Raw genomic sequence first — 144,179 nt, 5'->3', positions numbered from 1 at the left:
TAAGGAGATGTCGCTTTCTCCTCATATTAGTGTGCATAGGATCCTAAGAGAATATCCTATTTGTATATGTCTTTAAATAGTTTGTAAGTATCATACTAATAGAAGTAAGAAAAGAGTTTATTCTCTTTCTCTAACACTCTCTCTCTCAATCGTTCACTCTCCTCACTCTTTACACGATTTCACTCTCTTCCATAATCTCTTGATTACTCTACTCTCAAACTTACAACCTGAACTCTTATAATTAGTCAAATGCATTGGATTGTTACATATATTGACCCTATAAACAGTAACAAAACTGTTTACTGTTTTGAATCAATGTTTTCTCGGTTTTAGCCTGTTTTCCCGGCTTAAGCTTGTTTTGGGATAAAAGAGGTTTAAGTGTTGTCTAAACACTTAAAATGCATCCCAAACTCTTACAATTATTCAAATGCATTCGATTGTCACACATTCTGACCCTAGAAACAGTAACAAAGCTGTTTACTGCTTCGAATCAATGTTTTCTCTGTTTTAGCCTGTTTTCTCAGTTTAAGCGTGTTTTGGGATAAAACAGGTTTAAGTGTTGTCTAAACACTCCTAATTCATCCAAAACTCTTACAATTAGTCAAGAGCATTGGATTGTCACACATTCTGACCCTAGAAGCAGTAGCAAAGCTGTTTACTGCTTTGAATCAATGTTTTCTTGGTTTTAGCATGTTTCGGGAGAAAATGGGTATAAGTGTTGTCTAAACACTCCAAATTCAACCCGAACTCTTATAATTAGTCAATTGCATTGGATTATTATACATTCCGACCCTAGAAACAGTAACAAAGCTGTTTACTGCTTTGAATCAATGTTTTCTCAGTTTTAGCCTGTTTTGGGACAAAATGGGTATAAGTGTTGTCTAAACACTCCAAATTCAACCCGAACTCTTATAATTAGTCAAATGCATTGGATTGTTACATATATTGACCCTATAAACAGTAACAAAACTGTTTACTGTTTTGAATCAATGTTTTCTCGGTTTTAGCCTGTTTTCCCGGCTTAAGCTTGTTTTGGGATAAAAGAGGTTTAAGTGTTGTCTAAACACTTAAAATTCATCCCAAACTCTTACAATTATTCAAATGCATTCGATTGTCACACATTCTGACCCTAGAAACAGTAACAAAGCTGTTTACTGCTTCAAATCAATGATTTCTCTCTTTTAGCCTGTTTTCTCAGTTTAAGCGTGTTTTGGGATAAAACAGGTTTAAGTGTTGTCTAAACACTCCTAATTCATCCAAAACTCTTACAATTAGTCAAGAGCATTGGATTGTCACACATTCTGACCCTAGAAACAGTAGCAAAGCTGTTTACTGCTTTGAATCAATGTTTTCTTGGTTTTAGCATGTTTCGGGACAAAATGGGTATAAGTGTTGTCTAAACACTCCAAATTCAACCCGAACTCTTATAATTAGTCAAATGCATTGGATTGTTACATATTTTGATACTATCAACAGTAACAAAACTGTTTACTGCTTCGAATCAATGTTGTCTCGGTTTTAGCCTGTTTTGGGACAAAATGGGTATAAGTCTTGTCTAAACATTCCAAATTCAACCTGAACTCTTATAATTAGTCAAATGCATTGGATTGTTACATATATTGACCCTATAAACAGTAACAAAACTGTTTACTGTTTTGAATCAATGTTTTCTCGGTTTTAGCCTGTTTTCCCGGCTTAAGCTTGTTTTGGGATAAAAGAGGTTTAAGTGTTGTCTAAACACTTAAAATGCATCCCAAACTCTTACAATTATTCAAATGCATTCGATTGTCACACATTCTGACCCTAGAAACAGTAACAAAGCTGTTTACTGCTTCGAATCAATGTTTTCTCTGTTTTAGCCTGTTTTCTCAGTTTAAGCGTGTTTTGGGATAAAACAGGTTTAAGTGTTGTCTAAACACTCCTAATTCATCCAAAACTCTTACAATTAGTCAAGAGCATTGGATTGTCACACATTCTGACCCTAGAAGCAGTAGCAAAGCTGTTTACTGCTTTGAATCAATGTTTTCTTGGTTTTAGCATGTTTCGGGAGAAAATGGGTATAAGTGTTGTCTAAACACTCCAAATTCAACCCGAACTCTTATAATTAGTCAATTGCATTGGATTATTATACATTCCGACCCTAGAAACAGTAACAAAGCTGTTTACTGCTTTGAATCAATGTTTTCTCAGTTTTAGCCTGTTTTGGGACAAAATGGGTATAAGTGTTGTGTAAACACTCCAAATTCAACCCGAACTCTTATAATTAGTCAAATGCATTGGATTGTTACATATATTGACCCTATAAACAGTAACAAAACTGTTTACTGTTTTGAATCAATGTTTTCTCGGTTTTAGCCTGTTTTCCCGGCTTAAGCTTGTTTTGGGATAAAAGAGGTTTAAGTGTTGTCTAAACACTTAAAATTCATCCCAAACTCTTACAATTATTCAAATGCATTTGATTGTCACACATTCTGACCCTAGAAACAGTAACAAAGCTGTTTACTGCTTCGAATCAATGTTTTCTCTGTTTTAGCCTGTTTTCTCAGTTTAAGCGTGTTTTGGGATAAAACAGGTTTAAGTGTTGTCTAAACACTCCTAATTCATCCAAAACTCTTACAATTAGTCAAGAGCATTGGATTGTCACACATTCTGACCCTAGAAGCAGTAGCAAAGCTGTTTACTGCTTTGAATCAATGTTTTCTTGGTTTTAGCATGTTTCGGGAGAAAATGGGTATAAGTGTTGTCTAAACACTCCAAATTCAACCCGAACTCTTATAATTAGTCAATTGCATTGGATTATTATACATTCCGACCCTAGAAACAGTAACAAAGCTGTTTACTGCTTTGAATCAATGTTTTCTCAGTTTTAGCCTGTTTTGGGACAAAATGGGTATAAGTGTTGTCTAAACACTCCAAATTCAACCCGAACTCTTATAATTAGTCAAATGCATTGGATTGTTACATATATTGACCCTATAAACAGTAACAAAACTGTTTACTGTTTTGAATCAATGTTTTCTCGGTTTTAGCCTGTTTTCCCGGCTTAAGCTTGTTTTGGGATAAAAGAGGTTTAAGTGTTGTCTAAACACTTAAAATTCATCCCAAACTCTTACAATTATTCAAATGCATTCGATTGTCACACATTCTGACCCTAGAAACAGTAACAAAGCTGTTTACTGCTTCAAATCAATGATTTCTCTCTTTTAGCCTGTTTTCTCAGTTTAAGCGTGTTTTGGGATAAAACAGGTTTAAGTGTTGTCTAAACACTCCTAATTCATCCAAAACTCTTACAATTAGTCAAGAGCATTGGATTGTCACACATTCTGACCCTAGAAACAGTAGCAAAGCTGTTTACTGCTTTGAATCAATGTTTTCTTGGTTTTAGCATGTTTCGGGACAAAATGGGTATAAGTGTTGTCTAAACACTCCAAATTCAACCCGAACTCTTATAATTAGTCAAATGCATTGGATTGTTACATATTTTGATACTATCAACAGTAACAAAACTGTTTACTACTTCGAATCAATGTTGTCTCGGTTTTAGCCTGTTTTGGGACAAAATGGGTATAAGTCTTGTCTAAACATTCCAAATTCAACCTGAACTCTTATAATTAGTCAAATGCATTGGATTGTTACATATATTGACCCTATAAACAGTAACAAAACTGTTTACTGTTTTGAATCAATGTTTTCTCGGTTTTAGCCTGTTTTCCCGGCTTAAGCTTGTTTTGGGATAAAAGAGGTTTAAGTGTTGTCTAAACACTTAAAATGCATCCCAAACTCTTACAATTATTCAAATGCATTCGATTGTCACACATTCTGACCCTAGAAACAGTAACAAAGCTGTTTACTGCTTCGAATCAATGTTTTCTCTGTTTTAGCCTGTTTTCTCAGTTTAAGCGTGTTTTGGGATAAAACAGGTTTAAGTGTTGTCTAAACACTCCTAATTCATCCAAAACTCTTACAATTAGTCAAGAGCATTGGATTGTCACACATTCTGACCCTAGAAGCAGTAGCAAAGCTGTTTACTGCTTTGAATCAATGTTTTCTTGGTTTTAGCATGTTTCGGGAGAAAATGGGTATAAGTGTTGTCTAAACACTCCAAATTCAACCCGAACTCTTATAATTAGTCAATTGCATTGGATTATTATACATTCCGACCCTAGAAACAGTAACAAAGCTGTTTACTGCTTTGAATCAATGTTTTCTCAGTTTTAGCCTGTTTTGGGACAAAATGGGTATAAGTGTTGTCTAAACACTCCAAATTCAACCCGAACTCTTATAATTAGTCAAATGCATTGGATTGTTACATATATTGACCCTATAAACAGTAACAAAACTGTTTACTGTTTTGAATCAATGTTTTCTCGGTTTTAGCCTGTTTTCCCGGCTTAAGCTTGTTTTGGGATAAAAGAGGTTTAAGTGTTGTCTAAACACTTAAAATTCATCCCAAACTCTTACAATTATTCAAATGCATTCGATTGTCACACATTCTGACCCTAGAAACAGTAACAAAGCTGTTTACCGCTTCAAATCAATGATTTCTCTCTTTTAGCCTGTTTTCTCAGTTTAAGCGTGTTTTGGGATAAAACAGGTTTAAGTGTTGTCTAAACACTCCTAATTCATCCAAAACTCTTACAATTAGTCAAGAGCATTGGATTGTCACACATTCTGACCCTAGAAACAGTAGCAAAGCTGTTTACTGCTTTGAATCAATGTTTTCTTGGTTTTAGCATGTTTCGGGACAAAATGGGTATAAGTGTTGTCTAAACACTCCAAATTCAACCCGAACTCTTATAATTAGTCAAATACATTGGATTGTTACATATTTTGATACTATCAACAGTAACAAAACTGTTTACTGCTTCGAATCAATGTTGTCTCGGTTTTAGCCTGTTTTGGGACAAAATGGGTATAAGTCTTGTCTAAACATTCCAAATTCAACCTGAACTCTTATAATTAGTCAAATGCATTGGATTGTTACATATATTGACCCTATAAACAGTAACAAAACTGTTTACTGTTTTGAATCAATGTTTTCTCGGTTTTAGCCTGTTTTCCCGGCTTAAGCTTGTTTTGGGATAAAAGAGGTTTAAGTGTTGTCTAAACACTTAAAATGCATCCCAAACTCTTACAATTATTCAAATGCATTCGATTGTCACACATTCTGACCCTAGAAACAGTAACAAAGCTGTTTACTGCTTCGAATCAATGTTTTCTCTGTTTTAGCCTGTTTTCTCAGTTTAAGCGTGTTTTGGGATAAAACAGGTTTAAGTGTTGTCTAAACACTCCTAATTCATCCAAAACTCTTACAATTAGTCAAGAGCATTGGATTGTCACACATTCTGACCCTAGAAGCAGTAGCAAAGCTGTTTACTGCTTTGAATCAATGTTTTCTTGGTTTTAGCATGTTTCGGGAGAAAATGGGTATAAGTGTTGTCTAAACACTCCAAATTCAACCCGAACTCTTATAATTAGTCAATTGCATTGGATTATTATACATTCCGACCCTAGAAACAGTAACAAAGCTGTTTACTGCTTTGAATCAATGTTTTCTCAGTTTTAGCCTGTTTTGGGACAAAATGGGTATAAGTGTTGTCTAAACACTCCAAATTCAACTCGAACTCTTATAATTAGTCAAATGCATTGGATTGTTACATATATTGACCCTATAAACAGTAACAAAACTGTTTACTGTTTTGAATCAATGTTTTCTCGGTTTTAGCCTGTTTTCCCGGCTTAAGCTTGTTTTGGGATAAAAGAGGTTTAAGTGTTGTCTAAACACTTAAAATTCATCCCAAACTCTTACAATTATTCAAATGCATTCGATTGTCACACATTCTGACCCTAGAAACAGTAACAAAGCTGTTTACTGCTTCAAATCAATGATTTCTCTCTTTTAGCCTGTTTTCTCAGTTTAAGCGTGTTTTGGGATAAAACAGGTTTAAGTGTTGTCTAAACACTCCTAATTCATCCAAAACTCTTACAATTAGTCAAGAGCATTGGATTGTCACACATTCTGACCCTAGAAACAGTAGCAAAGCTGTTTACTGCTTTGAATCAATGTTTTCTTGGTTTTAGCATGTTTCGGGACAAAATGGGTATAAGTGTTGTCTAAACACTCCAAATTCAACCCGAACTCTTATAATTAGTCAAATGCATTGGATTGTTACATATTTTGATACTATCAACAGTAACAAAACTGTTTACTGCTTCGAATCAATGTTGTCTCGGTTTTAGCCTGTTTTGGGACAAAATGGGTATAAGTCTTGTCTAAACATTCCAAATTCAACCTGAACTCTTATAATTAGTCAAATGCATTGGATTGTTACATATATTGACCCTATAAACAGTAACAAAACTGTTTACTGTTTTGAATCAATGTTTTCTCGGTTTTAGCCTGTTTTCCCGGCTTAAGCTTGTTTTGGGATAAAAGAGGTTTAAGTGTTGTCTAAACACTTAAAATGCATCCCAAACTCTTACAATTATTCAAATGCATTCGATTGTCACACATTCTGACCCTAGAAACAGTAACAAAGCTGTTTACTGCTTCGAATCAATGTTTTCTCTGTTTTAGCCTGTTTTCTCAGTTTAAGCGTGTTTTGGGATAAAACAGGTTTAAGTGTTGTCTAAACACTCCTAATTCATCCAAAACTCTTACAATTAGTCAAGAGCATTGGATTGTCACACATTCTGACCCTAGAAGCAGTAGCAAAGCTGTTTACTGCTTTGAATCAATGTTTTCTTGGTTTTAGCATGTTTTGGGAGAAAATGGGTATAAGTGTTGTCTAAACACTCGAAATTCAACCCGAACTCTTATAATTAGTCAATTGCATTGGATTATTATACATTCCGACCCTAGAAACAGTAACAAAGCTGTTTACTGCTTTGAATCAATGTTTTCTCAGTTTTAGCCTGTTTTGGGACAAAATGGGTATAAGTGTTGTCTAAACACTCCAAATTCAACCCGAACTCTTATAATTAGTCAAATGCATTGGATTGTTACATATATTGACCCTATAAACAGTAACAAAACTGTTTACTGTTTTGAATCAATGTTTTCTCGGTTTTAGCCTGTTTTCCCGGCTTAAGCTTGTTTTGGGATAAAAGAGGTTTAAGTGTTGTCTAAACACTTAAAATTCATCCCAAACTCTTACAATTATTCAAATGCATTCGATTGTCACACATTCTGACCCTAGAAACAGTAACAAAGCTGTTTACTGCTTCAAATCAATGATTTCTCTCTTTTAGCATGTTTTCTCAGTTTAAGCGTGTTTTGGGATGAAACAGGTTTAAGTGTTGTCTAAACACTCCTAATTCATCCAAAACTCTTACAATTAGTCAAGAGCATTGGATTGTCACACATTCTGACCCTAGAAACAGTAGCAAAGCTGTTTACTGCTTTGAATCAATGTTTTCTTGGTTTTAGCATGTTTCGGGACAAAATGGGTATAAGTGTTGTCTAAACACTCCAAATTCAACCCGAACTCTTATAATTAGTCAAATGCATTGGATTGTTACATATTTTGATACTATCAACAGTAACAAAACTGTTTACTGCTTCGAATCAATGTTTTCTCGGTTTTAGCCTGTTTTGGGACAAAATGGGTATAAGTGTTGTCTAAACACTCCAAATTCAACCCGAACTCTTATAATTAGTCAAATGCATTGGATTGTTACATATATTGACCCTATAAACAGTAACAAAACTGTTTACTGTTTTGAATCAATGTTTTCTCGGTTTTAGCCTGTTTTCCCGGCTTAAGCTTGTTATGGGATAAAAGAGGTTTAAGTGTTGTCTAAACACTTAAAATGCATCCCAAACTCTTACAATTATTCAAATGCATTCGATTGTCACACATTCTGACCCTAGAAACAGTAACAAAGCTGTTTACTCCTTCGAATCTATGTTTTCTCTGTTTTAGCCTGTTTTCTCAGTTTAAGCGTGTTTTGGGATAAAACAGGTTCAAGTGTTGTCTAAACACTCCTAATTCATCCAAAACTCTTACAATTAGTCAAGAGCATTGGATTGTCACACATTCTGACCCTAGAAGCAGTAGCAAAGCTGTTTACTGCTTTGAATCAATGTTTTCTTGGTTTTAGCATGTTTCGGGACAAAATGGGTATAAGTGTTGTCTAAACACTCCAAATTCAACCCGAACTCTTATAATTAGTCAAATGCATTGGATTGTTACATATTTTGATACTATCAACAGTAACAAAACTGTTTACTGCTTCGAATCAATGTTTTCTCGGTTTTAGCCTGTTTTGGGACAAAATGGGTATAAGTGTTGTCTAAACACTCCAAATTCAACCCGAACTCTTATAATTAGTCAAATGCATTGGATTGTTACATATATTGACCCTATAAACAGTAACAAAACTGTTTACTATGAAACCGCACACACACCTTGTCCGTACATCCGTCCGTACAACCATCACCATTGGGCCGTCCGTACAGCTAAAGGCCTACCAAGCTCAACCCATGAGGATCACGAGTCCATTCCATGCTCACCAGCCTCCAACGGTCACAAGAGCTTCTCGATCCTTCTCCTCATAGCCGTTAGTGTAGAGTGCGCAAGTGGGAAGGATCACATGTCTTCTTAAGGACATGTCGCTATCTTTATATGTAAATGTGCCTAGGATCATCTTAGTATATTCTTTTGTATATGTCTATAAGTAGATTGTAATTATGTTCTAAATGAGGTAAGAAGAGATAATATCTCTTTCTCCACAATACTCTCTCTATACTCTCTTACTATACTCTCAACGATTCTCACTCTCTTGTTATTCAAATCTTCTCACTAAACTCATAATCGATCCTATTAATTCTTACATGGTATCAGAGCCTGGTTGCTCGTCATTCTAAAGTTTTTGATCATCACTTACTTCCGCTTCTCCTTCTCTCTCATTTTCTGTTTTTGACTTGAAAGTCATTTTCTTTAACCGTTGGATAATAGCTTTACCTAACGGTCTCTTCATCATGGAAAGTGTCAAAACCATGGTTGTTCCGGTGACTCTCAAGGGAGAGAACTATCTGCTGTGGGCGAGGACCACGAAAACTGCCCTTTGTGGCCGAGGCCTTTGGTCTCACGTTGAGAAGAGCGAAGCTCCGAGTGGTGAGGCCACCAAGGACGGCAAGGAACTTGCCGGAGATGAAAAGAACAAATGGTTCCAAGAAGACCAAGGGGTCTTAGCCATCATTCAAAACTCTCTAGATGCCCCCATTCTTGAAGCCTACTCCTACTGCGAGACGGCGAAGGACTTGTGGGACACCCTCAAGAACGTTTTTGGTAATATTACCAATGTCAATCGTATCTTCGAGATTAAAAGGGCCATCAATAACCTCAACCAAGAGGATATGGAGTTTACAAAGCATTTTGGGAAGTTTAGGTCCCTTTGGGCTGAACTAGAAATGCTGCGACCAGCGACAATTGATCCGGCCATACTGAACGAGAGGCGTGAACAAGACAAAGTGTTTGGGCTGCTCTTGACCCTAAACCCCTCCTACAATGATCTCATCAAACACATCTTGCGGTCAGATAAACTCCCAAGCCTTGATGATGTTTGTAACCAAATTCAAAAGGAGCATGGCTCCATGGGATTGTTCGGCAGCAAGGGAGAGCTGGTGACCGCTAACAAAGCTGAGATGGCATCAGCAAACAAAGGCTACTACCGACCGGAGGACAAGAACAACCCGCCGGTTTGTGAGCACTGTAAGAAACTTGGCCACTTCAAGAGCCGCTGCTGGATCCTACATCCGCATCTAGCACCACCACCGGGAACAATCCGAGGTGGACGACCAAACCGCGGAGGACAACCGAGAGCTCACCAAGCAACTGCCGTGGGGGAGCCATTGATCTCTGAGCAGCCTCAACAAGTGACCGGTGGAACTGCTCTTGCTGCAGCATCGTCCGAGCTGGTAAGGCGGTCCGACCTTGATGCGCTCATCAAAGCCCTCAAGGAGGCCACCGGTAAGGCGTTTCTTACTTCAAACAAAACTAAGTCTCTTATTGTTGATTCTGGTGCATCTCATCACATGATTAGTGATTCTAGGTTAATGAGTGATATTAAGCCTGCTAATGGTAATGTTGTGATAGCTAATGGTGAGAAAGTTCCAATTAAAGGCATAGGGAATTTAAAGTTATTTAACAAAGAAACTAAAGCTTTCTATATGCCAAATTTCACATCTAATTTGCTATCAGTTAAGAGGGCCACCACTGATTTAAATTGTTATGCAATATTTGGTCCTAACAAGGTTCATTTTCAGGATATTGAGACAAGTAAAGTTCTTGGTCAAGGAGGTTCCAAGGATGATCTATATGTGCTTGAGGACTTGAATCTATCTTCTTCTACTGCATCTTGTTTTAATTCGGTTATTATTAAACCTAGTGATTCTATTTTACATGCTAGGCTAGGACATCCTCATACTAGAGCTTTATCATTAATGTTTCCTAATATTTCTTTTAAAAATGATGAGTGTGAGGCATGTATTCTTGGTAAACATTGCAAGGCTGTTTTTCCTAAATCTATGACTATTTATGAAAATTGTTTTGATTTAATCCATTCAGATGTTTGGACTTCCCCTTGCTTGTCTAGAGAAAATCAAAAATATTTTGTGACTTTTATTGATGAAAAATCAAAATATACTTGGCTGACCTTGCTTCCTTCTAAAGATAGAGTTCTTGAAGCCTTCACTAATTTTCAAAAATATGTGACTAACCATTATAATGCAAAGATTAAAATTTTGAGATCAGATAATGGAGGAGAGTATACAAGCCATGCCTTCAAACAATACCTAGCAAACCATGGGATTATTCATCAAACAAGCTGTCCATATACACCCCAACAAAATGGTGTTGCTGAAAGGAAGAATAGGCACCTCATGGAAGTGGCAAGATCCATGATGTTTCACACCAATGTTCCAAAGAAGTTTTGGGGAGATGCTGTTCTTGCGGCTTGCTACCTCATTAACCGGACACCAACCAAAGTTCTTCAAGACAGTTCACCGTTTGAGGTAATAAACAAGGTAAAACCCTCATTTGATCATTTAAGAGTATTTGGCTGCGTGTGTTATGTGTTGAAGCCAGGAGAACTGCGCGACAAGCTTGATGCTAAGAGTGTTAAGAGCATGTTCCTTGGGTACTCGACGACTCAAAAAGGCTACAAGTGCTACGAGCCGAACATGAAGCGCGTTTTTGTCTCTCGTGATGTTAAGTTCGTGGAGTCTAAAGGCTTCTATGAGGAAAAGAACTGGGAGAGCCTTCGAGACTTGTCCACCTCACCATCTGACCGAGCTAACAACCTTCGCATCCTCCTCGAGAGACTCGGTGTTGACAATGCCCCCGCGTCAACACCGGCACCCCCAGTCAATACACCGGCCACTTCACCGCCGGAGTCTCTAGACTATGATCCCTCGGCTGCACTTGATGAACACTCGGCTGCACTTGATGAACAATCCGATGATGAAAATGGTTTAAATTCAGTTCCGGTGGACAATGCTTCCGGTGATGAGGATTATGTGCCCACCGAGGAAGACAATGACGATGAGGCCACACCACAGGAAGTTATCCCACTTCGCCGCAGTGAACGCCTCAAGTTTCCCCCCTCCAATTGGCGAAACACTCGGGTCTACTACAACAACGTTGCTGTAGCTCATCCGATTCAAGCGGTATGCACCTTGGCTCATTTTCCTCCACACCATCAAGTTTTTCTTGGCAAGATTGATGCTCATTGGATTCCCAAAGACTATGAAGAAGCCAAGAATCATAAGGAATGGTGTGATGCTGTCAATGCCGAGAAGAATGCAATGGAGGCCAATCATACATGGGACGAGGCTGACTTACCCAAAGGCAAGAAGGCTGTGACATCCAGGTGGATCTTTACCATTAAATATAAGAGTGATGGGGAGATCGAACGCTACAAAGCCAGACTCGTTGCAAGGGGGTTCACTCAAACGTATGGGGAGGACTACCAAGATACGTTTGCACCGGTGGCCAAACTTCACACGGTTCGAGTTGTTCTCTCTCTTGCAACCAACCTTGACTGGGACTTATGGCAAATGGATGTTAAGAACGCCTTCTTACAAGGAGAGCTCGAGGATGAAGTTTATATGAGGCCACCTCCGGGTTTAGAAGACATCATTGGTCCCGGGAAAGTATTAAAACTGAACAAGGCGATTTATGGACTCAAACAGTCCCCTAGGGCTTGGTATCACAAGTTAAGCACCACACTCCTTGAGAAAGGCTTCCGCAAATCAGAGGCTGACCACACTCTATTCACCTTACCAAGTGAAAAAGGTATTATAGTCATTCTAGTTTATGTTGATGATATCATCATAACTGGAAGTGACAAGGTAGGCATTCAAGAGACTAAGGCTTACCTTAAGTCAGTTTTTGATATCAAAGACCTAGGAGAACTTAAATATTTTCTTGGTATAGAAGTATATAGGACTAATGAAGGATTGTTTTTATCACAAAGAAAATATGCTCTTGATTTATTGAGTGAAGCAGGGAAGCTAGATTCAAAAGCTGTATCTACACCCCTTGATGAAAACTATAAGGCCGGAGGAAAGGGGGAGTTTGATGCAGCTCCATTTCAAGACGTCAAGCGATACCGGCGGCTAGTAGGTAAGCTTATATACCTTACTATCACTAGACCTGATATTTGCTTTGCTGTTAATCAGGTGAGCCAACACATGCAAAGTCCTACCGTGCATCATTGGGGTATGGTGAACCGCATCCTCAAATATCTCAAGGGCTCGCCGGGGCAAGGCATATGGATGGGTCGAAATGAAAGCACGGAGCTAGTAGGGTATTGTGATGCGGATTACGCCGGAGACCGTGGAGACCGTCGCTCCACTACAGGCTATTGCACGTTCCTAGGAGGCAACTTGATCACATGGAAGAGCAAGAAACAAAAGGTGGTATCCCTATCAAGTGCTGAATCGGAGTATAGAGCCATGAGAAAGTTAACAACCGAGTTGATGTGGCTCAAGGCACTCATCAAGGATCTTGGAATCGAGTCACATAAGCCTATTACTATGCATTGCGACAATGAGGCAGCTATTCACATCGCAACAAACTCGGTGTTCCATGAGAGAACCAAGCACATTGAAGTCGACTGCCACAAAGTCCGAGAGCAAATTAAACTTGGAGTTGTTCTACCATGTCACACCGAGAGCTCTGAACAATTGGCTGACGTTTTCACCAAGGCGGCCAGTCCACAAGTGTGTGAGTACATTCACTCCAAACTTGGCCTCAAAGATCTTACTCGGCCATGATTGTCTTCACATGATGCCCACACTCTTTTTCCCTTAAGTATAGTTTTTCCCAAGTGGTTTTCTATACTAAGGTTTTTTTAATGAGGTGGGTGTGCATGAGTCCAAGCTTGATCAATGCTCATGATCAAGCTTGAGGGGGAGTATGAAACCGCACACACACCTTGTCCGTACATCCGTCCGTACAACCATCACCATTGGGCCGTCCGTACAGCTAAAGGCCTACCAAGCTCAACCCATGAGGATCACGAGTCCATTCCATGCTCACCAGCCTCCAACGGTCACAAGAGCTTCTCGATCCTTCTCCTCATAGCCGTTAGTGTAGAGTGCGCAAGTGGGAAGGATCACATGTCTTCTTAAGGACATGTCGCTATCTTTATATGTAAATGTGCCTAGGATCATCTTAGTATATTCTTTTGTATATGTCTATAAGTAGATTGTAATTATGTTCTAAATGAGGTAAGAAGAGATAATATCTCTTTCTCCACAATACTCTCTCTATACTCTCTTACTATACTCTCAACGATTCTCACTCTCTTGTTATTCAAATCTTCTCACTAAACTCATAATCGATCCTATTAATTCTTACATTTACTGTTTTGAATCAATGTTTTCTCGGTTTTAGCCTGTTTTCCCGGCTTAAGCTTGTTTTGGGATAAAAGAGGTTTAAGTGTTGTCTAAACACTTAAAATGCATCCCAAACTCTTACAATTATTCAAATGCATTCGATTGTCACACATTCTGACCCTAGAAACAGTAACAAAGCTGTTTACTGCTTCGAATCAATGTTTTCTCTGTTTTAGCCTGTTTTCTCAGTTTAAGCGTGTTTTGGGATAAAACAGGTTTAAGTGTTGTCTAAACACTCCTAATTCATCCAAAACTCTTACAATTAGTCAAGAGCATTGGATTGTCACACATTCTGACCCTAGAAGCAGTAGCAAAGCTGTTTACTGCTTTGAATCAATGTTTTCTTGGTTTTAGCATGTTTTGGGAGAAAATGGGTATAAGTGTTGTCTAAACACTCGAAATTCAACCCGAACTCTTATAATTAGTCAATTGCATTGGATTATTATACATTCCGACCCTAGAAACAGTAACAAAGCTGTTTACTGCTTTGAATCAATGTTTTCTCAGTTTTAGCCTGTTTTGGGACAAAATGGGTATAAGTGTTGTCTAAACACTCCAAATTCAACCCGAACTCTTATAATTAGTCAAATGCATTGGATTGTTACATATATTGACCCTATAAACAGTAACAAAACTGTTTACTGTTTTGAATCAATGTTTTCTCGGTTTTAGCCTGTTTTCCCGGCTTAAGCTTGTTTTGGGATAAAAGAGGTTTAAGTGTTGTCTAAACACTTAAAATTCATCCCAAACTCTTACAATTATTCAAATGCATTCGATTGTCACACATTCTGACCCTAGAAACAGTAACAAAGCTGTTTACTGCTTCAAATCAATGATTTCTCTCTTTTAGCATGTTTTCTCAGTTTAAGCGTGTTTTGGGATGAAACAGGTTTAAGTGTTGTCTAAACACTCCTAATTCATCCAAAACTCTTACAATTAGTCAAGAGCATTGGATTGTCACACATTCTGACCCTAGAAACAGTAGCAAAGCTGTTTACTGCTTTGAATCAATGTTTTCTTGGTTTTAGCATGTTTCGGGACAAAATGGGTATAAGTGTTGTCTAAACACTCCAAATTCAACCCGAACTCTTATAATTAGTCAAATGCATTGGATTGTTACATATTTTGATACTATCAACAGTAACAAAACTGTTTACTGCTTCGAATCAATGTTTTCTCGGTTTTAGCCTGTTTTGGGACAAAATGGGTATAAGTGTTGTCTAAACACTCCAAATTCAACCCGAACTCTTATAATTAGTCAAATGCATTGGATTGTTACATATATTGACCCTATAAACAGTAACAAAACTGTTTACTGTTTTGAATCAATGTTTTCTCGGTTTTAGCCTGTTTTCCCGGCTTAAGCTTGTTATGGGATAAAAGAGGTTTAAGTGTTGTCTAAACACTTAAAATGCATCCCAAACTCTTACAATTATTCAAATGCATTCGATTGTCACACATTCTGACCCTAGAAACAGTAACAAAGCTGTTTACTCCTTCGAATCTATGTTTTCTCTGTTTTAGCCTGTTTTCTCAGTTTAAGCGTGTTTTGGGATAAAACAGGTTCAAGTGTTGTCTAAACACTCCTAATTCATCCAAAACTCTTACAATTAGTCAAGAGCATTGGATTGTCACACATTCTGACCCTAGAAGCAGTAGCAAAGCTGTTTACTGCTTTGAATCAATGTTTTCTTGGTTTTAGCATGTTTCGGGACAAAATGGGTATAAGTGTTGTCTAAACACTCCAAATTCAACCCGAACTCTTATAATTAGTCAAATGCATTGGATTGTTACATATTTTGATACTATCAACAGTAACAAAACTGTTTACTGCTTCGAATCAATGTTTTCTCGGTTTTAGCCTGTTTTGGGACAAAATGGGTATAAGTGTTGTCTAAACACTCCAAATTCAACCCGAACTCTTATAATTAGTCAAATGCATTGGATTGTTACATATATTGACCCTATAAACAGTAACAAAACTGTTTACTGTTTTGAATCAATGTTTTCTCGGTTTTAGCCTGTTTTCCCGGCTTAAGCTTGTTTTGGGATAAAAGAGGTTTAAGTGTTGTCTAAACACTTAAAATGCATCCCAAACTCTTACAATTATTCAAATGCATTCGATTGTCACACATTCTGACCCTAGAAACAGTAACAAAGCTGTTTACTGCTTCGAATCAATGTTTTCTCTGTTTTAGCCTGTTTTCTCAGTTTAAGCGTGTTTTGGGATAAAACAGGTTTAAGTGTTGTCTAAACACTCCTAATTCATCCAAAACTCTTACAATTAGTCAAGAGCATTGGATTGTCACACATTCTGACCCTAGAAGCAGTAGCAAAGCTGTTTACTGCTTTGAATCAATGTTTTCTTGGTTTTAGCATGTTTTGGGAGAAAATGGGTATAAGTGTTGTCTAAACACTCGAAATTCAACCCGAACTCTTATAATTAGTCAATTGCATTGGATTATTATACATTCCGACCCTAGAAACAGTAACAAAGCTGTTTACTGCTTTGAATCAATGTTTTCTCAGTTTTAGCCTGTTTTGGGACAAAATGGGTATAAGTGTTGTCTAAACACTCCAAATTCAACCCGAACTCTTATAATTAGTCAAATGCATTGGATTGTTACATATATTGACCCTATAAACAGTAACAAAACTGTTTACTGTTTTGAATCAATGTTTTCTCGGTTTTAGCCTGTTTTCCCGGCTTAAGCTTGTTTTGGGATAAAAGAGGTTTAAGTGTTGTCTAAACACTTAAAATTCATCCCAAACTCTTACAATTATTCAAATGCATTCGATTGTCACACATTCTGACCCTAGAAACAGTAACAAAGCTGTTTACTGCTTCAAATCAATGATTTCTCTCTTTTAGCATGTTTTCTCAGTTTAAGCGTGTTTTGGGATGAAACAGGTTTAAGTGTTGTCTAAACACTCCTAATTCATCCAAAACTCTTACAATTAGTCAAGAGCATTGGATTGTCACACATTCTGACCCTAGAAACAGTAGCAAAGCTGTTTACTGCTTTGAATCAATGTTTTCTTGGTTTTAGCATGTTTCGGGACAAAATGGGTATAAGTGTTGTCTAAACACTCCAAATTCAACCCGAACTCTTATAATTAGTCAAATGCATTGGATTGTTACATATTTTGATACTATCAACAGTAACAAAACTGTTTACTGCTTCGAATCAATGTTTTCTCGGTTTTAGCCTGTTTTGGGACAAAATGGGTATAAGTGTTGTCTAAACACTCCAAATTCAACCCGAACTCTTATAATTAGTCAAATGCATTGGATTGTTACATATATTGACCCTATAAACAGTAACAAAACTGTTTACTGTTTTGAATCAATGTTTTCTCGGTTTTAGCCTGTTTTCCCGGCTTAAGCTTGTTATGGGATAAAAGAGGTTTAAGTGTTGTCTAAACACTTAAAATGCATCCCAAACTCTTACAATTATTCAAATGCATTCGATTGTCACACATTCTGACCCTAGAAACAGTAACAAAGCTGTTTACTCCTTCGAATCTATGTTTTCTCTGTTTTAGCCTGTTTTCTCAGTTTAAGCGTGTTTTGGGATAAAACAGGTTCAAGTGTTGTCTAAACACTCCTAATTCATCCAAAACTCTTACAATTAGTCAAGAGCATTGGATTGTCACACATTCTGACCCTAGAAGCAGTAGCAAAGCTGTTTACTGCTTTGAATCAATGTTTTCTTGGTTTTAGCATGTTTCGGGAGAAAATGGGTATAAGTGTTGTCTAAACACTCCAAATTCAACCCGAACTCTTATAATTAGTCAATTGCATTGGATTATTATACATTCCGACCCTAGAAACAGTAACAAAGCTGTTTACTGCTTTGAATCAATGTTTTCTCAGTTTTAGCCTGTTTTGGGACAAAATGGGTATAAGTGTTGTCTAAACACTCCAAATTCAACCCGAACTCTGTAAGTTTGAGAGTAGAGTAATCAAGAGATTATGGAAGAGAGTGAAATCGTGTAAAGAGTGAGGAGAGTGAACGATTGAGAGAGAGAGTGTTGGAGAAAGAGAATAAACTCTTTTCTTACTTCTATTAGTATGATACTTACAAACTATTTAAAGACATATACAAATAGGATATTCTCTTAGGATCCTATGCACACTAATATGAGGAGAAAGCGACATCTCCTTATTCTAACATGTGATCTCCTCTTCTCTCTTACAACTTGCTCCAACGGCTACAAAGGAAGGATCGAGATGAATGGCGACCGTTGGAGGATCTCTTTGGTGGATTGGGCTCATGAAGACTTCTATTTGAGGATGGCCCGTTGGTTGGTCGTACGGACGTCCGTACGGTCGTACGGACAAGTGTGTGTGCCGGTTCATACTCCCCCTCAAGCTTGACTTGGGGAACTAGTCAAGCTTGACAACATAGGCACCCACCTCATTAAAAACCTTAGTATAGAAAAACCTCTTGGGAAAACTATACTTAAGGGAAAAAGAGTGTAGGCGCCAAAACAAAGCAAGTCATGGCTGAGTGAGGTTTAGGAGGCCAAGCTTAGGATGGATGTATTCACACACTTGGGGGCTCGCAGCTTTAGTCAGGACGTCTGCAAGTTGTTCTTTGCTTTCGGTATGGCAAGGTAAGACAACTCCAAGCTTGATTTGTTCTCGGACCTTATGGCAATCCACTTCAATGTGCTTGGTCCGCTCATGGAACACTGAATTGGTTGCTATATGAATGGCTGCTTCGTTATCACAGTGCATGGTGATCGGCTTTGTTGATTCTATTCCAAGATCCTTGAGTAACATCTTCAGCCACATTAGCTCCGTCGTTAGCTTCCTCATAGCTCTATACTCGGATTCGGCACTTGAGAGTGAGACGACCTTTTGCTTCTTGCTCTTCCATGTGACCAGGTTCCTTCCAAGGAACGTGCAATAGCCTGTGGTTGAGCGTCGGTCCCCACGATCTCCGGCATAGTCAGCGTCGCAGTAGCCTACCAACTCAGTGCTCTTGTTGCGTCCCATCCATATGCCTTGGCCGGGTGAGCCCTTGATGTACTTGAGGATCCGTGTCAGCATGTTCCAATGGTGCACGGTGGGGTTCTTCATATGCTGGCTTACCTGGTTCACGGCAAAGCAAATGTCAGGCCGTGTGATAGTCAAATAAATGAGCTTACCGACTAGCCGCCGGTAGAGGCTAACGTCCTCGAATGGAGCGGTGTCAAGCTCCCCTTGTCCTCCATCCTTGTAATTCTCTTCTAGGGGCGTTGTTACTGCCTTAGCTCCTAGTTTTCCTGTTTCACTCAATAAGTCTAGTGCATACTTTCTTTGAGACAACAATAACCCTTCATTTGATCTATAAACTTCTATCCCAAGAAAGTATTTCAACTCTCCAAGATCTTTAATATCAAAAACTGATTTCAAGAATGTTTTAGAGTCTTGAATACCTACCGAGTCACTTCCAGTGATGATGATATCATCAACATACACTAGAATGACTACTATACCTTTGGCGCTTGGTAAGGTGAACAAGGTGTGGTCAGCTTCGGATTTGCGAAAGCCTTTGTCAAGGAGTGTGGTGCTAAGCTTGTGATACCAAGCCCTTGGTGACTGCTTCAAGCCATAGATAGCTTTGTTGAGTTTCAAGACCTTTCCCGGACCAATAGTATCCTCCAAACCCGGTGGTGGTCGCATATACACTTCATCCTCCAGTTCTCCTTGCAAGAAGGCGTTCTTCACGTCCATTTGCCAAAGTTCCCAGTCGAGGTTGGTGGCGAGAGAGAGTACAACTCGAACCGTGTGAAGCTTAGCCACCGGAGCAAACGTATCAAGATAGTCCTCCCCATACGTTTGCGTGAACCCTCGTGCGACTAGGCGGGCTTTGTGGCGTTCAATCTCCCCATTGCTCTTATATTTGATTGTGAAGATATACCGAGAGGTGACAGCCTTCTTGCCCTTGGGTAAGTCAGCCTCGTCCCATGTATGATTTTGCACCATGGCCGTATTCTCGGCATCCACTGCATCTCTCCATACTTTGTGCTGCTTAGCCTCATCATAGGTCTTGGGGATCCAATCCTCATCAATATGGCCAAGAAACACTTGATGCTCTATCGGAAAATGAGCCAAGGTGCACACGGCCTGAATCGGATGAGCAACGGCCATGTTGTTGTAGTACACACGGGTGTTCTTCCAATGACTAGGAGGATACCTAATACGTTGGCTGCGCCGAAGAGGAACTATAGCCCCAGCTTCGGAGTTGGCTCGTCCTGGAGTAATGATCTCCTCAAGCTGTTCAGCCGTCTCCTCGGTTGTTTCGGCCGTGTTGTCCGCGAGTGACTCGGGTGCTTCCTCATGCTGCTCAGTATGGTCATCGGCATGTGTAGCAGGCTCAGGCTCAGTAAATGGCTCAGGTTGCTCTGGTGATGCTGGTCTGGCTGACTCGGTAGTGATCCGATCGTTTTCAAGACCTAGTCGCTCAAGGATTACTCGGAGGTTGCGCGTCCGATCAGATGGTGAATCAGAGAGGTTACGGAGCTCATCCCAATTCTTCTCATCGTAAAAACCTTGTGTCTCCATGAACTTGACATCACGAGATACTAGAACCCTCCTTGTTGTAGGTTCATAGCACTTATACCCCTTTTGTGTGGTAGAGTAGCCAAGAAACATAGCCTTTGTACTCTTTGCATCAAGCTTGTCTCTTAGCTCACCTGGTCGCAACACATAGCACACACAACCAAACACTCGTAAGTGATCAAATGTAGGTTTGTCATTCGTTAATACCTCAAATGGAGACACATCCTTTAGGATCTTTGTTGGTGTGCGGTTAATAAGATAACAAGCGGCTAGCACAGCATCTCCCCAAAACCTCTTTGGAACCCTTGTGTGAAACATCATAGACCTTGCTACTTCCATGAGATGCCTATTCTTTCTCTCAGCCACTCCATTTTGTTGTGGTGTGTAAGGACAGCTAGTTTGATGAAGAATTCCATGTTTGGCTAGATATTGCTTAAAGGCATGGCTTGTGTACTCTCCACCATTATCTGATCTCAAAATTTTAATCTTGGCATGAAAGTGGTTAGTGACATAATTTTGAAAATTAGTAAAGGCCTCAAGGACTCTATCCTTAGAGGGAAGTAAAGTTATCCAAGTATATTTTGATTTTTCATCAATAAAAGTCACAAAATACTTTTGATTATCTCTAGATAAGCAAGGAGATGTCCAAACATCAGAATGAATTAAATCAAAACATTTTTCATAAATAGTAATAGATTTAGGAAAAACAGCCTTGCAATGTTTACCAAGAATACAAGCCTCACACTCATCATTTTGAAAAGAAACATTAGGAAATATTAAAGATAAAGCTCTTGTGTGAGGGTGTCCTAGCCTAGCATGTAAAATAGAATCACTAGGTTTCATAATAACCGAATTAAAACAAGATGCATTAGAAGATAAGTTCAAGTCCTCAAGCACATAGAGGTCATCCTTGGATCCTCCTTGACCAAGAACCTTACTTGTCTCAATATCCTGAAAATGAACATTGTTAGGACCAAATATAGCATAACAATTTAAATCAGTAGTGGCTCTCTTAACTGATAGCAAGTTAGAAGTAAAGTTTGGCATATAAAATGCCTTAGTCTCCTTATCAAATAGTTTCAAGTTTCCAATGCCTTTAACTGGTACTTTCTCACCATTTGCTATTATCACATTACCATTAGCAGGTTTAATATCACTAATTAGCCTAGAATCACTAATCATGTGATGGGATGCACCAGAATCAACTATGAGGGGTTTAATTTTGTTTGAGGCAAGAAACGCCTTACCGGTGGCCTCTTTGATGGCTTTGATGAGCGCATCAAGGTCGGACCGCCTTACCAGCTCGGACGATGCTGCAGCAAGAGCAGTTCCACTGGTCACTTGTTGAGGTTGCTCAGAGATTGATGACTCCCCCATGGCTACTGCTTGATGAGCTCTCGGTGGTCCTCCGCGGTTTGGTCGTCCACCTCGGATGGTACCCGGCGGTGGTGCTAGATGAGGGTGTAGAATCCAGCAGCGGCTCTTGAAGTGACCAAGCTTCTTACAATGCTCACAAAATGGCGGGTTGTTCTTGTCCTCCGGCTTGTAGTAGCCCTTGTTTGCTGATGCCGTCTCAGCTTTGTTAGCGGTCACAAGTTCTCCCTTGCCGCCAAACAATCCCATGGAGCCATGCTCCTTTTGAATTTGGTTACAGACATCATCAAGGCTAGGGAGCTTGTCCGACCGTAGAATATGCTTGATAAGGTCATTGTAGGAGGGGTTCAAGGTCAAGAGAAGGCCGAACACCTTATCTTGTTCACGCCTCTCATTCAGAATGGCCGGATCTATAGTCGCCGGCCGGAGCATCTCTAGTTCAGCCCAAAGGGACCTAAACTTCCCAAAGTGCTTGGTGAACTCCATGTCTTCTTGGTTGAGGTTGTTGATGGCCCTCTTAATCTCAAAAATTCGGTTTACATTTGTAACATTCCCAAAAACATTCTTGAGAGTGTCCCACAAGTCTTTTGCTGTCTCGCAATAAGAGTAAGCTTCAAGTATAGGTGCATCTAGGGAGTTTTGAATGATAGCTAGGACTCCCTGATCTTCTTGAAACCACTTGTTCTTCTCATCGACAAGATCCTTGCCGTCTTTGGTGGTCTCGCCACTAGGAGCTTCGCTCGTCTCAACATGGGACCAAAGTCCTCGGCCGCATAGGGCTGTCTTTGTGGTTCTAGCCCACAGTAAGTAATTCTCTCCCTTGAGAGTAACTGGAACAATGAGAGTTTTGGTAGTTTCCATGGAAAAAGATGAAGAGACCGTTGGTTAAAGCTATTGTCCAACGGTTAAAGAAAGAAGATTCAAGAACAAGAAATTTCAAGAACAAGAAAGAGAATGCGGAAGGGAGTGATGGAGATTTGAGGCAAGAACAGAATCAAATCTGCTCTGATACCATGTAAGTTTGAGAGTAGAGTAATCAAGAGATTATGGAAGAGAGTGAAATCGTGTAAAGAGTGAGGAGAGTGAACGATTGAGAGAGAGAGTGTTGGAGAACGAGAATAAACTCTTTTCTTACTTCTATTAGTATGATACTTACAAACTATTTAAAGACATATACAAATAGGATATTCTCTTAGGATCCTATGCACACTAATATGAGGAGAAAGCGACATCTCCTTATTCTAACATGTGATCTCCTCTTCTCTCTTACAACTTGCTCCAACGGCTACAAAGGAAGGATCGAGATGAATGGCGACCGTTGGAGGATCTCTTTGGTGGATTGGGCTCATGAAGACTTCTATTTGAGGATGGCCCGTTGGTTGGTCGTACGGACGTCCGTACGGTCGTACGGACAAGTGTGTGTGCCGGTTCATAAACTCTTATAATTAGTCAAATGCATTGGATTGTTACATATATTGACCCTATAAACAGTAACAAAACTGTTTACTGTTTTGAATCAATGTTTTCTCAGTTTTAGCCTGTTTTCCTGGCTTAAGCTTGTTTTGGGATAAAAGAGGTTTAAGTGTTGTCTAAACACTTAAAATTCATCCCAAACTCTTACAATTATTCAAATGCATTCGATTGTCACACATTCTGACCCTAGAAACAGTAACAAAGCTGTTTACTGCTTCAAATCAATGTTTTCTCTGTTTTAGCCTGTTTTCTCAGTTTAAGCGTGTTTTGGGATAAAACAGGTTTAAGTGTTGTCTAAACACTCCTAATTCATCCAAAACTCTTACAATTAGTCAAGAGCATTGGATTGTCACACATTCTGACCCTAGAAACAGTAGCAAAGCTGTTTACTGCTTTGAATCAATGTTTTCTTGGTTTTAGCATGTTTCGGGAGAAAATGGGTATAAGTGTTGTCTAAACACTCCAAATTCAACCCGAACTCTTATAATTAGTCAAATGCATTGGATTGTTACATATTTTGATACTATCAACAGTAACAAAACTGTTTACTGCTTCGAATCAATGTTTTCTCGGTTTTAGCCTGTTTTGGGACAAAATGGGTATAAGTGTTGTCTAAACACTCCAAATTCAACCCGAACTCTTATAATTAGTCAAATGCATTGGATTGTTACATATATTGACCCTATAAACAGTAACAAAACTGTTTACTGTTTTGAATCAATGTTTTCTCGGTTTTAGCCTGTTTTCCCGGCTTAAGCTTGTTTTGGGATAAAAGAGGTTTAAGTGTTGTCTAAACACTTAAAATTCATCCCAAACTCTTACAATTATTCAAATGCATTCGATTGTCACACATTCTGACCCTAGAAACAGTAACAAAGCTGTTTACTGCTTCAAATCAATGTTTTCTCTGTTTTAGCCTGTTTTCTCAGTTTAAGCGTGTTTTGGGATAAAACAGGTTTAAGTGTTGTCTAAACACTCCTAATTCATCCAAAACTCTTACAATTAGTCAAGAGCATTGGATTGTCACACATTCTGACCCTAGAAACAGTAGCAAAGCTGTTTACTGCTTTGAATCAATGTTTTCTTGGTTTTAGCATGTTTCGGGACAAAATGGGTATAAGTGTTGTCTAAACACTCCAAATTCAACCCGAACTCTTATAATTAGTCAAATGCATTGGATTGTTACATATTTTGATACTATCAACAGTAACAAAACTGTTTACTGCTTCGAATCAATGTTTTCTCGGTTTTAGCCTGTTTTGGGACAAAATGGGTATAAGTGTTGTCTAAACACTCCAAATTCAACCCGAACTCTTATAATTAGTCAAATGCATTGGATTGTTACATATATTGACCCTATAAACAGTAACAAAACTGTTTACTGTTTTGAATCAATGTTTTCTCGGTTTTAGCCTGTTTTCCCGGCTTAAGCTTGTTATGGGATAAAAGAGGTTTAAGTGTTGTCTAAACACTTAAAATGCATCCCAAACTCTTACAATTATTCAAATGCATTCGATTGTCACACATTCTGACCCTAGAAACAGTAACAAAGCTGTTTACTCCTTCGAATCTATGTTTTCTCTGTTTTAGCCTGTTTTCTCAGTTTAAGCGTGTTTTGGGATAAAACAGGTTCAAGTGTTGTCTAAACACTCCTAATTCATCCAAAACTCTTACAATTAGTCAAGAGCATTGGATTGTCACACATTCTGACCCTAGAAGCAGTAGCAAAGCTGTTTACTGCTTTGAATCAATGTTTTCTTGGTTTTAGCATGTTTCGGGAGAAAATGGGTATAAGTGTTGTCTAAACACTCCAAATTCAACCCGAACTCTTATAATTAGTCAATTGCATTGGATTATTATACATTCCGACCCTAGAAACAGTAACAAAGCTGTTTACTGCTTTGAATCAATGTTTTCTCAGTTTTAGCCTGTTTTGGGACAAAATGGGTATAAGTGTTGTCTAAACACTCCAAATTCAACCCGAACTCTTATAATTAGTCAAATGCATTGGATTGTTACATATATTGTGTAAGACTTTGTAGAATAAAGAAGAGAATCAAGAGATTGATGAGAGATATCGGTAGACAAAGAGAATGAGGAAGAAGAAAAGATTAGGTTATTGTTCCATAAGAAATCATATTACAATGTAGGCTAAAGCCTATATATATCAAGGGAAAATTAGGGCTACACCCTCTACCAACCGATCGTATAAGTGATAGGGACAAGGAGAGAGATAGAACTAATCCCAACGGTGATAGTGACCCGTCCTAGTCTCCTTAAACACAACATAACCCGTGACTCCACTTGTTCCTCCTCTCTAACGGCTACAAGCGACATTCTAGATCCTTCTCATGGGCCTAAGGAGAGCAGGCCTCCTCATTGTCTTTACACACTTACATGACTCGGCCTTATTGCTTGGTTGTACGGACGGCCCCATAATTGTACGGACGGCCATGGCTGCCTTAGGCTTATTCTCTTGATCAATACTCCCCCTCAAGCTTAGCCGAGTGAAATGGCTAAGCTTGGAACCCGTGAAGCAGCACCTCATTAAAAACCTTGACTTAGAAAACCTCATGGGACAAAACCAAGTCAAGGGAAAAAGAGTGTGCTGTCCACGGATTAGGGAAGCTTGATCATGGCCGTGTAATGTCTACAAGTCCAAGTTTGCTGTAGATGTGATCACAAACCTTGGAGCTTGCAGACTTGGTGAAGATGTCAGCTAGCTGATCTTGACTCCTTGTGTGGCATGGTAACACCACTCCTTCTTCAATCTTCTCTCTCACCTTGTGGCAATCGCTTTCTATGTGCTTGGTCCTCTCATGAAAGACTGAGTTTGTGGCAATGTGGATAGCCGCTTCATTGTCGCAGTGCATGGTCATGGGCTGCTTTGTCTCGATGCCTAAGTCCTTGAGTAGGCCCTTCAGCCATGTCATCTCGTTAGTGAGCTTCCTCATAGCTCTATACTCGGCCTCGGCGCTAGAGCATGAAACCACCTTTTGTTTCTTAGACCTCCATGTAACCAAGTTGCCTCCAACAAACGTGCAGTACCCAGTGGTGGATCTCCTATCCAGCGTGTCGCCATTGTAATCCGCATCACAATAGCCAACGATTTCGGTGTTGTCATTCTTGCCCATCCAAATACCTTGACCCGGACTGCCCTTGAGATAGCTTAGGATCCTTTCGACTTGACTCCATTGGTACTTGCTTGGTGCCTTCATATGTTGGCTAACCTGATTCACAGCATAGGATATGTCAGGTCGTGTGATAGTAAGGTATATCAGCTTACCTACAAGCCGGCGGTAGCGTGTGACGTCTAAGAATGGCTCGTCCATTGGTTCCTTAGGTCGGCCTTCTTTTGCCCGTAAGCTCTCCCCCTTTCGCTTGAGCTGGTAATCTTCATCAAGGGGCGTAGCAACCGGAGACACACCAAGCTTGCCAGTCTCCTCTAACAAGTCAAGAGTATACTTGCGTTGTGAGAGGAAGAGTCCTTCCGGTGAGCGACAAATCTCAATACCAAGAAAGTATTTGAGTTCCCCAAGGTCCTTGATGTCAAATACCGACTTGAGAGAGTCCTTGGTGTCCTGAATGGCCGCCTTATCATCACCAGTCACGATGATGTCGTCGACGTATATGAGCACCACCACCCAACCAATAGAGGTGCGACGCGTGAAGAGAGTATGATCAGCCTCCGATCGCGTAAAACCATCAGTCTTGAGAGTGGAGCTTAGTTTGTGGTACCACGCTCGTGGGGACTGCTTAAGGCCATAGATGGCCTTACGTAGCCTCAAGACTTTTCCGGGTGTAACCATGTCTTCAAGGCCGGGAGGAGGCGTCATGTACACTTCTTCATCAAGTTCACCTTGAAGGAAGGCGTTCTTCACATCCATCTGCCATAAGTCCCATGAGAGGTTGACAGCAAGAGACAGCACAACCCGAACCGTATGGAGCTTGGCCACGGGTGCAAAGGTGTCCGTGTAGTCCGCGCCATAGGTTTGGGTGAAGCCACGGGCCACTAACCTGGCTTTATGCCGTTCAATGTCACCATTGCTCAAATACTTTATGGTAAACACCCATTTGGAGCTAACTGCCCGCTTGCCTTGAGGAAGATCCGATTCGTCCCACGTATGATTCCGGATCATGGCGCCAGTTTCATCCTTGACCGCATCTAACCAACCTTGATGTTCCTTGGCTTCATCATATGTCTGCGGGATCCAATTGGCGTCCACTTGGCCGAAGAAAGCTTGGTGATCAGCAGGTAACAGCTCAAGGGAACAAACGGACTGAATGGGATGAGCGACAGCTTGGCTGTTGTAATAGACACGCTTGTTCTTCCAAGTGGAGGGATCCGATCGAGGTCTGGTGCTCCGACGCAGGACTGGTGCCGGAAGTGGATCCACGCTAGGCAACACGGTGGACGTACCGTCCGTAGGAGCCGTCTCCGTGTTTTCCTCGGTAGAGGCCGCCGCCGGAGCATGCGTGTCCGTTGTAGGGCCAGGGACGAGAACACCGGTTATGGGTAGGCCAGACTCGAGAGATTCACCATCTTGGGCTGAACCATTGTCATTTGCATCTCCTTGGTCAGACCCACCATCGGTAGAAATTTGACTTAGTGTTGGCCGCACGGCACCCGTTGGTGGAGATGGGTTGCCAAGGTGATCAAGAAGGAACCGTAGACTCGAAGCTCGGTCATTAGGTGAGTGAGAGAGATCTTTAAGGCTGTTCCAATCCCTCTTGTCATGGTAGCCCACATGTTCTAGAAACCGGACATCTCGAGAGACATATAGTCGACTTGTGGCCGGATCATAACATTTGTACCCCTTTTGTGTGGTGGAGTAGCCAATGAACATACACTTTGTACTTTTGGCATCCAGCTTACTCCTTTGTTCTCCTGGTACTAACACAAAACAAATACAGCCGAAAACTCGTAAGTGATCAAGAGATGGTTTAAATTTGTTTAGTACTTCAAATGGAGATAAGTCATGAAGAACTCTAGTTGGTGTTCGGTTGATTAGGTAGCATGCAGTCATCACGGCATCACCCCAATATCGTTTAGGAACACTCGAATGGAACATGATTGCCCGCGCCACTTCCATGAGGTGCCGGTTCTTCCTCTCGGCCACACCATTTTGTTGTGGCGTGTAGGGACAACTAGTTTGATGAAGAATGCCATGCTTGGAGAGATGTTCTTTGAACTTGCAACTTGTGTATTCCCCCCCATTATCAGACCTAAGTACCTTAAGTTTAGCATTGAAGTGATTAGTCACATAATTTTGAAAATTGATAAAGGCATCAAATACTCTATCTTTAGATGGCAACAAGGTAATCCAAGTGTATTTTGATTTTTCATCAATAAAAGTCACAAAATACTTGTTATTATCTCTAGATAGGCATGGTGATGTCCAAACATCTGAGTGAACTAAATCAAAACAATTCTCATAAATAGTAGTTGACTTAGGAAAGATAGACTTGCAATGTTTTCCAAGAATACAAGGTTCACAAGTAGAATTATCAAAAGAAATATTAGGAAACATCAACCCTAAAGCACGTGAATGTGGGTGGCCTAGCCTAGCATGCCACACCATATTCGAATCAACAACAAAACAAGACTTAGTAGAGGATAAATTTGGATCGGTTTTCTCTAGGACATAGAGATCTCCACTCCCTTGCCCTTCTCCAAGAACCTTTCCAGTCTCAATATCCTGAAAATAAACATTGTTAGGACCAAAGATTGCATAACAATTCAAATCATTTGTGGTCCTCTTAACCGATAGTAAATTGTATTAGAATGTACCAAGGAGGAGAGAGGAGAGGCCGGTAAGGCCGAGCCTTGGAAGAAGAGAAGAAAGGCCGGAAAGGCCATGTAAAGGCCGGTAAGGCCATGTCCGTGTCCGTGAGCGACCATGTACCGTGTCCGGTACCATGTACCGTGTCCGTGAACGGACCCATGTCCGGTGAGCGGCCAGTTAGGCCGTGAACACATTGAAGAGAAGGCCCGTCCGTACAGGCCCGTCCGTACAGGCCCGTCCGTACAGGCCCGTCCGTACGATGAAGAGAAGGCCCGTCCGTACAATGAAGAGAAGGCCCGTCCGTACGGTCTCGGCCCTTAGGCCTGCGCTCGGTCCAGTAGATAGAGAGGCCGAGTTTGAGAGGAGGAAAGCGAGGCCCTACAAGAGAGAGAGGCTTATGGGAAGATCACATGTGCCCTTGGTTGGTGAAGGAAGGAAAGGTCACTCTCACCAACACCAAATCGAGAATGTCACTTTCATCACTCTCTTCTTCTCTCTAACGGTCATATGACCTTGTATTCTCCTATATTAAGCTTTGTATTTCACCTCATATGTAACACAACACAACAATCTAATTAGAAGAGAATCCGATTTCCCCTCTCTACTTGTGTTCTTGTTCATATTCACAATGTAGATTGTTTAGGTGATTAGCGGTTAGGGGCTGCCCTTATGGCAGCCTAATTCTCTTCTCAAACCCACCTAAACTCTTCTTTATTTACTGCTTTACTTAGCCTAGATTACTGATTCTAATCCTCCTTCTCCTAAGTACACAAACTCTAAGTGTTGTGATACTAGAAGGGGATAGTCTCAAACTAGTGCTTCTCCTAGGTAGGATCCGCTTACTCTCTAGTATTTGGGTTCTATTTAGCTAGTTTATGGGGAGTTCATCACAAGTTGATGTTCTCTCCTCCCCCTTGAGAATGGGTTAGTTTGTTGTGGGTAAAGGGGGATTCATTCACCAAGTGTTTGTCTACCCTCTCTTGTGAGCTTTGTCTCATAAATCCCAACATGGTATCAGAGCAGGCTCTGTTCTTGGTGACTCAAACTCGTTCTCAAGTTGGTTCTCTTAGGAGTTAGCTTAATTAAAGTTTTAATCCTAGCCTAGGTGTTAAATCGCTTAGCTTAGTTTCTTTAAAACTTTAATTTTGCTTTTGTTGTTAAATCGATTCTCTAGCAGCTCAATGTTGAGTAAGCTTGGTCTTGGGTCTTTGTAGAGTTCATAGACCAAGTGTGTGAAAGAAATCGATTTTAAAACCTCATCCTTAGGCTTCACCGATTGGGTAAAAGCTTGGGTTTAAATTGAGGTGGTGATGAACCAAGGAGCAAATTGTTCTTGTTCTTGGTAAGGATTCACGTGTTTTTAGGCTTGTATAGAGCCACGAAATCCTTAGGATTTTTCCTAGGATTCTCTTAAGATTTAGTTAATTTTCCTTTAAAGGTTTAATTTTGCTTTTGTTAAATTTCCTTTAAAGTTTAATTACTAAATCACTTCTTCTTCTTCTCAAGGTTGAGAAAGCTTTGTTTCTGGTCATATGGTGTGTCCAGGTTCGAGTTTGAGGAAGAGAGAGACTTTATTTTAGCATGTAGAGCCCGCTTGGTCAAATAGATTCAAGTTGGTCCAAGATGCATTCTTTTAACCGTTGGACAATAGGCTGTTCCAAAGGCTTTTGTTGTTTCTTCTTTGCTTGGGACCACGAAAAACATCTTCTATATGTTATCTTCGTGGATCTAAAGCCTTAATCTCTTGAAGAACACTTGTTTAAGTGATTCTACAAGGAGTTTTGTTGTTAAACCTTTGGAGAAACTAATTTTCCATAAGGTCCATTGAATTTCAGCCATTAAAGCACCAAGAGTTTGTCTTCTTGGTTGTTCCTGGCTGTCACAGCTTCCGCAAACTCAAGAAAACAGAGTCTAACTCTGTCCATAGGAACTCTTGAGCTCTACTCTACTCTCCATTCATCTTATACTACCGCCTATACTCTCCCTTATACTCTCACTTTCTATACTCTTGGTTACTGATTCTCTGTTCTCTATTTATACTCTTACTTATTCTCTAAATTCTATTTTATTTTTCAGTAATATTCTCTATACTCTAATCTCTAACAATCTCTTGTTTAGAATCTGTTCCATTGAATTTTGGTTTCAGTTTCAGCATTGAGGATTGTGTGGAGCTCGCTCACTATCTCAAGAAGAAGAAGTGGCGAGGTTGAAGGCTACAAGATAGCCATGTAAGAGCGCAGCACAATGCCTGGAGTTAGAACCAAGGGCCACCAAGTCTTTGTTAAGCTGGTGGAAGGTGATGAATCAGTCCAAGAGCATGTGTGTTAGTGCCAAGTTGTTGATCGGATGTGCACAATGGTCTTTAGGAAAGGTGATGCACAAGGTTTCAACTGTTGATTGGATGTGCACAAGAACGGTGATGCACAAGGCTTCAACTGAGGTGATGAGGTTTCAGCCCATCATCAAGTAAAGGTTACGGGGGAGATCAAGTGACTTCAGACCGTACCTCACAGATTCTGCTCGGCCACAAGCAAAAGTCTTTACTTAAAGCTCAGCCGAAGCGTCTCAAAGATCGACTCGGACGAAACCCTTCCACTGCGATTCAGCTTCCGCGTTCTTCACCAAAGTTCTAGACCACAGAGTTATCTTGCCAGTGGAAGTGAAATCATACCATTCCGAGTAGCCGATCAAAAGTTATGCCCGATTCAGTGGGCATATATCAGTCAGTAGCGGTCTCAAGAAGAGAGGTCAAAACCGCAACAATGATCAACACTCTCTCCCTCCTATTCATAAAAACACCAAAAGGCTGTGCTCTAAACCCTACTCTCTTTAAATTCCTAATTATTTTTAGTTCCATTGCTAGTCTTTACACTTCCATATGATTTTTCTTAAATTGTCACACTTATAGAAATTGTCTTTGATATTCCTCATAGCATACACTTACACTTTTCTTCTTTATCACTTGTTTAAAGGGTAAAGGAGACTATGAGAGCCTCAAAGAAATTCTAAAGGTGCAAGGATGGAGATCATAAGGAAGGTGCCAAAGGCAAGGTGGGCTAAGGAGAAGTAGCGGTTCAAATAATGAAGAGAAGAGAGCTGGTTCTTTTTAAACCAAGGTCAAGGGACATCATGGATAGTGGAGGCTATACTCTTTTTCCCTTTAACAAAGTTTTATCCCAAGAGGTTTTCTTTGTTGAGGTTTTTAATGAGGTAGACTACACTACTCCACCCTTGATCTTTGGTCCCCATGGTGTCCCACCGATCAAGCGTGCGGGGGAGTATTAGAATGTACCAAGGAGGAGAGAGGAGAGGCCGGTAAGGCCGAGCCTTGGAAGAAGAGAAGAAAGGCCGGAAAGGCCATGTAAAGGCCGGTAAGGCCATGTCCGTGTCCGTGAGCGACCATGTACCGTGTCCGGTACCATGTACCGTGTCCGTGAACGGACCCATGTCCGGTGAGCGGCCAGTTAGGCCGTGAACACATTGAAGAGAAGGCCCGTCCGTACAGGCCCGTCCGTACAGGCCCGTCCGTACAGGCCCGTCCGTACGATGAAGAGAAGGCCCGTCCGTACAATGAAGAGAAGGCCCGTCCGTACGGTCTCGGCCCTTAGGCCTGCGCTCGGTCCAGTAGATAGAGAGGCCGAGTTTGAGAGGAGGAAAGCGAGGCCCTACAAGAGAGAGAGGCTTATGGGAAGATCACATGTGCCCTTGGTTGGTGAAGGAAGGAAAGGTCACTCTCACCAACACCAAATCGAGAATGTCACTTTCATCACTCTCTTCTTCTCTCTAACGGTCATATGACCTTGTATTCTCCTATATTAAGCTTTGTATTTCACCTCATATGTAACACAACACAACAATCTAATTAGAAGAGAATCCGATTTCCCCTCTCTACTTGTGTTCTTGTTCATATTCACAATGTAGATTGTTTAGGTGATTAGCGGTTAGGGGCTGCCCTTATGGCAGCCTAATTCTCTTCTCAAACCCACCTAAACTCTTCTTTATTTACTGCTTTACTTAGCCTAGATTACTGATTCTAATCCTCCTTCTCCTAAGTACACAAACTCTAAGTGTTGTGATACTAGAAGGGGATAGTCTCAAACTAGTGCTTCTCCTAGGTAGGATCCGCTTACTCTCTAGTATTTGGGTTCTATTTAGCTAGTTTATGGGGAGTTCATCACAAGTTGATGTTCTCTCCTCCCCCTTGAGAATGGGTTAGTTTGTTGTGGGTAAAGGGGGATTCATTCACCAAGTGTTTGTCTACCCTCTCTTGTGAGCTTTGTCTCATAAATCCCAACAAATTGGAGGTAAAGGTAGGCATAAAGAAAGCTTTTGAGGTTTTATCAAATAGTTTCAAGTCCCCTATTCCCTTTACTGGTATTTGTTCTCCATTTGCAATAACAACATTTCCTAAGGCCGGTTTTATGTTGTCAATTAAACTAGGGTTACTAATCATATGATGTGAGGCTCCCGAGTCAATAACAAGCGATTTGCTAGGCCTAGAAGTAAAGAAAGAGATACCAGACTCCTTGAGTGAAGCAATGGAGCGGATGAGAGCCTCAAGGTCTGACTTCCTCACCACATCTCCGTAGGCTGCGGTCATGGCCACCTCATCTCCCTGCTTTGATGATCCGGCTCCTTTATCGCTAACCGCTTCCTTTGAGAGGTTGGCTTTGAACTTGGCCGGCTTGAGATGAGGATGGAGAACCCAGCACTTGTCTTTCAGATGACCCCGCTTCTTGCAGTGGTCGCACACCAACAACTTCCTCTCCTCTTGCTTGTACATTCCTTTGTTGGCCGAAGCAAGCTCCCCCTTGCCGCTAAACAAATCAAGGGATCCTTGCTCTTTCTGAATTTGGGAGCAAATATCTTCAAAGGAGGGGAGCTTCTCTGCCCTTAGGATGTGCTTCAAGAGGTCGTTGAAGGACGGGTTCAAGGTAAGTAGGAGTCCGAAGACTTTGTCTTGCTCCTTTCTTTCGTTTAGCACACTTGCCTCAAGTGTACTTGGCCGCAACATGTCAAGCTCGGACCATAGTGCACGGAACTTACCAAGATGCTTAGTGAACTCCACATCATCTTGGTTAAGATCATTTATGGCCTTCTTGACCTCAAAGACTCTAGTCATGTTAGAGACATTACCATACACGCCTTTAAGTGTTTCCCACAGTTCCTTGGCCGTCTCGCAATATGAGTAGGCCTCAAGGATAGGCGTGTCCAGAGAGTTTTGGAGAACAGATAGGACAACTTGGTCTTCTTGGAACCATTTGGCCTTCCTCTCGCTCTCTTCCTCCGCTTCCGCCTCGGAAGCGTCCTCTCCTTTGGGGTTTTTCTTTGGGACATAGTCGGACTCGACATGACTCCAAAGGCCACGACCTCCAAGGGCGGTTCTTGTGGTTCTTGTCCACAGCAAGTAGTTTGTCCCCTTTAGGACAACCGGTGAAACAATGGGCTTGGCGTTTTCCATGGTCGGATTTCTATGGACCGATGGGTAAAGCTTTTACCCGGAGAATAAAAGAGATGCGAGTAAGAAGAAACGAAGATAAGGAGACTAGAGTGTAGAAATGAGTAGGAGAATGAGATTAGACTGTAGAGAATCGAAGAACTTGCTCTGATACCATGTAAGACTTTGTAGAATAAAGAAGAGAATCAAGAGATTGATGAGAGATATCGGTAGACAAAGAGAATGAGGAAGAAGAAAAGATTAGGTTATTGTTCCATAAGAAATCATATTACAATGTAGGCTAAAGCCTATATATATCAAGGGAAAATTAGGGCTACACCCTCTACCAACCGATCGTATAAGTGATAGGGACAAGGAGAGAGATAGAACTAATCCCAACGGTGATAGTGACCCGTCCTAGTCTCCTTAAACACAACATAACCCGTGACTCCACTTGTTCCTCCTCTCTAACGGCTACAAGCGACATTCTAGATCCTTCTCATGGGCCTAAGGAGAGCAGGCCTCCTCATTGTCTTTACACACTTACATGACTCGGCCTTATTGCTTGGTTGTACGGACGGCCCCATAATTGTACGGACGGCCATGGCTGCCTTAGGCTTATTCTCTTGATCAATATATTGACCCTATAAACAGTAACAAAACTGTTTACTGTTTTGAATCAATGTTTTCTCGGTTTTAGCCTGTTTTCCTGGCTTAAGCTTGTTTTGGGATAAAAGAGGTTTAAGTGTTGTCTAAACACTTAAAATTCATCCCAAACTCTTACAATTATTCAAATGCATTCGATTGTCACACATTCTGACCCTAGAAACAGTAACAAAGCTGTTTACTGCTTCAAATCAATGTTTTCTCTGTTTTAGCCTGTTTTCTCAGTTTAAGCGTGTTTTGGGATAAAACAGGTTTAAGTGTTGTCTAAACACTCCTAATTCATCCAAAACTCTTACAATTAGTCAAGAGCATTGGATTGTCACACATTCTGACCCTAGAAACAGTAGCAAAGCTGTTTACTGCTTTGAATCAATGTTTTCTTGGTTTTAGCATGTTTCGGGAGAAAATGGGTATAAGTGTTGTCTAAACACTCCAAATTCAACCCGAACTCTTATAATTAGTCAAATGCATTGGATTGTTACATATTTTGATACTATCAACAGTAACAAAACTGTTTACTGCTTCGAATCAATGTTTTCTCGGTTTTAGCCTGTTTTGGGACAAAATGGGTATAAGTGTTGTCTAAACACTCCAAATTCAACCCGAACTCTTATAATTAGTCAAATGCATTGGATTGTTACATATATTGACCCTATAAACAGTAACAAAACTGTTTACTGTTTTGAATCAATGTTTTCTCGGTTTTAGCCTGTTTTCCCGGCTTAAGCTTGTTTTGGGATAAAAGAGGTTTAAGTGTTGTCTAAACACTTAAAATTCATCCCAAACTCTTACAATTATTCAAATGCATTCGATTGTCACACATTCTAACCCTAGAAACAGTAACAAAGCTGTTTACTGCTTCAAATCAATGTTTTCTCTGTTTTAGCCTGTTTTCTCAGTTTAAGCGTGTTTTGGGATAAAACAGGTTTAAGTGTTGTCTAAACACTCCTAATTCATCCAAAACTCTTACAATTAGTCAAGAGCATTGGATTGTCACACATTCTGACCCTAGAAACAGTAGCAAAGCTGTTTACTGCTTTGAATCAATGTTTTCTTGGTTTTAGCATGTTTCGGGACAAAATGGGTATAAGTGTTGTCTAAACACTCCAAATTCAACCCGAACTCTTATAATTAGTCAAATGCATTGGATTGTTACATATTTTGATACTATCAACAGTAACAAAACTGTTTACTGCTTCGAATCAATGTTTTCTCGGTTTTAGCCTGTTTTGGGACAAAATGGGTATAAGTGTTGTCTAAACACTCCAAATTCAACCCGAACTCTTATAATTAGTCAAATGCATTGGATTGTTACATATATTGACCCTATAAACAGTAACAAAACTGTTTACTGTTTTGAATCAATGTTTTCTCGGTTTTAGCCTGTTTTCCCGGCTTAAGCTTGTTTTGGGATAAAAGAGGTTTAAGTGTTGTCTAAACACTTAAAATTCCTCCCAAACTCTTACAATTATTCAAATGCATTCGATTGTCACACATTCTGACCCTAGAAACAGTAACAAAGCTGTTTACTGCTTCAAATCAATGTTTTCTCTGTTTTAGCCTGTTTTCTCAGTTTAAGCGTGTTTTGGGATAAAACAGGTTTAAGTGTTGTCTAAACACTCCTAATTCATCCAAAACTCTTACAATTAGTCAAGAGCATTGGATTGTCACACATTCTGACCCTAGAAACAGTAGCAAAGCTGTTTACTGCTTTGAATCAATGTTTTCTTGGTTTTAGCATGTTTCGGGACAAAATGGGTATAAGTGTTGTCTAAACACTCCAAATTCAACCCGAACTCTTATAATTAGTCAAATGCATTGGATTGTTACATATTTTGATACTATCAACAGTAACAAAACTGTTTACTGCTTCGAATCAATGTTTTCTCGGTTTTAGCCTGTTTTGGGACAAAATGGGTATAAGTCTTGTCTAAACATTCCAAATTCAACCTGAACTCTTATAATTAGTCAAATGCATTGGATTGTTACATATATTGACCCTATAAACAGTAACAAAACAGTTTACTGCTTCGAATTAATGTTTTCTGGGTTTTAGCCTGTTTTCTCGGCTTAAGCTTGTTTTGGGATAAAAGAGGTTTAAGTGTTGTCTAAACATTTCAAATTCATCCAAAACTCTTACAATTAGTCAAATGCATTGGATTGTCACACATTCTGACCCTAGAAACAGTAACAAAGTTGTTTACTACTTCAAATCAATGTTTTCTTTGTTTTAGCTTGTTTCGGGACAAAATGGGTATAATTGTTGTCTAAACACTTCAAATTCAAACCGAACTCTTATAATTAGTCAATTGCATTGGATTATTATACATTCTGAACCTAGAAACAGTAACAAATCTGTTTACTGCTTTGAATCAATGTTTTCTCAGTTTTAGCCTGTTTTGGGACAAAATGGGTATAAGTATTGTCTAAACATTCCAAATTCAACCTGAACTCTTATAATTAGTCAAATGCATTGGATTGTTACATATATTGACCCTATAAACAGTAACAAAACTGTTTACTGCTTCGAATTAAGTTTTTCTCGGTTTTAGCCTGTTTTCTCGGCTTAAGCTTGTTTTGGGATAAAACAAGTTTAAGTGTTGTCTAAACATTTCAAATTCATCCCAAATTCTTACAATTAGTCAAATGCATTGGATTGTCACACATTCTGACCCTAGAAACAGTAACAAAGCTGTTTACTACTTCAAATCAATGTTTTTTTTGCTTTAGCTTGTTTCGGGACAAAATGGGTATAATTGTTGTCTAAACACTTCAAATTCATCCGAAACTCTTAAAATTAGTCAAATGCATTGGATTGTCACACATTTTGACCCTAGAAACAGTAACAAAGCTGTTTACTACTTCAAATCAATGTTTTCTCGGTTATAGCTTGTTTCGGGACAAAATGGGTATAATTGTTGTCTAAACACTTCAAATTCAACCCGAACTCTTATAATTAGTCAATTGCATTGGATTATTATACATTCCGACCCTAGAAACAGTAACAAAGCTGTTTACTGCTTTGAATCAATGTTTTCTCAGTTTTAGCCTGTTTTGGGACAAAATGGGTATAAGTGTTGTCTAAACACTCCAAATTCAACTCGAACTCTTATAATTAGTCAAATGCATTGGATTGTTACATATATTGACCCTATAAACAGTAACAAAACTGTTTACTGTTTTGAATCAATGTTTTCTCGGTTTTAGCCTGTTTTCCCGGCTTAAGCTTGTTTTGGGATAAAAGAGGTTTAAGTGTTGTCTAAACACTTAAAATTCATCCCAAACTCTTACAATTAGTCAAGAGCATTGGATTGTCACACATTCTGACCCTAGAAGCAGTAGCAAAGCTGTTTACTGCTTTGAATCAATGTTTTCTTGGTTTTAGCATGTTTCGGGAGAAAATGGGTATAAGTGTTGTCTAAACACTCCAAATTCATCCCGAACTCTTATAATTAGTCAATTGCATTGGATTATTATACATTCCGACCCTAGAAACAGTAACAAATCTGTTTACTGCTTTGAATCAATGTTTTCACAGTTTTAGCCTGTTTTGGGACAAAATGGGTATAAATGTTGTCTAAACACTCCAAATTCAACCCGAACTCTTATAATTAGTCAAATGCATTGGATTGTTACATATATTGACCCTATAAACAGTAACAAAACTGTTTACTGTTTTGAATCAATGTTTTCTCAGTTTTAGCCTGTTTTGGGACAAAATGGGTATAAGTGTTGTCTAAACACTCCAAATTCAACCCGAACTCTTATAATTAGTCAAATGCATTGGATTGTTACATATATTGACCCTATAAACTGTTGAGATTTATGAGACAAAGCTCACAAGAGAGGGTAGACAAACACTTGGTGAATGAATCCCCCTTTACCCACAACAAACTAACCCATTCTCAAGGGGGAGGAGAGAACATCAACTTGTGATGAACTCCCCATAAACTAGCTAAATAGAACCCAAATACTAGAGAGTAAGCGGATCCTACCTAGGAGAAGCACTAGTTTGAGACTATCCCCTTCTAGTATCACAACACTTAGAGTTTGTGTACTTAGGAGAAGGAGGATTAGAATCAGTAATCTAGGCTAAGTAAAGCAGTAAATAAAGAAGAGTTTAGGTGGGTTTGAGAAGAGAATTAGGCTGCCATAAGGGCAGCCCCTAACCGCTAATCACCTAAACAATCTACATTGTGAATATGAACAAGAACACAAGTAGAGAGGGGAAATCGGATTCTCTTCTATTAGATAATATTGTGATGTGTTACAAAATGAGAGATTACAATGCTTAATATAGGAGAACAAATGTATATGGCCGTTTGAGATAAATGAGAGGTGAGAGTGACATATAGCCGTTGGTGCACAAGTGGGTGTATGGTGAAAGGGACAGCTCCTTCCCTTGGTTGTCTCATTCTTCACCAACCAAGGTCTCACATGCTTCCTTCCTTCCCTTCTTTTCCCTTTGTGAGACATTTAACTTCTTCTTGGGCCTCTTCTTCTTATAAGGCCTTTACTTCACAATTCTTCTCACATTGCTCTTATGGCCTTGCTGACCACTCTCATTGTTCTCACGGCCCACATGGCCTTATTGGCCACTCTTATTGTGCTCACGGCCTTACTGGCCGCTCCCACACCACTCATGGCCTTACCGGCCACACTTCTTGTACTAGCAGCCTTACCGGCCACTCTCTTCTTCCTTGTGCAGCTCGGCCTCACCGGCCTCACTCTCTCTTCTCCTTCATATATACTAATAGTACGGACGGGCCTGTACGGACGGGCCTGTACGGACGGGCCTGTACGGACGGGCCTGTACGGACGGGCCTGTACGGACGGGCCTTCTCTTCAATGTGTTCACGGCCTAACTGGCCGCTCACCGGACATGGGTCCGTTCACGGACACGGTACATGGTACCGGACACGGTACATGGTCGCTCACGGACACGGACATGGCCTTACCGGCCTTTACATGGCCTTTCCGGCCTTTCTTCTCTTCTTCCAAGGCTCGGCCTTACCGGCCTCTCCTCTCTCCTCCTTGGTACATTCTAATACTCCCCCGCACGCTTGATCGGTGGGACACCATGGGGACCAAAGATCAAGGGTGGACTAGTGTCATCTACCTCATTAAAAACCTCAACAAAGAAAACCTCTTGGGATAAAACTTTGTTAAGGGAAAAAGAGTATAGACTCCACTATCCATGATGTCCCTTGACCTTGGTTTGCAAAGAACTAGCTCCCTTCTCTTCATGATTTGAACCGCTCCTACTCCTTAGCCCACCTTGCCTTTAGCACATTCCTTATGATCTCCATCCTTGCGCCTTTAGAATTTCTTTGAGGCTCTCATAGTCTCCTTTACCCCTTAAACAAGTGATAAAGAAGAAAAGAATAAGTGTTTGCTATGAGGAATATCAAAGAAAATTTCTAAAAGTGTGACAATTTAAGAGAACATATTAAAGACTAAAGACTAGTAATGAAGCTAAGGTAATGAATTTATGAATTAAAATAGAGAAGAGTTTAGAGCACAGCCTTTATGGTGTTTTGATGGATAGGAGGGAGAGAGTTGATCACTGTTGCGGTTTGGAATTCCTCCTTGAGACCGCTCCTCTAACCATGGTTTTAAACCCGGTCAGTTTTATTTGTCAGACTGATACATGCCCACTGAATCGGACATAACTTTCGAACGGCTGCTCGGATTGGTATGATTCCACTTCCACTGGCAAGATGACTCTGTGGTCTCGAACTTTAATGAAGAACGCGGAAGCCGAATCGCAGTGGAAGGGTTTCGTCCGAGTCGATCTTTGAGACGCTTCGGCTGAGCTTTAAGTAAAGACTTTTGCTTGTGGCCGAGCAGAATCTGTGAGGTACGGTCTGAAGTCACTTGATCTCCCCCGTAACCTTTACTTGATGATGGGCTGAAACCTCATCACCTCAGTTGAAGCCTTGTGCATCACCGTTCTTGTGCACATCCAATCAACAGTTGAAACCTTGTGCATCACCTTTCCTAAAGACCATTGTGCACATCCGATCAACAACTTGGCACTAACACACATGCTCTTGGACTGATTCATCACCTTCCACCAGCTTAACAAAGACTTGGTGGCCCTTGGTTCTAACTCCAGGCATTGTGCTGCGCTCTCCTCATGGCTATCTTGTAGCCTTCAACCTCGCCACTTCTTCTTCTTGAGATAGTAGGCGAGCTCCACACAATCTTCAAGGCTGAAGCTGAAACCAAATTCAATGGAACAGATTCTAAACAAGAGATTGTTAGAGATTAGAGAATAGAGAATATAGAATATTACTGAAAATAAAATAGAATTTAGAGAATAAGTAACCAAGAATTAGAGAATTAAAGAGAATAATGGCGGAAGTATAAGAGAATGGTGAGTAGAATAGAGAATTTGCTCAAGAGTTCTTATGGACAGAGATTAACTCTGTTTTTCTTGAGTTGAAACAAGCTTTGAAAACAGCCTTGAACAACCCAGAACTTTAGGGAGTATCACACTATGGTGTTTGTTTACTCAAGAACATGGGAGTTTAGCGGCTGCAACTTCTAAGGACCATGGGATTTTGAGTTTCCCACGGTTTAACAACAAAACTCATGGTAGAATCACCTAAAACAGAGTGTTCTCCAAGAGATTCAGGCTTTAGATCCACGAAGATAACATATAGAAGATGTTTTTCGTGGTCCCAAGCAAAGAAGAAACAACAAAAGCCTTTGGAACAACCTATTGTCCAACGGTTAAAAGAATGCATCTTGAACCAACTTGAATCTATTTGACCAAGCGGGCTCTACATGCTAAAATAAAGTCTCTCTCTTCCTCAAACTCGAACCTGGACACACCATATGACCAGAAACAAAGCTTTCTCAACCTTGAGAAGAAGAAGAAGCGATTTAGTAATTAAGCCTTTAAAGGAAATTTAACAAAAGCAAAATTAAACCTTTAGAGGAAAATTAACTAAATCCTAAGAGAACTAAATCCTAAGAATTTCGTGGCTCATACAAGCACACAAGAACCGTGAATCCTCACCATGAACAACACAATTTGCTCAATGGTTCATCACTTCCCACACATCCCAAAATAAACAAAGCTATTACCAAATCGGTAAAGCTTAAGGATGGGGCTTGTAAAATCGATTTCTTTCCACACACTTGGTCTACAAATTCTAACAAGACAAGAGACCAAGCTTACTCAACAATGAGCTGCTAGAGAATCGATTTAATCAACAAAAGCAAAATTAAAGCTTTAAAGAAACTAAGCTAAGCGATTTAACACCTAAGCAAAGTCTAAAACTTTAACTAAGCTAACTCCTAAGAAAACGACTTTGAGAATGAGTTTAAAACACCAAGAACAGAACCTGCTCTGATACCATGTTGAGATTTATGAGACAAAGCTCACAAGAGAGGGTAGACAAACACTTGGTGAATGAATCCCCCTTTACCCACAACAAACTAACCCATTCTCAAGGGGGAGGAGAGAACATCAACTTGTGATGAACTCCCCATAAACTAGCTAAATAGAACCCAAATACTAGAGAGTAAGCGGATCCTACCTAGGAGAAGCACTAGTTTGAGACTATCCCCTTCTAGTATCACAACACTTAGAGTTTGTGTACTTAGGAGAAGGAGGATTAGAATCAGTAATCTAGGCTAAGTAAAGCAGTAAATAAAGAAGAGTTTAGGTGGGTTTGAGAAGAGAATTAGGCTGCCATAAGGGCAGCCCCTAACCGCTAATCACCTAAACAATCTACATTGTGAATATGAACAAGAACACAAGTAGAGAGGGGAAATCGGATTCTCTTCTATTAGATAATATTGTGATGTGTTACAAAATGAGAGATTACAATGCTTAATATAGGAGAACAAATGTATATGGCCGTTTGAGATAAATGAGAGGTGAGAGTGACATATAGCCGTTGGTGCACAAGTGGGTGTATGGTGAAAGGGACAGCTCCTTCCCTTGGTTGTCTCATTCTTCACCAACCAAGGTCTCACATGCTTCCTTCCTTCCCTTCTTTTCCCTTTGTGAGACATTTAACTTCTTCTTGGGCCTCTTCTTCTTATAAGGCCTTTACTTCACAATTCTTCTCACATTGCTCTTATGGCCTTGCTGACCACTCTCATTGTTCTCACGGCCCACATGGCCTTATTGGCCACTCTTATTGTGCTCACGGCCTTACTGGCCGCTCCCACACCACTCATGGCCTTACCGGCCACACTTCTTGTACTAGCAGCCTTACCGGCCACTCTCTTCTTCCTTGTGCAGCTCGGCCTCACCGGCCTCACTCTCTCTTCTCCTTCATATATACTAATAGTACGGACGGGCCTGTACGGACGGGCCTGTACGGACGGGCCTGTACGGACGGGCCTGTACGGACGGGCCTGTACGGACGGGCCTTCTCTTCAATGTGTTCACGGCCTAACTGGCCGCTCACCGGACATGGGTCCGTTCACGGACACGGTACATGGTACCGGACACGGTACATGGTCGCTCACGGACACGGACATGGCCTTACCGGCCTTTACATGGCCTTTCCGGCCTTTCTTCTCTTCTTCCAAGGCTCGGCCTTACCGGCCTCTCCTCTCTCCTCCTTGGTACATTCTAATATAAACAGTAACAAACTGTTTACTGCTTCGAATTAATGTTTTCTTGGTTTTAGCCTGTTTTCTCGGCTTAAGCTTGTTTTGGGATAAAACAATTTTAAGTGTTGTCTAAACATTTCAAATTCATCCCAAACTCTTACAATTAGTCAAATGCATTGGATTGTCACACATTCTGACCCTAGAAACAGTAACAAAGCTGTTTACTACTTCAAATCAATGTTTTCTCGGTTATAGCTTGTTTCGGGACAAAATGGGTATAATTGTTGTCTAAACACTTCAAATTCAACCCGAAGTCTTATAGTTAGTCAATTGCATTGGATTCTTATACATTCTGACCCTAGAAACAGTAACAAAGCTGTTTACTGCTTTGAATCAATGTTTTCTCAGTTTTAGCCTGTTTTGGGACAAAATGGGTATAAGTGTTGTCTAAACATTCCAAATTCAACCTGAACTCTTATAATTAGTCAAATGCATTGGATTGTTACATATATTGACCCTATAAACTGTAACAAAACTGTTTACTGCTTCGAATTAATGTTTTCTCGGTTTTAGCCTGTTTTCTCGGCTTAAGCTTGTTTTGGGATAAAACAAGTTTAATTGTTGTCTAAACACTTCAAATTCATCCCAAACTCTTACAATTAGTCAAGAGCATTGGATTGTCACATATTCTGACCCTAGAAGCAGTAGCAAAGCTGTTTACTGCTTTGAATCAATGTTTTCTTGGTTTTAGCATGTTTCGGGAGAAAATGGGTAAAGTGTTGTCTAAACACTCCAAATTCAACCCGAACTCTTATAATTAGTCAATTGCATTGGATTATTATACATTCCGACTCTAGAAACAGTAACAAAGCTGTTTACTGCTTTGAATCAATGTTTTCTCAGTTTTAGCCTGTTTTGGGACAAAATGGGTATAAGTGTTGTCTAAACACTCCAAATTCAACCCGAACTCTTATAATTAGTCAAATGCATTGGATTGTTACATATATTGACCCTATAAACAGTAACAAAACTGTTTACTGTTTTGAATCAATGTTTTCTCAGTTTTAGTCTGTTTTGGGACAAAATGGGTATAAGTGTTGTCTAAACATTCCAAATTCAACCTGAACTCTTATAATTACTCAAATGCATTGGATTGTTACATATAGTGACCCTATAAACAGTAACAAAACTGTTTACTGCTTCGAATTAATGTTTTCTCGGTTTTAGCCTGTTTTCTCGGCTTAAGCTTGTTTTGGGATAAAACAAGTTTAAGTGTTGTCTAAACATTTCAAATTCATCCCAAAATCTTACAATTAGTCAAATGCATTGGATTGTCACACATTCTGACCCTAGAAACAGTAACAAAGCTGTTTACTACTTCGAATCAATGTTTTCTTTGTTTTAGCTTGTTTCGGGACAAAATGGGTATAATTGTTGTCTAAACATTTCAAATTCATCCCAAACTCTTAAAATTAGTCAAATGCATTGGATTGTCACACATTTTGACCCTAGAAACTGTAACAAAGCTGTTTACTACTTCAAATCAATGTTTTCTCGGTTATAGCTTGTTTCGGGACAAAATGGGTATAATTGTTGTCTAAACACTTCAAATTCAACCCGAACTCTTATAATTAGTCAATTGCATTGGATTATTATACATTCCTACCCTAGAAACAGTAACAAAGCTGTTTACTGCTTTGAATCAATGTTTTCTCAGTTTTAGCCTGTTTTGGGACAAAATGGGTATAAGTGTTGTCTAAACATTCCAGATTCAACCTGAACTCTTATAATTAGTCAAATGCATCGGATTGTTACATATATTGACCCTATAAACTGTAACAAAACTGTTTACTGCTTCGAATTAATGTTTTCTCGGTTTTAGCCTATTTTCTCGGCTTAAGCTTGTTTTGGGATAAAACAAGTTTAATTGTTGTCTAAACACTTCAAATTCATCCCAAACTCTTACAATTAGTCAAGAGCATTGGATTGTCACACATTCTGACCCTAGAAGCAGTAGCAAAGCTGTTTACTGCTTTGAATCAATGTTTTCTTGGTTTTAGCATGTTTCGGGAGAAAATGGGTATAAGTGTTGTCTAAACACTCCAAATTCAACCCGAACTCTTATAATTAGTCAATTGCATTGGATTATTATACATTCCGACCCTAGAAACAGTAACAAAGCTGTTTACTGCTTTGAATCAATGTTTTCTCAGTTTTAGCCTGTTTTGGGACAAAATGGGTATAAGTGTTGTCTAAACACTCCAAATTCAACCCGAACTCTTATAATTAGTCAAATGCATTGGATTGTTACATATATTGACCCTATAAACAGTAACAAAACTGTTTACTGTTTTGCATCAATGTTTTCTCAGTTTTAGCCTGTTTTGGGACAAAATGGGTATAAGTGTTGTCTAAATATTCCAAATTCAACCTGAACTCTTATAATTAGTCAAATGCATTGGATTGTTACATATAGTGACCCTATAAACAGTAAAAAAACTGTTTACTCCTTCGAATTCATGTTTTCTCGGTTTTAGCCTGTTTTCTCGGCTTAAGCTTGTTTTGGGATAAAACAAGTTTAAGTGTTGTCTAAACATTTCAAATTCATCCCAAACTCTTACAATTAGTCAAATGCATTGGATTGTCACACATTCTGACCCTAGAAACAGTAACAAAGCTGTTTACTACTTCAAATCAATGTTTTCTTTGTTTTAGCTTGTTTCGGGACAAAATGGGTATAATTGTTGTCTAAACATTTCAAATTCATCGCAAACTCTTAAAATTAGTCAAATGCATTGGATTGTCACACATTTTGACCCTAGAAACTGTAACAAAGCTGTTTACTACTTCAAATCAATGTTTTCTCGGTTATAGCTTGTTTCGGGACAAAATGAGTATAATTGTTGTCTAAACACTTCAAATTCAACCCAAACTCTTATAATTAGTCAATTGCATTGGATTATTATACATTCTGACCCTAGAAACAGTAACAAAGCTGTTTACTGCTTTGAATCAATGTTTTCTCAGTTTTAGCCTGTTTTGGGACAAAATGGGTATATGTGTTGTCTAAACATTCCAAATTCAACCTGAACTCTTATAATTAGTCAAATGCATTGGATTGTTACATATATTGACCCTATAAACTGTAACAAAACTGTTTACTGCTTCGAATTAATGTTTTCTCGGTTTTAGCCTGTTTTCTCGGCTTAAGCTTGTTTTGGGATAAAACAAGTTTAATTGTTGTCTAAACACTTCAAATTCATCCCAAACTCTTACAATTAGTCAAGAGCATTGGATTGTCACACATTCTGACCCTAGAAGCAGTAGCAAAGCTGTTTACTGCTTTGAATCAATGTTTTCTTGGTTTTAGCATGTTTCGGGAGAAAATGGGTATAAGTGGTGTCTAAACACTCCAAATTCAACCTGAACTCTTATAATTAGTCAAATGCATTGGATTGTTACATATATTGACCCTATAAACAGTAACAAAACTGTTTACTGTTTTGCATCAATGTTTTCTCAGTTTTAGCCTGTTTTGGGACAAAATGGGTATAAGTGTTGTCTAAATATTCCAAATTCAACCTGAACTCTTATAATTAGTCAAATGCATTGGATTGTTACATATAGTGACCCTATAAACAGTAACAAAACTGTTTACTGCGTCGAATTAATGTTTTCTCGGTTTTAGCCTGTTTTCTCGGCTTAAGCTTGTTTTGGGATAAAACAAGTTTAAGTGTTGTCTAAACATTTCAAATTCATCCCAAACTCTTACAATTAGTCAAATGCATTGGATTGTCACACATTCTGACCCTAGAAACAGTAACAAAGCTGTTTACTACTTCAAATCAATGTTTTCTTTGTTTTAGCTTGTTTCGGGACAAAATGGGTATAATTGTTGTCTAAACATTTCAAATTCATCGCAAACTCTTAAAATTAGTCAAATGCATTGGATTGTCACACATTTTGACCCTAGAAACTGTAACAAAGCTGTTTACTACTTCAAATCAATGTTTTCTCGGTTATAGCTTGTTTCGGGACAAAATGAGTATAATTGTTGTCTAAACACTTCAAATTCAACCCGAACTCTTATAATTAGTCAATTGCATTGGATTATTATACATTCTGACCCTAGAAACAGTAACAAAGCTGTTTACTGCTTTGAATCAATGTTTTCTCAGTTTTAGCCTGTTTTGGGACAAAATGGGTATAAGTGTTGTCTAAACATTCCAAATTCAACCTGAACTCTTATAATTAGTCAAATGCATTGGATTGTTACATATATTGACCCTATAAACTGTAACAAAACTGTTTACTGCTTCGAATTAATGTTTTCTCGGTTTTAGCCTGTTTTCTCGGCTTAAGCTTGTTTTGGGATAAAACAAGTTTAATTGTTGTCTAAACACTTCAAATTCATCCCAAACTCTTACAATTAGTCAAGAGCATTGGATTGTCACACATTCTGACCCTAGAAGCAGTAGCAAAGCTGTTTACTGCTTTGAATCAATGTTTTCTTGGTTTTAGCATGTTTCGGGAGAAAATGGGTATAAGTGTTGTCTAAACACTCCAAATTCAACCCGAACTCTTATCATTAGTCAATTGCATTGGATTATTATACATTCCTACCCTAGAAACAGTAACAAAGCTGTTTACTGCTTTGAATCAATGTTTTCTCAGTTTTAGCCTGTTTTGGGACAAAATGGGTATAAGTGTTGTCTAAACACTCCAAATTCAACCCGAACTCTTATAATTAGTCAAATGCATTGGATTGTTACATATAGTGACCCTATAAACAGTAACAAAACAGTTTACTGCTTCGAATTAATGTTTTCTCAGTTTTAGCCTGTTTTGGGACAAAATGGGTATAAGTGTTGTCTAAACATTCCAAATTCAACCTGAACTCTTATAATTACTCAAATGCATTGGATTGTTACATATAGTGACCCTATAAACAGTAACAAAACTGTTTACTGCTTCGAATTAATGTTTTCTCGGTTTTAGCCTGTTTTCTCGGCTTAAGCTTGTTTTGGGATAAAACAAGTTTAAGTGTTGTCTAAACATTTCAAATTCATCCCAAAATCTTACAATTAGTCAAATGCATTGGATTGTCACACATTCTGACCCTAGAAACAGTAACAAAGCTGTTTACTACTTCGAATCAATGTTTTCTTTGTTTTAGCTTGTTTCGGGACAAAATGGGTATAATTGTTGTCTAAACATTTCAAATTCATCCCAAACTCTTAAAATTAGTCAAATGCATTGGATTGTCACACATTTTGACCCTAGAAACTGTAACAAAGCTGTTTACTATGTTGGTTTAAATTGAGTATGCGGAAGCAAATTAGAGAGAATGTGAGATAAAATGAGAGCTTGTATTAGAATAGCTTTTACAATGTCGGCCAAAGGCCTTAAATAGAATGAAAACTAGGTTAACAATCCCACCAACTCGACAACTTGTAGATAGAGACATGAAGAGAGAGAAGGGAGCGATCCCAAGATAGAAAGCGACGTGACCTTGTCTCCCTAAGGGAAGCTATCTCGTGACTCTTATCCTCCAACGGTCACATTCTTCTTCGAGATCCTTCTAATGGGCTTGGTATTGTTTCCAACCCCAAGCCTTCTCATTTCTCTCAATAGGCCTCAACCTTAAGGGTGGCCATTAGGACGATCGTACGGACGTCCGTACGGACAACCTCCAAGTCTTAAGTAACATGGTCAATACTCCCCCTCAAGCTTAGCCAAGTGAAACGGCTAAGCTTGGAACCCGCACAAGACCACCTCGTTAAAAACCTTAATATGGAAAACCACATGGGACAAAACCATATCAAGGAAAAGAGTGTGCTCTCCACGGGTTAGAGGAGTCTTCTCATGGATGTGTAGGATCGACTAGTCCAAGTTTGCTAGAGATATACTCGCAAATCTGTGGACTAGTGGCTTTTGTGAAAATATCGGCCAGTTGGTCCTTGCTCGGCGTGTGACACGGTAAGACAACCCCTTCTTCAATCTTCTCTCGCACTGTGTGGCAGTCTACTTCGATATGCTTGGTCCTCTCATGGAAAACAGAGTTGGTTGCTATATGTATTGCAGCCTTGTTGTCACAGTGCATAGTGATGGGTTCATCTATCTCCACTCCAAGGTCCTTGAGAAGACCTTTGAGCCAAGTTAGCTCGTTTGTGAGCTTCTTCATGGCCCTATATTCTGACTCGGCACTTGATTGAGACACCACCTTCTGTTTCTTCGACTTCCAAGTGACTAGGTTCCCACCAACAAACGTACAGTATCCTGTTGTAGACCTTCTATCGGTTGTGTCGCCCGCATAATCCGCGTCGCAATAGCCAACAAGCTCGGTATTGTTGTTCTTTCCCATCCAAATGCCGCGGCCAGGGCTTCCCTTTAGATAGCATAGGATCCTCTCAACAGTGTTCCAATCAAAGTTTGTTGGTGCTTTCATGTGCTGGCTTACTTGGTTCACAGCATAGCACAGATCCGGCCGTGTGATGGTGAGGTAAATCAGCTTCCCAACCAGCCGCCTATATCTGCCCACGTCCTCATATGGCTCAGCCAACTTGTTCGGTAACGTCTTCATCTCCCCCTTTCGCTTGACCTGGTAGCCTTCTTCTAGTGGCGTAGAGACCGGTTTAGCCCCCAGCTTACCAGTTTCCTTGAGCAAGTCCAGCGTGTACTTCCGTTGGGAGAGAAAGAGTCCTTCCGGCGATCGGGAGATTTCAATCCCAAGAAAATATTTCAGTTCGCCGAGGTCCTTGATGTCAAAGGCTGAGTGAAGGAGAGTCTTGGTAGTGGAAATACCTTCCTTGTCATCGCCAGTGATGATTATATCATCGACATAGACGAGCACCACGACGCGACCGCCGGCAGTCCGTAGAGTGAACAATGTGTGGTCGGCTTCCGAGCGTCGAAAACCATTGGTGCGAAGTGTCGAGCTGAGTTTGTGGTACCACGCCCGAGGGGATTGTTTGAGGCCGTAGATGGCCTTGCGAAGGCGGAGAACTTTGCCCGGAGCCACAAGATGTTCGAAGCCCGGAGGTGGGTGCATATACACTTCTTCTTCAAGCTCCCCCTGAAGGAAGGCATTCTTGACGTCCATCTGCCAAAGGTCCCACGAGAGGTTTGTAGCCAAGGAGAGAACGACACGAACGGTGTGCAGCTTGGCGACCGGGGCAAACGTGTCCGTATAGTCGGTACCGTATGTTTGTGTGAAACCGCGAGCCACAAGGCGAGCCTTATAGCGCTCCACGTCGCCATTGCTCAGGTACTTAATTGTGAAGACCCATTTTGAGCTGACCACCTTCTTTCCCTTGGGAAGATCCGCTTCGTCCCAAGTGTGGTTCCGGATCATAGCATCGGTCTCAGCATCAACCGCCGCTAACCACTCTTTGTGCTCTTTGGCTTCATCATAGGTTTGAGGAACGAATTGAGCATCAATCTTGGTGAGGAAGGCAGCGTGTTCCTGAGGAACCAGGTCAAGTGAACACACCGCTTGGATAGGATGGGCCACGGCCTGATTGTTGTAGTAGACCCGCTTATCCTTCCATGTCGAAGGATGAAACTTTAGACGTTGACTTCGCCGGGGAAGAGCAACCATAGATTCCCGTGGGAGAGCATCGGTTGAGGTCACGAGATGATCATTGTCCTCATGAGTAGGCTCGGCACATGGTTCAGCCGGAGGAGGAACAAGCGGCACGGAGGCATTTTCTTGAACTTCTTCTTCTACGGGTGAGATAGCGGGTACATCCGGTTCATGTGAGGTCGGAGTAGGCTGAGCATGGCTCGACGGGCTTGATGGAGTGGTGATGCCGAGGTGATCGAGGAGGAACCGTAGGTTGGCCGAACGATCAGAGTTGGACCGAGAGAGATCCTTGAGACTGTCCCAATCCTTTGTCGCATAGTATCCTTGGTGTTCAAGGAACCGCACTTCTCGAGAGATATGTAGGCGGCCAGCAGCTGGATCATAGCACTTATAGCCCTTCTGACTTGTCGAGTAGCCAATGAACATACATTTGGTGCTTTTGGCGTCGAGCTTAGTCCTTTGTTCCCCTGGAACCAAAACAAAGCATACACACCCGAAAACGCGTAAGTGATCCAAAGATGGTTTAAATTGATTGAGTACCTCATATGGAGATTTGTCTTGTAGAACTTTGGTAGGAGTCCTATTAATCAAGTAGCAAGCCGTCATGACAGCATCTCCCCAGAATCGTTTGGTGACATTGGTTTGGAACATCATCGACCTCGCCACTTCCATAAGGTGCCGGTTCTTCCTCTCGGCCACGCCATTCTGTTGGGGCGTATATGGACAACTCGTTTGTTGTAGAATGCCGTGTTTGGACAAATGATCTTTGAGTCTATGACTGATGTACTCTCCCCCATTATCTGATCTTAGTACCTTTATTTTTGCATTGAAATGATTAGTAACATAATTCTGAAAATTAACAAATGCATCATAAACCCTATCTTTAGATGGTAACAATGTGAGCCAAGTATATTTTGATTTTTCATCAATAAAAGTCACAAAATACTTGTTATTGTCTCTAGATAGGCATGGTGAGGTCCAAACATCAGAATGTACTAAGTCAAAACAATGTTCATAAATGGTAGTAGATTTAGGGAAAACCGATTTGCAATGTTTGCCAAGAATACAAGGTTCACAACTTGAACTATCAAAAGAAAATTTAGGCAACATTAATTGAAAAGCTCTAGAGTGAGGGTGGCCTAGTCTAGCATGCCACACTTCACTTGAAATACTACTAAGGTCCGATTTAAAAGAAAACATATTAGGTGAACTTGATGAGTTTTTCTCTAGGACATAGAGATCTCCCTTAGCATCTCCACCTCCAAGAATCTTGCCAGTCTCAATATCCTGAAAATGCACACTGTTAGGACCAAATATGGTATAACAATTCAAATCGGTTGTAGCTCTCTTAACCGATAATAGGTTAGAAGTAAAAGTAGGCATAAAGAAGGCCTTTGAGTTCTTATCAAACAACTTTAAATCTCCTACACCTTTAACTGGTATCCTATCCCCATTTGCAATAATCACATTTCCCACAGTCGGCTTTATGTTGTGTATAAGGCTCGGGTTACTTATCATGTGATGAGAAGCACCCGAGTCTACAACAAGCGTTTTACTAGGTTGTGAAGCGAAGAAAGTGATACCAGATTCCTTTAGGGCTGCGATGGACTTGATGAGGGCCTCCAGGTCTGATTTCCTCACAAGATCTCCAAGAGAAGCCGCCATGGCCGTAGCCGCCGCGTTGCCTTGGTTTGCTGCACCGAAACCTTGGCCGCTTGGTCCTTCTTGCGAGATATGCGCCTTGAACTTAGCCGGTTTGAGATGAGGGTGAAGGATCCAGCACTTGTCCTTCATGTGTCCCTTCTTCTTGCAATGGTCGCACACCATTGTTTTCCGGTCATCTTGCTTGTAGACTCCTTTGTTCGCGGTAGCCAAGTCGTCCTTTCCACAAAAGAGACCAAGTGAACCTTGTTCCTTTTGCACTTGAGAACACACGTCTTCAAGAGTAGGTAGCTTGTCTCCACGGAGGATGTGCTTAATCAGGTCATTGAACGCCGGATTGAGAGTGAGCAGGAGACCAAACACCTTGTCTTGCTCCTTTCGTTCATTGAGGATGGCCGGATCGATAGTACTTGGCCGGAGCATCTCCAACTCGGCCCACAATGACCGGAACTTCCCAAAATGCTTGGTAAACTCCAAGTCTTCTTGATGGAGACCGTTGATAGCCTTCTTGACCTCAAATACCCGAGTCAAGTTGGTCACGTTCCCATACACATTCGCTAGCGTCTCCCATAGTTCTTTGGCCGTCTCGCAGTACGAGTAGGCTTCAAGAATCGGTGCGTCTAGCGAGTTTTGGAGAATGGCAAGCACGGTCTGATCTTCTTGGAACCACTTGACTTCCTTCTCGAGATCAGCCTCCTTGTCTTCTTCCGTTCCTTCTTTACCGTCCTCCTTAGTGGCTTTCTTGGGGAGTTGGTCCGTTTCTACATGGATCCAAAGTCCTCGGCCACTGAGAGCGGTCTTTGTGGTTCTTTTCCACAACAGGTAGTTTGCTCCTTTGAGCACCACCGGGGTAACAATAGGCTTGTTGTTGTCCATTGTTAGGTAGAGTAGCGAGAAAAACGATAGAGTAGCGGATAGAATGAAGCGCGAATGAGTGAGTAGAATGAAGAATAGAGTAAAGGAGTAGTATACGAGTAGAGAATGCAAAGTAGAATCAAATAAGAACAAGAAAAAGAAGAGGAGAAAGTTTATAGAACCATGGATCAATAAACTTGCTCTGATACCATGTTGGTTTAAATTGAGTATGCGGAAGCAAATTAGAGAGAATGTGAGATAAAATGAGAGCTTGTATTAGAATAGCTTTTACAATGTCGGCCAAAGGCCTTAAATAGAATGAAAACTAGGTTAACAATCCCACCAACTCGACAACTTGTAGATAGAGACATGAAGAGAGAGAAGGGAGCGATCCCAAGATAGAAAGCGACGTGACCTTGTCTCCCTAAGGGAAGCTATCTCGTGACTCTTATCCTCCAACGGTCACATTCTTCTTCGAGATCCTTCTAATGGGCTTGGTATTGTTTCCAACCCCAAGACTTCTCATTTCTCTCAATAGGCCTCAACCTTAAGGGTGGCCATTAGGACGATCGTACGGACGTCCGTACGGACAACCTCCAAGTCTTAAGTAACATGGTCAATATACTACTTCAAATCAATGTTTTCTCGGTTATAGCTTGTTTCGGGACAAAATGGGTATAATTGTTGTCTAAACACTTCAAATTCAACCCGAACTCTTATAATTAGTCAATTGCATTGGATTATTATACATTCCTACCCTAGAAACAGTAACAAAGCTGTTTACTGCTTTGAATCAATGTTTTCTCAGTTTTAGCCTGTTTTGGGACAAAATGGGTATAAGTGTTGTCTAAACATTCCAGATTCAACCTGAACTCTTATAATTAGTCAAATGCATCGGATTGTTACATATATTGACCCTATAAACTGTAACAAAACTGTTTACTGCTTCGAATTAATGTTTTCTCGGTTTTAGCCTATTTTCTCGGCTTAAGCTTGTTTTGGGATAAAACAAGTTTAATTGTTGTCTAAACACTTCAAATTCATCCCAAACTCTTACAATTAGTCAAGAGCATTGGATTGTCACACATTCTGACCCTAGAAGCAGTAGCAAAGCTGTTTACTGCTTTGAATCAATGTTTTCTTGGTTTTAGCATGTTTCGGGAGAAAATGGGTATAAGTGTTGTCTAAACACTCCAAATTCAACCCGAACTCTTATAATTAGTCAATTGCATTGGATTATTATACATTCCGACCCTAGAAACAGTAACAAAGCTGTTTACTGCTTTGAATCAATGTTTTCTCAGTTTTAGCCTGTTTTGGGACAAAATGGGTATAAGTGTTGTCTAAACACTCCAAATTCAACCCGAACTCTTATAATTAGTCAAATGCATTGGATTGTTACATATATTGACCCTATAAACAGTAACAAAACTGTTTACTGTTTTGCATCAATGTTTTCTCAGTTTTAGCCTGTTTTGGGACAAAATGGGTATAAGTGTTGTCTAAATATTCCAAATTCAACCTGAACTCTTATAATTAGTCAAATGCATTGGATTGTTACATATAGTGACCCTATAAACAGTAAAAAAACTGTTTACTCCTTCGAATTCATGTTTTCTCGGTTTTAGCCTGTTTTCTCGGCTTAAGCTTGTTTTGGGATAAAACAAGTTTAAGTGTTGTCTAAACATTTCAAATTCATCCCAAACTCTTACAATTAGTCAAATGCATTGGATTGTCACACATTCTAACCCTAGAAACAGTAACAAAGCTGTTTACTACTTCAAATCAATGTTTTCTTTGTTTTAGCTTGTTTCGGGACAAAATGGGTATAATTGTTGTCTAAACATTTCAAATTCATCGCAAACTCTTAAAATTAGTCAAATGCATTGGATTGTCACACATTTTGACCCTAGAAACTGTAACAAAGCTGTTTACTACTTCAAATCAATGTTTTCTCGGTTATAGCTTGTTTCGGGACAAAATGAGTATAATTGTTGTCTAAACACTTCAAATTCAACCCGAACTCTTATAATTAGTCAATTGCATTGGATTATTATACATTCTGACCCTAGAAACAGTAACAAAGCTGTTTACTGCTTTGAATCAATGTTTTCTCAGTTTTAGCCTGTTTTGGGACAAAATGGGTATATGTGTTGTCTAAACATTCCAAATTCAACCTGAACTCTTATAATTAGTCAAATGCATTGGATTGTTACATATATTGACCCTATAAACTGTAACAAAACTGTTTACTGCTTCGAATTAATGTTTTCTCGGTTTTAGCCTGTTTTCTCGGCTTAAGCTTGTTTTGGGATAAAACAAGTTTAATTGTTGTCTAAACACTTCAAATTCATCCCAAACTCTTACAATTAGTCAAGAGCATTGGATTGTCACACATTCTGACCCTAGAAGCAGTAGCAAAGCTGTTTACTGCTTTGAATCAATGTTTTCTTGGTTTTAGCATGTTTCGGGAGAAAATGGGTATAAGTGTTGTCTAAACACTCCAAATTCAACCCGAACTCTTATAATTAGTCAAATGCATTGGATTGTTACATATATTGACCCTATAAACAGTAACAAAACTGTTTACTGTTTTGCATCAATGTTTTCTCAGTTTTAGCCTGTTTTGGGACAAAATGGGTATAAGTGTTGTCTAAATATTCCAAATTCAACCTGAACTCTTATAATTAGTCCAATGCATTGGATTGTTACATATAGTGACCCTATAAACAGTAAAAAAACTGTTTACTCCTTCGAATTAATGTTTTCTCGGTTTTAGCCTGTTTTCTCGGCTTAAGCTTGTTTTGGGATAAAACAAGTTTAAGTGTTGTCTAAACATTTCAAATTCATCCCAAACTCTTACAATTAGTCAAATGCATTGGATTGTCACACATTCTGACCCTAGAAACAGTAACAAAGCTGTTTACTACTTCAAATCAATGTTTTCTTTGTTTTAGCTTGTTTCGGGACAAAATGGGTATAATTGTTGTCTAAACATTTCAAATTCATCGCAAACTCTTAAAATTAGTCAAATGCATTGGATTGTCACACATTTTGACCCTAGAAACTGTAACAAAGCTGTTTACTACTTCAAATCAATGTTTTCTCGGTTATAGCTTGTTTCGGGACAAAATGAGTATAATTGTTGTCTAAACACTTCAAATTCAACCCGAACTCTTATAATTAGTCAATTGCATTGGATTATTATACATTCTGACCCTAGAAACAGTAACAAAGCTGTTTACTGCTTTGAATCAATGTTTTCTCAGTTTTAGCCTGTTTTGGGACAAAATGGGTATATGTGTTGTCTAAACATTCCAAATTCAACCTGAACTCTTATAATTAGTCAAATGCATTGGATTGTTACATATATTGACCCTATAAACTGTAACAAAACTGTTTACTGCTTCGAATTAATGTTTTCTCGGTTTTAGCCTGTTTTCTCGGCTTAAGCTTGTTTTGGGATAAAACAAGTTTAATTGTTGTCTAAACACTTCAAATTCATCCCAAACTCTTACAATTAGTCAAATGCATTGGATTGTCACACATTCTGACCCTAGAAACAGTAACAAAGCTGTTTACTACTTCAAATCAATGTTTTCTTTGTTTTAGCTTGTTTCGGGACAAAATGGGTATAATTGTTGTCTAAACATTTCAAATTCATCGCAAACTCTTAAAATTAGTCAAATGCATTGGATTGTCACACATTTTGACCCTAGAAACTGTAACAAAGCTGTTTACTACTTCAAATCAATGTTTTCTCGGTTATAGCTTGTTTCGGGACAAAATGAGTATAATTGTTGTCTAAACACTTCAAATTCAACCCGAACTCTTATAATTAGTCAATTGCATTGGATTATTATACATTCTGACCCTAGAAACAGTAACAAAGCTGTTTACTGCTTTGAATCAATGTTTTCTCAGTTTTAGCCTGTTTTGGGACAAAATGGGTATAAGTGTTGTCTAAACATTCCAAATTCAACCTGAACTCTTATAATTAGTCAAATGCATTGGATTGTTACATATATTGACCCTATAAACTGTAACAAAACTGTTTACTGCTTCGAATTAATGTTTTCTCGGTTTTAGCCTGTTTTCTCGGCTTAAGCTTGTTTTGGGATAAAACAAGTTTAATTGTTGTCTAAACACTTCAAATTCATCCCAAACTCTTACAATTAGTCAAGAGCATTGGATTGTCACACATTCTGACCCTAGAAGCAGTAGCAAAGCTGTTTACTGCTTTGAATCAATGTTTTCTTGGTTTTAGCATGTTTCGGGAGAAAATGGGTATAAGTGTTGTCTAAACACTCCAAATTCAACCCGAACTCTTATCATTAGTCAATTGCATTGGATTATTATACATTCCTACCCTAGAAACAGTAACAAAGCTGTTTACTGCTTTGAATCAATGTTTTCTCAGTTTTAGCCTGTTTTGGGACAAAATGGGTATAAGTGTTGTCTAAACACTCCAAATTCAACCCGAACTCTTATAATTAGTCAAATGCATTGGATTGTTACATATAGTGACCCTATAAACAGTAACAAAACAGTTTACTGCTTCGAATTAATGTTTTCTCAGTTTTAGCCTGTTTTGGGACAAAATGGGTATAAGTGTTGTCTAAACATTCCAAATTCAACCTGAACTCTTATAATTACTCAAATGCATTGGATTGTTACATATAGTGACCCTATAAACAGTAACAAAACTGTTTACTGCTTCGAATTAATGTTTTCTCGGTTTTAGCCTGTTTTCTCGGCTTAAGCTTGTTTTGGGATAAAACAAGTTTAAGTGTTGTCTAAACATTTCAAATTCATCCCAAAATCTTACAATTAGTCAAATGCATTGGATTGTCACACATTCTGACCCTAGAAACAGTAACAAAGCTGTTTACTACTTCGAATCAATGTTTTCTTTGTTTTAGCTTGTTTCGGGACAAAATGGGTATAATTGTTGTCTAAACATTTAAAATTCATCCCAAACTCTTAAAATTAGTCAAATGCATTGGATTGTCACACATTTTGACCCTAGAAACTGTAACAAAGCTGTTTACTACTTCAAATCAATGTTTTCTCGGTTATAGCTTGTTTCGGGACAAAATGGGTATAATTGTTGTCTAAACACTTCAAATTCAACCCGAACTCTTATAATTAGTCAATTGCATTGGATTATTATACATTCCTACCCTAGAAACAGTAACAAAGCTGTTTACTGCTTTGAATCAATGTTTTCTCAGTTTTAGCCTGTTTTGGGACAAAATGGGTATAAGTGTTGTCTAAACATTCCAGATTCAACCTGAACTCTTATAATTAGTCAAATGCATCGGATTGTTACATATATTGACCCTATAAACTGTAACAAAACTGTTTACTGCTTCGAATTAATGTTTTCTCGGTTTTAGCCTATTTTCTCGGCTTAAGCTTGTTTTGGGATAAAACAAGTTTAATTGTTGTCTAAACACTTCAAATTCATCCCAAACTCTTACAATTAGTCAAGAGCATTGGATTGTCACACATTCTGACCCTAGAAGCAGTAGCAAAGCTGTTTACTGCTTTGAATCAATGTTTTCTTGGTTTTAGCATGTTTCGGGAGAAAATGGGTATAAGTGTTGTCTAAACACTCCAAATTCAACCCGAACTCTTATAATTAGTCAATTGCATTGGATTATTATACATTCCGACCCTAGAAACAGTAACAAAGCTGTTTACTGCTTTGAATCAATGTTTTCTCAGTTTTAGCCTGTTTTGGGACAAAATGGGTATAAGTGTTGTCTAAACACTCCAAATTCAACCCGAACTCTTATAATTAGTCAAATGCATTGGATTGTTACATATATTGACCCTATAAACAGTAACAAAACTGTTTACTGTTTTGCATCAATGTTTTCTCAGTTTTAGCCTGTTTTGGGACAAAATGGGTATAAGTGTTGTCTAAATATTCCAAATTCAACCTGAACTCTTATAATTAGTCAAATGCATTGGATTGTTACATATAGTGACCCTATAAACAGTAAAAAAACTGTTTACTCCTTCGAATTCATGTTTTCTCGGTTTTAGCCTGTTTTCTCGGCTTAAGCTTGTTTTGGGATAAAACAAGTTTAAGTGTTGTCTAAACATTTCAAATTCATCCCAAACTCTTACAATTAGTCAAATGCATTGGATTGTCACACATTCTAACCCTAGAAACAGTAACAAAGCTGTTTACTACTTCAAATCAATGTTTTCTTTGTTTTAGCTTGTTTCGGGACAAAATGGGTATAATTGTTGTCTAAACATTTCAAATTCATCGCAAACTCTTAAAATTAGTCAAATGCATTGGATTGTCACACATTTTGACCCTAGAAACTGTAACAAAGCTGTTTACTACTTCAAATCAATGTTTTCTCGGTTATAGCTTGTTTCGGGACAAAATGAGTATAATTGTTGTCTAAACACTTCAAATTCAACCCGAACTCTTATAATTAGTCAATTGCATTGGATTATTATACATTCTGACCCTAGAAACAGTAACAAAGCTGTTTACTGCTTTGAATCAATGTTTTCTCAGTTTTAGCCTGTTTTGGGACAAAATGGGTATATGTGTTGTCTAAACATTCCAAATTCAACCTGAACTCTTATAATTAGTCAAATGCATTGGATTGTTACATATATTGACCCTATAAACTGTAACAAAACTGTTTACTGCTTCGAATTAATGTTTTCTCGGTTTTAGCCTGTTTTCTCGGCTTAAGCTTGTTTTGGGATAAAACAAGTTTAATTGTTGTCTAAACACTTCAAATTCATCCCAAACTCTTACAATTAGTCAAGAGCATTGGATTGTCACACATTCTGACCCTAGAAGCAGTAGCAAAGCTGTTTACTGCTTTGAATCAATGTTTTCTTGGTTTTAGCATGTTTCGGGAGAAAATGGGTATAAGTGTTGTCTAAACACTCCAAATTCAACCCGAACTCTTATAATTAGTCAAATGCATTGGATTGTTACATATATTGACCCTATAAACAGTAACAAAACTGTTTACTGTTTTGCATCAATGTTTTCTCAGTTTTAGCCTGTTTTGGGACAAAATGGGTATAAGTGTTGTCTAAATATTCCAAATTCAACCTGAACTCTTATAATTAGTCCAATGCATTGGATTGTTACATATAGTGACCCTATAAACAGTAAAAAAACTGTTTACTCCTTCGAATTAATGTTTTCTCGGTTTTAGCCTGTTTTCTCGGCTTAAGCTTGTTTTGGGATAAAACAAGTTTAAGTGTTGTCTAAACATTTCAAATTCATCCCAAACTCTTACAATTAGTCAAATGCATTGGATTGTCACACATTCTGACCCTAGAAACAGTAACAAAGCTGTTTACTACTTCAAATCAATGTTTTCTTTGTTTTAGCTTGTTTCGGGACAAAATGGGTATAATTGTTGTCTAAACATTTCAAATTCATCGCAAACTCTTAAAATTAGTCAAATGCATTGGATTGTCACACATTTTGACCCTAGAAACTGTAACAAAGCTGTTTACTACTTCAAATCAATGTTTTCTCGGTTATAGCTTGTTTCGGGACAAAATGAGTATAATTGTTGTCTAAACACTTCAAATTCAACCCGAACTCTTATAATTAGTCAATTGCATTGGATTATTATACATTCTGACCCTAGAAACAGTAACAAAGCTGTTTACTGCTTTGAATCAATGTTTTCTCAGTTTTAGCCTGTTTTGGGACAAAATGGGTATATGTGTTGTCTAAACATTCCAAATTCAACCTGAACTCTTATAATTAGTCAAATGCATTGGATTGTTACATATATTGACCCTATAAACTGTAACAAAACTGTTTACTGCTTCGAATTAATGTTTTCTCGGTTTTAGCCTGTTTTCTCGGCTTAAGCTTGTTTTGGGATAAAACAAGTTTAATTGTTGTCTAAACACTTCAAATTCATCCCAAACTCTTACAATTAGTCAAATGCATTGGATTGTCACACATTCTGACCCTAGAAACAGTAACAAAGCTGTTTACTACTTCAAATCAATGTTTTCTTTGTTTTAGCTTGTTTCGGGACAAAATGGGTATAATTGTTGTCTAAACATTTCAAATTCATCGCAAACTCTTAAAATTAGTCAAATGCATTGGATTGTCACACATTTTGACCCTAGAAACTATGAAACCGCACACACACCTTGTCCGTACATCCGTCCGTACAACCATCACCATTGGGCCGTCCGTACAGCTAAAGGCCTACCAAGCTCAACCCATGAGGATCACGAGTCCATTCCATGCTCACCAGCCTCCAACGGTCACAAGAGCTTCTCGATCCTTCTCCTCATAGCCGTTAGTGTAGAGTGCGCAAGTGGGAAGGATCACATGTCTTCTTAAGGACATGTCGCTATCTTTATATGTAAATGTGCCTAGGATCATCTTAGTATATTCTTTTGTATATGTCTATAAGTAGATTGTAATTATGTTCTAAATGAGGTAAGAAGAGATAATATCTCTTTCTCCACAATACTCTCTCTATACTCTCTTACTATACTCTCAACGATTCTCACTCTCTTGTTATTCAAATCTTCTCACTAAACTCATAATCGATCCTATTAATTCTTACATGGTATCAGAGCCTGGTTGCTCGTCATTCTAAAGTTTTTGATCATCACTTACTTCCGCTTCTCCTTCTCTCTCATTTTCTGTTTTTGACTTGAAAGTCATTTTCTTTAACCGTTGGATAATAGCTTTACCTAACGGTCTCTTCATCATGGAAAGTGTCAAAACCATGGTTGTTCCGGTGACTCTCAAGGGAGAGAACTATCTGCTGTGGGCGAGGACCACGAAAACTGCCCTTTGTGGCCGAGGCCTTTGGTCTCACGTTGAGAAGAGCGAAGCTCCGAGTGGTGAGGCCACCAAGGACGGCAAGGAACTTGCCGGAGATGAAAAGAACAAATGGTTCCAAGAAGACCAAGGGGTCTTAGCCATCATTCAAAACTCTCTAGATGCCCCCATTCTTGAAGCCTACTCCTACTGCGAGACGGCGAAGGACTTGTGGGACACCCTCAAGAACGTTTTTGGTAATATTACCAATGTCAATCGTATCTTCGAGATTAAAAGGGCCATCAATAACCTCAACCAAGAGGATATGGAGTTTACAAAGCATTTTGGGAAGTTTAGGTCCCTTTGGGCTGAACTAGAAATGCTGCGACCGGCGACAATTGATCCGGCCATACTGAACGAGAGGCGTGAACAAGACAAAGTGTTTGGGCTGCTCTTGACCCTAAACCCCTCCTACAATGATCTCATCAAACACATCTTGCGGTCAGATAAACTCCCAAGCCTTGATGATGTTTGTAACCAAATTCAAAAGGAGCATGGCTCCATGGGATTGTTCGGCAGCAAGGGAGAGCTGGTGACCGCTAACAAAGCTGAGATGGCATCAGCAAACAAAGGCTACTACCGACCGGAGGACAAGAACAACCCGCCGGTTTGTGAGCACTGTAAGAAACTTGGCCACTTCAAGAGCCGCTGCTGGATCCTACATCCGCATCTAGCACCACCACCGGGAACAATCCGAGGTGGACGACCAAACCGCGGAGGACAACCGAGAGCTCACCAAGCAACTGCCGTGGGGGAGCCATTGATCTCTGAGCAGCCTCAACAAGTGACCGGTGGAACTGCTCTTGCTGCAGCATCGTCCGAGCTGGTAAGGCGGTCCGACCTTGATGCGCTCATCAAAGCCCTCAAGGAGGCCACCGGTAAGGCGTTTCTTACTTCAAACAAAACTAAGTCTCTTATTGTTGATTCTGGTGCATCTCATCACATGATTAGTGATTCTAGGTTAATGAGTGATATTAAGCCTGCTAATGGTAATGTTGTGATAGCTAATGGTGAGAAAGTTCCAATTAAAGGCATAGGGAATTTAAAGTTATTTAACAAAGAAACTAAAGCTTTCTATATGCCAAATTTCACATCTAATTTGCTATCAGTTAAGAGGGCCACCACTGATTTAAATTGTTATGCAATATTTGGTCCTAACAAGGTTCATTTTCAGGATATTGAGACAAGTAAAGTTCTTGGTCAAGGAGGTTCCAAGGATGATCTATATGTGCTTGAGGACTTGAATCTATCTTCTTCTACTGCATCTTGTTTTAATTCGGTTATTATTAAACCTAGTGATTCTATTTTACATGCTAGGCTAGGACATCCTCATACTAGAGCTTTATCATTAATGTTTCCTAATATTTCTTTTAAAAATGATGAGTGTGAGGCATGTATTCTTGGTAAACATTGCAAGGCTGTTTTTCCTAAATCTATGACTATTTATGAAAATTGTTTTGATTTAATCCATTCAGATGTTTGGACTTCCCCTTGCTTGTCTAGAGAAAATCAAAAATATTTTGTGACTTTTATTGATGAAAAATCAAAATATACTTGGCTGACCTTGCTTCCTTCTAAAGATAGAGTTCTTGAAGCCTTCACTAATTTTCAAAAATATGTGACTAACCATTATAATGCAAAGATTAAAAATTTGAGATCAGATAATGGAGGAGAGTATACAAGCCATGCCTTCAAACAATACCTAGCAAACCATGGGATTATTCATCAAACAAGCTGTCCATATACACCCCAACAAAATGGTGTTGCTGAAAGGAAGAATAGGCACCTCATGGAAGTGGCAAGATCCATGATGTTTCACACCAATGTTCCAAAGAAGTTTTGGGGAGATGCTGTTCTTGCGGCTTGCTACCTCATTAACCGGACACCAACCAAAGTTCTTCAAGACAGTTCACCGTTTGAGGTAATAAACAAGGTAAAACCCTCATTTGATCATTTAAGAGTATTTGGCTGCGTGTGTTATGTGTTGAAGCCAGGAGAACTGCGCGACAAGCTTGATGCTAAGAGTGTTAAGAGCATGTTCCTTGGGTACTCGACGACTCAAAAAGGCTACAAGTGCTACGAGCCGAACATGAAGCGCGTTTTTGTCTCTCGTGATGTTAAGTTCGTGGAGTCTAAAGGCTTCTATGAGGAAAAGAACTGGGAGAGCCTTCGAGACTTGTCCACCTCACCATCTGACCGAGCTAACAACCTTCGCATCCTCCTCGAGAGACTCGGTGTTGACAATGCCCCCGCGTCAACACCGGCACCCCCAGTCAATACACCGGCCACTTCACCGCCGGAGTCTCTAGACTATGATCCCTCGGCTGCACTTGATGAACACTCGGCTGCACTTGATGAACAATCCGATGATGAAAATGGTTTAAATTCAGTTCCGGTGGACAATGCTTCCGGTGATGAGGATTATGTGCCCACCGAGGAAGACAATGACGATGAGGCCACACCACAGGAAGTTATCCCACTTCGCCGCAGTGAACGCCTCAAGTTTCCCCCCTCCAATTGGCGAAACACTCGGGTCTACTACAACAACGTTGCTGTAGCTCATCCGATTCAAGCGGTATGCACCTTGGCTCATTTTCCTCCACACCATCAAGTGTTTCTTGGCAAGATTGATGCTCATTGGATTCCCAAAGACTATGAAGAAGCCAAGAATCATAAGGAATGGTGTGATGCTGTCAATGCCGAGAAGAATGCAATGGAGGCCAATCATACATGGGACGAGGCTGACTTACCCAAAGGCAAGAAGGCTGTGACATCCAGGTGGATCTTTACCATTAAATATAAGAGTGATGGGGAGATCGAACGCTACAAAGCCAGACTCGTTGCAAGGGGGTTCACTCAAACGTATGGGGAGGACTACCAAGATACGTTTGCACCGGTGGCCAAACTTCACACGGTTCGAGTTGTTCTCTCTCTTGCAACCAACCTTGACTGGGACTTATGGCAAATGGATGTTAAGAACGCCTTCTTACAAGGAGAGCTCGAGGATGAAGTTTATATGAGGCCACCTCCGGGTTTAGAAGACATCATTGGTCCCGGGAAAGTATTAAAACTGAACAAGGCGATTTATGGACTCAAACAGTCCCCTAGGGCTTGGTATCACAAGTTAAGCACCACACTCCTTGAGAAAGGCTTCCGCAAATCAGAGGCTGACCACACTCTATTCACCTTACCAAGTGAAAAAGGTATTATAGTCATTCTAGTTTATGTTGATGATATCATCATAACTGGAAGTGACAAGGTAGGCATTCAAGAGACTAAGGCTTACCTTAAGTCAGTTTTTGATATCAAAGACCTAGGAGAACTTAAATATTTTCTTGGTATAGAAGTATATAGGACTAATGAAGGATTGTTTTTATCACAAAGAAAATATGCTCTTGATTTATTGAGTGAAGCAGGGAAGCTAGGTTCAAAAGCTGTATCTACACCCCTTGATGAAAACTATAAGGCCGGAGGAAAGGGGGAGTTTGATGCAGCTCCATTTCAAGACGTCAAGCGATACCGGCGGCTAGTAGGTAAGCTTATATACCTTACTATCACTAGACCTGATATTTGCTTTGCTGTTAATCAGGTGAGCCAACACATGCAAAGTCCTACCGTGCATCATTGGGGTATGGTGAACCGCATCCTCAAATATCTCAAGGGCTCGCCGGGGCAAGGCATATGGATGGGTCGAAATGAAAGCACGGAGCTAGTAGGGTATTGTGATGCGGATTACGCCGGAGACCGTGGAGACCGTCGCTCCACTACAGGCTATTGCACGTTCCTAGGAGGCAACTTGATCACATGGAAGAGCAAGAAACAAAAGGTGGTATCCCTATCAAGTGCTGAATCGGAGTATAGAGCCATGAGAAAGTTAACAACCGAGTTGATGTGGCTCAAGGCACTCATCAAGGATCTTGGAATCGAGTCACATAAGCCTATTACTATGCATTGCGACAATGAGGCAGCTATTCACATCGCAACAAACTCGGTGTTCCATGAGAGAACCAAGCACATTGAAGTCGACTGCCACAAAGTCCGAGAGCAAATTAAACTTGGAGTTGTTCTACCATGTCACACCGAGAGCTCTGAACAATTGGCTGACGTTTTCACCAAGGCGGCCAGTCCACAAGTGTGTGAGTACATTCACTCCAAACTTGGCCTCAAAGATCTTACTCGGCCATGATTGTCTTCACATGATGCCCACACTCTTTTTCCCTTAAGTATAGTTTTTCCCAAGTGGTTTTCTATACTAAGGTTTTTTTAATGAGGTGGGTGTGCATGAGTCCAAGCTTGATCAATGCTCATGATCAAGCTTGAGGGGGAGTATGAAACCGCACACACACCTTGTCCGTACATCCGTCCGTACAACCATCACCATTGGGCCGTCCGTACAGCTAAAGGCCTACCAAGCTCAACCCATGAGGATCACGAGTCCATTCCATGCTCACCAGCCTCCAACGGTCACAAGAGCTTCTCGATCCTTCTCCTCATAGCCGTTAGTGTAGAGTGCGCAAGTGGGAAGGATCACATGTCTTCTTAAGGACATGTCGCTATCTTTATATGTAAATGTGCCTAGGATCATCTTAGTATATTCTTTTGTATATGTCTATAAGTAGATTGTAATTATGTTCTAAATGAGGTAAGAAGAGATAATATCTCTTTCTCCACAATACTCTCTCTATACTCTCTTACTATACTCTCAACGATTCTCACTCTCTTGTTATTCAAATCTTCTCACTAAACTCATAATCGATCCTATTAATTCTTACAGAAACTGTAACAAAGCTGTTTACTACTTCAAATCAATGTTTTCTCGGTTATAGCTTGTTTCGGGACAAAATGAGTATAATTGTTGTCTAAACACTTCAAATTCAACCCGAACTCTTATAATTAGTCAATTGCATTGGATTATTATACATTCTGACCCTAGAAACAGTAACAAAGCTGTTTACTGCTTTGAATCAATGTTTTCTCAGTTTTAGCCTGTTTTGGGACAAAATGGGTATAAGTGTTGTCTAAACATTCCAAATTCAACCTGAACTCTTATAATTAGTCAAATGCATTGGATTGTTACATATATTGACCCTATAAACTGTAACAAAACTGTTTACTGCTTCGAATTAATGTTTTCTCGGTTTTAGCCTGTTTTCTCGGCTTAAGCTTGTTTTGGGATAAAACAAGTTTAATTGTTGTCTAAACACTTCAAATTCATCCCAAACTCTTACAATTAGTCAAGAGCATTGGATTGTCACACATTCTGACCCTAGAAGCAGTAGCAAAGCTGTTTACTGCTTTGAATCAATGTTTTCTTGGTTTTAGCATGTTTCGGGAGAAAATGGGTATAAGTGTTGTCTAAACACTCCAAATTCAACCCGAACTCTTATCATTAGTCAATTGCATTGGATTATTATACATTCCTACCCTAGAAACAGTAACAAAGCTGTTTACTGCTTTGAATCAATGTTTTCTCAGTTTTAGCCTGTTTTGGGACAAAATGGGTATAAGTGTTGTCTAAACACTCCAAATTCAACCCGAACTCTTATAATTAGTCAAATGCATTGGATTGTTACATATAGTGACCCTATAAACAGTAACAAAACAGTTTACTGCTTCGAATTAATGTTTTCTCAGTTTTAGCCTGTTTTGGGACAAAATGGGTATAAGTGTTGTCTAAACATTCCAAATTCAACCTGAACTCTTATAATTACTCAAATGCATTGGATTGTTACATATAGTGACCCTATAAACAGTAACAAAACTGTTTACTGCTTCGAATTAATGTTTTCTCGGTTTTAGCCTGTTTTCTCGGCTTAAGCTTGTTTTGGGATAAAACAAGTTTAAGTGTTGTCTAAACATTTCAAATTCATCCCAAAATCTTACAATTAGTCAAATGCATTGGATTGTCACACATTCTGACCCTAGAAACAGTAACAAAGCTGTTTACTACTTCGAATCAATGTTTTCTTTGTTTTAGCTTGTTTCGGGACAAAATGGGTATAATTGTTGTCTAAACATTTAAAATTCATCCCAAACTCTTAAAATTAGTCAAATGCATTGGATTGTCACACATTTTGACCCTAGAAACTGTAACAAAGCTGTTTACTACTTCAAATCAATGTTTTCTCGGTTATAGCTTGTTTCGGGACAAAATGGGTATAATTGTTGTCTAAACACTTCAAATTCAACCCGAACTCTTATAATTAGTCAATTGCATTGGATTATTATACATTCCTACCCTAGAAACAGTAACAAAGCTGTTTACTGCTTTGAATCAATGTTTTCTCAGTTTTAGCCTGTTTTGGGACAAAATGGGTATAAGTGTTGTCTAAACATTCCAGATTCAACCTGAACTCTTATAATTAGTCAAATGCATCGGATTGTTACATATATTGACCCTATAAACTGTAACAAAACTGTTTACTGCTTCGAATTAATGTTTTCTCGGTTTTAGCCTATTTTCTCGGCTTAAGCTTGTTTTGGGATAAAACAAGTTTAATTGTTGTCTAAACACTTCAAATTCATCCCAAACTCTTACAATTAGTCAAGAGCATTGGATTGTCACACATTCTGACCCTAGAAGCAGTAGCAAAGCTGTTTACTGCTTTGAATCAATGTTTTCTTGGTTTTAGCATGTTTCGGGAGAAAATGGGTATAAGTGTTGTCTAAACACTCCAAATTCAACCCGAACTCTTATAATTAGTCAATTGCATTGGATTATTATACATTCCGACCCTAGAAACAGTAACAAAGCTGTTTACTGCTTTGAATCAATGTTTTCTCAGTTTTAGCCTGTTTTGGGACAAAATGGGTATAAGTGTTGTCTAAACACTCCAAATTCAACCCGAACTCTTATAATTAGTCAAATGCATTGGATTGTTACATATATTGACCCTATAAACAGTAACAAAACTGTTTACTGTTTTGCATCAATGTTTTCTCAGTTTTAGCCTGTTTTGGGACAAAATGGGTATAAGTGTTGTCTAAACATTCCAAATTCAACCTGAACTCTTATAATTAGTCAATTGCATTGGATTATTATACATTCCGACCCTAGAAACAGTAACAAAGCTGTTTACTGCTTTGAATCAATGTTTTCTCAGTTTTAGCCTGTTTCGGGACAAAATGGGTATAAGTGTTGTCTAAATATTCCAAATTCAACCTGAACTCTTATAATTAGTCAAATGCATTGGATTGTTACATATAGTGACCCTATAAACAGTAAAAAAACTGTTTACTCCTTCGAATTAATGTTTTCTCGGTTTTAGCCTGTTTTCTCGGCTTAAGCTTGTTTTGGGATAAAACAAGTTTAAGTGTTGTCTAAACATTTCAAATTCATCCCAAACTCTTACAATTAGTCAAATGCATTGGATTGTCACACATTCTGACCCTAGAAACAGTAACAAAGCTGTTTACTACTTCAAATCAATGTTTTCTTTGTTTTAGCTTGTTTCGGGACAAAATGGGTATAATTGTTGTCTAAACATTTCAAATTCATCGCAAACTCTTAAAATTAGTCAAATGCATTGGATTGTCACACATTTTGACCCTAGAAACTGTAACAAAGCTGTTTACTACTTCAAATCAATGTTTTCTCGGTTATAGCTTGTTTCAGGACAAAATGAGTATAATTGTTGTCTAAACACTTCAAATTCAACCCGAACTCTTATAATTAGTCAATTGCATTGGATTATTATACATTCTGACCCTAGAAACAGTAACAAAGCTGTTTACTGCTTTGAATCAATGTTTTCTCAGTTTTAGCCTGTTTTGGGACAAAATGGGTATATGTGTTGTCTAAACATTCCAAATTCAACCTGAACTCTTATAATTAGTCAAATGCATTGGATTGTTACATATATTGACCCTATAAACTGTAACAAAACTGTTTACTGCTTCGAATTAATGTTTTCTCGGTTTTAGCCTGTTTTCTCGGCTTAAGCTTGTTTTGGGATAAAACAAGTTTAATTGTTGTCTAAACACTTCAAATTCATCCCAAACTCTTACAATTAGTCAAGAGCATTGGATTGTCACACATTCTGACCCTAGAAGCAGTAGCAAAGCTGTTTACTGCTTTGAATCAATGTTTTCTTGGTTTTAGCATGTTTCGGGAGAAAATGGGTATAAGTGTTGTCTAAACACTCCAAATTCAACCCGAACTCTTATAATTAGTCAAATGCATTGGATTGTTACATATATTGACTCTATAAACAGTAACAAAACTGTTTACTGTTTTGCATCAATGTTTTCTCAGTTTTAGCCTGTTTTGGGACAAAATGGGTATAAGTGTTGTCTAAATATTCCAAATTCAACCTGAACTCTTATAATTAGTCAAATGCATTGGATTGTTACATATAGTGACCCTATAAACAGTAACAAAACTGTTTACTGCTTCGAATTAATGTTTTCTCGGTTTTAGCCTGTTTTCTCGGCTTAAGCTTGTTTTGGGATAAAACAAGTTTAAGTGTTGTCTAAACATTTCAAATTCATCCCAAACTCTTACAATTAGTCAAATGCTTTGGATTGTCACACATTCTGACCCTAGAAACAGTAACAAAGCTGTTTACTACTTCAAATCAATGTTTTCTTTGTTTTAGCTTGTTTCGGGACAAAATGGGTATAATTGTTGTCTAAACATTTCAAATTCATCGCAAACTCTTAAAATTAGTCAAATGCATTGGATTGTCACACATTTTGACCCTAGAAACTGTAACAAAGCTGTTTACTACTTCAAATCAATGTTTTCTCGGTTATAGCTTGTTTCGGGACAAAATGAGTATAATTGTTGTCTAAACACTTCAAATTCAACCCGAACTCTTATAATTAGTCAATTGCATTGGATTATTATACATTCTGACCCTAGAAACAGTAACAAAGCTGTTTACTGCTTTGAATCAATGTTTTCTCAGTTTTAGCCTGTTTTGGGACAAAATGGGTATAAGTGTTGTCTAAACATTCCAAATTCAACCTGAACTCTTATAATTAGTCAAATGCATTGGATTGTTACATATATTGACCCTATAAACTGTAACAAAACTGTTTACTGCTTCGAATTAATGTTTTCTCGGTTTTAGCCTGTTTTCTCGGCTTAAGCTTGTTTTGGGATAAAACAAGTTTAATTGTTGTCTAAACACTTCAAATTCATCCCAAACTCTTACAATTAGTCAAGAGAATTGGATTGTCACACATTCTGACCCTAGAAGCAGTAGCAAAGCTGTTTACTGCTTTGAATCAATGTTTTCTTGGTTTTAGCATGTTTCGGGAGAAAATGGGTATAAGTGTTGTCTAAACACTCCAAATTCAACCCGAACTCTTATAATTAGTCAATTGCATTGGATTATTATACATTCCTACCCTAGAAACAGTAACAAAGCTGTTTACTGCTTTGAATCAATGTTTTCTCAGTTTTAGCCTGTTTTGGGACAAAATGGGTATAAGTGTTGTCTAAACACTCCAAATTCAACCCGAACTCTTATAATTAGTCAAATGCATTGGATTGTTACATATAGTGACCCTATAAACAGTAACAAAACAGTTTACTGCTTCGAATTAATGTTTTCTCAGTTTTAGCCTGTTTTCTCGGCTTAAGCTTGTTTTGGGATAAAAGAGGTTTAAGTGTTGTCTAAACATTTCAAATTCATCCAAAACTCTTACAATTAGTCAAATGCATTGCATTGTCACACATTTTGACCCTAGAAACAGTAACAAAGCTGTTTACTACTTCAAATCAATGTTTTCTTTGTTTTAGCTTGTTTCGGGACAAAATGGGTATAATTGTTGTCTAAACACTTCAAATTCAACCCGAACTCTTATAATTAGTCAATTGCATTGGATTATTATACATTCTGAACCTAGAAACAGTAACAAATCTGTTTACTGCTTTGAATCAATGTTTTCTCAGTTTTAGCCTGTTTTGGGACAAAATGGGTATAAGTGTTGTCTAAACATTCCAAATTCAACCTGAACTCTTACAATTAGTCAAATGCATTGGATTGTTACATATATTGACCCTATAAACTGTAACAAAACTGTTTACTGCTTCGAATTAATGTTTTCTCGGTTTTAGCCTGTTTTCTCGGCTTAAGCTTGTTTTGGGATAAAACAAGTTTAATTGTTGTCTAAACACTTCAAATTCATCCCAAACTCTTACAATTAGTCAAGAGCATTGGATTGTCACATATTCTGACCCTAGAAGCAGTAGCAAAGCTGTTTACTGCTTTGAATCAATGTTTTCTTGGTTTTAGCATGTTTCGGGAGAAAATGGGTATAAGTGTTGTCTAAACACTCCAAATTCAACCCGAACTCTTATAATTAGTCAATTGCGTTGGATTATTATACATTCCTACCCTAGAAACAGTAACAAAGCTGTTTACTGCTTTGAATCAATGTTTTCTCGGTTATAGCTTGTTTCGGGACAAAATGAGTATAATTGTTGTCTAAACACTTCAAATTCAACCCGAACTCTTATAATTAGTCAATTGCATTGGATTATTATACATTCTGACCCTAGAAACAGTAACAAAGCTGTTTACTGCTTTGAATCAATGTTTTCTCAGTTTTAGCCTGTTTTGGGACAAAATGGGTATAAGTGTTGTCTAAACATTCCAAATTCAACCTGAACTCTTATAATTAGTCAAATGCATTGGATTGTTACATATATTGACCCTATAAACTGTAACAAAACTGTTTACTGCTTCGAATTAATGTTTTCTCGGTTTTAGCCTGTTTTCTCGGCTTAAGCTTGTTTTGGGATAAAACTCGTTTAATTGTTGTCTAAACACTTCAAATTCATCCCAAACTCTTACAATTAGTAAAGAGCATTGGATTGTCACACATTCTGACCCTAGAAGCAGTAGCAAAGCTGTTTACTGCTTTGAATCAATGTTTTCTTGGTTTTAGCATGTTTCGGGAGAAAATGGGTATAAGTGTTGTCTAAACACTCCAAATTCAACCCGAACTCTTATAATTAGTCAATTGCATTGGATTATTATACATTCCTACCCTAGAAACAGTAACAAAGCTGTTTACTGCTTTGAATCAATGTTTTCTCAGTTTTAGCCTGTTTTGGGACAAAATGAGTATAATTGTTGTCTAAACACTTCAAATTCAACCCGAACTCTTATAATTAGTCAATTGCATTGGATTATTATACATTCTGACCCTAGAAACAGTAACAAAGCTGTTTACTGCTTTGAATCAATGTTTTCTCAGTTTTAGCCTGTTTTGGGACAAAATGGGTATAAGTGTTGTGTAAACACTCCAAATTCAACCCGAACTCTTATAATTAGTCAAATGCATTGGATTGTTACATATATTGACCCTATAAACAGTAACAAAACTGTTTACTGCTTCGAATTAATGTTTTCTCGGTTTTAGCCTGTTTTCTCGGCTTAAGCTTGTTTTGGGATAAAACTCGTTTAATTGTTGTCTAAACACTTCAAATTCATCCCAAACTCTTACAATTAGTAAAGAGCATTGGATTGTCACACATTCTGACCCTAGAAGCAGTAGCAAAGCTGTTTACTGCTTTGAATCAATGTTTTCTTGGTTTTAGCATGTTTCGGGAGAAAATGGGTATAAGTGTTGTCTAAACACTCCAAATTCAACCCGAACTCTTATAATTAGTCAATTGCATTGGATTATTATACATTCCTACCCTAGAAACAGTAACAAAGCTGTTTACTGCTTTGAATCAATGTTTTCTCAGTTTTAGCCTGTTTTGGGACAAAATGAGTATAATTGTTGTCTAAACACTTCAAATTCAACCCGAACTCTTATAATTAGTCAATTGCATTGGATTATTATACATTCTGACCCTAGAAACAGTAACAAAGCTGTTTACTGCTTTGAATCAATGTTTTCTCAGTTTTAGCCTGTTTTGGGACAAAATGGGTATAAGTGTTGTCTAAACATTCCAAATTCAACCTGAACTCTTATAATTAGTCAAATGCATTGGATTGTTACATATATTGACCCTATAAACTGTAACAAAACTGTTTACTGCTTCGAATTAATGTTTTCTCGGTTTTAGCCTGTTTTCTCGGCTTAAGCTTGTTTTGGGATAAAACAAGTTTAATTGTTGTCTAAACACTTCAAATTCATCCCAAACTCTTACAATTAGTCAAGAGCATTGGATTGTCACACATTCTGACCCTAGAAGCAGTAGCAAAGCTGTTTACTGCTTTGAATCAATGTTTTCTTGGTTTTAGCATGTTTCGGGAGAAAATGGGTATAAGTGTTGTCTAAACACTCCAAATTCAACCCGAACTCTTATAATTAGTCAATTGCATTGGATTATTATACATTCCTACCCTAGAAACATTAACAAAGCTGTTTACTGCTTTGAATCAATGTTTTCTCAGTTTTAGCCTGTTTTGGGACAAAATGGGTATAAGTGTTGTCTAAACACTCCAAATTCAACCCGAACTCTTATAATTAGTCAAATTCATTGGATTGTTACATATAGTGACCCTATAAACAGTAACAAAACAGTTTACTGCTTCGAATTAATGTTTTCTCAGTTTTAGCCTGTTTTCTCGGCTTAAGCTTGTTTTGGGATAAAAGAGGTTTAAGTGTTGTCTAAACATTTCAAATTCATCCAAAACTCTTACAATTAGTCAAATGCATTGCATTGTCACACATTTTGACCCTAGAAACAGTAACAAAGCTGTTTACTACTTCAAATCAATGTTTTCTTTGTTTTAGCTTGTTTCGGGACAAAATGGGTATAATTGTTGTCTAAACACTTCAAATTCAACCCGAACTCTTATAATTAGTCAATTGCATTGGATTATTATACATTCTGAACCTAGAAACAGTAACAAATCTGTTTACTGCTTTGAATCAATGTTTTCTCAGTTTTAGCCTGTTTTGGGACAAAATGGGTATAAGTGTTGTCTAAACATTCCAAATTCAACCTGAACTCTTACAATTAGTCAAATGCATTGGATTGTTACATATATTGACCCTATAAACTGTAACAAAACTGTTTACTGCTTCGAATTAATGTTTTCTCGGTTTTAGCCTGTTTTCTCGGCTTAAGCTTGTTTTGGGATAAAACAAGTTTAATTGTTGTCTAAACACTTCAAATTCATCCCAAACTCTTACAATTAGTCAAGAGCATTGGATTGTCACATATTCTGACCCTAGAAGCAGTAGCAAAGCTGTTTACTGCTTTGAATCAATGTTTTCTTGGTTTTAGCATGTTTCGGGAGAAAATGGGTATAAGTGTTGTCTAAACACTCCAAATTCAACCCGAACTCTTATAATTAGTCAATTGCGTTGGATTATTATACATTCCTACCCTAGAAACAGTAACAAAGCTGTTTACTGCTTTGAATCAATGTTTTCTCAGTTTTAGCCTGTTTTGGGACAAAATGGGTATAAGTGTTGTCTAAACACTCCAAATTCAACCCGAACTCTTATAATTAGTCAAATGCATTGGATTGTTACATATATTGACCCTATAAACAGTAACAAAATTGTTTACTGTTTTGAATCAATGTTTTCTCGGTTTTAGCCTGTTTTCCCGGCTTAATCTTGTTTTGGGATAAAAGAGGTTTAAGTGTTGTCTAAACACTTAAAATTCATCCCAAACTCTTACAATTATTCAAATGCATTCGATTGTCACACATTCTGACCCTAGAAACAGTAACAAAACTGTTTACTGCTTCGAATCAATGTTTTCTCTGTTTAAGCGTGTTTTGGGATAAAACAGGTTTAAGTGTTGTCTAAACACTCCTAATTCATCCAAAACTCTTACAATTAGTCAAGAGCATTGGATTGTCACACATTCTGACCCTAGAAACAGTAGCAAAGCTGTTTACTGCTTTGAATCAATGTTTTCTTGGTTTTAGCATGTTTCGGGACAAAATGGGTATAAGTGTTGTCTAAACACTCCAAATTCAACCCGAACTCTTATAATTAGTCAAATGCATTGGATTGTTACATATTTTGATACTATCAACAGTAACAAAACTGTTTACTGCTTCGAATCAATGTTTTCTCGGTTTTAGCCTGTTTTGGGACAAAATGGGTATAAGTCTTGTCTAAACATTCCAAATTCAACCTGAACTCTTATAATTAGTCAAATGCATTGGATTGTTACATATAGTGACCCTATAAACAGTAACAAAACAGTTTACTGCTTCGAATTAATGTTTTCTGGGTTTTAGCCTGTTTTCTCGGCTTAAGCTTGTTTTGGGATAAAAGAGGTTTAAGTGTTGTCTAAACATTTCAAATTCATCCAAAACTCTTAAAATTAGTCAAATGCTTTGCATTGTCACACATTTTGACCCTAGAAACAGTAACAAAGCTGTTTACTACTTCAAATCAATGTTTTCTTTGTTTTAGCTTGTTTCGGGACAAAATGGGTATAATTGTTGTCTAAACACTTCAAATTCAACCCGAACTCTTATAATTAGTCAATTGCATTGGATTATTATACATTCTGAACCTAGAAACAGTAACAAATCTGTTTACTGCTTTGAATCAATGTTTTCTCAGTTTTAGCCTGTTTTGGGACAAAATGGGTAGAACTGTTGTCTAAACATTCCAAATTCAACCTGAACTCTTATAATTAGTCAAATGCATTGGATTGTTACATATATTGACCCTATAAACAGTAACAAAACTGTTTACTGCTTCGAATTAAGTTTTTCTCGGTTTTAGCCTGTTTTCTCGGCTTAAGCTTGTTTTGGGATAAAACAAGTTTAAGTGTTGTCTAAACATTTCAAATTCATTCCAAACTCTTACAATTAGTCAAATGCATTGGATTGTCACACATTCTGACCCTAGAAATAGTAACAAAGCTGTTTACTACTTCAAATCAATGTTTTCTTTGTTTTAGCTTGTTTCGGGACAAAATGGGTATAATTGTTGTCTAAACACTTCAAATTCATCCCAAACTCTTAAAATTAGTCAAATGCATTGGATTGTCACACATTTTGACCCTAGAAACAGTAACAAATCTGTTTACTACTTCAAATCAATGTTTTCTCGGTTATAGCTTGTTTCGGGACAAAATGGGTATAATTGTTGTCTAAACACTTCAAATTCAACCCGAACTCTTATAATTAGTCAATTGCATTGGATTCTTATACATTCTGACCCTAGAAACAGTAACAAAGCTGTTTACTGCTTTGAATCAATGTTTTCTCAGTTTTAGCCTGTTTTGGGACAAAATGGGTATAAGTGTTGTCTAAACATTCCAAATTCAACCTGAACTCTTATAATTAGTCAAATGCATTGGATTGTTACATATATTGACCCTATAAACTGTTTACTGCTTCGAATTAATGTTTTCTCGGTTTTAGCCTGTTTTCTCGGCTTAAGCTTGTTTTGGGATAAAACAAGTTTAATTGTTGTCTAAACACTTCAAATTCATCCCAAACTCTTACAATTAGTCAAGAGCATTGGATTGTCACACATTCTGACCCTAGAAGCAGTAGCAAAGCTGTTTACTGCTTTGAATCAATGTTTTCTTGGTTTTAGCATGTTTCGGGAGAAAATGGGTATAAGTGTTGTCTAAACACTCCAAATTCAACCCGAACTCTTATAATTAGTCAATTGCATTGGATTATTATACATTCCGACCCTAGAAACAGTAACAAAGCTGTTTACTGCTTTGAATCAATGTTTTCTCAGTTTTAGCCTGTTATGGGACAAAATGGGTATAAGTGTTGTCTAAACACTCCAAATTCAACCCGAACTCTTATAATTAGTCAAATGCATTGGATTGTTACATATATTGACCCTATAAACAGTAACAAAACTGTTTACTGTTTTGAATCAATGTTTTCTCAGTTTTAGCCTGTTTTGGGACAAAATGGGTATAAGTGTTGTCTAAACATTCCAAATTCAACCTGAACTCTTTTAATTACTCAAATGCATTGGATTGTTACATATAGTGACCCTATAAACAGTAACAAAACTGTTTACTGCTTCGAATTAATGTTTTCTCGGTTTTAGCCTGTTTTCTCGGCTTAAGCTTGTTTTGGGATAAAACAAGTTTAAGTGTTGTCTAAACATTTCAAATTCATCCCAAACTCTTACAATTAGTCAAATGCATTGGATTGTCACACATTCTGACCCTAGAAACAGTAACAAAGCTGTTTACTACTTCAAATCAATGTTTTCTTTGTTTTAGCTTGTTTTGGGACAAAATGGGTATAATTGTTGTCTAAACACTTCAAAGTCATCCCAAACTCTTAAAATTAGTCAAATGCATTGGATTGTCACACATTTTGACCCTAGAAACAGTAACAAATCTGTTTCCTACTTCAAATCAATGTTTTCTCGGTTATAGCTTGTTTCGGGACAAAATGGGTATAATTGTTGTCTAAACACTTCAAATTCAACCCGAACTCTTATAATTAGTCAATTGCATTGGATTATTATACATTCTGACCCTAGAAACAGTAACAAAGCTGTTTACTGCTTTGAATCAATGTTTTCTCAGTTTTAGCCTGTTTTGGGACAAAATGGGTATAAGTGTTGTCTAAACATTCCAGATTCAACCTGAACTCTTATAATTAGTCAAATGCATTGGATTGTTACATATATTGACCCTATAAACTGTAACAAAACTGGTTACTGCTTCGAATTAATGTTTTCTCGGTTTTAGCCTGTTTTCTTTGGTTAAGCTTGTTTTGGGATAAAACAAGTTTAATTGTTGTCTAAACACTTCAAATTCATCCCAAACTCTTACAATTAGTCAAGAGCATTGGATTGTCACATATTCTGACCCTATAAGCAGTAGCAAAGCTGTTTACTGCTTCGAATCAATGTTTTCTCTGTTTTAGCCTGTTTTCTCAGTTTAAGCGTGTTTTGGGATAAAACAGGTTTAAGTGTTGTCTAAACACTCCTAATTCATCCAAAACTCTTACAATTAGTCAAGAGCATTAGATTGTCACACATTCTGACCCTAGAAACAGTAGCAAAGCTGTTTACTGCTTTGAATCAATGTTTTCTTGGTTTTAGCATGTTTCGGGACAAAATGGGTATAAGTGTTGTCTAAACACTCCAAATTCAACCCGAACTCTTATAATTAGTCAAATGCATTGGATTGTTACATATTTTGATACTATCAACAGTAACAAAACTGTTTACTGCTTCGAATCAATGTTTTCTCGGTTTTAGCCTGTTTCGGGACAAAATGGGTATATGTGTTGTCTAAACATTCCAAATTCAACCCGAACTCTTATAATTAGTCAAATGCATTGGATCGTTACATATATTGACCCTATACACAGTAACAAAACTGTTTACTGCTTCGAATCAATGTTTTCTCGGTTTTAGCATGTTTTCTCGGCTTAAGCTTGTTTTGGGATAAAAGAGGTTTAAGTGTTGCCTAAACACCTCAAATTCATCCCAAACTCTTACAATTATTCAAATGCATTCGATTGTCACACATTCTGACCCTAGAAACAGTAACAAAGCTGTTTACTGCTTCAAATCAATGTTTTCTCTGTTTTAGCCTGTTTCGGGACAAAATGGGTATAATTGTTGTCTAAACACTTCAAATTCAACCCGAACTCTTATAATTAGTCAATTGCATTGGATTATTATACATTCCTACCCTAGAAACAGTAACAAAGCTGTTTACTGCTTTGAATCAATGTTTTCTCAGTTTTAGCCTGTTTTGGGACAAAATGGGTATAAGTGTTGTCTAAACACTCCAAATTCAACCCGAACTCTTATAATTAGTCAAATGCATTGGATTGTTACATATATTGACCCTATAAACAGTAACAAAACTGTTTACTGTTTTGAATCAATGTTTTCTCGGTTTTAGCCTCTTTACCCGGCTTAAGCTTGTTTTGGGATAAAAGAGGTTTAAGTGTTGTCTAAACACTTAAAATTCATCCCAAACTATTACAATTATTCAAATGCAATCGATTGTCACACATTCTGACCCTAGAAACAGTAACAAAGCTGTTTACTGCTTCGAATCAATGTTTTCTCTGTTTTAGCCTGTTTTGGGACAAAATGGGTATAAGTCTTGTCTAAACATTCCAAATTCAACCTGAACTCTTATAATTAGTCAAATGCATTGGATTGTCACACATTTTGACCCTAGAAATAGTAACAAAGCTGTTTACTACTTCAAATCAATGTTTTCTCGGTTATAGCTTGTTTCAGGACAAAATGGCTATAATTGTTGTCTAAACACTTCAAATTCAACCCGAACTCTTATAATTAGTCAATTGCATTGGATTATTATACATTCTGACCATAGAAACAGTAACAAAGCTGTTTACAGCTTTGAATCAATGTTTTCTCAGTTTTAGCCTGTTTTGGGACAAAATGGGTATAAGTGTTGTCTAAACATTCCAAATTCAACCTGAACTCTTATAATTAGTCAAATGCATTGGATTGTTGCATATATTGACCCTATAAACAGTAACAAAACTGTTTACTGCTTCGAATTAATGTTTTCTCGGTTTTAGCCTGTTTCGGGACAAAATGGGTATAAGTGTTGTCTAAACACTCCAAATTCAACCCGAACTCTTATAATTAGTCAAATGCATTGGATTGCTACATCTTTTGACCCTATAAACAGTAACAAAGCTGTTTACTGCTTCGAATCAATATTTTCTCTGTTTTAGCCTGTTTCGGGACAAAATGGGTATAAGTGTTGTCTAAACACTCCAAATTCAACCCGAACTCTTATAATTAGTCGAATGCATTGGATTGTTACACATTCTGACCCTAGAAACAGTAACAAAGTTGTTTACTACTTCAAATCAATGTTTTCTTTGTTTTAGCTTGTTTCGGGACAAAATGGGTATAATTGTTGTCTAAACACTTCAAATTCAACCCGAACTCTTATAATTAGTCAATTGCATTGGATTATTATACATTCTGAACCTAGAAACAGTAACAAATCTGTTTACTGCTTTGAATCAATGTTTTCTCAGTTTTAGCCTGTTTTGGGACAAAATGGGTAGAAGTGTTGTCTAAACATTCCAAATTCAACCTGAACTTTTATAATTAGTCAAATGCATTGGATTGTTACATATATTGACCCTATAAACAGTAACAAAACTGTTTACTGCTTCGAATTAAGTTTTTCTCGGTTTTAGCCTGTTTTCTCGGCTTAAGCTTGTTTTGGGATAAAACAAGTTTAAGTGTTGTCTAAACATTTCAAATTCATCCCAAACTCTTACAATTAGTCAAATGCATTGGATTGTCACACATTCTGACCCTAGAAACAGTAACAAAGCTGTTTACTACTTCAAATCAATGTTTTCTTTGTTTTAGCTTGTTTCGGGACAAAATGGGTATAATTGTTGTCTAAACACTTCAAATTCATCCCAAACTCTTAAAATTAGTCAAATGCATTGGATTGTCACACATTTTGACCCTAGAAACAGTAACAAATCTGTTTACTACTTCAAATCAATGTTTTGTCGGTTATAGCTTGTTTCGGGACAAAATGGGTATAATTGTTGTCTAAACACTTCAAATTAAACCCGAACTCTTACAATTAGTCAAGAGCATTAGATTGTCACACATTCTGACCCTAGAAACAGTAGCAAAGCTGTTTACTGCTTTGAATCAATGTTTTCTTGGTTTTAGCATGTTTCGGGACAAAATGGGTATAAGTGTTGTCTAAACACTCCAAATTCAACCCGAACTCTTATAATTAGTCAAATGCATTGGATTGTTACATATTTTGATACTATCAACAGTAACAAAACTGTTTACTGCTTCGAATCAATGTTTTCTCGGTTTTAGCCTGTTTCGGGACAAAATGGGTATATGTGTTGTCTAAACATTCCAAATTCAACCCGAACTCTTATAATTAGTCAAATGCATTGGATCGTTACATATATTGACCCTATAAACAGTAACAAAACTGTTTACTGCTTCGAATCAATGTTTTCTCGGTTTTAGCATGTTTTCTCGGCTTAAGCTTGTTTTGGGATAAAAGAGGTTTAAGTGTTGCCTAAACACCTCAAATTCATCCCAAACTCTTACAATTATTCAAATGCATTCGATTGTCACACATTCTGTCCCTAGAAACAGTAACAAAGCTGTTTACTGCTTCAAATCAATGTTTTCTCTGTTTTAGCCTGTTTCGGGACAAAATGGGTTTAATTGTTGTCTAAACATTTCAAATTCATCCCAAACTCTTACAATTAGTCAAATGCATTGCATTGTCACACATTTTGACCCTAGAAACAGTAACAAAGCTGTTTACTACTTCAAATCAATGTTTTCTCGGCTTAAGCTTGTTTTGGGATAAAACAAGTTTAATTGTTGTCTAAACACTTCAAATTCATCCCAAACTCTTACAATTAGTCAAGAGCATTGGATTGTCACATATTCTGACCCTAGAAGCAGTAGCAAAGCTGTTTACTGCTTTGAATCAATGTTTTCTTGGTTTTAGCATGTTCCGGGACAAAATGGGTATAAGTGTTGTCTAAACACTCCAAATTCAACCCGAACTCTTATAATTAGTCAAATGCATTGGATTGTTACATATATTGACCCTATAAACAGTAACAAAACTGTTTACTGTTTTGAATCAATGTTTTCTCAGTTTTAGCCTGTTTTGGGACAAAATGGGTATAAGTGTTGTCTAAATATTCCAAATTCAACCTGAACTCTTATAATTACTCAAATGCATTGGATTGTTACATATAGTGACCCTATAAACAGTAACAAAACTGTTTACTACTTCGAATTAATGTTTTCTCGGTTTTAGCCTGTTTTCTCGGCTTAAGCTTGTTTTGGGATAAAACAAGTTTAAGTGTTGTCTAAACATTTCAAATTCATCCCAAACTCTTACAATTAGTCAAATGCATTGGATTGTCACACATTCTGACCCTAGAAACAGTAACAAAGCTGTTTACTACTTCAAATCAATGTTTTCTTTGTTTTAGCTTGTTTCGGGACAAAATGGGTATAATTGTTGTCTAAACACTTCAAAGTCATCCCAAACTCTTAAAATTAGTCAAATGCATTGGATTGTCACACATTTTGACCCTAGAAACAGTAACAAATCTGTTTCCTACTTCAAATCAATGTTTTCTCGGTTATAGCTTGTTTCGGGACAAAATGGGTATAATTGTTGTCTAAACACTTCAAATTCAACCCGAACTCTTATAATTAGTCAATTGCATTGGATTATTATACATTCTGACCCTAGAAACAGTAACAAAGCTGTTTACTGCTTTGAATCAATGTTTTCTCAGTTTTAGCCTGTTTTGGGACAAAATGGGTATAAGTGTTGTCTAAACATTCCACATTCAACCTGAACTCTTATAATTAGTCAAATGCATTGGATTGTTACATATATTGACCCTATAAACTGTAACAAAACTGGTTACTGCTTCGAATTAATGTTTTCTCGGTTTTAGCCTGTTTTCTTTGGTTAAGCTTGTTTTGGGATAAAACAAGTTTAATTGTTGTCTAAACACTTCAAATTCATCCCAAACTCTTACAATTAGTCAAGAGCATTGGATTGTCACATATTCTGACCCTATAAGCAGTAGCAAAGCTGTTTACTGCTTCGAATCAATGTTTTCTCTGTTTTAGCCTGTTTTCTTAGTTTAAGCGTGTTTTGGGATAAAACAGGTTTAAGTGTTGTCTAAACACTCCTAATTCATCCAAAAATCTTACAATTAGTCAAGAGCATTAGATTGTCACACATTCTGACCCTAGAAACAGTAGCAAAGCTGTTTACTGCTTTGAATCAATGTTTTCTTGGTTTTAGCATGTTTCGGGACAAAATGGGTATAAGTGTTGTCTAAACACTCCAAATTCAACCCGAACTCTTATAATTAGTCAAATGCATTGGATTGTTACATATTTTGATACTATCAACAGTAACAAAACTGTTTACTGCTTCGAATCAATGTTTTCTCGGTTTTAGCCTGTTTCGGGACAAAATGGGTATATGTGTTGTCTAAACATTCCAAATTCAACCCGAACTCTTATAATTAGTCAAATGCATTGGATCGTTACATATATTGACCCTATAAACAGTAACAAAACTGTTTACTGCTTCGAATCAATGTTTTCTCGGTTTTAGCATGTTTTCTCGGCTTAAGCTTGTTTTGGGATAAAAGAGGTTTAAGTGTTGCCTAAACACCTCAAATTCATCCCAAACTCTTACAATTATTCAAATGCATTCGATTGTCACACATTCTGACCCTAGAAACAGTAACAAAGCTGTTTACTGCTTCAAATCAATGTTTTCTCTGTTTTAGCCTGTTTCGGGACAAAATGGGTATAATTGTTGTCTAAACACTTCAAATTCAACCCGAACTCTTATAATTAGTCAATTGCATTGGATTATTATACATTCCTACCCTAGAAACAGTAACAAAGTTGTTTACTGCTTTGAATCAATGTTTTCTCAGTTTTAGCCTGTTTTGGGACAAAATGGGTATAAGTGTTGTCTAAATACTCCAAATTCAACCCGAACTCTTATAATTAGTCAAATGCATTGGATTGTTACATATATTGACCCTATAAACAGTAACAAAACTGTTTACTGTTTTGAATCAATGTTTTCTCGGTTTTAGCCTCTTTACCCGGCTTAAGCTTGTTTTGGGATAAAAGAGGTTTAAGTGTTGTCTAAACACTTAAAATTCATCCCAAACTATTACAATTATTCAAATGCAATCGATTGTCACACATTCTGACCCTAGAAACAGTAACAAAGCTGTTTACTGCTTCGAATCAATGTTTTCTCTGTTTTAGCCTGTTTTGGGACAAAATGGGCATAAGTCTTGTCTAAACATTCCAAATTCAACCTGAACTCTTATAATTAGTCAAATGCATTGGATTGTCACACATTTTGACCCTAGAAACAGTAACAAAGCTGTTTACTACTTCAAATCAATGTTTTCTCGGTTATAGCTTGTTTCAGGACAAAATGGCTATAATTGTTGTCTAAACACTTCAAATTCAACCCGAACTCTTATAATTAGTCAATTGCATTGGATTATTATACATTCTGACCATAGAAACAGTAACAAAGCTGTTTACAGCTTTGAATCAATGTTTTCTCAGTTTTAGCCTGTTTTGGGACAAAATGGGTATAAGTGTTGTCTAAACACTCCAAATTCAACCCGAACTCTTATAATTAGTCAAATGCATTGGATTGCTACATCTTTTGACCCTATAAACAGTAACAAAGCTGTTTACTGCTTCGAATCAATATTTTCTCAGTTTTAGCCTGTTTCGGGACAAAATGGGTATAAGTGTTGTCTAAACACTCCAAATTCAACCCGAACTCTTATAATTAGTCGAATGCATTGGATTGTTACACATTCTGACCCTAGAAACAGTAACAAAGTTGTTTACTACTTCAAATCAATGTTTTCTTTGTTTTAGCTTGTTTCGGGACAAAATGGGTATAATTGTTGTCTAAACACTTCAAATTCAACCCGAACTCTTATAATTAGTCAATTGCATTGGATTATTGTACATTCTGAACCTAGAAACAGTAACAAATCTGTTTACTGCTTTGAATCAATGTTTTCTCAGTTTTAGCCTGTTTTGGGACAAAATGGGTAGAAGTGTTGTCTAAACATTCCAAATTCAACCTGAACTCTTATAATTAGTCAAATGCATTGGATTGTTACATATATTGACCCTATAAACTGTAACAAAACTGTTTACTGCTTCGAATTAATGTTTTCTCGGTTTTAGCCTGTTTTCTCGGCTTAAGCTTGTTTTGGGATAAAACAAGTTTAATTGTTGTCTAAACACTTCAAATTCATCCCAAACTCTTACAATTAGTTAAGAGCATTGGATTGTCACATATTCTGACCCTAGAAGCAGTAGCAAAGCTGTTTACTGCTTTGAATCAATGTTTTCTTGGTTTTTGCCTGTTTTGGGACAAAATGGGTATAAGTGTTGTCTAAACACTCCAAATTCAACCCGAACTCTTATAATTAGTCAAATGCATTGGATTGTTACATATATTGACCCTATAAACAGTAACAAAACTGTTTACTGTTTTGAATCAATGTTTTCTCGGTTTTAGCCAGTTTTCTCGGCTTAAGCTTGTTTTGGGATAAAACAAGTTTAAGTGTTGTCTAAACATTTCAAATTCATCCCAAACTCTTACAATTAGTCAAATGCATTGGATTGTCACACATTCTGACCCTAGAAACAGTAACAAAGCTGTTTACTACTTCAAATCAATGTTTTCTTTGTTTTAGCTTGTTTCGGGACAAAATGGGTATAATTGTTGTCTAAACACTTCAAATTCATCCCAAACTCTTAAAATTAGTCAAATGCATTGGATTGTCACACATTTTGACCCTAGAAACAGTAACAAAGCTGTTTACTACTTCAAATCAATGTTTTCTCGGTTATAGCTTGTTTCGGGACAAAATGGGTATAATTGTTGTCTAAACACTTCAAATTCAACCCGAACTCTTATAATTAGTCAATTGCATTGGATTATTATACATTCTGACCCTAGAAACAGTAACAAATCTGTTTACTGCTTTGAATCAATGTTTTCTTGGTTTTAGCCTGTTTCGGGACAAAATGGGTATATGTTATTAGAATGTACCAAGGAGGAGAGAGGAGAGGCCGGTAAGGCCGAGCCTTGGAAGAAGAGAAGAAAGGCCGGAAAGGCCATGTAAAGGCCGGTAAGGCCATGTCCGTGTCCGTGAGCGACCATGTACCGTGTCCGGTACCATGTACCGTGTCCGTGAACGGACCCATGTCCGGTGAGCGGCCAGTTAGGCCGTGAACACATTGAAGAGAAGGCCCGTCCGTACAGGCCCGTCCGTACAGGCCCGTCCGTACAGGCCCGTCCGTACGATGAAGAGAAGGCCCGTCCGTACAATGAAGAGAAGGCCCGTCCGTACGGTCTCGGCCCTTAGGCCTGCGCTCGGTCCAGTAGATAGAGAGGCCGAGTTTGAGAGGAGGAAAGCGAGGCCCTACAAGAGAGAGAGGCTTATGGGAAGATCACATGTGCCCTTGGTTGGTGAAGGAAGGAAAGGTCACTCTCACCAACACCAAATCGAGAATGTCACTTTCATCACTCTCTTCTTCTCTCTAACGGTCATATGACCTTGTATTCTCCTATATTAAGCTTTGTATTTCACCTCATATGTAACACAACACAACAATCTAATTAGAAGAGAATCCGATTTCCCCTCTCTACTTGTGTTCTTGTTCATATTCACAATGTAGATTGTTTAGGTGATTAGCGGTTAGGGGCTGCCCTTATGGCAGCCTAATTCTCTTCTCAAACCCACCTAAACTCTTCTTTATTTACTGCTTTACTTAGCCTAGATTACTGATTCTAATCCTCCTTCTCCTAAGTACACAAACTCTAAGTGTTGTGATACTAGAAGGGGATAGTCTCAAACTAGTGCTTCTCCTAGGTAGGATCCGCTTACTCTCTAGTATTTGGGTTCTATTTAGCTAGTTTATGGGGAGTTCATCACAAGTTGATGTTCTCTCCTCCCCCTTGAGAATGGGTTAGTTTGTTGTGGGTAAAGGGGGATTCATTCACCAAGTGTTTGTCTACCCTCTCTTGTGAGCTTTGTCTCATAAATCCCAACATATGTGTTGTCTAAACATTCCAAATTCAACCTGAACTCTTATAATTAGTCAAATGCATTGGATTGTTACATATATTGACCCTATAAACAGTAACAAAACTGTTTACTGCTTCGAATCAATATTTTCTCAGTTTTAGCCTGTTTCGGGACAAAATGGGTATAAGTGTTGTCTAAACACTCCAAATTCAACCCGAACTCTTATAATTAGTCGAATGCATTGGATTGTTACACATTCTGACCCTAGTAACAGTAACAAAGTTGTTTACTACTTCAAATCAATGTTTTCTTTGTTTTAGCTTGTTTCGGGACAAAATGGGTATAATTGTTGTCTAAACACTTCAAATTCAACCCGAACTCTTATAATTAGTCAATTGCATTGGATTATTGTACATTCTGAACCTAGAAACAGTAACAAATCTGTTTACTGCTTTGAATCAATGTTTTCTCAGTTTTAGCCTGTTTTGGGACAAAATGGGTAGAAGTGTTGTCTAAACATTCCAAATTCAACCTGAACTCTTATAATTAGTCAAATGCATTGGATTGTTACATATATTGACCCTATAAACTGTAACAAAACTGTTTACTGCTTCGAATTAATGTTTTCTCGGTTTTAGCCTGTTTTCTCGGCTTAAGCTTGTTTTGGGATAAAACAAGTTTAATTGTTGTCTAAACACTTCAAATTCATCCCAAACTCTTACAATTAGTTAAGAGCATTGGATTGTCACATATTCTGACCCTAGAAGCAGTAGCAAAGCTGTTTACTGCTTTGAATCAATGTTTTCTTGGTTTTTGCCTGTTTTGGGACAAAATGGGTATAAGTGTTGTCTAAACACTCCAAATTCAACCCGAACTCTTATAATTAGTCAAATGCATTGGATTGTTACATATATTGACCCTATAAACAGTAACAAAACTGTTTACTGTTTTGAATCAATGTTTTCTCGGTTTTAGCCAGTTTTCTCGGCTTAAGCTTGTTTTGGGATAAAACAAGTTTAAGTGTTGTCTAAACATTTCAAATTCATCCCAAACTCTTACAATTAGTCAAATGCATTGGATTGTCACACATTCTGACCCTAGAAACAGTAACAAAGCTGTTTACTACTTCAAATCAATGTTTTCTTTGTTTTAGCTTGTTTCGGGACAAAATGGGTATAATTGTTGTCTAAACACTTCAAATTCATCCCAAACTCTTAAAATTAGTCAAATGCATTGGATTGTCACACATTTTGACCCTAGAAACAGTAACAAAGCTGTTTACTACTTCAAATCAATGTTTTCTCGGTTATAGCTTGTTTCGGGACAAAATGGGTATAATTGTTGTCTAAACACTTCAAATTCAACCCGAACTCTTATAATTAGTCAATTGCATTGGATTATTATACATTCTGACCCTAGAAACAGTAACAAATCTGTTTACTGCTTTGAATCAATGTTTTCTTGGTTTTAGCCTGTTTCGGGACAAAATGGGTATATGTTATTAGAATGTACCAAGGAGGAGAGAGGAGAGGCCGGTAAGGCCGAGCCTTGGAAGAAGAGAAGAAAGGCCGGAAAGGCCATGTAAAGGCCGGTAAGGCCATGTCCGTGTCCGTGAGCGACCATGTACCGTGTCCGGTACCATGTACCGTGTCCGTGAACGGACCCATGTCCGGTGAGCGGCCAGTTAGGCCGTGAACACATTGAAGAGAAGGCCCGTCCGTACAGGCCCGTCCGTACAGGCCCGTCCGTACAGGCCCGTCCGTACGATGAAGAGAAGGCCCGTCCGTACAATGAAGAGAAGGCCCGTCCGTACGGTCTCGGCCCTTAGGCCTGCGCTCGGTCCAGTAGATAGAGAGGCCGAGTTTGAGAGGAGGAAAGCGAGGCCCTACAAGAGAGAGAGGCTTATGGGAAGATCACATGTGCCCTTGGTTGGTGAAGGAAGGAAAGGTCACTCTCACCAACACCAAATCGAGAATGTCACTTTCATCACTCTCTTCTTCTCTCTAACGGTCATATGACCTTGTATTCTCCTATATTAAGCTTTGTATTTCACCTCATATGTAACACAACACAACAATCTAATTAGAAGAGAATCCGATTTCCCCTCTCTACTTGTGTTCTTGTTCATATTCACAATGTAGATTGTTTAGGTGATTAGCGGTTAGGGGCTGCCCTTATGGCAGCCTAATTCTCTTCTCAAACCCACCTAAACTCTTCTTTATTTACTGCTTTACTTAGCCTAGATTACTGATTCTAATCCTCCTTCTCCTAAGTACACAAACTCTAAGTGTTGTGATACTAGAAGGGGATAGTCTCAAACTAGTGCTTCTCCTAGGTAGGATCCGCTTACTCTCTAGTATTTGGGTTCTATTTAGCTAGTTTATGGGGAGTTCATCACAAGTTGATGTTCTCTCCTCCCCCTTGAGAATGGGTTAGTTTGTTGTGGGTAAAGGGGGATTCATTCACCAAGTGTTTGTCTACCCTCTCTTGTGAGCTTTGTCTCATAAATCCCAACATATGTGTTGTCTAAACATTCCAAATTCAACCTGAACTCTTATAATTAGTCAAATGCATTGGATTGTTACATATATTGACCCTATAAACAGTAACAAAACTGTTTACTGCTTCGAATCAATATTTTCTCAGTTTTAGCCTGTTTCGGGACAAAATGGGTATAAGTGTTGTCTAAACACTCCAAATTCAACCCGAACTCTTATAATTAGTCGAATGCATTGGATTGTTACACATTCTGACCCTAGTAACAGTAACAAAGTTGTTTACTACTTCAAATCAATGTTTTCTTTGTTTTAGCTTGTTTCGGGACAAAATGGGTATAATTGTTGTCTAAACACTTCAAATTCAACCCGAACTCTTATAATTAGTCAATTGCATTGGATTATTGTACATTCTGAACCTAGAAACAGTAACAAATCTGTTTACTGCTTTGAATCAATGTTTTCTCAGTTTTAGCCTGTTTTGGGACAAAATGGGTAGAAGTGTTGTCTAAACATTCCAAATTCAACCTGAACTCTTATAATTAGTCAAATGCATTGGATTGTTACATATATTGACCCTATAAACAGTAACAAAACTGTTTACTGCTTCGAATTAAGTTTTTCTCGGTTTTAGCCTGTTTTCTCGGCTTAAGCTTGTTTTGGGATAAAACAAGTTTAAGTGTTGTCTAAACATTTCAAATTCATCCCAAACTCTTACAATTAGTCAAATGCATTGGATTGTCACACATTCTGACCCTAGAAATAGTAACAAAGCTGTTTACTACTTCAAATCAATGTTTTCTTTGTTTTAGCTTGTTTCGGGACAAAATGGGTATAATTGTTGTCTAAACACTTCAAATTCATCCCAAACTCTTAAAATTAGTCAAATGCATTGGATTGTCACACATTTTGACCCTAGAAACAGTAACAAATCTGTTTACTACTTCAAATCAATGTTTTGTCGGTTATAGCTTGTTTCGGGACAAAATGGGTATAATTGTTGTCTAAACACTTCAAATTCAACCCGAACTCTTATAATTAGTCAATTGCATTGGATTCTTATACATTCTGACCCTAGAAACAGTAACAAAGCTGTTTACTGCTTTGAATCAATGTTTTCTCAGTTTTAGCCTGTTTTGGGACAAAATGGGTATAAGTGTTGTCTAAACATTCCAAATTCAACCTGAACTCTTATAATTAGTCAAATGCATTGGATTGTTACATATATTGACCCTATAAACTGTAACAAAACTGTTTACTGCTTCGAATTAATGTTTTCTCGGTTTTAGCCTGTTTTCTCGGCTTAAGCTTGTTTTGGGATAAAACAAGTTTAATTGTTGTCTAAACACTTCAAATTCATCCCAAACTCTTACAATTAGTTAAGAGCATTGGATTGTCACATATTCTGACCCTAGAAGCAGTAGCAAAGCTGTTTACTGCTTTGAATCAATGTTTTCTTGGTTTTTGCCTGTTTTGGGAAAAATGGGTATAAGTGTTGTCTAAACACTCCAAATTCAACCCGAACTCTTATAATTAGTCAAATGCATTGGATTGTTACATATATTGACCCTATAAACAGTAACAAAACTGTTTACTGCTTCGAATTATGTTTTTCTCGGTTTTAGCCAGTTTTCTCGGCTTAAGCTTGTTTTGGGATAAAACAAGTTTAAGTGTTGTCTAAACATTTCAAATTCATCCCAAACTCTTACAATTAGTCAAATGCATTGGATTGTCACACATTCTGACCCTAGAAACAGTAACAAAGCTGTTTACTACTTCAAATCAATGTTTTCTTTGTTTTAGCTTGTTTCGGGACAAAATGGGTATAATTGTTGTCTAAACACTTCAAATTCATCCCAAACTCTTAAAATTAGTCAAATGCATTGGATTGTCACACATTTTGACCCTAGAAACAGTAACAAAGCTGTTTACTACTTCAAATCAATGTTTTCTCGGTTATAGCTTGTTTCGGGACAAAATGGGTATAATTGTTGTCTAAACACTTCAAATTCAACCCGAACTCTTATAATTAGTCAATTGCATTGGATTATTATACATTCTGACCCTAGAAACAGTAACAAATCTGTTTACTGCTTTGAATCAATGTTTTCTTGGTTTTAGCCTGTTTCGGGACAAAATGGGTATATGTGTTGTCTAAACATTCCAAATTCAACCTGAACTCTTATAATTAGTCAAATGCATTGGATTGTTACATATATTGACCCTATAAACAGTAACAAAACTGTTTACTGCTTCGAATCAATATTTTCTCAGTTTTAGCCTGTTTCGGGACAGGGTATAAGTGTTGTCTAAACACTCCAAATTCAACCCGAACTCTTATAATTAGTCGAATGCATTGGATTGTTACATATTCAGACCCTAGTAACAGTAACAAAGTTGTTTACTACTTCAAATCAATGTTTTCTTTGTTTTAGCTTGTTTCGGGACAAAATGGGTATAATTGTTGTCTAAACACTTCAAATTCAACCCGAACTCTTATAATTAGTCAATTGCATTGGATTCTTATACATTCTGACCCTAGAAACAGTAACAAAGCTGTTTACTGCTTTGAATCAATGTTTTCTCAGTTTTAGCCTGTTTTGGGACAAAATGGGTATAAGTGTTGTCTAAACATTCCAAATTCAACCTGAACTCTTATAATTAGTCAAATGCATTGGATTGTTACATATATTGACCCTATAAACTGTAACAAAACTGTTTACTGCTTCGAATTAATGTTTTCTCGGTTTTAGCCTGTTTTCTCGGCTTAAGCTTGTTTTGGGATAAAACAAGTTTAATTGTTGTCTAAACACTTCAAATTCATCCCAAACTCTTACAATTAGTTAAGAGCATTGGATTGTCACATATTCTGACCCTAGAAGCAGTAGCAAAGCTGTTTACTGCTTTGAATCAATGTTTTCTTGGTTTTTGCCTGTTTTGGGAAAAATGGGTATAAGTGTTGTCTAAACACTCCAAATTCAACCCGAACTCTTATAATTAGTCAAATGCATTGGATTGTTACATATATTGACCCTATAAACAGTAACAAAACTGTTTACTGCTTCGAATTATGTTTTTCTCGGTTTTAGCCAGTTTTCTCGGCTTAAGCTTGTTTTGGGATAAAACAAGTTTAAGTGTTGTCTAAACATTTCAAATTCATCCCAAACTCTTACAATTAGTCAAATGCATTGGATTGTCACACATTCTGACCCTAGAAACAGTAACAAAGCTGTTTACTACTTCAAATCAATGTTTTCTTTGTTTTAGCTTGTTTCGGGACAAAATGGGTATAATTGTTGTCTAAACACTTCAAATTCATCCCAAACTCTTAAAATTAGTCAAATGCATTGGATTGTCACACATTTTGACCCTAGAAACAGTAACAAAGCTGTTTACTACTTCAAATCAATGTTTTCTCGGTTATAGCTTGTTTCGGGACAAAATGGGTATAATTGTTGTCTAAACACTTCAAATTCAACCCGAACTCTTATAATTAGTCAATTGCATTGGATTATTATACATTCTGACCCTAGAAACAGTAACAAATCTGTTTACTGCTTTGAATCAATGTTTTCTTGGTTTTAGCCTGTTTCGGGACAAAATGGGTATATGTGTTGTCTAAACATTCCAAATTCAACCTGAACTCTTATAATTAGTCAAATGCATTGGATTGTTACATATATTGACCCTATAAACAGTAACAAAACTGTTTACTGCTTCGAATCAATATTTTCTCAGTTTTAGCCTGTTTCGGGACAGGGTATAAGTGTTGTCTAAACACTCCAAATTCAACCCGAACTCTTATAATTAGTCGAATGCATTGGATTGTTACATATTCAGACCCTAGTAACAGTAACAAAGTTGTTTACTACTTCAAATCAATGTTTTCTTTGTTTTAGCTTGTTTCGGGACAAAATGGGTATAATTGTTGTCTAAACACTTCAAATTCAACCCGAACTCTTATAATTAGTCAATTGCATTGGATTATTATACATTCTGAACCTAGAAACAGTAACAAATCTGTTTACTGCTTTGAATCAATGTTTTCTCAGTTTTAGCCTGTTTTGGGATAAAATGGGTAGAAGTGTTGTCTAAACATTCCAAATTCAACCTGAACTCTTATAATTAGTCAAATGCATTGGATTGTTACATATATTGACCCTATAAACAGTAACAAAACTGTTTACTGCTTCGAATTAAGTTTTTCTCGGTTTTAGCCTGTTTTCTCGGCTTAAGCTTGTTTTGGGATAAAACAAGTTTAAGTGTTGTCTAAACATTTCAAATTCATCCCAAACTCTTACAATTAGTCAAATGCATTGGATTGTCACACATTCTGACCCTAGAAACAGTAACAAAGCTGTTTACTACTTCAAATCAATGTTTTCTTTGTTTTAGCTTGTTTCGGGACAAAATGGGTATAATTGTTGTCTAAACACTTCAAATTCATCCCAAACTCTTAAAATTAGTCAAATGCATTGGATTGTCACACATTTTGACCCTAGAAACAGTAACAAATCTGTTTACTACTTCAAATCAATGTTTTGTCGGTTATAGCTTGTTTCGGGACAAAATGGGTATAATTGTTGTCTAAACACTTCAAATTCAACCCGAACTCTTATAATTAGTCAATTGCATTGGATTCTTATACATTCTGACCCTAGAAACAGTAACAAAGCTGTTTACTGCTTTGAATCAATGTTTTCTCAGTTTTAGCCTGTTTTGGGACAAAATGGGTATAAGTGTTGTCTAAACATTCCAAATTCAACCTGAACTCTTATAATTAGTCAAAACCCTATAAACTGTAACAAAACTGTTTACTGCTTCGAATTAATGTTTTCTCGGTTTTAGCCTGTTTTCTCGGCTTAAGCTTGTTTTGGGATAAAACAAGTTTAATTGTTGTCTAAACACTTCAAATTCATCCCAAACTCTTACAATTAGTTAAGAGCATTGAATTGTCACAAATTCTGACCCTAGAAGCAGTAGCAAAGCTGTTTACTGCTTTGAATCAATGTTTTCTTGGTTTTAGCATGTTTCGGGAGAAAATGGGTATAAGTGTTGTCTAAACACTCCAAATTCAACCTGAACTCTTATAATTAGTCAATTGCATTGGATTATTATACATTCCGACCCTAGAAACAGTAACAAAGCTGTTTACTGCTTTGAATCAATGTTTTCTCAGTTTTAGCCTGTTTTGGGACAAAATGGGTATAAGTGTTGTCTAAACACTCCAAATTCAACCCGAACTCTTATAATTAGTCAAATGCATTGGATTGTTACATATATTGACCCTATAAACAGTAACAAAACTGTTTACTGTTTTGAATCAATGTTTTCTCAGTTTTAGCCTGTTTTGGGACAAAATGGGTATAAGTGTTGTCTAAACGTTCCAAATTCAACCTGAACTCTTATAATTACTCAAATGCATTGGATTGTTACATATAGTGACCCTATAAACAGTAACAAAACTGTTTACTGCTTCGAATTAATGTTTTCTCGGTTTTAGCCTGTTTTCTCGGCTTAAGCTTGTTTTGGGATAAAACAAGTTTAAGTGTTGTCTAAACATTTCAAATTCATCCCAAACTCTTACAATTAGTCAAATGCATTGGATTGTCACACATTCTGACCCTAGAAACAGTAACAAAGCTGTTTACTACTTCAAATCAATGTTTTCTTTGTTTTAGCTTGTTTCGGGACAAAATGGGTATAATTGTTGTCTACACACTTCAAAGTCATCCCAAACTCTTAAAATTAGTCAAATGCATTGGATTGTCACACATTCTGACCCTAGAAACAGTAACAAAGCTGTTTACTACTTCAAATCAATGTTTTCTCGGGTATAGCTTGTTTCGGGACAAAATGGGTATAATTGTTGTCTAAACACTTCAAATTCAACCCGAACTCTTATAATTAGTCAATTGCATTGGATTATTATACATTCTGACCCTAGAAACAGTAACAAAGCTGTTTACTGCTTTGAATCAATGTTTTCTCAGTTTTTGCCTGTTTTGGGACAAAATGGGTATAAGTGTTGTCTAAACATTCCAAATTCAAACTGAACTCTTATAATTAGTCAAAACCCTATAAACTGTAACAAAACTGTTTACTGCTTCGAATTAATGTTTTCTCGGTTTTAGCCTGTTTTCTCGGCTTAAGCTTGTTTTGGGATAAAACAAGTTTAATTGTTGTCTAAACACTTCAAATTCATCCCAAACTCTTACAATTAGTCAAGAGCATTGGATTGTCACACATTCTGACCCTAGAAACAGTAACAAAGCTGTTTACTGCTTCGAATCAATGTTTTCTCTGTTTTAGCCTGTTTTGGGACAAAATGGGTATAAGTCTTGTCTAAACATTCCAAATTCAACCTGAACTCTTATAATTAGTCAAATGCATTGGATTGTCACACATTTTGACCCTAGAAACAGTAACAAAGCTGTTTACTACTTCAAATCAATGTTTTCTCGGTTATAGCTTGTTTCAGGACAAAATGGGTATAATTGTTGTCTAAACACTTCAAATTCAACCCGAACTCTTATAATTAGTCAATTGCATTGGATTATTATACATTCTGACCATAGAAACAGTAACAAAGCTGTTTACAGCTTTGAATCAGTGTTTTCTCAGTTTTAGCCTGTTTTGGGACAAAATGGGTATAAGTGTTGTCTAAACATTCCAAATTCAACCTGAACTCTTATAATTAGTCAAATGAATTGGATTGTTACATATATTGACCCTATAAACAGTAACAAAACTGTTTACTGCTTCGAATCAATATTTTCTCAGTTTTAGCCTGTTTCGGGACAAAATGGGTATAAGTGTTGTCTAAACACTCCAAATTCAACCCGAACTCTTATAATTAGTCGAATGCATTGGATTGTTACATATTCTGACCCTAGTAACAGTAACAAAGTTGTTTACTACTTCAAATCAATGTTTTCTTTGTTTTAGCTTGTTTCGGGACAAAATGGGTATAATTGTTGTCTAAACACTTCAAATTCACCCCAAACTCTTATAATTAGTCAATTGCATTGGATTATTATACATTCTGAACCTAGAAACAGTAACAAATCTGTTTACTGCTTTGAATCAATGTTTTCTCAGTTTTAGCCTGTTTTGGGACAAAATGGGTAGAAGTGTTGTCTAAACATTCCAAATTCAACCTGAACTCTTATAATTAGTCAAATGCATTGGATTGTTACATATATTGACCCTATAAACAGTAACAAAACTGTTTACTGCTTCGAATTAAGTTTTTCTCGGTTTTAGCCAGTTTTCTCGGCTTAAGCTTGTTTTGGGATAAAACAAGTTTAAGTGTTGTCTAAACATTTCAAATTCATCCCAAACTCTTACAATTAGTCAAATGCATTGGATTGTCACACATTCTGACCCTAGAAACAGTAACAAAGCTGTTTACTACTTCAAATCAATGTTTTCTTTGTTTTAGCTTGTTTCGGGACAAAATGGGTATAATTGTTGTCTAAACACTTCAAATTCATCCCAAACTCTTAAAATTAGTCAAATGCATTGGATTGTCACACATTTTGACCCTAGAAACAGTAACAAAGCTGTTTACTACTTCAAATCAATGTTTTCTCGGTTATAGCTTGTTTCGGGACAAAATGGGTATAATTGTTGTCTAAACACTTCAAATTCAACCCGAACTCTTATAATTAGTCAATTGCATTGGATTATTATACATTCTGACCCTAGAAACAGTAACAAATCTGTTTACTGCTTTGAATCAATGTTTTCTTGGTTTTAGCCTGTTTCGGGACAAAATGGGTATATGTGTTGTCTAAACATTCCAAATTCAACCTGAACTCTTATAATTAGTCAAATGCATTGGATTGTTACATATAATGACCCTATAAACAGTAACAAAACTGTTTACTGCTTCGAATTAATGTTTTCTCGATTTTAGCCTGTTTTCTCGGCTTAAGCTTGTTTTGGGATAAAACAAGTTTAAGTGTTGTCTAAACATTTTAAATTCATCCCAAACTCTTACAATTAGTCAAATGCATTGGAGTGTCACACATTCTGACAATAGAAACAGTAACAAAGCTGTTTACTACTTCAAATCAATGTTTTCTTTGTTTTAGCTTGTTTCGGGACAAAATGGGTATAAGTGTTGTCTAAACACTCCAAATTCAACCCGAACTCTTATAATTAGTCGAATGCATTGGATTGTTACATATTCTGACCCTAGTAACAGTAACAAAGCTGTTTACTACTTCAAATCAATGTTTTCTTTGTTTTAGCTTGTTTCGGGACAAAATGGGTATAATTGTTGTCTAAACACTTCCAATTCAACCCGAACTCTTATAATTAGTCAATTGCATTGGATTATTATACATTCTGAACCTAGAAACAGTAACAAATCTGTTTACTGCTTTGAATCAATGTTTTCTCAGTTTTAGCCTGTTTTGGGACAAAATGGGTAGAAGTGTTGTCTAAACATTCCAAATTCAACCTGAACTCTTATAATTAGTCAAATGCATTGGATTGTTACATATATTGACCCTATAAACAGTAACAAAACTGTTTACTGCTTCGAATTAAGTTTTTCTCGGTTTTAGCCTGTTTCGGGACAAAATGGGTATAAGTGTTGTCTAAACACTCCAAATTCAACCCGAACTCTTATAATTAGTCGAATGCATTGGATTGTTACATATTCTGACCCTAGTAACAGTAACAAAGTTGTTTACTACTTCAAATCAATGTTTTCTTTGTTTTAGCTTGTTTCGGGACAAAATGGGTATAATTGTTGTCTAAACACTTCAAATTCACCCCAAACTCTTATAATTAGTCAATTGCATTGGATTATTATACATTCTGAACCTAGAAACAGTAACAAATCTGTTTACTGCTTTGAATCAATGTTTTCTCAGTTTTAGCCTGTTTTGGGACAAAATGGGTAGAAGTGTTGTCTAAACATTCCAAATTCAACCTGAACTCTTATAATTAGTCAAATGCATTGGATTGTTACATATATTGACCCTATAAACAGTAACAAAACTGTTTACTGCTTCGAATTAAGTTTTTCTCGGTTTTAGCCAGTTTTCTCGGCTTAAGCTTGTTTTGGGATAAAACAAGTTTAAGTGTTGTCTAAACATTTCAAATTCATCCCAAACTCTTACAATTAGTCAAATGCATTGGATTGTCACACATTCTGACCCTAGAAACAGTAACAAAGCTGTTTACTACTTCAAATCAATGTTTTCTTTGTTTTAGCTTGTTTCGGGACAAAATGGGTATAATTGTTGTCTAAACACTTCAAATTCATCCCAAACTCTTAAAATTAGTCAAATGCATTGGATTGTCACACATTTTGACCCTAGAAACAGTAACAAAGCTGTTTACTACTTCAAATCAATGTTTTCTCGGTTATAGCTTGTTTCGGGACAAAATGGGTATAATTGTTGTCTAAACACTTCAAATTCAACCCGAACTCTTATAATTAGTCAATTGCATTGGATTATTATACATTCTGACCCTAGAAACAGTAACAAATCTGTTTACTGCTTTGAATCAATGTTTTCTTGGTTTTAGCCTGTTTCGGGACAAAATGGGTATATGTGTTGTCTAAACATTCCAAATTCAACCTGAACTCTTATAATTAGTCAAATGCATTGGATTGTTACATATAATGACCCTATAAACAGTAACAAAACTGTTTACTGCTTCGAATTAATGTTTTCTCGATTTTAGCCTGTTTTCTCGGCTTAAGCTTGTTTTGGGATAAAACAAGTTTAAGTGTTGTCTAAACATTTTAAATTCATCCCAAACTCTTACAATTAGTCAAATGCATTGGAGTGTCACACATTCTGACAATAGAAACAGTAACAAAGCTGTTTACTACTTCAAATCAATGTTTTCTTTGTTTTAGCTTGTTTCGGGACAAAATGGGTATAAGTGTTGTCTAAACACTCCAAATTCAACCCGAACTCTTATAATTAGTCGAATGCATTGGATTGTTACATATTCTGACCCTAGTAACAGTAACAAAGTTGTTTACTACTTCAAATCAATGTTTTCTTTGTTTTAGCTTGTTTCGGGACAAAATGGGTATAATTGTTGTCTAAACACTTCCAATTCAACCCGAACTCTTATAATTAGTCAATTTTATTGGATTATTATACATTCTGAACCTAGAAACAGTAACAAATCTGTTTACTGCTTTGAATCAATGTTTTCTCAGTTTTAGCCTGTTTTGGGACAAAATGGGTAGAAGTGTTGTCTAAACATTCCAAATTCAACCTGAACTCTTATAATTAGTCAAATGCATTGGATTGTTACATATATTGACCCTATAAACAGTAACAAAACTGTTTACTGCTTCGAATTAAGTTTTTCTCGGTTTTAGCCAGTTTTCTCGGCTTAAGCTTGTTTTGGGATAAAACAAGTTTAAGTGTTGTCTAAACATTTCAAATTCATCCCAAACTCTTACAATTAGTCAAATGCATTGGATTGTCACACATTCTGACCCTAGAAACAGTAACAAAGCTATTTACTACTTCAAATCAATGTTTTCTTTGTTTTAGCTTGTTTTGGGACAAAATGGGTATAATTGTTGTCTACACACTTCAAAGTCATCCCAAACTCTTAAAATTAGTCAAATGCATTGGATTGTCACACATTCTGACCCTAGAAACAGTAACAAAGCTGTTTACTACTTCAAATCAATGTTTTCTCGGGTATAGCTTGTTTCGGGACAAAATGGGTATAATTGTTGTCTAAACACTTCAAATTCAACCCGAACTCTTATAATTAGTCAATTGCATTGGATTATTATACATTCTGACCCTAGAAACAGTAACAAAGCTGTTTACTGCTTTGAATCAATGTTTTCTCAGTTTTTGCCTGTTTTGGGACAAAATGGGTATAAGTGTTGTCTAAACATTCCAAATTCAAACTGAACTCTTATAATTAGTCAAAACCCTATAAACTGTAACAAAACTGTTTACTGCTTCGAATTAATGTTTTCTTGGTTTTAGCCTGTTTTCTCGGCTTAAGCTTGTTTTGGGATAAAACAAGTTTAATTGTTGTCTAAACACTTCAAATTCATCCCAAACTCTTACAATTAGTCAAGAGCATTGGATTGTCACACATTCTGACCCTAGAAACAGTAACAAAGCTGTTTACTGCTTCGAATCAATGTTTTCTCTGTTTTAGCCTGTTTTGGGACAAAATGGGTATAAGTCTTGTCTAAACATTCCAAATTCAACCTGAACTCTTATAATTAGTCAAATGCATTGGATTGTCACACATTTTGACCCTAGAAACAGTAACAAAGCTGTTTACTACTTCAAATCAATGTTTTCTCGGTTATAGCTTGTTTCAGGACAAAATGGGTATAATTGTTGTCTAAACACTTCAAATTCAACCCGAACTCTTATAATTAGTCAATTGCATTGGATTATTATACATTCTGACCATAGAAACAGTAACAAAGCTGTTTACAGCTTTGAATCAGTGTTTTCTCAGTTTTAGCCTGTTTTGGGACAAAATGGGTATAAGTGTTGTCTAAACATTCCAAATTCAACCTGAACTCTTATAATTAGTCAAATGCATTGGATTGTTACATATATTGACCCTATAAACAGTAACAAAACTGTTTACTGCTTCGAATCAATATTTTCTCAGTTTTAGCCTGTTTCGGGACAAAATGGGTATAAGTGTTGTCTAAACACTCCAAATTCAACCCGAACTCTTATAATTAGTCGAATGCATTGGATTGTTACATATTCTGACCCTAGTAACAGTAACAAAGTTGTTTACTACTTCAAATCAATGTTTTCTTTGTTTTAGCTTGTTTCGGGACAAAATGGGTATAATTGTTGTCTAAACACTTCAAATTCACCCCAAACTCTTATAATTAGTCAATTGCATTGGATTATTATACATTCTGAACCTAGAAACAGTAACAAATCTGTTTACTGCTTTGAATCAATGTTTTCTCAGTTTTAGCCTGTTTTGGGACAAAATGGGTAGAAGTGTTGTCTAAACATTCCAAATTCAACCTGAACTCTTATAATTAGTCAAATGCATTGGATTGTTACATATATTGACCCTATAAACAGTAACAAAACTGTTTACTGCTTCGAATTAAGTTTTTCTCGGTTTTAGCCAGTTTTCTCGGCTTAAGCTTGTTTTGGGATAAAACAAGTTTAAGTGTTGTCTAAACATTTCAAATTCATCCCAAACTCTTACAATTAGTCAAATGCATTGGATTGTCACACATTCTGACCCTAGAAACAGTAACAAAGCTGTTTACTACTTCAAATCAATGTTTTCTTTGTTTTAGCTTGTTTCGGGACAAAATGGGTATATTGTTGTCTAAACACTTCAAATTCATCCCAAACTCTTAAAATTAGTCAAATGCATTGGATTGTCACACATTTTGACCCTAGAAACAGTAACAAAGCTGTTTACTACTTCAAATCAATGTTTTCTCGGTTATAGCTTGTTTCGGGACAAAATGGGTATAATTGTTGTCTAAACACTTCAAATTCAACCCGAACTCTTATAATTAGTCAATTGCATTGGATTATTATACATTCTGACCCTAGAAACAGTAACAAATCTGTTTACTGCTTTGAATCAATGTTTTCTTGGTTTTAGCCTGTTTCGGGACAAAATGGGTATATGTGTTGTCTAAACATTCCAAATTCAACCTGAACTCTTATAATTAGTCAAATGCATTGGATTGTTACATATAATGACCCTATAAACAGTAACAAAACTGTTTACTGCTTCGAATTAATGTTTTCTCGATTTTAGCCTGTTTTCTCGGCTTAAGCTTGTTTTGGGATAAAACAAGTTTAAGTGTTGTCTAAACATTTTAAATTCATCCCAAACTCTTACAATTAGTCAAATGCATTGGAGTGTCACACATTCTGACAATAGAAACAGTAACAAAGCTGTTTACTACTTCAAATCAATGTTTTCTTTGTTTTAGCTTGTTTCGGGACAAAATGGGTATAAGTGTTGTCTAAACACTCCAAATTCAACCCGAACTCTTATAATTAGTCGAATGCATTGGATTGTTACATATTCTGACCCTAGTAACAGTAACAAAGCTGTTTACTACTTCAAATCAATGTTTTCTTTGTTTTAGCTTGTTTCGGGACAAAATGGGTATAATTGTTGTCTAAACACTTCCAATTCAACCCGAACTCTTATAATTAGTCAATTGCATTGGATTATTATACATTCTGAACCTAGAAACAGTAACAAATCTGTTTACTGCTTTGAATCAATGTTTTCTCAGTTTTAGCCTGTTTTGGGACAAAATGGGTAGAAGTGTTGTCTAAACATTCCAAATTCAACCTGAACTCTTATAATTAGTCAAATGCATTGGATTGTTACATATATTGACCCTATAAACAGTAACAAAACTGTTTACTGCTTCGAATTAAGTTTTTCTCGGTTTTAGCCTGTTTCGGGACAAAATGGGTATAAGTGTTGTCTAAACACTCCAAATTCAACCCGAACTCTTATAATTAGTCGAATGCATTGGATTGTTACATATTCTGACCCTAGTAACAGTAACAAAGTTGTTTACTACTTCAAATCAATGTTTTCTTTGTTTTAGCTTGTTTCGGGACAAAATGGGTATAATTGTTGTCTAAACACTTCAAATTCACCCCAAACTCTTATAATTAGTCAATTGCATTGGATTATTATACATTCTGAACCTAGAAACAGTAACAAATCTGTTTACTGCTTTGAATCAATGTTTTCTCAGTTTTAGCCTGTTTTGGGACAAAATGGGTAGAAGTGTTGTCTAAACATTCCAAATTCAACCTGAACTCTTATAATTAGTCAAATGCATTGGATTGTTACATATATTGACCCTATAAACAGTAACAAAACTGTTTACTGCTTCGAATTAAGTTTTTCTCGGTTTTAGCCAGTTTTCTCGGCTTAAGCTTGTTTTGGGATAAAACAAGTTTAAGTGTTGTCTAAACATTTCAAATTCATCCCAAACTCTTACAATTAGTCAAATGCATTGGATTGTCACACATTCTGACCCTAGAAACAGTAACAAAGCTGTTTACTACTTCAAATCAATGTTTTCTTTGTTTTAGCTTGTTTCGGGACAAAATGGGTATAATTGTTGTCTAAACACTTCAAATTCATCCCAAACTCTTAAAATTAGTCAAATGCATTGGATTGTCACACATTTTGACCCTAGAAACAGTAACAAAGCTGTTTACTACTTCAAATCAATGTTTTCTCGGTTATAGCTTGTTTCGGGACAAAATGGGTATAATTGTTGTCTAAACACTTCAAATTCAACCCGAACTCTTATAATTAGTCAATTGCATTGGATTATTATACATTCTGACCCTAGAAACAGTAACAAATCTGTTTACTGCTTTGAATCAATGTTTTCTTGGTTTTAGCCTGTTTCGGGACAAAATGGGTATATGTGTTGTCTAAACATTCCAAATTCAACCTGAACTCTTATAATTAGTCAAATGCATTGGATTGTTACATATAATGACCCTATAAACAGTAACAAAACTGTTTACTGCTTCGAATTAATGTTTTCTCGATTTTAGCCTGTTTTCTCGGCTTAAGCTTGTTTTGGGATAAAACAAGTTTAAGTGTTGTCTAAACATTTTAAATTCATCCCAAACTCTTACAATTAGTCAAATGCATTGGAGTGTCACACATTCTGACAATAGAAACAGTAACAAAGCTGTTTACTACTTCAAATCAATGTTTTCTTTGTTTTAGCTTGTTTCGGGACAAAATGGGTATAAGTGTTGTCTAAACACTCCAAATTCAACCCGAACTCTTATAATTAGTCGAATGCATTGGATTGTTACATATTCTGACCCTAGTAACAGTAACAAAGTTGTTTACTACTTCAAATCAATGTTTTCTTTGTTTTAGCTTGTTTCGGGACAAAATGGGTATAATTGTTGTCTAAACACTTCCAATTCAACCCGAACTCTTATAATTAGTCAATTTTATTGGATTATTATACATTCTGAACCTAGAAACAGTAACAAATCTGTTTACTGCTTTGAATCAATGTTTTCTCAGTTTTAGCCTGTTTTGGGACAAAATGGGTAGAAGTGTTGTCTAAACATTCCAAATTCAACCTGAACTCTTATAATTAGTCAAATGCATTGGATTGTTACATATATTGACCCTATAAACAGTAACAAAACTGTTTACTGCTTCGAATTAAGTTTTTCTCGGTTTTAGCCAGTTTTCTCGGCTTAAGCTTGTTTTGGGATAAAACAAGTTTAAGTGTTGTCTAAACATTTCAAATTCATCCCAAACTCTTACAATTAGTCAAATGCATTGGATTGTCACACATTCTGACCCTAGAAACAGTAACAAAGCTATTTACTACTTCAAATCAATGTTTTCTTTGTTTTAGCTTGTTTTGGGACAAAATGGGTATAATTGTTGTCTACACACTTCAAAGTCATCCCAAACTCTTAAAATTAGTCAAATGCATTGGATTGTCACACATTCTGACCCTAGAAACAGTAACAAAGCTGTTTACTACTTCAAATCAATGTTTTCTCGGGTATAGCTTGTTTCGGGACAAAATGGGTATAATTGTTGTCTAAACACTTCAAATTCAACCCGAACTCTTATAATTAGTCAATTGCATTGGATTATTATACATTCTGACCCTAGAAACAGTAACAAAGCTGTTTACTGCTTTGAATCAATGTTTTCTCAGTTTTTGCCTGTTTTGGGACAAAATGGGTATAAGTGTTGTCTAAACATTCCAAATTCAAACTGAACTCTTATAATTAGTCAAAACCCTATAAACTGTAACAAAACTGTTTACTGCTTCGAATTAATGTTTTCTTGGTTTTAGCCTGTTTTCTCGGCTTAAGCTTGTTTTGGGATAAAACAAGTTTAATTGTTGTCTAAACACTTCAAATTCATCCCAAACTCTTACAATTAGTCAAGAGCATTGGATTGTCACACATTCTGACCCTAGAAACAGTAACAAAGCTGTTTACTGCTTCGAATCAATGTTTTCTCTGTTTTAGCCTGTTTTGGGACAAAATGGGTATAAGTCTTGTCTAAACATTCCAAATTCAACCTGAACTCTTATAATTAGTCAAATGCATTGGATTGTCACACATTTTGACCCTAGAAACAGTAACAAAGCTGTTTACTACTTCAAATCAATGTTTTCTCGGTTATAGCTTGTTTCAGGACAAAATGGGTATAATTGTTGTCTAAACACTTCAAATTCAACCCGAACTCTTATAATTAGTCAATTGCATTGGATTATTATACATTCTGACCATAGAAACAGTAACAAAGCTGTTTACAGCTTTGAATCAGTGTTTTCTCAGTTTTAGCCTGTTTTGGGACAAAATGGGTATAAGTGTTGTCTAAACATTCCAAATTCAACCTGAACTCTTATAATTAGTCAAATGCATTGGATTGTTACATATATTGACCCTATAAACAGTAACAAAACTGTTTACTGCTTCGAATCAATATTTTCTCAGTTTTAGCCTGTTTCGGGACAAAATGGGTATAAGTGTTGTCTAAACACTCCAAATTCAACCCGAACTCTTATAATTAGTCGAATGCATTGGATTGTTACATATTCTGACCCTAGTAACAGTAACAAAGTTGTTTACTACTTCAAATCAATGTTTTCTTTGTTTTAGCTTGTTTCGGGACAAAATGGGTATAATTGTTGTCTAAACACTTCAAATTCACCCCAAACTCTTATAATTAGTCAATTGCATTGGATTATTATACATTCTGAACCTAGAAACAGTAACAAATCTGTTTACTGCTTTGAATCAATGTTTTCTCAGTTTTAGCCTGTTTTGGGACAAAATGGGTAGAAGTGTTGTCTAAACATTCCAAATTCAACCTGAACTCTTATAATTAGTCAAATGCATTGGATTGTTACATATATTGACCCTATAAACAGTAACAAAACTGTTTACTGCTTCGAATTAAGTTTTTCTCGGTTTTAGCCAGTTTTCTCGGCTTAAGCTTGTTTTGGGATAAAACAAGTTTAAGTGTTGTCTAAACATTTCAAATTCATCCCAAACTCTTACAATTAGTCAAATGCATTGGATTGTCACACATTCTGACCCTAGAAACAGTAACAAAGCTGTTTACTACTTCAAATCAATGTTTTCTTTGTTTTAGCTTGTTTCGGGACAAAATGTGTAAGAATTAATAGGATCGATTATGAGTTTAGTGAGAAGATTTGAATAACAAGAGAGTGAGAATCGTTGAGAGTATAGTAAGAGAGTATAGAGAGAGTATTGTGGAGAAAGAGATATTATCTCTTCTTACCTCATTTAGAACATAATTACAATCTACTTATAGACATATACAAAAGAATATACTAAGATGATCCTAGGCACATTTACATATAAAGATAGCGACATGTCCTTAAGAAGACATGTGATCCTTCCCACTTGCGCACTCTACACTAACGGCTATGAGGAGAAGGATCGAGAAGCTCTTGTGACCGTTGGAGGCTGGTGAGCATGGAATGGACTCGTGATCCTCATGGGTTGAGCTTGGTAGGCCTTTAGCTGTACGGACGGCCCAATGGTGATGGTTGTACGGACGGATGTACGGACAAGGTGTGTGTGCGGTTTCATACTCCCCCTCAAGCTTGATCATGAGCATTGATCAAGCTTGGACTCATGCACACCCACCTCATTAAAAAAACCTTAGTATAGAAAACCACTTGGGAAAAACTATACTTAAGGGAAAAAGAGTGTGGGCATCATGTGAAGACAATCATGGCCGAGTAAGATCTTTGAGGCCAAGTTTGGAGTGAATGTACTCACACACTTGTGGACTGGCCGCCTTGGTGAAAACGTCAGCCAATTGTTCAGAGCTCTCGGTGTGACATGGTAGAACAACTCCAAGTTTAATTTGCTCTCGGACTTTGTGGCAGTCGACTTCAATGTGCTTGGTTCTCTCATGGAACACCGAGTTTGTTGCGATGTGAATAGCTGCCTCATTGTCGCAATGCATAGTAATAGGCTTATGTGACTCGATTCCAAGATCCTTGATGAGTGCCTTGAGCCACATCAACTCGGTTGTTAACTTTCTCATGGCTCTATACTCCGATTCAGCACTTGATAGGGATACCACCTTTTGTTTCTTGCTCTTCCATGTGATCAAGTTGCCTCCTAGGAACGTGCAATAGCCTGTAGTGGAGCGACGGTCTCCACGGTCTCCGGCGTAATCCGCATCACAATACCCTACTAGCTCCGTGCTTTCATTTCGACCCATCCATATGCCTTGCCCCGGCGAGCCCTTGAGATATTTGAGGATGCGGTTCACCATACCCCAATGATGCACGGTAGGACTTTGCATGTGTTGGCTCACCTGATTAACAGCAAAGCAAATATCAGGTCTAGTGATAGTAAGGTATATAAGCTTACCTACTAGCCGCCGGTATCGCTTGACGTCTTGAAATGGAGCTGCATCAAACTCCCCCTTTCCTCCGGCCTTATAGTTTTCATCAAGGGGTGTAGATACAGCTTTTGAACCTAGCTTCCCTGCTTCACTCAATAAATCAAGAGCATATTTTCTTTGTGATAAAAACAATCCTTCATTAGTCCTATATACTTCTATACCAAGAAAATATTTAAGTTCTCCTAGGTCTTTGATATCAAAAACTGACTTAAGGTAAGCCTTAGTCTCTTGAATGCCTACCTTGTCACTTCCAGTTATGATGATATCATCAACATAAACTAGAATGACTATAATACCTTTTTCACTTGGTAAGGTGAATAGAGTGTGGTCAGCCTCTGATTTGCGGAAGCCTTTCTCAAGGAGTGTGGTGCTTAACTTGTGATACCAAGCCCTAGGGGACTGTTTGAGTCCATAAATCGCCTTGTTCAGTTTTAATACTTTCCCGGGACCAATGATGTCTTCTAAACCCGGAGGTGGCCTCATATAAACTTCATCCTCGAGCTCTCCTTGTAAGAAGGCGTTCTTAACATCCATTTGCCATAAGTCCCAGTCAAGGTTGGTTGCAAGAGAGAGAACAACTCGAACCGTGTGAAGTTTGGCCACCGGTGCAAACGTATCTTGGTAGTCCTCCCCATACGTTTGAGTGAACCCCCTTGCAACGAGTCTGGCTTTGTAGCGTTCGATCTCCCCATCACTCTTATATTTAATGGTAAAGATCCACCTGGATGTCACAGCCTTCTTGCCTTTGGGTAAGTCAGCCTCGTCCCATGTATGATTGGCCTCCATTGCATTCTTCTCGGCATTGACAGCATCACACCATTCCTTATGATTCTTGGCTTCTTCATAGTCTTTGGGAATCCAATGAGCATCAATCTTGCCAAGAAACACTTGATGGTGTGGAGGAAAATGAGCCAAGGTGCATACCGCTTGAATCGGATGAGCTACAGCAACGTTGTTGTAGTAGACCCGAGTGTTTCGCCAATTGGAGGGGGGAAACTTGAGGCGTTCACTGCGGCGAAGTGGGATAACTTCCTGTGGTGTGGCCTCATCGTCATTGTCTTCCTCGGTGGGCACATAATCCTCATCACCGGAAGCATTGTCCACCGGAACTGAATTTAAACCATTTTCATCATCGGATTGTTCATCAAGTGCAGCCGAGTGTTCATCAAGTGCAGCCGAGGGATCATAGTCTAGAGACTCCGGCGGTGAAGTGGCCGGTGTATTGACTGGGGGTGCCGGTGTTGACGCGGGGGCATTGTCAACACCGAGTCTCTCGAGGAGGATGCGAAGGTTGTTAGCTCGGTCAGATGGTGAGGTGGACAAGTCTCGAAGGCTCTCCCAGTTCTTTTCCTCATAGAAGCCTTTAGACTCCACGAACTTAACATCACGAGAGACAAAAACGCGCTTCATGTTCGGCTCGTAGCACTTGTAGCCTTTTTGAGTCGTCGAGTACCCAAGGAACATGCTCTTAACACTCTTAGCATCAAGCTTGTCGCGCAGTTCTCCTGGCTTCAACACATAACACACGCAGCCAAATACTCTTAAATGATCAAATGAGGGTTTTACCTTGTTTATTACCTCAAACGGTGAACTGTCTTGAAGAACTTTGGTTGGTGTCCGGTTAATGAGGTAGCAAGCCGCAAGAACAGCATCTCCCCAAAACTTCTTTGGAACATTGGTGTGAAACATCATGGATCTTGCCACTTCCATGAGGTGCCTATTCTTCCTTTCAGCAACACCATTTTGTTGGGGTGTATATGGACAGCTTGTTTGATGAATAATCCCATGGTTTGCTAGGTATTGTTTGAAGGCATGGCTTGTATACTCTCCTCCATTATCTGATCTCAAAATTTTAATCTTTGCATTATAATGGTTAGTCACATATTTTTGAAAATTAGTGAAGGCTTCAAGAACTCTATCTTTAGAAGGAAGCAAGGTCAGCCAAGTATATTTTGATTTTTCATCAATAAAAGTCACAAAATATTTTTGATTTTCTCTAGACAAGCAAGGGGAAGTCCAAACATCTGAATGGATTAAATCAAAACAATTTTCATAAATAGTCATAGATTTAGGAAAAACAGCCTTGCAATGTTTACCAAGAATACATGCCTCACACTCATCATTTTTAAAAGAAATATTAGGAAACATTAATGATAAAGCTCTAGTATGAGGATGTCCTAGCCTAGCATGTAAAATAGAATCACTAGGTTTAATAATAACCGAATTAAAACAAGATGCAGTAGAAGAAGATAGATTCAAGTCCTCAAGCACATATAGATCATCCTTGGAACCTCCTTGACCAAGAACTTTACTTGTCTCAATATCCTGAAAATGAACCTTGTTAGGACCAAATATTGCATAACAATTTAAATCAGTGGTGGCCCTCTTAACTGATAGCAAATTAGATGTGAAATTTGGCATATAGAAAGCTTTAGTTTCTTTGTTAAATAACTTTAAATTCCCTATGCCTTTAATTGGAACTTTCTCACCATTAGCTATCACAACATTACCATTAGCAGGCTTAATATCACTCATTAACCTAGAATCACTAATCATGTGATGAGATGCACCAGAATCAACAATAAGAGACTTAGTTTTGTTTGAAGTAAGAAACGCCTTACCGGTGGCCTCCTTGAGGGCTTTGATGAGCGCATCAAGGTCGGACCGCCTTACCAGCTCGGACGATGCTGCAGCAAGAGCAGTTCCACCGGTCACTTGTTGAGGCTGCTCAGAGATCAATGGCTCCCCCACGGCAGTTGCTTGGTGAGCTCTCGGTTGTCCTCCGCGGTTTGGTCGTCCACCTCGGATTGTTCCCGGTGGTGGTGCTAGATGCGGATGTAGGATCCAGCAGCGGCTCTTGAAGTGGCCAAGTTTCTTACAGTGCTCACAAACCGGCGGGTTGTTCTTCTCCTCCGGTCGGTAGTAGCCTTTGTTTGCTGATGCCATCTCAGCTTTGTTAGCGGTCACCAGCTCTCCCTTGCTGCCGAACAATCCCATGGAGCCATGCTCCTTTTGAATTTGGTTACAAACATCATCAAGGCTTGGGAGTTTATCTGACCGCAAGATGTGTTTGATGAGATCATTGTAGGAGGGGTTTAGGGTCAAGAGCAGCCCAAACACTTTGTCTTGTTCACGCCTCTCGTTCAGTATGGCCGGATCAATTGTCGCCGGTCGCAGCATTTCTAGTTCAGCCCAAAGGGACCTAAACTTCCCAAAATGCTTTGTAAACTCCATATCCTCTTGGTTGAGGTTATTGATGGCCCTTTTAATCTCGAAGATACGATTGACATTGGTAATATTACCAAAAACGTTCTTGAGGGTGTCCCACAAGTCCTTCGCCGTCTCGCAGTAGGAGTAGGCTTCAAGAATGGGGGCATCTAGAGAGTTTTGAATGATGGCTAAGACCCCTTGGTCTTCTTGGAACCATTTGTTCTTTTCATCTCCGGCAAGTTCCTTGCCGTCCTTGGTGGCCTCACCACTCGGAGCTTCGCTCTTCTCAACGTGAGACCAAAGGCCTCGGCCACAAAGGGCAGTTTTCGTGGTCCTCGCCCACAGCAGATAGTTCTCTCCCTTGAGAGTCACCGGAACAACCATGGTTTTGACACTTTCCATGATGAAGAGACCGTTAGGTAAAGCTATTATCCAACGGTTAAAGAAAATGACTTTCAAGTCAAAAACAGAAAATGAGAGAGAAGGAGAAGCGGAAGTAAGTGATGATCAAAAACTTTAGAATGACGAGCAACCAGGCTCTGATACCATGTAAGAATTAATAGGATCGATTATGAGTTTAGTGAGAAGATTTGAATAACAAGAGAGTGAGAATCGTTGAGAGTATAGTAAGAGAGTATAGAGAGAGTATTGTGGAGAAAGAGATATTATCTCTTCTTACCTCATTTAGAACATAATTACAATCTACTTATAGACATATACAAAAGAATATACTAAGATGATCCTAGGCACATTTACATATAAAGATAGCGACATGTCCTTAAGAAGACATGTGATCCTTCCCACTTGCGCACTCTACACTAACGGCTATGAGGAGAAGGATCGAGAAGCTCTTGTGACCGTTGGAGGCTGGTGAGCATGGAATGGACTCGTGATCCTCATGGGTTGAGCTTGGTAGGCCTTTAGCTGTACGGACGGCCCAATGGTGATGGTTGTACGGACGGATGTACGGACAAGGTGTGTGTGCGGTTTCATAAAATGGGTATATTGTTGTCTAAACACTTCAAATTCATCCCAAACTCTTAAAATTAGTCAAATGCATTGGATTGTCACACATTTTGACCCTAGAAACAGTAACAAAGCTGTTTACTACTTCAAATCAATGTTTTCTCGGTTATAGCTTGTTTCGGGACAAAATGGGTATAATTGTTGTCTAAACACTTCAAATTCAACCCGAACTCTTATAATTAGTCAATTGCATTGGATTATTATACATTCTGACCCTAGAAACAGTAACAAATCTGTTTACTGCTTTGAATCAATGTTTTCTTGGTTTTAGCCTGTTTCGGGACAAAATGGGTATATGTGTTGTCTAAACATTCCAAATTCAACCTGAACTCTTATAATTAGTCAAATGCATTGGATTGTTACATATAATGACCCTATAAACAGTAACAAAACTGTTTACTGCTTCGAATTAATGTTTTCTCGATTTTAGCCTGTTTTCTCGGCTTAAGCTTGTTTTGGGATAAAACAAGTTTAAGTGTTGTCTAAACATTTTAAATTCATCCCAAACTCTTACAATTAGTCAAATGCATTGGAGTGTCACACATTCTGACAATAGAAACAGTAACAAAGCTGTTTACTACTTCAAATCAATGTTTTCTTTGTTTTAGCTTGTTTCGGGACAAAATGGGTATAAGTGTTGTCTAAACACTCCAAATTCAACCCGAACTCTTATAATTAGTCGAATGCATTGGATTGTTACATATTCTGACCCTAGTAACAGTAACAAAGCTGTTTACTACTTCAAATCAATGTTTTCTTTGTTTTAGCTTGTTTCGGGACAAAATGGGTATAATTGTTGTCTAAACACTTCCAATTCAACCCGAACTCTTATAATTAGTCAATTGCATTGGATTATTATACATTCTGAACCTAGAAACAGTAACAAATCTGTTTACTGCTTTGAATCAATGTTTTCTCAGTTTTAGCCTGTTTTGGGACAAAATGGGTAGAAGTGTTGTCTAAACATTCCAAATTCAACCTGAACTCTTATAATTAGTCAAATGCATTGGATTGTTACATATATTGACCCTATAAACAGTAACAAAACTGTTTACTGCTTCGAATTAAGTTTTTCTCGGTTTTAGCCTGTTTCGGGACAAAATGGGTATAAGTGTTGTCTAAACACTCCAAATTCAACCCGAACTCTTATAATTAGTCGAATGCATTGGATTGTTACATATTCTGACCCTAGTAACAGTAACAAAGTTGTTTACTACTTCAAATCAATGTTTTCTTTGTTTTAGCTTGTTTCGGGACAAAATGGGTATAATTGTTGTCTAAACACTTCAAATTCACCCCAAACTCTTATAATTAGTCAATTGCATTGGATTATTATACATTCTGAACCTAGAAACAGTAACAAATCTGTTTACTGCTTTGAATCAATGTTTTCTCAGTTTTAGCCTGTTTTGGGACAAAATGGGTAGAAGTGTTGTCTAAACATTCCAAATTCAACCTGAACTCTTATAATTAGTCAAATGCATTGGATTGTTACATATATTGACCCTATAAACAGTAACAAAACTGTTTACTGCTTCGAATTAAGTTTTTCTCGGTTTTAGCCAGTTTTCTCGGCTTAAGCTTGTTTTGGGATAAAACAAGTTTAAGTGTTGTCTAAACATTTCAAATTCATCCCAAACTCTTACAATTAGTCAAATGCATTGGATTGTCACACATTCTGACCCTAGAAACAGTAACAAAGCTGTTTACTACTTCAAATCAATGTTTTCTTTGTTTTAGCTTGTTTCGGGACAAAATGGGTATAATTGTTGTCTAAACACTTCAAATTCATCCCAAACTCTTAAAATTAGTCAAATGCATTGGATTGTCACACATTTTGACCCTAGAAACAGTAACAAAGCTGTTTACTACTTCAAATCAATGTTTTCTCGGTTATAGCTTGTTTCGGGACAAAATGGGTATAATTGTTGTCTAAACACTTCAAATTCAACCCGAACTCTTATAATTAGTCAATTGCATTGGATTATTATACATTCTGACCCTAGAAACAGTAACAAATCTGTTTACTGCTTTGAATCAATGTTTTCTTGGTTTTAGCCTGTTTCGGGACAAAATGGGTATATGTGTTGTCTAAACATTCCAAATTCAACCTGAACTCTTATAATTAGTCAAATGCATTGGATTGTTACATATAATGACCCTATAAACAGTAACAAAACTGTTTACTGCTTCGAATTAATGTTTTCTCGATTTTAGCCTGTTTTCTCGGCTTAAGCTTGTTTTGGGATAAAACAAGTTTAAGTGTTGTCTAAACATTTTAAATTCATCCCAAACTCTTACAATTAGTCAAATGCATTGGAGTGTCACACATTCTGACAATAGAAACAGTAACAAAGCTGTTTACTACTTCAAATCAATGTTTTCTTTGTTTTAGCTTGTTTCGGGACAAAATGGGTATAAGTGTTGTCTAAACACTCCAAATTCAACCCGAACTCTTATAATTAGTCGAATGCATTGGATTGTTACATATTCTGACCCTAGTAACAGTAACAAAGCTGTTTACTACTTCAAATCAATGTTTTCTTTGTTTTAGCTTGTTTCGGGACAAAATGGGTATAATTGTTGTCTAAACACTTCCAATTCAACCCGAACTCTTATAATTAGTCAATTGCATTGGATTATTATACATTCTGAACCTAGAAACAGTAACAAATCTGTTTACTGCTTTGAATCAATGTTTTCTCAGTTTTAGCCTGTTTTGGGACAAAATGGGTAGAAGTGTTGTCTAAACATTCCAAATTCAACCTGAACTCTTATAATTAGTCAAATGCATTGGATTGTTACATATATTGACCCTATAAACAGTAACAAAACTGTTTACTGCTTCGAATTAAGTTTTTCTCGGTTTTAGCCTGTTTCGGGACAAAATGGGTATAAGTGTTGTCTAAACACTCCAAATTCAACCCGAACTCTTATAATTAGTCGAATGCATTGGATTGTTACATATTCTGACCCTAGTAACAGTAACAAAGTTGTTTACTACTTCAAATCAATGTTTTCTTTGTTTTAGCTTGTTTCGGGACAAAATGGGTATAATTGTTGTCTAAACACTTCAAATTCACCCCAAACTCTTATAATTAGTCAATTGCATTGGATTATTATACATTCTGAACCTAGAAACAGTAACAAATCTGTTTACTGCTTTGAATCAATGTTTTCTCAGTTTTAGCCTGTTTTGGGACAAAATGGGTAGAAGTGTTGTCTAAACATTCCAAATTCAACCTGAACTCTTATAATTAGTCAAATGCATTGGATTGTTACATATATTGACCCTATAAACAGTAACAAAACTGTTTACTGCTTCGAATTAAGTTTTTCTCGGTTTTAGCCAGTTTTCTCGGCTTAAGCTTGTTTTGGGATAAAACAAGTTTAAGTGTTGTCTAAACATTTCAAATTCATCCCAAACTCTTACAATTAGTCAAATGCATTGGATTGTCACACATTCTGACCCTAGAAACAGTAACAAAGCTGTTTACTACTTCAAATCAATGTTTTCTTTGTTTTAGCTTGTTTCGGGACAAAATGGGTATAATTGTTGTCTAAACACTTCAAATTCATCCCAAACTCTTAAAATTAGTCAAATGCATTGGATTGTCACACATTTTGACCCTAGAAACAGTAACAAAGCTGTTTACTACTTCAAATCAATGTTTTCTCGGTTATAGCTTGTTTCGGGACAAAATGGGTATAATTGTTGTCTAAACACTTCAAATTCAACCCGAACTCTTATAATTAGTCAATTGCATTGGATTATTATACATTCTGACCCTAGAAACAGTAACAAATCTGTTTACTGCTTTGAATCAATGTTTTCTTGGTTTTAGCCTGTTTCGGGACAAAATGGGTATATGTGTTGTCTAAACATTCCAAATTCAACCTGAACTCTTATAATTAGTCAAATGCATTGGATTGTTACATATAATGACCCTATAAACAGTAACAAAACTGTTTACTGCTTCGAATTAATGTTTTCTCGATTTTAGCCTGTTTTCTCGGCTTAAGCTTGTTTTGGGATAAAACAAGTTTAAGTGTTGTCTAAACATTTTAAATTCATCCCAAACTCTTACAATTAGTCAAATGCATTGGAGTGTCACACATTCTGACAATAGAAACAGTAACAAAGCTGTTTACTACTTCAAATCAATGTTTTCTTTGTTTTAGCTTGTTTCGGGACAAAATGGGTATAAGTGTTGTCTAAACACTCCAAATTCAACCCGAACTCTTATAATTAGTCGAATGCATTGGATTGTTACATATTCTGACCCTAGTAACAGTAACAAAGCTGTTTACTACTTCAAATCAATGTTTTCTTTGTTTTAGCTTGTTTCGGGACAAAATGGGTATAATTGTTGTCTAAACACTTCCAATTCAACCCGAACTCTTATAATTAGTCAATTGCATTGGATTATTATACATTCTGAACCTAGAAACAGTAACAAATCTGTTTACTGCTTTGAATCAATGTTTTCTCAGTTTTAGCCTGTTTTGGGACAAAATGGGTAGAAGTGTTGTCTAAACATTCCAAATTCAACCTGAACTCTTATAATTAGTCAAATGCATTGGATTGTTACATATATTGACCCTATAAACAGTAACAAAACTGTTTACTGCTTCGAATTAAGTTTTTCTCGGTTTTAGCCAGTTTTCTCGGCTTAAGCTTGTTTTGGGATAAAACAAGTTTAAGTGTTGTCTAAACATTTCAAATTCATCCCAAACTCTTACAATTAGTCAAATGCATTGGATTGTCACACATTCTGACCCTAGAAACAGTAACAAAGCTATTTACTACTTCAAATCAATGTTTTCTTTGTTTTAGCTTGTTTCGGGACAAAATGGGTATAATTGTTGTCTAAACACTTCCAATTCAACCCGAACTCTTATAATTAGTCAATTGCATTGGATTATTATACATTCTGACCCTAGAAACAGTAACAAAGCTGTTTACTGCTTTGAATCAATGTTTTCTCAGTTTTTGCCTGTTTTGGGACAAAATGGGTATAAGTGTTGTCTAAACATTCCAAATTCAACCTGAACTCTTATAATTAGTCAAATGCATTGGATTGTTACATATATTGACCCTATAAACAGTAACAAAACTGTTTACTGCTTCGAATTAAGTTTTTCTCGGTTTTAGCCAGTTTTCTCGGCTTAAGCTTGTTTTGGGATAAAACAAGTTTAAGTGTTGTCTAAACATTTCAAATTCATCCCAAACTCTTACAATTAGTCAAATGCATTGGATTGTCACACATTCTGACCCTAGAAACAGTAACAAAGCTGTTTACTACTTCAAATCAATGTTTTCTTTGTTTTAGCTTGTTTCGGGACAAAATGGGTATAATTGTTGTCTAAACACTTCAAATTCATCCCAAACTCTTAAAATTAGTCAAATGCATTGGATTGTCACACATTTTGACCCTAGAAACAGTAACAAAGCTGTTTACTACTTCAAATCAATGTTTTCTCGGTTATAGCTTGTTTCGGGACAAAATGGGTATAATTGTTGTCTAAACACTTCAAATTCAACCCGAACTCTTATAATTAGTCAATTGCATTGGATTATTATACATTCTGACCCTAGAAACAGTAACAAATCTGTTTACTGCTTTGAATCAATGTTTTCTTGGTTTTAGCCTGTTTCGGGACAAAATGGGTATATGTGTTGTCTAAACATTCCAAATTCAACCTGAACTCTTATAATTAGTCAAATGCATTGGATTGTTACATATAATGACCCTATAAACAGTAACAAAACTGTTTACTGCTTCGAATTAATGTTTTCTCGATTTTAGCCTGTTTTCTCGGCTTAAGCTTGTTTTGGGATAAAACAAGTTTAAGTGTTGTCTAAACATTTCAAATTCATCCCAAACTCTTACAATTAGTCAAATGCATTGGAGTGTCACACATTCTGACAATAGAAACAGTAACAAAGCTGTTTACTACTTCAAATCAATGTTTTCTTTGTTTTAGCTTGTTTCGGGACAAAATGGGTATAAGTGTTGTCTAAACACTCCAAATTCAACCCGAACTCTTATAATTAGTCGAATGCATTGGATTGTTACATATTCTGACCCTAGTAACAGTAACAAAGCTGTTTACTACTTCAAATCAATGTTTTCTTTGTTTTAGCTTGTTTCGGGACAAAATGGGTATAATTGTTGTCTAAACACTTCCAATTCAACCCGAACTCTTATAATTAGTCAATTGCATTGGATTATTATACATTCTGAACCTAGAAACAGTAACAAATCTGTTTACTGCTTTGAATCAATGTTTTCTCAGTTTTAGCCTGTTTTGGGACAAAATGGGTAGAAGTGTTGTCTAAACATTCCAAATTCAACCTGAACTCTTATAATTAGTCAAATGCATTGGATTGTTACATATATTGACCCTATAAACAGTAACAAAACTGTTTACTGCTTCGAATTAAGTTTTTCTCGGTTTTAGCCTGTTTCGGGACAAAATGGGTATAAGTGTTGTCTAAACACTCCAAATTCAACCCGAACTCTTATAATTAGTCGAATGCATTGGATTGTTACATATTCTGACCCTAGTAACAGTAACAAAGTTGTTTACTACTTCAAATCAATGTTTTCTTTGTTTTAGCTTGTTTCGGGACAAAATGGGTATAATTGTTGTCTAAACACTTCAAATTCACCCCAAACTCTTATAATTAGTCAATTGCATTGGATTATTATACATTCTGAACCTAGAAACAGTAACAAATCTGTTTACTGCTTTGAATCAATGTTTTCTCAGTTTTAGCCTGTTTTGGGACAAAATGGGTAGAAGTGTTGTCTAAACATTCCAAATTCAACCTGAACTCTTATAATTAGTCAAATGCATTGGATTGTTACATATATTGACCCTATAAACAGTAACAAAACTGTTTACTGCTTCGAATTAAGTTTTTCTCGGTTTTAGCCAGTTTTCTCGGCTTAAGCTTGTTTTGGGATAAAACAAGTTTAAGTGTTGTCTAAACATTTCAAATTCATCCCAAACTCTTACAATTAGTCAAATGCATTGGATTGTCACACATTCTGACCCTAGAAACAGTAACAAAGCTGTTTACTACTTCAAATCAATGTTTTCTTTGTTTTAGCTTGTTTCGGGACAAAATGGGTATAATTGTTGTCTAAACACTTCAAATTCATCCCAAACTCTTAAAATTAGTCAAATGCATTGGATTGTCACACATTTTGACCCTAGAAACAGTAACAAAGCTGTTTACTACTTCAAATCAATGTTTTCTCGGTTATAGCTTGTTTCGGGACAAAATGGGTATAATTGTTGTCTAAACACTTCAAATTCAACCCGAACTCTTATAATTAGTCAATTGCATTGGATTATTATACATTCTGACCCTAGAAACAGTAACAAATCTGTTTACTGCTTTGAATCAATGTTTTCTTGGTTTTAGCCTGTTTCGGGACAAAATGGGTATATGTGTTGTCTAAACATTCCAAATTCAACCTGAACTCTTATAATTAGTCAAATGCATTGGATTGTTACATATAATGACCCTATAAACAGTAACAAAACTGTTTACTGCTTCGAATTAATGTTTTCTCGATTTTAGCCTGTTTTCTCGGCTTAAGCTTGTTTTGGGATAAAACAAGTTTAAGTGTTGTCTAAACATTTTAAATTCATCCCAAACTCTTACAATTAGTCAAATGCATTGGAGTGTCACACATTCTGACAATAGAAACAGTAACAAAGCTGTTTACTACTTCAAATCAATGTTTTCTTTGTTTTAGCTTGTTTCGGGACAAAATGGGTATAAGTGTTGTCTAAACACTCCAAATTCAACCCGAACTCTTATAATTAGTCGAATGCATTGGATTGTTACATATTCTGACCCTAGTAACAGTAACAAAGTTGTTTACTACTTCAAATCAATGTTTTCTTTGTTTTAGCTTGTTTCGGGACAAAATGGGTATAATTGTTGTCTAAACACTTCCAATTCAACCCGAACTCTTATAATTAGTCAATTGCATTGGATTATTATACATTCTGAACCTAGAAACAGTAACAAATCTGTTTACTGCTTTGTGTTGGGATTTATGAGACAAAGCTCACAAGAGAGGGTAGACAAACACTTGGTGAATGAATCCCCCTTTACCCACAACAAACTAACTCATTCTCAAGGGGGAGGAGAGAACATCAACTTGTGATGAACTCCCCATAAACAAGCTAGATAGAACCCAAATACTAGAGAGTAAGCGGATCCTAACTAGGAGAAGCACTAGTTTGAGACTTATCCTCTTCTAGTATCACAACACTTAGAGTTTGTGTACTTAGGAGAAGGAGGATTAAGAATCAGTAATCTAGGCTAAGTAAAGCAGTAAATAAGAAGAGTTTAGGTGGATTTGAGAAGAGAATAGGCTGCCTTAAGGGCAGCCCCTAACCGCTAATCCTAAACTCTCTACATTGTTAATATGAAACAAGAACACAAGTATAGAGAGGAAATCGGTTTCTCTTCTATTGAATAATATTGTGATATGTTTTACATATGAGAGATTATACATTAATATAGGAGAAGAAGGTCATATGACCGTTAGACACAAAGAGAGAAGAAGAAGGTGATAGGGACGTTCTCAATTCAACTTGGTGAAAGCGACTTCCTTCCTTCACCAAACGCTCACGTGAATCTTCTCCCTTCCTTCCTTTTCCTTGTGAGATGGGCCTCTCTCTCTTGTAAGGCCTCGTTTTCCTTCTCCTAAGCCACTCAAACTTCGGCCTTTCCATCACATGGACCGAGAGCAGCCCTAAGAGCACGACCGTACGGACGGGCCTTCTCTTCATCGTACGGACGGGCCTGTACGGACGGGCCTGTACGGACGGGCCTGTACGGACGGGCCTTCTCTTCAATGTGTTCACGGCCTAACTGGCCGCTCACCGGACATGGGTCCGTTCACGGACACGGTACATGGTACCGGACACGGTACATGGCCTTACCGGCCTTTACATGGCCTTTCCGGCCTTTCTTCTCTTCTTCCACGGCTCGGCCTCACCGGCCTCACTCCCTCTTCTCCTTCTTATATACTAATACTTTGAATCAATGTTTTCTCAGTTTTAGCCTGTTTTGGGACAAAATGGGTAGAAGTGTTGTCTAAACATTCCAAATTCAACCTGAACTCTTATAATTAGTCAAATGCATTGGATTGTTACATATATTGACCCTATAAACAGTAACAAAACTGTTTACTGCTTCGAATTAAGTTTTTCTCGGTTTTAGCCAGTTTTCTCGGCTTAAGCTTGTTTTGGGATAAAACAAGTTTAAGTGTTGTCTAAACATTTCAAATTCATCCCAAACTCTTACAATTAGTCAAATGCATTGGATTGTCACACATTCTGACCCTAGAAACAGTAACAAAGCTATTTACTACTTCAAATCAATGTTTTCTTTGTTTTAGCTTGTTTCGGGACAAAATGGGTATAATTGTTGTCTAAACACTTCCAATTCAACCCGAACTCTTATAATTAGTCAATTGCATTGGATTATTATACATTCTGACCCTAGAAACAGTAACAAAGCTGTTTACTGCTTTGAATCAATGTTTTCTCAGTTTTTGCCTGTTTTGGGACAAAATGGGTATAAGTGTTGTCTAAACATTCCAAATTCAACCTGAACTCTTATAATTAGTCAAATGCATTGGATTGTTACATATATAGACCCTATAAACAGTAACAAAACTGTTTACTGCTTCGAATTAAGTTTTTCTCGGTTTTAGCCAGTTTTCTCGGCTTAAGCTTGTTTTGGGATAAAACAAGTTTAAGTGTTGTCTAAACATTTCAAATTCATCCCAAACTCTTACAATTAGTCAAATGCATTGGATTGTCACACATTCTGACCCTAGAAACAGTAACAAAGCTGTTTACTACTTCAAATCAATGTTTTCTTTGTTTTAGCTTGTTTCGGGACAAAATGGGTATAATTGTTGTCTAAACACTTCAAATTCATCCCAAACTCTTAAAATTAGTCAAATGCATTGGATTGTCACACATTTTGACCCTAGAAACAGTAACAAAGCTGTTTACTACTTCAAATCAATGTTTTCTCGGTTATAGCTTGTTTCGGGACAAAATGGGTATAATTGTTGTCTAAACACTTCAAATTCAACCCGAACTCTTATAATTAGTCAATTGCATTGGATTATTATACATTCTGACCCTAGAAACAGTAACAAATCTGTTTACTGCTTTGAATCAATGTTTTCTTGGTTTTAGCCTGTTTCGGGACAAAATGGGTATATGTGTTGTCTAAACATTCCAAATTCAACCTGAACTCTTATAATTAGTCAAATGCATTGGATTGTTACATATAATGACCCTATAAACAGTAACAAAACTGTTTACTGCTTCGAATTAATGTTTTCTCGATTTTAGCCTGTTTTCTCGGCTTAAGCTTGTTTTGGGATAAAACAAGTTTAAGTGTTGTCTAAACATTTTAAATTCATCCCAAACTCTTACAATTAGTCAAATGCATTGGAGTGTCACACATTCTGACAATAGAAACAGTAACAAAGCTGTTTACTACTTCAAATCAATGTTTTCTTTGTTTTAGCTTGTTTCGGGACAAAATGGGTATAAGTGTTGTCTAAACACTCCAAATTCAACCCGAACTCTTATAATTAGTCGAATGCATTGGATTGTTACATATTCTGACCCTAGTAACAGTAACAAAGTTGTTTACTACTTCAAATCAATGTTTTCTTTGTTTTAGCTTGTTTCGGGACAAAATGGGTATAATTGTTGTCTAAACACTTCCAATTCAACCCGAACTCTTATAATTAGTCAATTGCATTGGATTATTATACATTCTGAACCTAGAAAAAGTAACAAATCTGTTTACTGCTTTGAATCAATGTTTTCTCAGTTTTAGCCTGTTTTGGGACAAAATGGGTAGAAGTGTTGTCTAAACATTCCAAATTCAACCTGAACTCTTATAATTAGTCAAATGCATTGGATTGTTACATATATTGACCCTATAAACAGTAACAAAACTGTTTACTGCTTCGAATTAAGTTTTTCTCGGTTTTAGCCAGTTTTCTCGGCTTAAGCTTGTTTTGGGATAAAACAAGTTTAAGTGTTGTCTAAACATTTCAAATTCATCCCAAACTCTTACAATTAGTCAAATGCATTGGATTGTCACACATTCTGACCCTAGAAACAGTAACAAAGCTATTTACTACTTCAAATCAATGTTTTCTTTGTTTTAGCTTGTTTCGGGACAAAATGGGTATAATTGTTGTCTAAACACTTCAAATTCATCCCAAACTCTTAAAATTAGTCAAATGCATTGGATTGTCACACATTCTGACCCTAGAAACAGTAACAAAGCTGTTTACTACTTCAAATCAATGTTTTCTTTGTTTTAGCTTGTTTCGGGACAAAATGGGTATAATTGTTGTCTAAACACTTCAAATTCATCCCAAACTCTTAAAATTAGTCAAATGCATTGGATTGTCACACATTTTGACCCTAGAAACAGTAACAAATCTGTTTACTACTTCAAATCAATGTTTTGTCGGTTATAGCTTGTTTCGGGACAAAATGGGTATAATTGTTGTCTAAACACTTCAAATTCAACCCGAACTCTTATAATTAGTCAATTGCATTGGATTCTTATACATTCTGACCCTAGAAACAGTAACAAAGTTGTTTACTGCTTTGAATCAATGTTTTCTCAGTTTTAGCCTGTTTTGGGACAAAATGGGTATAAGTGTTGTCTAAACATTCCAAATTCAACCTGAACTCTTATAATTAGTCAAATGCATTGGATTGTTACATATATTGACCCTATAAACTGTAACAAAACTGTTTACTGCTTCGAATTAATGTTTTCTCGGTTTTAGCCTGTTTTCTCGGCTTAAGCTTGTTTTGGGATAAAACAAGTTTAATTGTTGTCTAAACACTTCAAATTCATCCCAAACTCTTACAATTAGTTAAGAGCATTGGATTGTCACATATTCTGACCCTAGAAGCAGTAGCAAAGCTGTTTACTGCTTTGAATCAATGTTTTCTTGGTTTTTGCCTGTTTTGGGAAAAATGGGTATAAGTGTTGTCTAAACACTCCAAATTCAACCCGAACTCTTATAATTAGTCAAATGCATTGGATTGTTACATATATTGACCCTATAAACAGTAACAAAACTGTTTACTGCTTCGAATTATGTTTTTCTCGGTTTTAGCCAGTTTTCTCGGCTTAAGCTTGTTTTGGGATAAAACAAGTTTAAGTGTTGTCTAAACATTTCAAATTCATCCCAAACTCTTACAATTAGTCAAATGCATTGGATTGTCACACATTCTGACCCTAGAAACAGTAACAAAGCTGTTTACTACTTCAAATCAATGTTTTCTTTGTTTTAGCTTGTTTCGGGACAAAATGGGTATAATTGTTGTCTAAACACTTCAAATTCATCCCAAACTCTTAAAATTAGTCAAATGCATTGGATTGTCACACATTTTGACCCTAGAAACAGTAACAAAGCTGTTTACTACTTCAAATCAATGTTTTCTCGGTTATAGCTTGTTTCGGGACAAAATGGGTATAATTGTTGTCTAAACACTTCAAATTCAACCCGAACTCTTATAATTAGTCAATTGCATTGGATTATTATACATTCTGACCCTAGAAACAGTAACAAATCTGTTTACTGCTTTGAATCAATGTTTTCTTGGTTTTAGCCTGTTTCGGGACAAAATGGGTATATGTGTTGTCTAAACATTCCAAATTCAACCTGAACTCTTATAATTAGTCAAATGCATTGGATTGTTACATATATTGACCCTATAAACAGTAACAAAACTGTTTACTGCTTCGAATCAATATTTTCTCAGTTTTAGCCTGTTTCGGGACAGGGTATAAGTGTTGTCTAAACACTCCAAATTCAACCCGAACTCTTATAATTAGTCGAATGCATTGGATTGTTACATATTCAGACCCTAGTAACAGTAACAAAGTTGTTTACTACTTCAAATCAATGTTTTCTTTGTTTTAGCTTGTTTCGGGACAAAATGGGTATAATTGTTGTCTAAACACTTCAAATTCAACCCGAACTCTTATAATTAGTCAATTGCATTGGATTATTATACATTCTGAACCTAGAAACAGTAACAAATCTGTTTACTGCTTTGAATCAATGTTTTCTCAGTTTTAGCCTGTTTTGGGACAAAATGGGTAGAAGTGTTGTCTAAACATTCCAAATTCAACCTGAACTCTTATAATTAGTCAAATGCATTGGATTGTTACATATATTGACCCTATAAACAGTAACAAAACTGTTTACTGCTTCGAATTAAGTTTTTCTCGGTTTTAGCCTGTTTTCTCGGCTTAAGCTTGTTTTGGGATAAAACAAGTTTAAGTGTTGTCTAAACATTTCAAATTCATCCCAAACTCTTACAATTAGTCAAATGCATTGGAGTGTCACACATTCTGACAATAGAAACAGTAACAAAGCTGTTTACTACTTCAAATCAATGTTTTCTTTGTTTTAGCTTGTTTCGGGACAAAATGGGTATAAGTGTTGTCTAAACACTCCAAATTCAACCCGAACTCTTATAATTAGTCGAATGCATTGGATTGTTACATATTCTGACCCTAGTAACAGTAACAAAGTTGTTTACTACTTCAAATCAATGTTTTCTTTGTTTTAGCTTGTTTCGGGACAAAATGGGTATAATTGTTGTCTAAACACTTCCAATTCAACCCGAACTCTTATAATTAGTCAATTGCATTGGATTATTATACATTCTGAACCTAGAAACAGTAACAAATCTGTTTACTGCTTTGAATCAATGTTTTCTCAGTTTTAGCCTGTTTTGGGACAAAATGGGTAGAAGTGTTGTCTAAACATTCCAAATTCAACCTGAACTCTTATAATTAGTCAAATGCATTGGATTGTTACATATATTGACCCTATAAACAGTAACAAAACTGTTTACTGCTTGGAATTAAGTTTTTCTCGGTTTTAGCCAGTTTTCTCGGCTTAAGCTTGTTTTGGGATAAAACAAGTTTAAGTGTTGTCTAAACATTTCAAATTCATCCCAAACTCTTACAATTAGTCAAATGCATTGGATTGTCACACATTCTGACCCTAGAAACAGTAACAAAGCTATTTACTACTTCAAATCAATGTTTTCTTTGTTTTAGCTTGTTTCGGGACAAAATGGGTATAATTGTTGTCTAAACACTTCAAATTCATCCCAAACTCTTAAAATTAGTCAAATGCATTGGATTGTCACACATTCTGACCCTAGAAACAGTAACAAAGCTGTTTACTACTTCAAATCAATGTTTTCTTTGTTTTAGCTTGTTTCGGGACAAAATGGGTATAATTGTTGTCTAAACACTTCAAATTCATCCCAAACTCTTAAAATTAGTCAAATGCATTGGATTGTCACACATTTTGACCCTAGAAACAGTAACAAATCTGTTTACTACTTCAAATCAATGTTTTGTCGGTTATAGCTTGTTTCGGGACAAAATGGGTATAATTGTTGTCTAAACACTTCAAATTCAACCCGAACTCTTATAATTAGTCAATTGCATTGGATTCTTATACATTCTGACCCTAGAAACAGTAACAAAGCTGTTTACTGCTTTGAATCAATGTTTTCTCAGTTTTAGCCTGTTTTGGGACAAAATGGGTATAAGTGTTGTCTAAACATTCCAAATTCAACCTGAACTCTTATAATTAGTCAAATGCATTGGATTGTTACATATATTGACCCTATAAACTGTAACAAAACTGTTTACTGCTTCGAATTAATGTTTTCTCGGTTTTAGCCTGTTTTCTCGGCTTAAGCTTGTTTTGGGATAAAACAAGTTTAATTGTTGTCTAAACACTTCAAATTCATCCCAAACTCTTACAATTAGTTAAGAGCATTGGATTGTCACATATTCTGACCCTAGAAGCAGTAGCAAAGCTGTTTACTGCTTTGAATCAATGTTTTCTTGGTTTTTGCCTGTTTTGGGAAAAATGGGTATAAGTGTTGTCTAAACACTCCAAATTCAACCCGAACTCTTATAATTAGTCAAATGCATTGGATTGTTACATATATTGACCCTATAAACAGTAACAAAACTGTTTACTGCTTCGAATTATGTTTTTCTCGGTTTTAGCCAGTTTTCTCGGCTTAAGCTTGTTTTGGGATAAAACAAGTTTAAGTGTTGTCTAAACATTTCAAATTCATCCCAAACTCTTACAATTAGTCAAATGCATTGGATTGTCACACATTCTGACCCTAGAAACAGTAACAAAGCTGTTTACTACTTCAAATCAATGTTTTCTTTGTTTTAGCTTGTTTCGGGACAAAATGGGTATAATTGTTGTCTAAACACTTCAAATTCATCCCAAACTCTTAAAATTAGTCAAATGCATTGGATTGTCACACATTTTGACCCTAGAAACAGTAACAAAGCTGTTTACTACTTCAAATCAATGTTTTCTCGGTTATAGCTTGTTTCGGGACAAAATGGGTATAATTGTTGTCTAAACACTTCAAATTCAACCCGAACTCTTATAATTAGTCAATTGCATTGGATTATTATACATTCTGACCCTAGAAACAGTAACAAATCTGTTTACTGCTTTGAATCAATGTTTTCTTGGTTTTAGCCTGTTTCGGGACAAAATGGGTATATGTGTTGTCTAAACATTCCAAATTCAACCTGAACTCTTATAATTAGTCAAATGCATTGGATTGTTACATATATTGACCCTATAAACAGTAACAAAACTGTTTACTGCTTCGAATCAATATTTTCTCAGTTTTAGCCTGTTTCGGGACAGGGTATAAGTGTTGTCTAAACACTCCAAATTCAACCCGAACTCTTATAATTAGTCGAATGCATTGGATTGTTACATATTCAGACCCTAGTAACAGTAACAAAGTTGTTTACTACTTCAAATCAATGTTTTCTTTGTTTTAGCTTGTTTCGGGACAAAATGGGTATAATTGTTGTCTAAACACTTCAAATTCAACCCGAACTCTTATAATTAGTCAATTGCATTGGATTATTATACATTCTGAACCTAGAAACAGTAACAAATCTGTTTACTGCTTTGAATCAATGTTTTCTCAGTTTTAGCCTGTTTTGGGACAAAATGGGTAGAAGTGTTGTCTAAACATTCCAAATTCAACCTGAACTCTTATAATTAGTCAAATGCATTGGATTGTTACATATATTGACCCTATAAACAGTAACAAAACTGTTTACTGCTTCGAATTAAGTTTTTCTCGGTTTTAGCCAGTTTTCTCGGCTTAAGCTTGTTTTGGGATAAAACAAGTTTAAGTGTTGTCTAAACATTTCAAATTCATCCCAAACTCTTACAATTAGTCAAATGCATTGGATTGTCACACATTCTGACCCTAGAAACAGTAACAAAGCTATTTACTACTTCAAATCAATGTTTTCTTTGTTTTAGCTTGTTTCGGGACAAAATGGGTATAATTGTTGTCTAAACACTTCAAATTCATCCCAAACTCTTAAAATTAGTCAAATGCATTGGATTGTCACACATTCTGACCCTAGAAACAGTAACAAAGCTGTTTACTACTTCAAATCAATGTTTTCTTTGTTTTAGCTTGTTTCGGGACAAAATGGGTATAATTGTTGTCTAAACACTTCAAATTCATCCCAAACTCTTAAAATTAGTCAAATGCATTGGATTGTCACACATTTTGACCCTAGAAACAGTAACAAATCTGTTTACTACTTCAAATCAATGTTTTGTCGGTTATAGCTTGTTTCGGGACAAAATGGGTATAATTGTTGTCTAAACACTTCAAATTCAACCCGAACTCTTATAATTAGTCAATTGCATTGGATTCTTATACATTCTGACCCTAGAAACAGTAACAAAGCTGTTTACTGCTTTGAATCAATGTTTTCTCAGTTTTAGCCTGTTTTGGGACAAAATGGGTATAAGTGTTGTCTAAACATTCCAAATTCAACCTGAACTCTTATAATTAGTCAAATGCATTGGATTGTTACATATATTGACCCTATAAACTGTAACAAAACTGTTTACTGCTTCGAATTAATGTTTTCTCGGTTTTAGCCTGTTTTCTCGGCTTAAGCTTGTTTTGGGATAAAACAAGTTTAATTGTTGTCTAAACACTTCAAATTCATCCCAAACTCTTACAATTAGTTAAGAGCATTGGATTGTCACATATTCTGACCCTAGAAGCAGTAGCAAAGCTGTTTACTGCTTTGAATCAATGTTTTCTTGGTTTTTGCCTGTTTTGGGAAAAATGGGTATAAGTGTTGTCTAAACACTCCAAATTCAACCCGAACTCTTATAATTAGTCAAATGCATTGGATTGTTACATATATTGACCCTATAAACAGTAACAAAACTGTTTACTGCTTCGAATTATGTTTTTCTCGGTTTTAGCCAGTTTTCTCGGCTTAAGCTTGTTTTGGGATAAAACAAGTTTAAGTGTTGTCTAAACATTTCAAATTCATCCCAAACTCTTACAATTAGTCAAATGCATTGGATTGTCACACATTCTGACCCTAGAAACAGTAACAAAGCTGTTTACTACTTCAAATCAATGTTTTCTTTGTTTTAGCTTGTTTCGGGACAAAATGGGTATAATTGTTGTCTAAACACTTCAAATTCATCCCAAACTCTTAAAATTAGTCAAATGCATTGGATTGTCACACATTTTGACCCTAGAAACAGTAACAAAGCTGTTTACTACTTCAAATCAATGTTTTCTCGGTTATAGCTTGTTTCGGGACAAAATGGGTATAATTGTTGTCTAAACACTTCAAATTCAACCCGAACTCTTATAATTAGTCAATTGCATTGGATTATTATACATTCTGACCCTAGAAACAGTAACAAATCTGTTTACTGCTTTGAATCAATGTTTTCTTGGTTTTAGCCTGTTTCGGGACAAAATGGGTATATGTGTTGTCTAAACATTCCAAATTCAACCTGAACTCTTATAATTAGTCAAATGCATTGGATTGTTACATATATTGACCCTATAAACAGTAACAAAACTGTTTACTGCTTCGAATCAATATTTTCTCAGTTTTAGCCTGTTTCGGGACAGGGTATAAGTGTTGTCTAAACACTCCAAATTCAACCCGAACTCTTATAATTAGTCGAATGCATTGGATTGTTACATATTCAGACCCTAGTAACAGTAACAAAGTTGTTTACTACTTCAAATCAATGTTTTCTTTGTTTTAGCTTGTTTCGGGACAAAATGGGTATAATTGTTGTCTAAACACTTCAAATTCAACCCGAACTCTTATAATTAGTCAATTGCATTGGATTATTATACATTCTGAACCTAGAAACAGTAACAAATCTGTTTACTGCTTTGAATCAATGTTTTCTCAGTTTTAGCCTGTTTTGGGACAAAATGGGTAGAAGTGTTGTCTAAACATTCCAAATTCAACCTGAACTCTTATAATTAGTCAAATGCATTGGATTGTTACATATATTGACCCTATAAACAGTAACAAAACTGTTTACTGCTTCGAATTAAGTTTTTCTCGGTTTTAGCCTGTTTTCTCGGCTTAAGCTTGTTTTGGGATAAAACAAGTTTAAGTGTTGTCTAAACATTTCAAATTCATCCCAAACTCTTACAATTAGTCAAATGCATTGGATTGTCACACATTCTGACCCTAGAAACAGTAACAAAGCTGTTTACTACTTCAAATCAATGTTTTCTTTGTTTTAGCTTGTTTCGGGACAAAATGGGTATAATTGTTGTCTAAACACTTCAAATTCATCCCAAACTCTTAAAATTAGTCAAATGCATTGGATTGTCACACATTTTGACCCTAGAAACAGTAACAAATCTGTTTACTACTTCAAATCAATGTTTTGTCGGTTATAGCTTGTTTCGGGACAAAATGGGTATAATTGTTGTCTAAACACTTCAAATTCAACCCGAACTCTTATAATTAGTCAATTGCATTGGATTCTTATACATTCTGACCCTAGAAACAATAACAAAGCTGTTTACTGCTTTGAATCAATGTTTTCTCAGTTTTAGCCTGTTTTGGGACAAAATGGGTATAAGTGTTGTCTAAACATTCCAAATTCAACCTGAACTCTTATAATTAGTCAAATGCATTGGATTGTTACATATATTGACCCTATAAACTGTAACAAAACTGTTTACTGCTTCGAATTAATGTTTTCTCGGTTTTAGCCTGTTTTCTCGGCTTAAGCTTGTTTTGGGATAAAACAAGTTTAATTGTTGTCTAAACACTTCAAATTCATCCCAAACTCTTACAATTAGTTAAGAGCATTGGATTGTCACATATTCTGACCCTAGAAGCAGTAGCAAAGCTGTTTACGGAACAATAACCTAATCTTTTCTTCTTCCTCATTCTCTTTGTCTACCGATATCTCTCATCAATCTCTTGATTCTCTTCTTTATTCTACAAAGTCTTACATGGTATCAGAGCAAGTTCTTCGATTCTCTACAGTCTAATCTCATTCTCCTACTCATTTCTACACTCTAGTCTCCTTATCTTCGTTTCTTCTTACTCGCATCTCTTTTATTCTCCGGGTAAAAGCTTTACCCATCGGTCCATAGAAATCCGACCATGGAAAACGCCAAGCCCATTGTTTCACCGGTTGTCCTAAAGGGGACAAACTACTTGCTGTGGACAAGAACCACAAGAACCGCCCTTGGAGGTCGTGGCCTTTGGAGTCATGTCGAGTCCGACTATGTCCCAAAGAAAAACCCCAAAGGAGAGGACGCTTCCGAGGCGGAAGCGGAGGAAGAGAGCGAGAGGAAGGCCAAATGGTTCCAAGAAGACCAAGTTGTCCTATCTGTTCTCCAAAACTCTCTGGACACGCCTATCCTTGAGGCCTACTCATATTGCGAGACGGCCAAGGAACTGTGGGAAACACTTAAAGGCGTGTATGGTAATGTCTCTAACATGACTAGAGTCTTTGAGGTCAAGAAGGCCATAAATGATCTTAACCAAGATGATGTGGAGTTCACTAAGCATCTTGGTAAGTTCCGTGCACTATGGTCCGAGCTTGACATGTTGCGGCCAAGTACACTTGAGGCAAGTGTGCTAAACGAAAGAAAGGAGCAAGACAAAGTCTTCGGACTCCTACTTACCTTGAACCCGTCCTTCAACGACCTCTTGAAGCACATCCTAAGGGCAGAGAAGCTCCCCTCCTTTGAAGATATTTGCTCCCAAATTCAGAAAGAGCAAGGATCCCTTGATTTGTTTAGCGGCAAGGGGGAGCTTGCTTCGGCCAACAAAGGAATGTACAAGCAAGAGGAGAGGAAGTTGTTGGTGTGCGACCACTGCAAGAAGCGGGGTCATCTGAAAGACAAGTGCTGGGTTCTCCATCCTCATCTCAAGCCGGCCAAGTTCAAAGCCAACCTCTCAAAGGAAGCGGTTAGCGATAAAGGAGCCGGATCATCAAAGCAGGGAGATGAGGTGGCCATGACCGCAGCCTACGGAGATGTGGTGAGGAAGTCAGACCTTGAGGCTCTCATCCGCTCCATTGCTTCACTCAAGGAGTCTGGTATCTCTTTCTTTACTTCTAGGCCTAGCAAATCGCTTGTTATTGACTCGGGAGCCTCACATCATATGATTAGTAACCCTAGTTTAATTGACAACATAAAACCGGCCTTAGGAAATGTTGTTATTGCAAATGGAGAACAAATACCAGTAAAGGGAATAGGGGACTTGAAACTATTTGATAAAACCTCAAAAGCTTTCTTTATGCCTACCTTTACCTCCAATTTGTTGGGATTTATGAGACAAAGCTCACAAGAGAGGGTAGACAAACACTTGGTGAATGAATCCCCCTTTACCCACAACAAACTAACCCATTCTCAAGGGGGAGGAGAGAACATCAACTTGTGATGAACTCCCCATAAACTAGCTAAATAGAACCCAAATACTAGAGAGTAAGCGGATCCTACCTAGGAGAAGCACTAGTTTGAGACTATCCCCTTCTAGTATCACAACACTTAGAGTTTGTGTACTTAGGAGAAGGAGGATTAGAATCAGTAATCTAGGCTAAGTAAAGCAGTAAATAAAGAAGAGTTTAGGTGGGTTTGAGAAGAGAATTAGGCTGCCATAAGGGCAGCCCCTAACCGCTAATCACCTAAACAATCTACATTGTGAATATGAACAAGAACACAAGTAGAGAGGGGAAATCGGATTCTCTTCTAATTAGATTGTTGTGTTGTGTTACATATGAGGTGAAATACAAAGCTTAATATAGGAGAATACAAGGTCATATGACCGTTAGAGAGAAGAAGAGAGTGATGAAAGTGACATTCTCGATTTGGTGTTGGTGAGAGTGACCTTTCCTTCCTTCACCAACCAAGGGCACATGTGATCTTCCCATAAGCCTCTCTCTCTTGTAGGGCCTCGCTTTCCTCCTCTCAAACTCGGCCTCTCTATCTACTGGACCGAGCGCAGGCCTAAGGGCCGAGACCGTACGGACGGGCCTTCTCTTCATTGTACGGACGGGCCTTCTCTTCATCGTACGGACGGGCCTGTACGGACGGGCCTGTACGGACGGGCTTGTACGGACGGGCCTTCTCTTCAATGTGTTCACGGCCTAACTGGCCGCTCACCGGACATGGGTCCGTTCACGGACACGGTACATGGTACCGGACACGGTACATGGTCGCTCACGGACACGGACATGGCCTTACCGGCCTTTACATGGCCTTTCCGGCCTTTCTTCTCTTCTTCCAAGGCTCGGCCTTACCGGCCTCTCCTCTCTCCTCCTTGGTACATTCTAATACTCCCCCGCACGCTTGATCGGTGGGACACCATGGGGACCAAAGATCAAGGGTGGAGTAGTGTAGTCTACCTCATTAAAAACCTCAACAAAGAAAACCTCTTGGGATAAAACTTTGTTAAAGGGAAAAAGAGTATAGCCTCCACTATCCATGATGTCCCTTGACCTTGGTTTAAAAAGAACCAGCTCTCTTCTCTTCATTATTTGAACCGCTACTTCTCCTTAGCCCACCTTGCCTTTGGCACCTTCCTTATGATCTCCATCCTTGCACCTTTAGAATTTCTTTGAGGCTCTCATAGTCTCCTTTACCCTTTAAACAAGTGATAAAGAAGAAAAGTGTAAGTGTATGCTATGAGGAATATCAAAGACAATTTCTATAAGTGTGACAATTTAAGAAAAATCATATGGAAGTGTAAAGACTAGCAATGGAACTAAAAATAATTAGGAATTTAAAGAGAGTAGGGTTTAGAGCACAGCCTTTTGGTGTTTTTATGAATAGGAGGGAGAGAGTGTTGATCATTGTTGCGGTTTTGACCTCTCTTCTTGAGACCGCTACTGACTGATATATGCCCACTGAATCGGGCATAACTTTTGATCGGCTACTCGGAATGGTATGATTTCACTTCCACTGGCAAGATAACTCTGTGGTCTAGAACTTTGGTGAAGAACGCGGAAGCTGAATCGCAGTGGAAGGGTTTCGTCCGAGTCGATCTTTGAGACGCTTCGGCTGAGCTTTAAGTAAAGACTTTTGCTTGTGGCCGAGCAGAATCTGTGAGGTACGGTCTGAAGTCACTTGATCTCCCCCGTAACCTTTACTTGATGATGGGCTGAAACCTCATCACCTCAGTTGAAGCCTTGTGCATCACCGTTCTTGTGCACATCCAATCAACAGTTGAAACCTTGTGCATCACCTTTCCTAAAGACCATTGTGCACATCCGATCAACAACTTGGCACTAACACACATGCTCTTGGACTGATTCATCACCTTCCACCAGCTTAACAAAGACTTGGTGGCCCTTGGTTCTAACTCCAGGCATTGTGCTGCGCTCTTACATGGCTATCTTGTAGCCTTCAACCTCGCCACTTCTTCTTCTTGAGATAGTGAGCGAGCTCCACACAATCCTCAATGCTGAAACTGAAACCAAAATTCAATGGAACAGATTCTGAACAAGAGATTGTTAGAGATTAGAGTATAGAGAATATTACTGAAAAATAAAATAGAATTTAGAGAATAAGTAAGAGTATAAATAGAGAACAGAGAATCAGTAACCAAGAGTATAGAAAGTGAGAGTATAAGGGAGAGTATAGGCGGTAGTATAAGATGAATGGAGAGTAGAGTAGAGCTCAAGAGTTCCTATGGACAGAGTTAGACTCTGTTTTCTTGAGTTTGCGGAAGCTGTGACAGCCAGGAACAACCAAGAAGACAAACTCTTGGTGCTTTAATGGCTGAAATTCAATGGACCTTATGGAAAATTAGTTTCTCCAAAGGTTTAACAACAAAACTCCTTGTAGAATCACTTAAACAAGTGTTCTTCAAGAGATTAAGGCTTTAGATCCACGAAGATAACATATAGAAGATGTTTTTCGTGGTCCCAAGCAAAGAAGAAACAACAAAAGCCTTTGGAACAGCCTATTGTCCAACGGTTAAAAGAATGCATCTTGGACCAACTTGAATCTATTTGACCAAGCGGGCTCTACATGCTAAAATAAAGTCTCTCTCTTCCTCAAACTCGAACCTGGACACACCATATGACCAGAAACAAAGCTTTCTCAACCTTGAGAAGAAGAAGAAGTGATTTAGTAATTAAACTTTAAAGGAAATTTAACAAAAGCAAAATTAAACCTTTAAAGGAAAATTAACTAAATCTTAAGAGAATCCTAGGAAAAATCCTAAGGATTTCGTGGCTCTATACAAGCCTAAAAACACGTGAATCCTTACCAAGAACAAGAACAATTTGCTCCTTGGTTCATCACCACCTCAATTTAAACCCAAGCTTTTACCCAATCGGTGAAGCCTAAGGATGAGGTTTTAAAATCGATTTCTTTCACACACTTGGTCTATGAACTCTACAAAGACCCAAGACCAAGCTTACTCAACATTGAGCTGCTAGAGAATCGATTTAACAACAAAAGCAAAATTAAAGTTTTAAAGAAACTAAGCTAAGCGATTTAACACCTAGGCTAGGATTAAAACTTTAATTAAGCTAACTCCTAAGAGAACCAACTTGAGAACGAGTTTGAGTCACCAAGAACAGAGCCTGCTCTGATACCATGTTGGGATTTATGAGACAAAGCTCACAAGAGAGGGTAGACAAACACTTGGTGAATGAATCCCCCTTTACCCACAACAAACTAACCCATTCTCAAGGGGGAGGAGAGAACATCAACTTGTGATGAACTCCCCATAAACTAGCTAAATAGAACCCAAATACTAGAGAGTAAGCGGATCCTACCTAGGAGAAGCACTAGTTTGAGACTATCCCCTTCTAGTATCACAACACTTAGAGTTTGTGTACTTAGGAGAAGGAGGATTAGAATCAGTAATCTAGGCTAAGTAAAGCAGTAAATAAAGAAGAGTTTAGGTGGGTTTGAGAAGAGAATTAGGCTGCCATAAGGGCAGCCCCTAACCGCTAATCACCTAAACAATCTACATTGTGAATATGAACAAGAACACAAGTAGAGAGGGGAAATCGGATTCTCTTCTAATTAGATTGTTGTGTTGTGTTACATATGAGGTGAAATACAAAGCTTAATATAGGAGAATACAAGGTCATATGACCGTTAGAGAGAAGAAGAGAGTGATGAAAGTGACATTCTCGATTTGGTGTTGGTGAGAGTGACCTTTCCTTCCTTCACCAACCAAGGGCACATGTGATCTTCCCATAAGCCTCTCTCTCTTGTAGGGCCTCGCTTTCCTCCTCTCAAACTCGGCCTCTCTATCTACTGGACCGAGCGCAGGCCTAAGGGCCGAGACCGTACGGACGGGCCTTCTCTTCATTGTACGGACGGGCCTTCTCTTCATCGTACGGACGGGCCTGTACGGACGGGCCTGTACGGACGGGCCTGTACGGACGGGCCTTCTCTTCAATGTGTTCACGGCCTAACTGGCCGCTCACCGGACATGGGTCCGTTCACGGACACGGTACATGGTACCGGACACGGTACATGGTCGCTCACGGACACGGACATGGCCTTACCGGCCTTTACATGGCCTTTCCGGCCTTTCTTCTCTTCTTCCAAGGCTCGGCCTTACCGGCCTCTCCTCTCTCCTCCTTGGTACATTCTAATATTGTTGTCTAAACACTTCAAATTCAACCCGAACTCTTATAATTAGTCAATTGCATTGGATTATTATACATTCTGACCCTAGAAACAGTAACAAATCTGTTTACTGCTTTGAATCAATGTTTTCTTGGTTTTAGCCTGTTTCGGGACAAAATGGGTATATGTGTTGTCTAAACATTCCAAATTCAACCCGAACTCTCATAATTAGTCAAATGCATTGGATCGTTACATATATTGACCCTATAAACAGTAACAAAACTGTTTACTGCTTCGAATCAATGTTTTCTCGGTTTTAGCATGTTTTCTCGGCTTAAGCTTGTTTTGGGATAAAAGAGGTTTAAGTGTTGTCTAAACACTTCAAATTCATCCCAAACTCTTACAATTATTCAAATTCATTTGACTGTCACACATTCTGACCCTAGAAACAGTAACAAAGCTGTTTACTGTTTCAAATCAATGTTTTCTCTGTTTTAGCCTGTTTCGGGACAAAATGGGTATAATTGTTGTCTAAACACTTCAAATTCAACCCAAACTCTTATAATTAGTCAATTGCATTGGATTATTATACATTCCTATCCTAGAAACAGTAACAAAGCTGTTTACTGCTTTGAATCAATGTTTTCTCAGTTTTAGCCTGTTTTGGGACAAAATGGGTATAAGTGTTGTCTAAACACTCCAAATTCAACCCGAACTCTTATAATTAGTCAAATGCATTGGATTGTTACATATATTGACCCTATAAACAGTAACAAAACTGTTTACTTTTTTGAATCAATGTTTTCTCGGTTTTAGCCTGTTTTCCCGGCTTAAGCTTGTTTTGGGATAAAAGAGGTTTAAGTGTTGTCTAAACACTTCAAATTCATCCCAAACTCTTACAATTATTCAAATGCATTTGACTGTCACACATTCTGACCCTAGAAACAGTAACAAAACTGTTTACTGCTTCGAATCAATGTTTTGTCGGGTATAGCTTGTTTCGGGACAAAATGGGTATAATTGTTGTCTAAACACTTCAAATTCAACCCGAACTCTTATAATTAGTCAATTGCATTGGATTCTTATACATTCTGACCCTAGAAACAGTAACAAACCTGTTTACTGCTTTGAATCAATGTTTTCTCAGTTTTAGCCTGTTTTGGGACAAAATGGGTATAAGTGTTGTCTAAACATTCCAAATTCAACCTGAACTCTTATAATTAGTCAAATGCATTGGATTGTTACATATATTGACCCTATAAACTGTAACAAAACTGTTTACTGCTTCGAATTAATGTTTTCTCGGTTTTAGCCTGTTTTCTCGGCTTAAGCTTGTTTTGGGATAAAAGAGGTTTAAGTGTTGTCTAAACACTTCAAATTCATCCCAAACTCTTACAATTATTCAAATGCATTTGACTGTCACACATTCTGACCCTAGAAACAGTAACAAAGCTGTTTACTGCTTCAAATCAATGTTTTCTCTGTTTTAGCCTGTTTCGGGACAAAATGGGTATAATTGTTGTCTAAACACTTCAAATTCAACCCGAACTCTTATAATTAGTCAATTGCATTGGATTATTATACATTCCTATCCTAGAAACAGTAACAAAGCTGTTTACTGCTTTGAATCAATGTTTTCTCAGTTTTAGCCTGTTTTGGGACAAAATGGGTATAAGTGTTGTCTAAACACTCCAAATTCAACCCGAACTCTTATAATTAGTCAAATGCATTGGATTGTTACATATATTGACCCTATAAACAGTAACAAAACTGGTTACTTTTTTGAATCAATGTTTTCTCGGTTTTAGCCTGTTTTCCCGGCTTAAGCTTGTTTTGGGATAAAAGAGGTTTAAGTGTTGTCTAAACACTTCAAATTCATCCCAAACTCTTACAATTATTCAAATGCATTTGACTGTCACACATTCTGACCCTAGAAACAGTAACAAAACTGTTTACTGCTTCGAATCAATATTTTCTCAGTTTTAGCCTGTTTCGGGACAAAATGGGTATAATTGTTGTCTAAACACTTCAAATTCAACCCGAACTCTTATAATTAGTCAATTGCATTGGATTATTATACATTCCTATCCTAGAAACAGTAACAAAGCTGTTTACTGCTTTGAATCAATGTTTTCTCAGTTTTAGCCTGTTTTGGAACAAAATGGGTATAAGTGTTGTCTAAACACTCCAAATTCAACCCGAACTCTTATAATTAGTCAAATGCATTGGATTGTTACATATATTGACCCTATAAACAGTAACAAAACTGGTTACTTTTTTGAATCAATGTTTTCTCGGTTTTAGCCTGTTTTCCCGGCTTAAGCTTGTTTTGGGATAAAAGAGGTTTAAGTGTTGTCTAAACACTTCAAATTCATCCCAAACTCTTACAATTATTCAAATGCATTTGACTGTCACACATTCTGACCCTAGAAACAGTAACAAAACTGTTTACTGCTTCGAATCAATATTTTCTCAGTTTTAGCCTGTTTCGGGACAAAATGGGTATAATTGTTGTCTAAACACTTCAAATTCAACCCGAACTCTTATAATTAGTCAATTGCATTGGATTATTATACATTCCTATCCTAGAAACAGTAACAAAGCTGTTTACTGCTTTGAATCAATGTTTTCTCAGTTTTAGCCTGTTTTGGGACAAAATGGGTATAAGTGTTGTCTAAACACTCCAAATTCAACCCGAACTCTTATAATTAGTCAAATGCATTGGATTGTTACATATATTGACCCTATAAACAGTAACAAAACTGTTTACTTTTTTGAATCAATGTTTTCTCGGTTTTAGCCTGTTTTCCCGGCTTAAGCTTGTTTTGGGATAAAAGAGGTTTAAGTGTTGTCTAAACACTTAAAATTCATCCCAAACTCTTACAATTATTTAAATGCATTCGATTGTCACACATTCTGACCCTAGAAACAGTAACAAAGCTGTTTACTGCTTCGAATCAATGTTTTCTCTGTTTTGGCCTGTTTTGGGACAAAATGGGTATAAGTCTTGTCTAAACATTCCAAATTCAACCTGAACTCTTATAATTAGTCAAATGCATTGGATTGTTACATATATTGACCCTATAAACAGTAACAAAACTGTTTACTGCTTCGAATTAAGTTTTTCTCGGTTTTAGCCAGTTTTCTCGGCTTAAGCTTGTTTTGGGATAAAACAAGTTTAAGTGTTGTCTAAACATTTCAAATTCATCCCAAACTCTTACAATTAGTCAAATGCATTGGATTGTCACACATTCTGACCCTAGAAACAGTAACAAAGCTGTTTACTACTTCAAATCAATGTTTTCTCGGTTATAGCTTGTTTCGGGACAAAATGGGTATAATTGTTGTCTAAACACTTCAAATTCAACCCGAACTCTTATAATTAGTCAATTGCATTGGATTATTATACATTCTGACCCTAGAAACAGTAACAAAGCTGTTTACTGCTTTGAATCAATGTTTTCTCAGTTTTAGCCTGTTTTGGGACAAAATGGGTATAAGTGTTGTCTAAACATTCCAAATTCAACCTGAACTCTTATAATTAGTCAAATGCATTGGATTGTTACATATATTAACCCTATAAACTGTAACAAAACTGTTTACTGCTTCGAATTAATGTTTTCTCGGTTTTAGCCTGTTTTCTCGGCTTAAGTTTGTTTTGGTATAAAACAAGTTTAATTGTTGTCTAAACACTTCAAATTCATCCCAAACTCTTACAATTAGTCAAGAGCATTGGATTGTCACATATTCTGACCCTAGAAGCAGTAGCAAAGCTGTTTACTGCTTTGAATCAATGTTTTCTTGGTTTTAGCATGTTTCGGGAGAAAATGGGTATAAGTGTTGTCTAAACACTTAAAATTCATCCCAAACTCTTACAATTATTTAAATGCATTCGATTGTCACACATTCTGACCCTAGAAACAGTAACAAAGCTGTTTACTGCTTCGAATCAATGTTTCCTCTGTTTTGGCCTGTTTTGGGACAAAATGGGTATAAGTCTTGTCTAAACATTCCAAATTCAACCTGAACTCTTATAATTAGTCAAATGCATTGGATTGTTACATATATTGACCCTATAAACAGTAACAAAACTGTTTACTGTTTTGAATCAATGTTTTCTCAGTTTTAGCCTGTTTTGGGACAAAATGGGTATAAGTGTTGTCTAAACATTCCAAATTCAACCTGAACTCTTATAATTACTCAAATGCATTGGATTGTTACATATAGTGACCCTATAAACAGTAACAAAACTGTTTACTGCTTCGAATTAATGTTTTCTCGGTTTTAGCCTGTTTTCTCGGCTTAAGCTTGTTTTGGGATAAAACAAGTTTAAGTGTTGTCTAAACATTTCAAATTCATCCCAAACTCTTACAATTAGTCAAATGCATTGGATTGTCACACATTCTGACCCCAGAAACAGTAACAAACCTGTTTACTACTTCGAATCAATGTTTTCTTTGTTTTAGCTTGTTTCGGGACAAAATGGGTATAATTGTTGTCTAAACACTTCAAAGTCATCCCAAACTCTTAAAATTAGTCAAATGCATTGGATTGTCACACATTCTGACCCTAGAAACAGTAATAAATCTGTTTACTGCTTTGAATCAATGTTTTCTTGGTTTTAGCCTGTTTCGGGACAAAATGGGTATATGTGTTGTCTAAACATTCCAAATTCAACCTGAACTCTTATAATTAGTCAAATGCATTGGATTGTTACATATATTGACCCTATAAACAGTAACAAAACTGTTTACTGCTTCGAATCAATATTTTCTCAGTTTTAGCCTGTTTCGGGACAAAATGGGTATAAGTGTTGTCTAAACACTCCAAATTCAACCCGAACTCTTATAATTAGTCGAATGCATTGGATTGTTACATATTCTGACCCTAGTAACAGTAACAAAGTTGTTTACTACTTCAAATCAATGTTTTCTTTGTTTTAGCTTGTTTCGGGACAAAATGGGTATAATTGTTGTCTAAACACTTCAAATTCAACCCGAACTCTTATAATTAGTCAATTGCATTGGATTATTATACATTCTGAACCTAGAAACAGTAACAAATCTGTTTACTGCTTTGAATCAATGTTTTCTCAGTTTTAGCCTGTTTTGGGACAAAATGGGTAGAAGTGTTGTCTAAACATTCCAAATTCAACCTGAACTCTTATAATTAGTCAAATGCATTGGATTGTTACATATATTGACCCTATAAACAGTAACAAAACTGTTTACTGCTTCGAATTAAGTTTTTCTCGGTTTTAGCCAGTTTTCTCGGCTTAAGCTTGTTTTGGGATAAAACAAGTTTAAGTGTTGTCTAAACATTTCAAATTCATCCCAAACTCTTACAATTAGTCAAATGCATTGGATTGTCACACATTCTGACCCTAGAAACAGTAACAAAGCTGTTTACTACTTCAAATCAATGTTTTCTTTGTTTTAGCTTGTTTCGGGACAAAATGGGTATAATTGTTGTCTAAACACTTCAAATTCATCCCAAACTCTTAAAATTAGTCAAATGCATTGGATTGTCACACATTTTGACCCTAGAAACAGTAACAAAGCTGTTTACTACTTCAAATCAATGTTTTCTCGGTTATAGCTTGTTTCGGGACAAAATGGGTATAATTGTTGTCTAAACACTTCAAATTCAGCCCGAACTCTTATAATTAGTCAATTGCATTGGATTATTATA

This window comes from Camelina sativa, chromosome 8, assembly GCF_030686135.1.
Source record: "Camelina sativa cultivar CO46 ecotype springtype chromosome 8, ASM3068613v1".
Lineage (NCBI taxonomy): Eukaryota > Viridiplantae > Streptophyta > Magnoliopsida > Brassicales > Brassicaceae > Camelina > Camelina sativa.
This window is presented reverse-complemented; position numbering follows the sequence as displayed.